The following is a 144,179-nucleotide window of genomic DNA, read 5'->3' as shown; positions in this document are numbered from 1 at the left end:
CAAAATAAATAAAAACTTTTCGCTGGAGGGGAGACTTAACCAAGGACCTCTTGTTCCGCAGTTGCCCACGCTAACCACGGGACCCTGAGCTGAGATTATCCTTGATGTTGCCTATCTTCGCATGGACTACTCAGTTTGTATATTTTGCTTATTTTTTCATAGTTCCACACAACTTCTTCCTGTTTTCTCGATTGATCTGTGTTCAGTTTTTCAAGGCCTATCCACAGTGCCAACTTATAACTAAATCTGAGGGGGGTGCGATGGGGAGGTTCCCTTGTCAGTAGTCATTAGACATCGTGAGAGAGCAGAATGGGGCGCTCTGCGGAACTCACAGACTTCGAACGTGGTCAGGTGATTGGGTCTCACTTGTTTCATAAGTCTGTACGCGAGATTTCCACATTCCTAACACATCCCTAGGTCCACTGTTTCCTATGTGATAGTGAAGTGGAAACGTGAAGGGACACGTACGGCACAAAATCGTAGAGGCCGACCTCGTCTGTTGACTGACAAGAGACCACCGACAGTTTAAGAGGGTCGTAATGTCTAATAGGCAGACATGTAGCCAGAACACCACACAGGAATTCCAAACTGTATCAGGATCCATTACAAGTACTGTGACAGGCGGGAGGTAGGAAACCTTTGATTTCAAGGTCGAGCGGTTACTCATAAGCCACACATCACGCCAGTAAATACCAAACGACGCCTCGCTTGGTGTAAGGAGCGTAAACATTGGACTGAACAGTGGAAAAACGTTGTGTGGAGCGACGAATCACAGTACACAATGTGGCGATCCGATGGCAGGGTGTGGGTACAGCGAATGCCCGTTCAACGTCATCTACCAGCGTGTGTAGTGCCAACAGTAAAATTCGGAGGCGGTGGTGTTGTGGTGTGGTCGTATTTTTCATGGAGGGGGCTTGCAACATTTGTTGTTTTGCGTGACACTATCACAGTACAGGCCTACATTGATGTTTTCAGCTCCTTCTTGCTTCCCACTGTTGAAGAGCAATTCGGGGATGACGATTGTCTTTTTCAACACGATCGATCACCTGTTCATAATTCACGGAGTGGTTACACGACAATAACATCCCTGTAATGGACTGGCCTACAGAGATTACTGACCTGACCTTAATCATATGGAACACCTTTGGGATGTTATGGAACGCCGACTTCGTGCCAGGCCTCACTGTCCGACATCGATACCTCTCCTCAGTGCAGCACTCCGTGAAGAATGGGCTGCCATTCCCCACGAAACCTTTCAGCATCTGATCGAACGTATGCTTGCGAGAGTGGAAGCTGTCATCAAGGCCAAGGGTAGACCCTACTGAATTCCAGCATTAACGATGGAGGGCGCCACGAACTTGTAAGTCATTTTCAGCCAGGTGTCCTGATAGTGTTGATCACATAGTGTACCTATGGCCTCGTCAATTGACTCAACAGCAGTATATGCGCTGTTGAACAACACATAGCCATGGAATTGGAATGGAACACTCCTAAAGGTAAATATGTGGCGGGGTCCCACTCAACAACTAATTTACGGTCCATCGTTTTTCGCTGTAGCAACAATTACGTCAACATCGTACTGAAAATGCTTGAGGAATTCCTGCAGCCCCGACTGTTTGCTGACAGCGTTCTGGATTAGGTGGTGTTTCAACAGAACAGCGCCCAACTGCCCATTGCGCACGTTGTAGGCAATTACCTCAACGAGTCTTCCATATTTCCGGAGTGGTGTAGCTAGCGTGCGTTTTGGTGCACTGAGGAGAGATGGCAACTCTACTTGGATATGGAGTGCAGTCAAGTCGAATGGCAGTGATTTAATTGAATAACGCCGTTTTCTTCCAAGTCATATTTGTAATTTTCATACAGTAAACATTTCACTTGCATTCAAGTGTTACTTCCAACAAGTGGTTAGGAACTTTTCGGACAGCCTTACATCTACATGACTGCTCTGCTGTTCACACTTAAGTGCCTGGCAGAGGGTTCATGAACAACAGTGGCACTTTTTGTGCACCTTTCCACCTTCGAACAGAGCGTGAAGAAAACGAGCACTTAAATCTTTCCGTGCGAGCTCTGATTTCTCCTATTCTACTGTGATGATTATTTCTCCCTATGAGGAGGCATTCAAAAAAAAAATTTCGCATTCGGAGGAGAAAGTTGGTGATTGAAATTTCGTGAAAAAATCACGTCTCAACGAGAAACGAGTGCCACAGCAATCATATCCGTAAACTCTCTCCTCTGCTTCACGATAACACAAAACAAACTGCCCTTCTTTGAACTTTCTCAATGTCCTCCGTCAATCTCAGCTGGTATGGATGCAGTACCAGGCAGCAATACGCCAATGAAACGGAGTATTTGGTTCGCTTTCCCCACATTTTCTATGTTATTGTATCCATTTAAGATGTTCTTAATTGTAATTTCTAGGAATTTAGTTGATTTGATAACCTTTAAATTTGTGTGACGTATCGTGTAATCGAAATTTAACGGAATTTTTTTAGTACTCAGCGGGAGGACGCTACGCATTTTATTGTTAATGGTTAGTTGCCAGTTTTGGAACAATATAGATATCGCGTCTAAGTCATTTTCCAATTCGTTTAGATCTTCTAATGCCTATATTAAATGGTAACCGACAGCATTATGTGCAAACAATCTGAGAGGCTGACATGTGGAATAATCGGGTCTACTGCCGGATGTTTGTGTCGCTCTGGCACAATATTTCGATTAGAAAGTCTTCTGCAAATCTAGAAACATAGAATCGATGTGAGATCTTCTGTCCATAGCACTCATTACTTAGTATGAATAAAGATATACCTTTCACAAGAAGGGTATTATCTGAATCCGTGCTGACTGAGACTCAGTAGATATCGTTGAGGGCCCCCCGCGAGCACGTAGAAGTGCCGCAACACAACTTGGCATGGACTCGACTAATGTCTGAAGTAGTGCTGGAGGGAACTGACATCATGAATCCTGCAGGGCTGTCCATAAACCTGTAAGACTACCAGTGGGTGGAGACCTCTTGTGTACAGCACGTTGCAAGGCATCTCAAATATGCTCAATAATGTTCATGTCTAGGGAGTTCGGTGACCAGCGAAAGTGTTTCTGGAGCCTCTCTGTAGCAATTATGGACTCGTGGGTGTCGCATTGTCCAGCTGGAATTGTCCAAGTCCGTCGGAATGCACAACGGACATGCATGGATGAAGGTGATCAGACAGGGTGCTTATGTACATGTTACCTGTCAGAGTCTACATCTACATCTACATCTACATCCATACTCCGCAAGCCACCTGACGGTGTGTGGCGGAGGGTACCTTGAGTACCTCTATCGGTTCTCCCTTCTATTCCAGTCTCGTATTGTTCGTGGAAAGAAGTATTGTCGGTATGCCTCTGTGTGGGCTCTAATCTCTCTGATTTTATCCTCATGGTCTCTTCGCGAGATATACGTAGGAGGGAGCAATGTACTGCTTGACTCTTCGGTGAAGGTATGTTCTCGAAACTTTGACAAAAGCCCGTACCGAGCTACTGAGCGTCTCTGCTGCAGAGTCTTCCACTGGAGTTTATCTGTCATCTCCGTAACGCTTTCGCGATTACTAAATGATCCTGTAACGAAGCGCGCTGCTCTCCGTTGGATCTTCTCTATATCCTCTATCAACTCTATCTGGTACGGATCCCACACTGCTGAGCAGTATTCAAGCAGTGGGCGAACAAGCGTACCGTAACCTACTTCCTTTGTTTTCGGATTGCATTTCCTTAGGATTCTTCCAATGAATCTCAGTCTGGCATCTGCTTTACCGACGATCAACTTTATATGATCATTCCATTTTAAATCACTCCTAACGCGTGCTCCCAGATAATTTATGGTATTAACTGCTTCCAGTTGCTGACCTGCTGTTTTGGAACTAAATGATAAAGGATCTATCTTTCTGTGTATTCGCAGCACATTACACTTGTCTACATTGAGATTCAATTGCCATTCCCTGCACCATGCGTCAATTCGCTGCAGATCCTCCTGCATTTCAGTACAATTTTCCATTTTTACAACCTCTCGATACACCACAGCATCATCTGCAAAAAGCCTCAGTGAACTTCCGATGTCATCCACAAGGTCATTTATGTATATTGTGAATAGCAACGGTCCTATGACACTCCCCTGCGGCACACCTGAAATCACTCTTACTTCGGAAGACTTCTCTCCATTGAGAATGACATGCTGCGTCCTGTTATCTAGGAACTCTTCAATCCAATCGCACAATTGGCCTGATAGTCCATATGCTCTTACTTTGTTCATTAAACGACTGTGGGGAACTGTATCGAACGCCTTGCGGAAGTCAAGAAACACGGCATCTACCTGTGAACCCGTGTCTATGGCCCTCTGAGTCTCGTGGACGAATAGCGCGAGCTGGGTTTCACATGACCGTATTTTTCGAAACCCATGCTGATTCCTACAGAGTAGATTTCTAGTCTCCAGAAAAGTCATTATACTCGAACACAATACGTGTTCCAAAATTCTACAACTGATTGACGTTAGAGATATAGGTCTATAGTTCTGCACATCTGTTCGACGTCCCTTCTTGAAAACGGGGACGTCGTATCTAGACGTGTGAGGGGTCCCATATCACTCCAACTCCACACGCCCCACACCATTACAGGGTCTCCACCAGCTTGAACAGTGCCCTGACGACTTACAGGGACCTTGGATTCATGAGGTTGTCTCCATACCCGTCCACTTCCATCCGCTCGGTCCAATTTGAAAACGAGACACGTCCGACCAGGCAACATGTCTCCAGTCATCAACAGTCCAGTGCTGGTGTTGACGGCAGGCGACGAGAGGACAGACGTAAAGCTTTGTATCGTGCACTCATCAAGGGTACATTAGTGGGGCTTCAGCTCCGGAAGCCGACATCGATGGTGTTCCACTGAATGGCTCGCACGCTGACACTTGTTGAAATCTGCAGCAGTTTGCGAAAGCGTTGCACTTCTGTCACGTTGAATGATTCCCTTCAGTCCTCGTCGGTCCCGTTCTTGCAGGATATTTCCTCGGCCGCAGCGATGTCGGAGATTTGATGTTTTACCGGATTCCTGATATTCACGGTACACTCGTGAAATGGTTGTACGGGAAAATCCCCACTTCAACGCTATCTTGGAGATGCTGTGTCCCATCGGTAGTGCGCCGACTATTACGCCACGTTCAAACGCACTTTTGATAACCTGCTATTGTAGCAGCAGTAGCCGATCTAAGAAGTGCCCTAGACACTTGTTGTCTTATATAGGCGTTGCTGACAGCAGCGCCGTACTCTGCCTGTGTGGTGTCACCGTCAGACACCACACTTGCTGGGTGGTAGCCTTTAAATCGGCCGCGGTCCGTTAGTATACGTCGCCACTATCAGTGATTGCAAAAAAATGGTTCAAATGGCTCTGAGCACTATGGGACTTAACTGCTGAGGTCATCAGTCCCCTAGAACTTAGAACTACTTAAACCTAACTAACCTAAGGACATCACACGCATCCAAGCCCGAGGCAGGATTCGAACCTGCGACCGTAGCGGTCGCGCGGTTCCAGACTGAAGCGCCTAGAACCTCTCGGCCACTCCGGCCGGCTCAGTGATTGCAGACCGAGCGCCGCCACACGGCAGGTCTAGAGAGACTTTCTAGCACTCGCCCCAGTTGTACAACCGACTTTGCTAGCGATGGTTCACTGACAAAATACGCTCTCATTTGCCGAGACGATAGTTAGCATAGCCTTCAGCTACGTCATTTGGTACGACCTAGCAAGGCGCCATTACCAATTACTATTGATACTGAATCATGTACAGTCAAGAGCGACGCTCATCATTAATGGATTAAAGTTAAGTATTCCACCAGCTACGTCCGTTTTTATAAAGTCTTATTTCCTTGTCCTGTTCCAGACCTCACGCCAGCCTGCGTGAGCTAAAACGCGAGCCTTTCGGCTTCCTCTATTAACCCGGTGTTGGCTCTCCTGCCAACCCACAACAGCCTGTTTTCATATGTCTGTATTTGAATACGCATGTCTATACCAGTTTCTTCGGCGCTTCTTTGGCTGTTACTTGCTATCCTACTTGTTGTTGCGCTTTTAATGGCTTGCAGTGTGGCAGTGATTGATAAGAAAGCACTCCACTGTCCATAGCGAAGGCGTGCACCCTGTGAGGTAATCTCTAAACGGCACTTGGCCCCCACACGATCTTTAAAGTGCCGCTACGCCCACAGAGTTCAGCGAACGGCCGCGTAACGAATCCCCGTGAGTCCCGGCGCTGCGGTGAGCAGAAAGCCACAACCGAACGGGACCAGACCAGGGCCTCATTCAGAGGGCGCCGGCGCGCTCAATGGAGCCACCAGCTGAGCGGGCGCTGCGATGAGGTAAGGCGAGGGCTGGTCGTCGATCGCTGCTCCGGTTTCCAGCAGGTGCTCTGCGCGACCTGTCTAGCGACAAAGGCGGTCACTGTGTGTGTGGGTGTGCGCGGGTGGGAAGAGCAGCGAGGGGTGCTGAATGGGAAGGAGGACCCGATACCAGGGGAGCCACGCGGACAGGAAGTCCCCCATTAGGTTGGGGAAAATGCCAGCTATAGACTGCAGAGCCACAGGTGCATTCGAAATGTCTGCGATTTCAGAAACGAGAGGAGGCGGGGGGAATGGTGGGTGAAGTGTGTTGGTAGTTTTTATGTGCGTAAGACTATAGAGGATGAAATTTTCCGTGTTGAGCGTTTACCAAAATTAATTTTTGTTGTCATACCAAGCAACGAATACGAGAAGAAATTGGTAAAGAGTAAATAATCAATTGTTTTCAAGAGGTAGCTTTGGAACCACTGGGATCTACAGTTTTCAACCACCCAACATTTCACGTGATACATTTGAGAGCAGTTCCGAATTCAAAATCCGGTATCAGGTGCAAAATGGTATAGTTTTGCGTTATTTCAATTTCACATAAGTATACTATCAAAATTTTACTGAACCATAAAGATCTTTTCATATGATTGACATGCCCTGTTGTAGCAGGGAAAACGAGGGAACCAGCAGACAAATGCTCCTATCGGAGTAGAAGAAAGGGTAATACGTTTCTGTTTAGAAAAGACTCTGGCTGAAAAGTGGGGTACTAACTGCCTCACTCTGCCTTCCTCAGCACGTTTAGAAACTTTCCCAAAAACTTTGGCATGCACACTTTTTACGCTGGTGGACAAGGAAATATATGGAAAACTAATAAATACTAGAAGACATTAGACATTGGTAGACAGTGGTTGTGGTGTAGAAAGAGCGAAGGAGAAATAGAGGCACACAGTGGTAGTGCGACACAGTTGACTGTGAGAGAACAGTGCTAAAAAGAGAGTGCAGGAGGGAGTGTTAGTAGGAGAGGAATAAAGAGAAAGAGAAAATGGAAGTGGGTGAGAAGCATTGTTAACGAGAGACAGAGTATATGACAACGAAAAAGAGAGAGATAGTGACAGTGAGAAGAGACAGCAGCAGTGAGAAAGAATGAATGATACAGTATCAGTAAGCGAGAGCAAGAGGCAGACGGCGCCAGTGAGAGAACACAGTCTTAGTAGGACAGCACGAATTAGACAGTGGCTGTGAAACAGAGGACATTGACATTTAGAGAGACACAAAGAGATTTTGACAATTAGTTTGGCTGAAAGAGTGGGCGAGAGTAGGCAACTGGGAGTGGATGGGTGTGAGCGACATACAGCGATGGAATAGTGTGAGCGAGTCGATGGGATAGTGAGTGTGAGCGAGTTAAAGTTAGGGGAACTCGAGGGAGTGAGACGCAAGAGAGTGAATATGTTTGCATGCCAAAATATTTGGGAAAATTTTGAAGGCACTGAGGAAGGTGCAATGAGGCTGCTGGTACCCCAATTTTCAGTCAGAGCCTTTTAATAAACGGGAGCTTATTTGCTGTTTTGTGCTCCGATAGGGGCATGTTTCCGCTGGTGACGCAAACGAGCTATCGCGTTTAGACGGCTCATAATAACACCTTGAGTGAAGTTCCCCTATTTGTTGGTATTTCAACGTGGACTGTGAAACGTGTCTACAAGGAATGATGTACCACACGCACGCATGTAACTGCGCGCCACAACGGTGTTCGTAAGAAGATCGTAACCGACAGCGACGCGAACCCAGCACCGCGCCTTGTCAACCAGCCCAGGCAGAAATTGCTGCCGTCACTGGATGCAGGTCTACCTCAATTTCTTCCCGAGCGAACGTCAAGAAAGGAACTGTTTTCAATGGACATTTGGAGTTCCTTAATTTCCAGCAGGCCATTGCTCGCTGCGGCCTATCCTTGTCAGACCTCGTGCAGCATGTATGCTAAAAGGAAGTTTTATTTCTTTCTGGTTCAGACAGTTAAATAAACTTGCTGTTCCTGGTTGTAGCACATACTTTACACCACGTGCTTTCTTTGCATTACTTGCTTATGTTTCTGCAAGCTCCTCGTAGGTTCCAGTATCAAATTGAAGAAAGCCATTTATCGCAGGGTTAGCGTGCCTTCGAGATACAAAAGTAAGTTCTTCTTCTTTTTGGTAATTTGAAGTACAGGGTGTTTCAAAATGAAAAGCCATGATTAAGGCTTTGTAACACGTGCAATTGTAAATCATACATCAAATCAAACAGTAACTCAGTTTTTCTTACGAGTATTCAATATGAGCACCATTCACCACACGGCACACATGGAGCTGATACTTGCAAACTTCGCAAACAAAGTGTTACTGTTGGACGACGAAGATTTCTGGATCGTGTCAGTGAGGAATCGACACTTCACGTAAGCGTAAATGTGAACACACATTATGTGCTCTTCTGGGGGTCAGCAAATCCCCACGATATGGTACAACTACTACCAGCTTATCTACGCGATTTAAGAAACAGGATTGAAGCAGTTGATGCAGCAATTACTCCAGACACACACTGATCGAGGTTTGTAAAGAACTCGCCTATCGACTCGAATGGTGATCACATCGAACACTTGTAAGAAAAACTATTTGAATTGTTCTTTCGTTTGAAATATTATTTACAGTTGTAAGTTGACTGTAATAAATGCTACAAAGCCTTACCACACGGTTATTCATTTTAAAACACTCTGTATAATGTGTTTCTAATATGCCGTAACATGTTAGCATACCCTACCTTTTTGTAATATGTTAACATACCGATACTAAAGAATAGGTGATCGTTTATTCCCTCACAACAATACGGTGACACTTTTTGTCGATGGAGCATTGGGTCTACATTCAACAATGACCTGTACTTTCACAATCACAAAAGAGGATACAAGAGGTTTAAAAGCGTGAAGAAGAATAGGAAGGGTGCGATGATAAACTTGATGAATTTCGAAACGAACAAAAACATCAAAGCCTGTGCCATCAATAACACCAAGGATGTTTCACATCATGTATCTGTCTGAGATCATGAATAAAATGCTAAAAAGTTGTTTCAGATGTGGGTTGCCTGTATGTAAGTGTCCCATATTTGTGCAATGCACTAAACACAGAATGAATCTTTAAGGCACAGAGGAATTAGAGACAATGGCTGCGAGTGGACACTGATTAAATTCAAAAATTTGTACCAGACTGGGATTCGAAAGCAGGTTTGCTGCTTACTAGGTAATGCTCTGACCACTACGCCATCTGGACACAGTGGTCATTGCAACTGAACAGACTGCCCTGGCACCCTTCCCGTCAGACCCAATTCTCACCTTAGCCACACACTAGTAATGTAGTGCCCTTTTCCTATTATCCTTATTACTCGCGCCATTTCGTCGATTCCGGTAAGACTTCGAGCTTGGTGTCGATCTGAACAGGAGAGCTCATTGTCTGTCATATACAGGGTGGTCCATTGATCGTGACCGGGCCAAATATATCACGAAATAAGCGTCAAACGAAAAAACTGCAAAGAACAAAACTTGTCTGGCTTGAAGGGGGAAACCAGATGGCACTAGAGTTTGCCCGCTAGATGGCGCTGCCATAGGTCAAACGGATATCAACGGCGTTTTTTAAAGAGGAACCCACATTTTTTATTACATACTCGTGTAGTACGGAAAGAAATATGAATGTTTTAGTTGGACCACTTTTTTCGCTTTGTGATAGATGGCGCTGTAATAGTCACAAACATACGACTCACAATTTTAGACGAACAGTTGGTAACAGGTAGGTTTTCAAATTAAAATACAGAACGTAGGTACGTTTGAACATTTTATTTCGGTTGTTCCAATGTGATACATATATCTTTGTGAACTTATCATTTCTGAGAACGCATGCTGTTACGGCGTGATTACCTGTAAATACCACATTAATGCAATAAATGCTCAAAATTATGTCCGTCAACCTCAATGCATTTGGCAATATGTGTAACGACATTCCTCTCAACAGCGAGTAGTTCGCCTTCCGTAATGTTCGCACATGCATTGACAATGCGCTGACGCATGTTGTCAGGCACTGTCGGTGGATCACGATAGAAAATTCCTTCACCTTTCCCCACAGAAAGAAATCCGGGGACGTCAGATCCGGTGAACGTGCGGGCCATTGTATGGTGCTTCGACGACCAAGCCACCTGTCATGAAATATGCTGTTCAATACTGCTTCAACCGCACGCGAGCTATATGCCTGACATCCATCATGTTGTAAGTACATCGCCATTCTGTCATGCATTGAAACATCTTGTAGTAACATCGGTAGGACATTACGTAGGAAATCAGCATACATTGCACCATTTAGATTGCCATCGATAAAATGAGGACCAATTATCCTTCCTCCCATAATGTCGAACCATACATTAACCCGCCAAGGTCGCTGGTGTTCCACTTGTCGCAGCCATCGTGGATTATCCGTTGCCCAATAGTGAATATTATGCCGGTTTACGTTACCGCTGTTGGTGAATGACGCTTCGTCGCTTAATAGAACGCGTGCAAAAATCTGTCATCGTCCCGTAATTTCTCTTGTGCCCAGTGGAAGAATTGTACACGACGTTCAAAGTCGTCGCCATGCAATTTCTGGTGCATAGAAATATGGCACGGGTGCAATCGATGTTGATTCTCAACACCGATGTTTTTGAGATTCCCGATTCTCGCGCAATTTGTGTGCTACTGATGTGCGGATTAGCCGCGACAGCAGCAAAAACGCCTACTTGGGCGTCATTATTTGTTGCAGGTCGTGGTTGACGTTTCACATGTGGCTGAACACTTCCTGTTTCCATAAATAACGTAACTATCCGGCGAACGGTCCGGACACTCGGATGATGTCGTCCAGGATACCGAGCAGCATACATAGCACAAGCCTGTTGTGCATTTTGATCAGAATAGCCATACATCAACACGATATCGACCTTTTCCGCAATTGGTAAACGGTCCATTTTAACACGGGTAACGTATCACGAAGCAAATACCGTCCGCACTGGTGGAATGTTACGTGATACCACGTACTTATACGTTTGTGACTATTACAGCGCCATATATCACAAAGCGAAAAAAGTGGTCCAACTAAAACATTCATATTTCTTTACGTACTACACGAATATGTAGTAAAAAATGGGGGTTCCTATTTAAAAAAACGTAGTTGATATGCGTTTGATGTATGGCAGCGCCATCTAGTGGGCCAACCATAGCGCCATCTGGTTTCCCTCTTCAAGCTAGACGAGTTTCGTTCTATGTAGTTTTTTCATTTGATGCTTATTTCGTGAGATATTTGGCCCGGTCACTATCAATGGACCACCCTGTGTACACAGTTCGTGCACTAGAAAGATTTATGCTTTGTTTATCTTACAGCACCACAGCACCATATAAGAGATATATTGAATTTGGATATTTAATGTATGTACAATGTGCTAAAATGGCTCTGAGCACCATGAGACTTTGTATGTAGGCTGTTTAGGTTTTTATGTTGGTAACGTCATGTAGGGCTCTATATGAAAATCACTGACTGTGCTGTGTGCAGTCTGTGGCTGGTTTGCATTGTTGCAATATTTGCTATTGTAGTATTGGGCAGTTGGAGGTGAGCCACCAGCAGTGGTGGATGTTGGGAGAGAGATGGATGATCTGGCCATGTGTCCATCAGAGACAGTAAATTTGTAAGACTGGATGTCATGAACTTATATATATATATATATATATATATATATATATATATATATATATATATATATATATATATATAATGACTTTTGAACACTATTAAGGTAAATACACTGTTTGATCTGTATCAAAATCTTTCATTTTGCTAACCTTGCCTATCAGTAGTTAGTGCCTTCAGTAGTTAGAATCTTTTATTTAGCAGGCAGTATAGGCACTCGCTGTATTGCAGCAGTTTGAGTAACGAAGATTTTTGTGAGGTAAGTGATTCATGAAAGGTATAGGTTATTGTTAGTCAGGGCCATTCTTTTGTAGGGATTATTGAAAGTCAGATTGCGTTGCGCTAAAAATATTGTGTGTCAGTTTAAGCACAGTCATTTATAATTTTTCTAAGGGGACGTTTCAACTTAGCATCTGAGGTCATCTGTCCCGTAGAACTTAGAACTATTTAAACCTAACTAACCTAAGGACATCACACACATTGATGCCCGAGGCAGGATTCGAACCTGCGACCGTAGCAGTCGCGCGGTTCCGGACTGAAGCGCCTAGAATCGCTCGGCCACAGCGGCCGGCAACATACTAAAAATTCAACTTGTTGTGCTATGTATGAATGTTTATGTTGGTTCAAAATGTTCTGTTCCTTCTGTTAACAATGTACTAATGCAGATTCTAGTTTTCAGTTTAACTTACAAACGGGGAAGTACGTCATATTTTGAGTGGTTTTAACATGATAATGAATGTTAGATTTGCTCATGTAACATTATACATGATCTATAAGCAATGTTTCAGCTAGCACTAAACACAAAGTTCCCCAAAACTGTAGCTACTACATACATTTCGCAGCAAGTTGTACAGTAATTTAGATGGCCCATAAAGACAATCCGAAGTAGTTCCCTTCTCCTTTACGCAATACCTTTATGTTTCTACATCTGTACTATAAAATATTGTTGAAGTAACTGTACTGACATGGTGTAATCCAGTTATGGTTTACGAATTTTACTATAGCATCGTACATAAAATGAAGTGGGGAGGAATGCACCTAGTATATAATTGTATAATCCGTTACTGGTTCTAATGTATCACATGATATACTTGTTACTACATCACTATTGTTTTACTTTATAGACAGATTGGCACGCCTCATTACAAGACTCGACATAACTTTTGTGGGTCAGAAAATTGCTCTGAGCACTATGGGACTTAACTTCTAAGGTCATGAGTCCCCTAGAACTTAGAACTACTTAAAACTAACTAACCTAAGGACATCACACACATCCATGCCCGAGGCAGGATTCGAACCTGCGACCGTAGCAGACCCGCGGTTCCGGACTGAGCGCCTAGAACCGCTAGACCATCGCGGCCGGCGCTGTGGGTCAGACTTCGTACTGTAATTTCTAATATTACACGTGGCATGACATATGATGTATGAGTTTCGATCCTCTACCTTTAATAACGTAGTACATGTGAGAATAACGAACATAATATGCCACTGAATATTGAGCTTGTAACTTACTGATAGAATTTTAAAAACCTTTGGTCATATCATAGCAACTATGCCCATACTATGGTAGTCATTTTTCTGTTTGTCTCGGCTAATGGACATAATTACTCACATTATTGTATTTTTTTGTGCCTCATACGCAGAGAAATACGATGTTTACCTGTCAACATTTACCAGTGAGGCATTAGAATGTGAAATGAAGCATGAAGCTAAAAAAAATGTAAGTAACTTGGGTTATAAATTATATGCGTATGGGAGACCTTGTACACATTTGATGTATGAATCAGTGTACCCATTATTGTACGTATTACATGTGTCTGATATTGACCCATGGTTGAAATTGGCCAATTGGACGAATAAGAAACACAATACAGCTTAATTGGACCGTGTTGTCATACTCAAAACGCTATGAGGCTGTGGACCACCACAAAAATTAAGAATTAAAAGTTATATATTGTTGTCTTTGAGAATCTTCAGCCACTTTCTGGTATAGAGGGCCTGATGATGGTGTATTGCACTGCTGAAACCGGCAGCCAATAAACTGGAGATAAAATTACAGCTGACAGTGTTCTTGACATTCTTAACACACATGTCAGCTAGTGGCTCAAAATGGTTCAAATGGCTCTGAGCACTATGGGACTTAACGTCTGAGGTCATCAGTCCCCTAAATCTTAGAACTACTTAAACCTAACTAACCTTAGGACATCACACACATCCGTGCCCGAGGCAGGATACGAACCTGCGACCGTAGCAGTCGCGCGGTTACGGACTGAAGCGCCTAGAACCGCTCGGCCACAACTGCCCGCTATCGGCTACTGTCCCACCATTCAGTAGAGCACGATGCACCTGAGGTAAACTTGTACTTTCACACGAAATGAAACGTGGGTGTTTGTGGCTTACACAGGTAGCTTGTTGGCTGACAGTGATGTATGGCGAGCTCTGGACTACAGGGCGCACCCTCTGGAAGCATCGAGGCCCGATTAACGCTATCGCCTCTCACGGAAGCCTCGCTTCGCCAGTGGGGCTCTGCTGTGTGGCCAACAGATGTGTTTGCCTCCAGATGGTGCGGTGTGTGTACTGTGCCCATCGGCGCACCTCAGAAGTATCCATTCCGCAGAGCCACATCGGTCTATGAGCATCACACCATACGTGTAGCGAATTTGCGAACGAAGTGTTGTTTTGCGACCTATGTCAGGTGTTTCTAAAGAACCGACAGAGACTCTGCGAGAAACCAAAAGGAATAGCGAATCTCACACAGAGAATAGTTCCAGGTAATTCGAAGTGTATGTTGCTCCGCGTCGTAGTGGTGCGATGATCGCTAGTTTGAAACCTGTAACGCATCGATAGTTAGCCTGTAGTCTGACCAATCGAAGCTTTCACCTAGAGCTTCAGCAGCACGAATGGAACTTTTCAAAGATACATCGGCCAGCGAATTCGGGAAAAACAAACACAGAACGCCTAAACGTGTCTCGTTTAGGCGTTCTGTCACTCCAATTACATTAATCTTTGTAGTACTACTTCAGACGCACTCTAGAAACTACTACCGACTGTATGTTAGATTGTACTTGCCACTGTATCACGGTTTTAAATGTGCCATTCGTAGTTTCAAACTTTGCGTTGTCTTTACACAAAACTGACATTCAGATTCACATTTCTCGATTGTTACAGAGTAATAAATGGTGGACAATTCTTTACAAGAGAATGTCATTATAAAATCTGCACATACATCAACACCCATACTCTGCAAATATCCCGCCGGTGTCAGTGATTTTCTCTGCCTCGTGATGACTGGGTGTTGTGTGCTGTCCTTAGGTTAGTTAGGTTTAAGTAGTTCTAAGTTCTAGGGGACTGATGACCATAGATGTTAAGTCCCATAGTGCTCAGAGCCATTTGAACCAATTTTTTTTTTGAACTCTGAAAATATCTGCGACGTGCCTGGTGAAACGTGCTTCCCACTCTACCACATATTAGGGCTTCTCGCCTTACCCTTCGCGTCGGGAGCGCCGCTGGAAAAATAGCTTCTGTGCAATCTGCAATTGATTTCGAGGTCCATACGGGAGTGATTACTTGTGGGCTGTTCTATGTTCCTGAACTCATCTCTTAATACTCGCTCTAGAAACTCTGAAATTACGATGGGTGTTAACATTTTTTCTCAGCCAATTTCGCTTGAAAAAATGGCGGAATTTGTGGTGCGACATCGTGGGATATTCCCACGTCACCCCTACATTTTTATGAAGTTCCGATTGGTTTCGGCTCTATACGTATAGACATTGCGCCTGCAACGGTGGTGCGTTACAAGTAGAGAGAGCTGTCATTCAGTTTCATTTTGTGGAAAAACAGAGCATCACAGCTATTCATAGGTGCTTGCGGAATGTCTACGGAGACCTCGCAGTGAACAAAAGCACGGTGAGTTGTTGGGAGAGGCACAAACTTCTCCAGTGCGCCAGCCGGCAGCACACGGTCATGACTCCTGCAATGCTGGAAGGTGCAGACACTCTCATTTGAGGTGATCGACAGATCGCAATGAAATACCTCGCTGCGCAACTGGACATCTCTGCTGGTAGCTTAAGCCCGCATCTCGTGGTCGTGCGGTAGCGTTCTCGCTTCCCACGCCCGGGTTCCCGGGTTCGATTCCCGGCGGGGTCAGGGATTTTCTCTGCCTCGTGCTGTCCTTAGGTTAGTTATGTTTAAGTAGTTCTAAGTTCTAGGGGACTGATGACCATAGATGTTAAGTCCCATAGTGCTCAGAGCCATTTGAACCATCTGCTGGTAGCGCTGACACACTCATTCACAAGTTCGGGTTCCTCGCTGCCTGACAGAAGGCAATAAAGAATAACGAAGGGCCATCTCTACACGGTATGAGACTGAACATGACAGTTTTTTGTCGGACATTGTTACAGGTCATGAAACATCACTTCGAACCGGAAGCAAAACGGTAATCCACGGAGAGGCGCCACACCACCGCTCCTCCTACGAAAAAGTTCAGGGATGCACCCTCAGCCGGGAAAGTCATGGCGACAGTCTTGTGGGACTCTGAAGGAGTTATTATGTTTGGTGTCACCGCTCGTGATCAACTCTGAAATATAGTGTGGTACCCTCAAGAAACTGAAGAAACGTGTTCAACGTATTCGTTGCCACAAAACTGCAAACGAACCTCTCCTTCTACATGACAATGCAAGACCTCGCACTAGTCTGCGCACCTGAGAGGTGATCAACAAACTAGATTGGACTGTTCTTCCCCAACCACCCTACTGCCTGGATCTCGCACCTTCCATCCATTTGATGAAAACGCATCCCTGCACCAAGCTAATTATATTAAATTTCGTGCAAATAGGTCCTCTTTGTATTTTCTGCAGGACTAACGATTTGAGGGTAACGAGCAAGAGAATACGAAAATCTCGGGCGTGGTTTTTGAAGCCCAGATATTACATTGTGGGTTCCTTACCGATATCGGTAAGGGCAGCTAAATCGCCCAGTATAATCGATTCATTTCACTTGTAAATTTTTGAGAAAATTCCGAGATGCATTTGATTCAGTACCAGACCACCACTTATTACGAAAGTACTAGCATGTTGCCTATCAAACGAGATTTGTGGCGGCACTGAGAATTTCTTAATAGGGAGGACGCAGTACGTTATCTGAGAGCCACCGACAGATGCAGAAAGTATTTGAGACGTGCCTCAGGGATGGCGGTTGTGACCGTCGCCGTTCATGCTGTATACTGTTGAGCTGGGAAACAATACTGATGTTAACATTAGACTTCCTGTAGGTGGTGCAGTTATCTGTTATGAAGCACTGTCTGGAAAAAGCTGCACACATATTCAATTAGATAATGTCTGGTGTCTGTTCTTTCGGACATGTCCGAAAGAGTAGACACTGACTGGTGTCTGTTCTTTCGGACAGGTCCGAAAGAATAGACACCACTTCGATCTAGGAGCCATCATCAATTAAGACACAAAGGAGTTACAGACATCGGTTGCGATTAGGCGTTGATTGAAATTAATGGGAAAAGTTGAAAATTTGTGTCAGACCAGGAGTGGAACCCGCGTCTCCTGTTTACTAGGAAGATGCTCTGACCACTAAGCGAGCGAGAGAGTACGAAAGTCTCGCGCGTGATTTTTTAAGGCCAGATAGGACATTGCTGGTTGTATAGGACGACATCGGTAGGGGCAGCTGAATCGCACTGAACAGAAAATGTTTTAAACGTTCTTTACAATGACAGTATGAATGTGACTCCACAAGGGACGAGTGTCTCCTGTTGAAACTCGTTGTCCACGGGATCCCAGGGTCACGTGCTAGCCCCCAAGAATGTAGGGCAGAACCTTTCGCGTCAGGGCACACGATGTCCTACCCCCAGTAGTGCCATCTTAGTTGGACTCCCGCTTGGTTCCCTGCACTAACGCTTCACACAGCAGACTTGTTAGCCTGTTCTTGAAGATGGAGCCTGACCTTCAGTGCAGCGAGGAACAATGAATTCATCGCTACGAATCGCGTGCTCCGGTTGAACTGTGGCAGACAGACATTCTGAGTGTCGCCGTGCAATCGGGACGCACAGCAGGCCACCTACATGTACATATACATTCCGCATGTCGCTGGACTGTGCTATATGATGTAAATATCTATGGAGTGAGCATAGCCTACTGGGTATGTTCTCAAAATCAAACCGGGGTAGCCACATGATAATGGGACGTCGCTGCTTCTCCGCAATTTGTGGTAACAGCGAAACTTTAATATTACACCTGTTCACATGTTTTTACATGCTTTTCTACATGTTTTAGTAGTAATAACAGCCATGGTGCAACATTTGCTACGAATGTAAAGAGAAGTACGTGAAAGAAAGACCAGTTACTTTTCTTAGGTATCTACAACAAATCTCTAATAGTGTATATCATACTGATGTTGTAACGTTGTTGCTTTATTTTGAGGTGCAAGCGGTGCTGCTAGACAATAAAAGCGGGTTAAAAGCTGTGAGCTATCTGAGGAAGTTAACCTTGCATTACTGCGCAACTGTTTCACCAGGTATCCAGTCTAGCTTACCAAATTCCCAACCAGACTAACATTAATTATAATCTTTTAATAGCCATACGACAACTGAGAATTAAAATAAAAAGAAATAAATCAGTTTACACTTGGAAATTTATTTTAACATTGATCATTGAAATTTCAGCATATTAAACTAGAGTCGTAACTAAGCTGGTGCCTTATTTAGGATTGTGAAAATGTGAGATTGTAATCTTACGGAACACATCAAATATGGAGCCAAGATTGGGAGACTGCATACAACACTGCATTCATAAAATAACACACGAAGAACATTGAAACATATGCAAGAGGAAATTAACCACAACCAACCGATTCAATTTTCACCCAAAGAAGTTACGTTCGTAGCGCAATCCTGCCCGTCATGTAATTACCACACACTGGTATACTAAATTCATACTAACTCCTAGTGAAATCTTCCCATAAAGAATAGCTGAGGGCTACTTTGATGATTACACCACATGCTTCACGTGGTCAACTTGGTTTAGACAAAGAGCGTAACTTCACAATAATTTTGATAATTAAAATAAATTAGATCGAAAAGCAATTTACAAAAGAAGAACCTCGAACTGGTTACTAACGTCTTACTATTAACCTGATGGGTCAAACAATTGTATAAGCATGTGGTACTAGTCTCACAAAGTAGACCCCACGTGGGTTGAACATAAAGAAAAGTTGCTATATTGAAAAATATTGTCAAGACAAGACGTTATAATCTCACGCACATTCGCATTGAAGATTGATGATGCTGGTTAGAGTTACTGATCAACATGTGGTTCCACTTTACTCACAAAGTAGTGACAAAGCAACTACCGGAATATATTCTGAACTGTACACTTGAATCGCACTGCGTTGCAATTTAAGATAACATTAGATATTTTAGAGCTAAACCTGAAATAAAGGTGATTAAATTTTCAGTTAGGCTGAACTTAAGAAATCCATTGTCCTACGGACAGCAGACACGCGCTTAGCCGGAGATCTTACCACTTCAGACGCTCGCCACGGACAGACTGACCTGGTCCCTTCCTGAGGGTGGCTGACAAATACAAACGGAAGTGGCCAGACAGACAGCTTCCTATACCAACATGACAAGGGACAGACAGGACCATACTAAGGATAGAAACCTCTTTGCTTTTAGAAAGCGTAGCTACCTGTTCCGACGTTGGTCCTACTGTTCTCTAGCAGCAGGCTTGTCTGCTACCCTCAAGCATGCAACTAGAAATACATTTGCTCATTCATCCTATCACACAGAAGGGAAGGGGGATGACAGTATCTTATCATATACAGTATATAAAAGAAAGCGGATGTAGGTTCCGTATGAGACTGTGTGACATGAATTACATATAAACTGTGTTTTAAAGTGTAGTAGTGTGACAGATCGTTCTTGTTTATGTGTAAAAGTAACACGTTCCACTACTCAGTCTCCTCCCAGATAGTCAGAAACGCCACAGTAAATTTAGACGAGGAATTTATGCCGCAAATGACAACAGATTTAAGAAATTAACATGAAAGGAATCCAACAGAGACTTTTCAATGTGAGGCGCTTTTTATACGTTGAATAATACCGAGAGTCGGTATTATAATGTATTATAGAGCAAATTTCTGCAATTATTTTTTTGCTCATGTGTCTACAAGAGAAATGCTAGATAAATTTGTAAGTGCGTTTAAGATGCCATTCAATGTTTACGTATTCGTGCTATGTTCATCAGCAGATAAAATTTTTATAAGAGAGTATGATTAATTTCCTCCAGTTTATTCAGGTCGTCAAACCCTTGTGTGTATCTAAGTATGCATCGGTGTCCAATACAGTGTGATTGTAACGTAATTAATTGGAACAAAGATTCGACAATATGAATAAACCCAAAAGAATATTGCTGGCTGTCAAATAAATAAAGCAGGTGGTGTAAACTGCTTATTTACGGTAAAAATTTCATTGCTACAAATGCGTCCACCCCCCACCCCCCCACCTGTGATGCATCGGCGTTCAATGGAAAACCTAAAAAGTTATTGTTGACTTCTTTTCCCGCATCCGAGAAAACGTAAGTACAGTGAAACTGAGCTATGGTACCATGCCGAAAAAGCACAATACCCTTGCTCTTCAAAGCTTTAAAACTATTTCAGTTCCAGGTGTAAAATTGTTAAAATGTTTATAAAGACATGTACAAAGTTTCAGAATACTTCTGAAGATGATCTATCTGTTCTAGCGAAGTAATAACAGAATACGCTAAGCGCTATGCGGACTAACATGCGCTATCCCAATACCACGTGACTTGAGCAGCAGGAGATGTTGAGGACAGATTTCTCTTTCTGCGTATCCGAATGCTCACTCCATAGATATTTATACTCTATGAACTGTGCACTGCGGAGGGCACAGCGTATCAATATAATCGATTTTCTTAGAGAAAAATGACAGTCTAAGTGTCACTGTAACTCGCCTAACCTCTTTTATTTTACTCTCGCGATCAATAAGCGAGAATTGTGATCTTGGCTGCTTAATTAGTCATAATCCTCTTCGAACAGATGTTCTCTAAATTTACCCAACAACGTTTCGCGGGATGTCTATCGCATTTCTTTCAATGATTTGGATTTAAATTCTTGCACATGGGTTGTACCTACCAGTTGCTGTTGGCATCGCGGCTCTGAATTCGTTCCATATTTGGTGTCGTCCACACTCGATAAAGACTTGAACACTGGAACAAAACAGACTATAATTATGGCATAAATATATTTTTATTGGAATTAAGTCGTTCTCTTCATTTGTTTTGTACATGTAATTGTGTCTGACTGCTATGTCTACACTAACGTAAGAAGGACGGGATCGCAAACTACGATAGTAATAAATAAAGGACCATCATTTTTTTGTTTTCTTCACCCGTGCGACAATTTTGTAACTGCGTACAGTGGAAGTTGTTTACTTCTTACTTTACTCATTCTAAAATGCTAATCTATTAACTACATGTAAAGTATGTGATGTTATATCTTGTCTGTTATTCACAATATGTCATATCACTTTTATAACGTGAAATCTACTTTAGTCACCATTCCGTTAATGCTAGCCAGCACTACTCTACTATGTAGGTAATTAATTGCTGATGAAGTCATTTTGTATCATTAAACTGGGAAAAAAAGTTTACCCGTAAAATAACCTAGCGCTATTTATTACAGTCCATAGGTGTCTGTTGAGCAAGGAATATGGGATTTGTCGGCAATACAAGGTTTATAAACAAAACTGACTGGTGAAGTAGTTTCAGCATGTATAAGAAAACTGAAATTTGGCTTCAGGTTATGTTTCGGTACAACAAACACGTTAGCTGGCCCCAAGACAAATGCCGTACTGCATCATCGCATCAGTGAAGATAAAAGTATTTAGTCATTACTTAAAATGTGTAGTGTATGCCATGAATGTAAATATATGACACCAGACTTTAAAAACAGTACTGCTCTGCAAGTATACGAAAATTAAATGTATACAGAGCAGAAACAGGTAGATGTTTGGGTGTAAAATAAAAACAGCTGATGGTTCAAATAAGTATTTTATACATTACTTAACGACTATTGACAGAATCTTCCACAAATGTCTAATAAAAGTATTTGTGCTGTGCATACAAAGGCGAAAGAAGGACCTACTAGTGACTGAATAAAAGTAACTGCACCTAACAGTTAATTAAATGTAAAAATGCAACTCGGGAATCATGAGGTGAACGAGATGTTATGTAGCACAGGGCATTTGTAGCGTTCTAACTGTAGACGACAAAAATGTTGTATTGAACATAATACGCTAACTGAAGGTGGAAAAAACCCGAAACGAGGCTCAACATAAATAAATTTTTATAAAAAATGGGTGGTAGATGTATTTCTTCAAGTAATTCAATATACAGCAGCGGAGCTCGGACACCATCACCTGCGAAAAATTGATCGTTACTTCCATTATACTCGAGTTGGCTATTTTGCGTGTGCTTCAGAACGTCACCAGGGGAACACTGGTGTGACCAATCCAGAACGTTTGAATAGATAGCCCACAAATACTGCCGAGGGTTAATTAAAAAGAAAATAAACGGACTTTGTTTTCTCGGAAAGTTGAACTGTTTTGGTTCCAGTGTGACTTTTGGCCTGTGTGAAATCGGACTAATTTCTTCAGAGATTTCATCTTAAGCTGCCTGGAACCAGTTGGAGGTAGTAAACGGACTGCTAGCGGTGTAAGTGTAGTACAGTGGCCTGATCTTAAAATCTTCTCGAATGCTATTAGATTGCTACAGGGCTTCTGTCACTGGGCAGAAATGGTGACTAATGTAACTCTGTCTCGCTGGCCATAGCAAGGCGATGACCCGCATCAAGACTGTTTTAGAAATGTAGAGTTTGATCCAGGTCCACCAGTAAACTTTTCATTAAGAATTTGGCGTCGTGCATCGCACATCGCAAAGGCGTGGATTCCATCACCAAGGCTTCACAGATACCGCGGTTATGAACGTCACGGTCGATTTGATTTTTGTTGTCCTATTGTCTTTTGGTTGGCCTACTGGATTCTACAGAATCTTGGGAAATTACTGTCATGGAGAACTCTATATTCTCCAGCTCAACACAATAGGCACAACCATGTGTGTCATTCGCTAAGATTGAAGGCATTTCACAACTTTAAATCCATCATTTTCAGTTGCGAATATAAAGTGAAATTAGAATTGCTGTAACCACTTACAATGTAATATTTCCACCGCGCGTTTCGGTGAGCTACACCGCCATCATTAGGTGGATTGCCAGTTAATAAAGCATTTATGCGTTAGACTTTTCGGTAACTTGCGCCAGTACGTTCGAGTACAGGCGACTTTCCCTCAGCATTACGTCCCAACACGTTGTACGAACTGAAGATACCAGCCCTTCTTCATTGCAAATAAAGAACGAAAAGTCTAGCTGTACTGTAGCTTGGCAAGTTCCGAAACACGTTCGTTTCCGTTACAGCAGATTCGCCGTCACTGCACGTTTCGTATTTGCCAGCGTCCATTGGCGCGCAGCCGACAAGACTTTTCGAAGTCGCATCCCGCTGGCCTCAGCTGCTCCACGCCAGCTGCGCTCCGAATGTAATACCGTGTCTCTCAGTGGACACAAAGTCGTCCGACACGAAACGCGGTTAATTAACCGGATTTGATGAGTTCGCTGCGGAATGGAATACGTGCGGTGGAGACCAGAAAGGCAGACGGCTCGTGACACAGCGAATTACTCACAGTTTCGCGACGGCGGCCTTTAATTACCCGCATGTTGGCATTGCAGCGGCCGACGCGACCAAAGCGCTGTTAACAGCACGCTTTTTCTCCTTCTGCCGTCTAGCTCCATGTCATTACTGTCACGTGTTCAGCAACGCGTGTACCACACTCGCTACCGCAGTCTGCACAAGCAGTCCACACACTTCGTAATCCTCGTCTGACATCACTTTAATTCTAGCCTGTGAGGGCATTGGCGTCCGTTGACGCACACTGAAGAGCCAAAGAAACTGGCACGCCTGCCTAATATCGTGTAGGGCCAACCCGAGAGCACGCAGAAGTGCCGCAGCACCACGTGGCATGGACTCGACTAATGTCTCAAGTATTGCTGGAGGAAACTGATACCATGAATCCTGCAGGGCTGGAGATCTTTTCTGAACAGCACGTTGCAAGGCATCCCGGATATCCTCAATGATGTTCATGTCTAGGGAATTTGGTGGCCAGCGAAAGTGTTTAAACTCAGAAGAGTCTTCCTGGAGCCACTCTGTAGCAATTCTGGACGTGTGAGGTGTCACATTGTTCTACTGGATTTCCCACGTCCGTCGGAATGCAGAATGGACACGGATGGATGCAGGTGATAAGACAGGATGCCTACGTACGTGTCACGTGCTAGAGTCGTATCTACGCGTATCTGGGGTCCCATATCACTCCAACTGCGCACGCCTCACACCATTACAGAGTCTCCACCAACTTGAAGAGTCCCCTGCTGACATGCAGGGTCCATGAATTCATGAGGTTGCCTCCATACCCGTACACGTCCATCCGCTCGATACAATTTGAAACGAGACTCGTCGGACCAGGCAACAAGCCTCTAGTCATCAACAGTCCTATGTCGGTGTTGACGGGCCCAGGCGAGGCGTAAAACTTTGTGCCGTGCAGTCTTCAAGGGTACACAAGTAGACCTTCGACTCCGAAAGTCCATATAGATGACGTTTTGTTGAATGGTTCGCATGCTGACACGTGTTGATGGCCCAGCATTGACATCTGCAGCAGTTTGTTGAAGGGTTGCACTTCTGTCATGTTGAACGATTCTCTTCAGTCGTCGTTGCTCCCGTCTTTGCAGGATCTTTTTCCGGCTGCAGCGATGTCTGAGATTTGATGTTTTACCTTATTCCTGATATTCACGGTACGCTCGTGAAATGGTTGTACGGGAAAATCCCCACTTCATCTCCACCTCGGAAATGCTGTGTCCCGTCGCTACTGCCCCGACTATAACGCCACGTTCAAACTCATTTATGTGTTGATAACCTGCCATTGTAACAGCAGTAACCAACCTAAAAACTGCGCCAGATATTTGTTCCTTATGTAGGTGTTGCCGACCGCAGCGCTGTATTCTGCCTGTTTACACATCTCTGTATCGGAATACGCATGCCTATACCAGTTTCTTTGGCGATTCAGTGTAGAAACGTAGAACACCCACTGTGAGAGGACGGATGTGCACTCCGAATCGAAACGGTATAGACACCGTGCTATATAAGCTCGCCGGAAGAAATTTAATCACCTCATGTACCCTGCTGTTGTCTTCGGGTCAACATGATCCGGAAATGAGTTTGGTGTTCCATAACGTTTTTGTATTTAAACTCTAATGTTCGAAATTTAATGACATTCTTTTGCTATATCTACAAACGCTAACTCACAAATGAAAAAGAAAATTATCTTCTGACCCTTGTTACAGCTTAATTTGTTACTTTTTGTTTGTGTGCGTAGGGTTTTATATTTTCCACTGTTTCAAAACCAAGCACTCCGTCTTCAGGCCACGAGTGGCCTACCGGGACCATCCGACCGCCGTGTCATCCTCAGTTGAGGATGCGGATAGGAGGGGCGTGTGTCAGCACACCGCTTTCCCGGTCGTTATGATGGTTTTCTTTGACCGGAGCCGCTGCTGTTCGGTCGAGTAGCTCCTCAATTGGCTCACGAGGCTGAGTGCACCCTGAAAAATTTCAAGAACGCATGGCGGCTGGATGGTCACCCATCCATGTGCCGGCCACGTCCGACAGCGCTTAACTTCGGTGATCTCACGGGGACCGGCGTATCCACTGCGGCAATGCCGTTGCCGTTTAAAAACTAACAACATGTAAAAATGTCCGTGGTAATTTTTTTTCTACGTGTTTCAGATATATGTATGGTTTTTTTATAACAATGTTGGTCTCTGCTTACTTATTGTTGAAATGTGTGAAGGTACACAACAATACAAGTAGCTCATTATGTTCAAGTTAGTAAAGTATTCTCACTACAAGTTACGTTTCATCAACTGTTTGATGCGGACGCAGTTAACGTTTCTAACTTCCAAGATTTATTAAGTGAAACCTCTTATATGATCTTAAATAAAGAAAACTTTATTAACGTTCAACATATTTATTCCTCGTGTCTACATATTTGTTAAAAACGATTCAAAAGCCAAGGTCGCACAAAACATTTTTTATTCAAGGCAACCGGTTTCAACAGTCTTAGAAGTCATCTTCAGGTCTTACAAAAAAAAAAAAAAAAAAAGGTTCAAATGGCTCTGAGCACTATGGGACTTAACATCTATGGTCATCAGTCCCCTAGAACTTAGAACTGCTTAAACATAACTAACCCAAGGACAGCACACAACACCCAGCCATCACGAGGAAGAGAAAATCCCTGACCCCGCCGGGAATCGAACCCGGGAACCCGGGCGTGGGAAGCGAGAACGCAACCGCACGACCACGAGATGCGGGCTCAGGTCTTACACATTGTCTTGTATTTCATACATATAACGGCGTACACTTTCTTGTGCAACTGACTGTATTTCTGTGTGACCATCATGACGAAATGATTTCTTCCTGGCAAGCACTTAGAAGCGTTAGTAAAGGCATCTGACAGCGACAAGCATGTTTATGAAGAAGAGTATCATACAGAGTTATCCTTGCTCGTACTAAGAAGTTTACTAATCCGTAGAATTTCCATGTATTAACTATTTGTACAACCTTCTAGAGTAGACCAATTTAGTGAACACGGTCTGTACTATACTTGCATGTATTCTACACATGGCTTTGTTGCACTGTTTACTCAGATCACTTCTTTCTTTCCCATTTTCTTGTTCGTTACCATTTTGTAGATGACCTCTGCATTTATTGCCGCTATGTGCACGACATTGCAGAAGACATGCGTCATTTAATGACCCACATTCATCCCATACTTTCTTGCGTTGTAGAATGTCATGGTTTGAGGTTTCGTCTTTCCTTCTTTAGTAACTACTATTTCAGCATGCAGTGTACACTCGTGCGATGTAAGATGGCGCTAATCAGATCAGTTTAAATAAATAAATTTTTTATCTTCTTTCCTTGGTACGCAGTTATGATGCAGTGTGTGCTGCCATTCTGGCACGGGATGGTGATGCGGTGTATTTCAGCATTTCGCTTCTTTATTTCTCGACGGATCTTGTACACTAATGAGCTTTTCTCTTCTTTGAGCTTCTTAACCAAGATGGGTAGACGTGAAGCAGTTGTCTATCATGACATTTCTTCCTTGATTTAAAAATGGCCCTATGAGACGCAGAACGACATAATCGCCAAGTGGTTGCCTCTCTCCATGCGTGTCGTCTTTCTGAGTCGTGGGAAGGCACTACATACATACTTTGCAGCTACATTGGCAACAATCCAGAACTTGTGACCATATTCGGTTTTTTTGGGCGTTAACAGAGTGGACCTGCGTCTTGTTTTGCTCGTCTCAGGTAATATTTTCTGCAAGGCAGTAAGAACGATTACTGTTTTCCACGAACTTCCTCAAATGTCAGATTAACACTGAAGGCGTTCTTCATCGTAACGGAGAAATCCGAGAAGATCCTGAAATATGTCCCTTGATGAAAGTAGGCGCTCAAGAAGGCGCCCACATGTCATCCGCAGACGTATTTTTTGTACAAATGATCCTCTGAGCGTATGTGACTGCTATTAGATATTTCAGTTCCTCAAGCGACGATATCCAATAATTTTTTTGTCTTGCGTTTTTAGAGCATTTGATTATGAGTATCACTTCATGAGACTTAGCATTGCTTCGTCAAAAGTAAGACGGAAAGTACTGATGACAGAATCGTCGACTCGTTGGCAGTCATACGTAGTGGGGCCTCCACTCTCCTTTAAATCGTTCACAGCCGACCTTCATCCAGAAGCTGAAAAATTGGCAATCTCCCACTCAATCCCGTCCCTAGCAACCATCTTTGTAGAGGCATTCAATTGGGCCTGCTGTGATGGACGAGGTGAGGATTAACATAGATTAACATCTGAATCCTACTCCACCAGCCCCTACTCCTTCGCGGTATCTTCATCTTCGCTAGATCCTGATACAAACGTCGGAATTCTCTAAGGGATGTGACCTGTCGTCATCAGAAAGAACAGACTGACGAGACGTGATCGAAGACGCCTTTCATGAAGAAAGAATATTGCTGGAACCGAAACGACATAAACTATGGCAAACTGGAATGCGCACGTGCCAAGACGCAACAATGAGTAGCAAAGGCTCCGGATAACTGCTGAGTGTTGCTGCTTAATTGTTGGGTTATTTACATATATTCAGAAGAGAAATTACAGACGTGTGATGTTGACTCCTCCGCCGTTCTTGGTACAAGGCGCGTTCAATAAGTAATGCAACACATTTATTTCGCAGCCAGTTTCGTTTGAAAGAATGCTGAATTTGTTGTGGGAAATCGTGGAATATTCTCTCCTTAGCGCCTATAGTTTCATGAAGTTCCGATACGTGCCGATGCTACACGCCTTCAAAATGGCGTCTGTAATGGAGGTGCGTTAGAAGCAGAGAGGTGTGACTGAGTTTCTTTTGGCGGAAAACCAGAGTATCACAGATACTCGTAGGCATTTGCAGAATGTCTGCGAGATTTGACAGTGAACAAAAGCAAGGTGAGACGTTGGGCGAGACGTGGTCATCATGTCAACAAGGTCGCGCAATCCCTCTCGGATCCCCTGCATGCCGACCTGTTGCACACAGCTGTGACTCCTGCAGTGTTGGAAACATGTGGACACCCTCATTCGAGGTGATCGACGGATCACAATCAAACAGCTCGCTGCTCAACTGGACGTCTCTGTTGATAGTACTGACAGACTTGTCTACCAGTTGGATTACTCAAAGGTGCATGCCTTCTGGATTCCTCGCTGCCTAACAGAAGATCATAACGAGCAATGAAGGCCAATCTGTGCGTAAATCCTTGCGCGTTATGAGGCCGGTCGTGATAATTTTTTGTCGAACACCGTCACAGGTGGTGAAACATGGGTCTATCATTTCGAACTGGAAACAAAACGTCAATCCATGGAGTGATGCTACACCATCTCCCCTTCGGAGAAAACGTTCAAAGTCGCACTTTCTGTCGGTGAACTCATGGTAACGGTCTTATGCGACTCTGAAGGGGTTATTCAGTTTGATATCCTTTCTCATGATGCAAGGATCAACTCCGAAGTGTACTGTGCTACCCTCAGGAAATGGATGAAACGTCTTCAGCCTGTTGGTCGCCACAAAAATGTGAAGACAACGCAAGACCTCACACAGTTTGTACACCAAAGAAGAGCTCACAAAATTACATTAGACAGTTCCTCCTCATCACCCTACGGCCTTCCGACTTCCGAATGTTTGGTACAATGAGGGATGCACTCCGCGGGAGCCATTACATGGATGAGGGGGAGCTTAGTGATGCAGAGAGACTATGGCTCCGACGTCGAACAGTAGACAGTGGTCCATGGGGGCATACAGGTCCTCGCAGTAACGTGCACATGTTTGTCGCATGGAACGCATATTACGTCGAAAAACTGGGATTTTTACCCAAAAGAGTGGGGAATAGGTTGGTATACTGGAATCCTACGAAAACCAATCTGCCTCCAGAAAAAAACAGGTGTTGTACTATACGCTCATCGTGCAGAATGAAATGTAGAAGAAAATACACACATCAAAAAAAGTATTTCATCACCTTTCCTCCGAGAGTTTCGAAACCTGTACAAAAAATTGGAACAGAGAACAACAAAAACATAATTTCCTCCCTTTTTATTGCTCATGAAAACCACGTATTGCACGTTGTACCACCATACAGCAAGACCTTCAGAGGTGGTGGTCCAGATAGCTGTACAAACGGGTACCTCTAATACCCAGTAGCACGTCCTCTTGCATTGATGCATGCCTGTATTCGTTGTGGCATGCAATCCACAAGTTCATCAAGGTCCAGATTATGCCACTCCTCAACGGCGATTCGGCGTAGAGTCCTCAGAGTGGTTGGTGGGGTCACGTCATCCATGAACAGCCCTTTTCAATCTATCCCAGGCATGTTAGATAGGTTTCACGTCTGGAGAACATGCTGACCACTCGAGAGGAGCGATGACGTTATTCTAAAGGAAGTCATTCGTACGATGTGCACGCCGGGGGGCGCGAATTGTCGTCCATGAAGACGAATGCCTCACCAATATGCTGCCGAATTGGTTGCACTGTCGGTCAGAAGATGGCATTCACGTATGGTACAGCCGTTACGGCGCCTTCATTGACCACCAGCAGCGTACGTCAGCCCTACATAACGCCACCCCAAAACAGCAGTGAACCTCCACCTTGCTGCACTCGCTCGACAGCGTGTCTAAGGCGATGAGCCTGGCTAGATTGCCTCCAAACACGTCTCCTACGACTGTCTGGTTGAAGGCATATGCGACACTCATTGCTGAAGAAAACATGATGCCAATCCTGAGCGGTCCATTCTTCATGTTGTTGGGCCCATCTGTACCGCGCTGCATGGTGTTGTGGTTGCAAAGATGGACCTCACCATGCACATCGGGAGTGAAGTTGCGCATCATGCAACCTATTGCGCACAGTTTAAGTCGTAACACGACGTCCTGTGGCTGCACGAAAAGCCTTATTCAACATGGTGGCTTTGCTGTGAGGCTTTCTCCGAGCCATAATCCGCAGGTAGCGGTCATCCACTGCAGTAGTAGCCCTTGGGCGGCCTGAGCCAGGCATGCCATCGACAGTTCCTGTCTCTCTGTATCTCCTCCATCTCCGAGCAACATCGCTTTGGTTCACTCCGAGACGCCTGGACACTTCCCTTGTTAAGAGCCCTTCCTGGCACAAAGTAACAATGCGGACGCAATCGAAACGTGGTATTGACCGTCTATGCATGGTTGAACTACAGACAACACGAGCCGTGTACCTCCTTCCTGGTGGAATGACTGGAACTGATCGGCTGTCGGACCCCCTGCATCTCAGAGGGGCTCCTCATGCATGGTTGTGTACATCTTTGGGCGGATTTTGTGACATCTCTGAACAGTCAAAGGGACTGTGTCTGTGATACAATATCCACAGTCGACGTCTATCCTCAGAAGTTCTGGGAACTGGAGTGATCATCATCATCATCATCATCATTTAAGACTGATTATGCCTTTCAGCGTTCAGTCTGGAGCATAGCCCCCCTTATACAGTTCCTCCATGATCCCCTATTCAGTGCTAACATTGGTGCCTCTTCTGATGTTAAACCTATTACTTCAAAATCATTCTTAACCGAATCCAGGTACCTTCTCCTCGGTCTGCCCCGACTCCTCCTACCCTCTACTGCTGAATCCATGAGTCTCTTGGGTAACCTTGCTTCTCCCATGCGTGTAACATGACCCCACCATCTAAGCCTGTTCGCCCTGACTGCTACATCCATAGAGTTCATTCCCAGTTTTTCTTTGATTTCCTCATTGTGGACACCCTCCTGCCATTGTTCCCATCTACTAGTACCTGCAGTCATCCTAGCTACCTTCATATCCGTAACCTCAACCTTGTTGATAAGTTAACCTGAATCCACCCAGCTTTCGCTCCCATACAACAAAGTTGGTCGAAAGATTGAACGGTGCACAGATAACTTAGTCTTGGTACTGACTTCCTTACGGAGGAGTAGATCGTAGCTGAGCGCTCACTGCATTAGCTTTGCTACACCTCGCTTCCAGTTCTTTCACTATGTTGCCATCCTGTGAGAATATGCATCCTAAGTACTTGAAACCGTCCACCTGTTCTAACTTTGTTCCTCCTATTTGGCACTCAATTCGTTTATATTTCTTTCCCACTGACATTACTTTCGTTTTGGAGATGCTAATCTTCATACCATAGTCCTTACATTTCTGATCTAGCTCTGAAATATTACTTTGCAAACTTTCAATCGAATCTGCCATCACAACTAAGTCATCCGCATATGCAAGACTGCTTATTTTGTGTTCACATATCTTAATCTCACCCAGCCAGTCTATTGTTTTCAACATATGATCCATAAATAATATGAACAACAGTGGAGACAGGTTGAGCCTTGTCTTACCCCTGAAACTACTCTGAACCATGAACTCAATTTACCGTCAACTCTAACTGCTGCCTGACTATCCATGTAAAGACATTTAATTGCTTGCAAAAGTTTGCCTCCTATTCCATAATCTTGTAGAACAGACAATAACTTCCTCCTAGGAACCCGGTCATATGCCTTTTCTAGATCTATAAAGCATAGATACAATTCCCTGTTCCACTCATAACACTTCTCCATTATTTGCCGTAAGCTAAAGATCTGGTCCTGACAACCTCTAAGAGGCCTAAACCCACACTGATTTTCATCCAATTGGTCCTCAACTAATACTCGCACTTTCCTTTCAACAATACCTGAGAAGATTTTACCCACAACGCTGATTAAAGAGAGACCTCTGTAGTTGTTACAATCTTTTCTGTTTCCATGTTTAAAGTTTGGTGTGATTACTGCTTTTGTCCAGTCTGATGGAACCTGTCCCGACTCCCAGGCCATTTCAATTATCCTGTGTAGCCATTTAAGACCTGACATTCCACTGTATTTGATGAGTTCCGACTTAATTTCATCCACCCCAGCCGCTTTATTGCACTGCAATCTATTGACCATTTTTTCCACTTCCTCAAATGTGATCCTATTTCCATCATCATTCCTATCCCATTCTACCTCGAAATCTGAAACATTACTGATCGCATTTTCACCTACATTGAGCAACTCTTCAAAATATTCCCTCCATCTGCCCAAGGCATCCACAGGATTCACCAGCAGTTTTCCTGACCTGTCCAAAATACTTGTCATTTCCTTCTTACCTCCCTTTCGAAGACTGCTAATTACACTCCAGAATGGTTTTCCAGCAGCTTGACCCATAGTCTCCATCCTGTTTCCAAAGTCTTCCCACGATTTCTTCTTGGATGCTGCAATTATCTGTTTGGCTTTGTTTCTTTCTTTCTGGAGTGATGCAAAACTTTTTTTTGATGTGTGTGTATCATACTAATACATCATCGTGAAGAATAATCAAAAGTAGGAAGTCATATGATTTTATGAACGAATGAAAAATAGGTTACGAAATTGAAGAAAAAAGAATGACAGGGGCCATTTTGGCTCCTTCCGCTGTTCTAGGGTCGATCTCGAATATCTTGTCGATCCCAAATAGATCTGAAAAAGAGGCCAAGATAATTGTTTAATGTCCTCTACCTCCCCACCACCAGTCTCACTCCTCCTCAGAACACACACACACACACACACACATCGGTCTAGTTTTGTTGTGGCTGCTTTTCATGCCGCCCCTGTTCTTCGACGCGCGTAATCTGGTTAAGCGAGACATTTCTCGCTGATTTAACGAGCTCGCACCACGGCTGTTGGCGGTGGGCCGCCCTGCACTCATTACTGTCAAATAACGCAGCCGTTTCCCGCGCCGGGCATTCGCCATCACAATTCATCGGCGCGCTCAACGGAGCATGCGAGTGCGGCACATCTCGGCGCTGCTCAGCACGGCCTGAGAGCGCCGACCGGTTTGCACGCTCGCTGCCGCTGGCGGCCCAGTCGGCGGAAGGAACCAGACCAAGTAGCCGACGAATGCCGAGCCAGCGGCAGCCCCGGATCTATGATATTTTCGAACCGGGGCAAAAACTTGATATTGGTGCCCCCTTACTCCCCTTAGAGCGTTTGAGATAGGATACCAAAAATTAAAAGAAATCGATTTTTAAAAATATGTTAATTTTGTAGCGTACATCTTTGTGAAGAGTTTGATATACACTGAAGCGCCAAAGACACTGATATAGACTTGCGTATTCAAAAAAATGGTTCAAATGGCTCTGAGCACTATGGGACTTAACTTCTGAGGTCATCAGTCCCCTAGAACTTAGAACTACTTAAACGTAACTAACCTAAGGACACCACACACTCCCATGCCCGAGGCAGGATTGGAACCTGCGACCGTAGCGGTCGCGCAGTTCCAGACTGTAGCGCCTAGAACCGCTCGGCCACTCCGGCCGGCTGCGTATTCAAATACGCAATATTTAAACAGGCAGAATACGGCGCTGCGGTCGGCAAAGCCTATATAAGACAAAGTCTGGCGCATTTGGTAGGTTGCTGCTGCTCCAATGGCAGATTATCAAGATTTAAGTGAGTTTGAACGTGGTCGGCGCACGATCGATGGGACACAGCATCTCCGAGGTAACGATGAAGTGGGGATTTTCCCCTACGACCATTTCACGAGTGTTCCGTGAACATCAGGAATCTGGTAAAACATAAAATTTCCGACATCTGTGCGGCCGGAAAAAGATTCTGTAAGAATGGGATCTACGGCGACTGAAGAGAATCGTTCAATGTGACAGAAGTGCAGCCCTTCCGCAAATTACTGCAGATTTCAATGCTGGGCCATCAACAAGTGTCAGCGTGCAAACCATTCAACGAAACATCATCTTTATGGGCTTTCGGAGCCGAAGGCCAACTCGTTTACCCTTGATGACTGCACGACACGAAGCTTTACGCCTCGCCTGGGCCCATCAGCACCGACATTGGACTGTTGATGACTAGAAACGTGTTGCCTTGTCGGACGAGTCTCGTTTCAAATTGTATCGAGTGGATGGACGTGTACGGGTATGGAGGCAACCTCATGAATCCATGGACCTTTCAAGAGGCGCTATCATAGCCCTAGCACGAGGACTATTTTCAAGTTCCGATTGGTCGCGAAATGGAAACTACAGTGAAAATCAAAACTGTTTTATTTGTAACATTTAGCTCGACCTTCCAGCTACTTCTTTATACAATCGGCATTCTGACTTATACATTTGTCGTAGCTTGGCCTCGTCATAGAAGACAGCCGCCTATGTTTTCTGGTAATTTCCTGTGCCGGTCTGCAGCTTGCTGTGTGCACCAAAATGCTGTCCACACAGCCAGTAGTTCATGTGAGTGAAGCGATATAAATCAGTGGGAGTGAAGTCCGGGCTGTGAGGTGGGTGATCAAACACTTCCAATCGAAAATGCTTCAGGAGCGTCGTTACTGCACCTGCAGTCACTGTCATTAAGGAGGAAACGTATTACAGTTACGTTATGTCGGTTGCATGAAATCAGGTGCAACGCCCCAGCGGGCACTTCACATTTAGGCAGAGACTTTATTGTTCTAAGCGTTTCCTGTGCTCCGGAAAAGTTCGGCGCGCAAATTGTGAACTTTTAAAAAGTTTTATTCTCACTGCAGCGAGACGAGACATTGGAAGCAATCTCAGCTGATGTGGTAATCCAATAAGCCACTGGACAGTGTTGTTGACTTCAAGACAAAACACTCTGGGCAGACGGGAGTTTGCGACACCGGTGAATGGTTGAGCGCACGGAGCAGCTAACACGATGTGGCTGAGAGTTAAGTAATATTTTGTAACTCGGGCACTTGCTTGCAATCAATAAATTCACACATTGCAAATTTTACCGGGCATAGGAACCATGCTCGAGGCAGAGTTAGCCAGGAAGAGCTTGACAGGGTAAGTAATAGGAAACAAACTCACCCGTTCACCTCCAGTAGGACTACGCCAACAGCAGAGCTATATGGTATAAACAATCGAGCTTAGGAGCTCATAGCATTTAGTCGTGCTGCCAGTCCGTCTGCATCTTGAACTGGAGACAATAACGGGCTTCTGAGTTTTAGAAGATCACGACTGCCCTTTGTGAAGAAGATCTACTGGCTGTCTACCTGCTGCCTGACCAATCGAGTTCCAGTGAGGTGTAGAGATGAGCAAAACTGTTCCTTTCAGAGATTGGATCAGAACTGTTCACTCCCTGAAATGAATTAGCTCTTTTTCATGACTCACCACTCATTTACAATAGAAAATAAATGGAAGGCACATTGCCCTTTAAACTTGGTTTATTCCAGTACTACACCTGTATTTTGATCTTATTTGATCCTATTTTCAAGTAACACAGATAATGAGTAAGAATTTTGTATTGTTTATTGAAATTTCCACGATATGACAAAGTTTTTGATTATTGATTTATTTTGCACTATCGTGGTTTTTTTGGGTGATCGGAAAATGTTGTAACTTGAGATTTACATTAACAATATATTTGGCTATAATGTATTAAAATTTCATTAACCTCATACAAATACATCGCAAGCCATATATTTTTAAAGTGAACGTTTCCTTTCGAAGACGCCTAAAATCGCAAAATCCGTACCAGAATAAGAAAAAAAATATAAATTTGACTGTAAAACGAAAGTGCTGCATATAGCCTTACGCAGAATAAAACAAGGAAAATATTGGTGTACCACATTTTGCGATACATTTATCGGTTCGCTCGTAATTAAAGCGTAAATTCGAGTGTCCATAATAAAAATCCTATAGTAAGAGGAGTCATCAGGAACCTAATCTAATCAGTTTAAACAAATAAAAATAAAATAAAAACAATTGATGTATACATAACATAATAATGTAATATACATAGCGGTATTACTACGAAGAACAATATCCAGTGGGGACGAACTCCGATGCAGAGGCGCTGAGTCGAGCAGGTCGAGCCGCGAGCTGTATTACTGTGTGAGCTGAGACCGCAGAGACCAGAGTGACACCTGAATCGCTTTGCTCGACGCTCTGGCTAGAGTCGAGACGGTGGGGTGAGCGTTGAGTGGGCGAGTTCCGAGGGTGGGGGGGAGCGGTGAACTCACCCGCTCCGAGACAAATCGTCCATTCCCTTGCGAGCAGGTTTTTGCAAGTAGTTCCTATGTTATCCGCTAGGTGGCTCTCTGTCCTGTTGCTCGCATCAACTGCCCAGAGGGCAGGATGTGCGACTGAAACGATCGCCGACAGAGTGCGATGCAAAGTTAAGCTGCGCCAGACACTGCACAGTGCACACGGCAGACGACGCACAGAGACGGCACGGCATATGTGAAACACAAAATCCAATGGGGCACTGCACAATGCAGGCAGCCAAGGTAGAAGCAGGGCAGAGGCCGGCGCTGGCTGTGTTGTGTGGCGTGCACTGTGCTCTGACCAGCAGAGGCGCTGCTGATATGCTCTGTCTCTCTCTCTCTCTCTCTCTCTCTCTCTCTGCCGTGGGAAACGTTTGGAGCTACCGTTCTTTTTTTCTGAATCACTGATTGTTCACTCCTTTGAAAGATTGAACTCTATGAATTAGTTCAAGAGCGGATCCCCCATCTCTAGTGAGGTGTGCTTACCGGTGGGGAGCTGGTGTGTGGGGGCAGCATCTGCCCTCTGACGGAATTCGGTCATTGGATTGGAAGCTGTCTACGAACAGGCTGTTGAAGCGGGGGGGGGGGGGGGAGGAGGAGCACCCTCGCAGCTTCATAGACACATAGACGTCATTGACCGTCGGTCTGGACGATCCGTGGAGGAGGTGACTGGGGCACTGCTGTTCTGCAGCGGACATCTGGTGTCGGCTAGTGGACCCAAGCGCACCAATTGGGGACCACAAGTAAGTGCAGGGATGCGTAGACGGCAAGACTCCGTAGGTCCTGTGTGGGCCGCGCTCATTCTTCAGCGATAGCGGCATCCACAGCGTCATTTGCTGATGGGTTGCTCGGCATTGTGGTAGCTGGCGCACATGACCCAGAACAACAGATGAATAACGCTGGTTGAATAAATGCGTGTCGGTACTACCACTGTTTAACTGTAGACCCCGGTGTAAATATGCCCTCTCCCTCGCCATTTCTTTCATCCATCCTGATGTGTAGCGGAATAAGCCGGCTTCTTAACATGTTAATGTGCTCACTGTGCGCTCAAACCTCAGTAGTAAAATAGAGCCGGTTTGGTACTTTCTGCGACCTATCTGAGGCATTTTTCTCCTAGATAAATTGAAGTTTTATGGGACTGATTGTATAGCCATCGAATAGATAATGTCATATCTAACCAAAAGAATACAGAAAGTTATTAATTCAACCAATATAGTCAGGGGGCATAAATCTGACTGGGTAGAAATCACTTATAGAATTCCCCAAGTGTCAATTTTATGTGTATGTAAAACGATATTCCGTCTAAAACACAACAAGCAGAATTAGTTCTTTTTTCTGATGACGCTAGTATTGTAATCAGACTAAGTACACATACAGAAACAGAAGAAATCGTAAACAAATTTCTTGAAAGTTTAATTGACTGGTTTTCTAGGAATGGTGTCACCCTCAGTTTTAAAAAGACACAATATATTCAGTTCTGCACATCTACGGGTACTACACCAGTGATAAGTATAACACATGGTGAAGAAATAATAAATAGGGTGGAAACTTCAAAATTCTTACGTGTCCATATTGATCAGAATTTAAACTGGAAAAAGCACATTTTGGAACCCTTAAAAAACGTAGTTCAGACACATTTGCACTTAGAACCATTGCTAATCTGGAGGAGAACCAAATCTATAATTTGATATATTTTGCATATTTTTATCCAATAATGGCATGTGAAATAATGTTCTGGAGTAACTCATGTTTAAGATAGAAAGAGTTCATTGCGCAGAAACGTGCTGTGAAAGTAATTTGTGATGTTCACCCACGAACTTCTCGTAAACATCTGTTAAAGGATTTGGGCATTCTGACTAGTGCTTTACAGTATATTCATTCCCACATGAAGTTTGTTGTAAATAATCCACTACAGTCCAAAATGAACAATGATGTGCATAATTACAGAACCAAAAGGAAAAATGGCATTCACTACTCAGCATTAAGGCTGTCTCCAGCCAGACACAAAAAGGGGTACACAATACTGCAACAAAAATTTTTGATCACTTACCCATCGATATAAGGTGTCTGGCAGACAGCGACGTCAAATTTGAAAACAAACTGAGAAATTTTCTCCTTCTGTTCCGTATTACTGTAATGTGTAGAAGGTTGTGGGTAGGTATTATTAACACACATCTGTATATCTTATTTCTTTTTGTAATATATATATTTAAAAACTAGAAATGTTCAGAATGTAACCATATCTACAAACTGAATTGCGGTATGAATGTAAAATGACTAGTTCCACATCATTCCGAACTATCGTGCAAAATGATCAATGAAACGTGCAACTAGCTAAGTAACTGAAAAATGCTTCGGATTTTCACTGTTGTTTTAATTTCGCGACTCACCGGAAGTTGAAAATAAACAGCCATCACATATCGTTGAAAAACTTTCGTGACGCTGAAGTGTAGCCAGTAGTACTCTGTACCTACAGGGTGTTCGGAAATTCCCGTTACAAACTTCTAGGACATGGAGAGGGGAGTGAGTACATAGCATCGTCAATAGGAACACATGTCCGGAAATATACCGCTTCGGTGCTTCAGCCATTTGAAAACATGTTTGATAAGTAGGTATGCAACAGGGTAGTCATGGTTGGGGGTGCTTAGGTTGGGTCGACTGAAGTCCTTACGCTTCTATCCTGCCTCGTTGAGCCGCGCGGTCTTAGGCCTCTTGCCACGGTTCGTGCGGCTCCTCCCGTCGGAGGTTCGAATCCTCCCTCGGACATGGGTGTGTGCGTGTTGTCCTTAGCGTAGGTGAAACCCCCCCTTAGGAAAATTATGAATTACTGTGCTGGTAAACCCCGTACGTTATTTGATTTTCAAACAGCTGAGCACAACTGAACGTACTCAGACATTTCTCTCTTTACTTATTCTGATCATCACTGAACTGACGCACAATATTTTTAGCGCAACGCATTCTGACTTTTAATAATCCCTACAAAAGAATGGCCCTGACTAACAATAACCTATACCTTTCATGAATCACTTACCTCACAAAAATCTTCATTACTCTAACTACTGCAATACAGCGAGCGCCAATACTGCCAGCTACATAAAAGATTCTAACTACTGAAGTCACTAACTACTGATAGCTGATAGGCATGGTTAGCAAATGAAGGATTCTCATAGAGAACAAACAATGTATTTACCTTAATAGTGTTCAAAAGTTATTTTTTATATATATATATATATATATATATATATATATATATATATATATATATATATATATATATATATATATATATATACTTTCGTGACGCTGAAGTGTAGCCAGTAGTACTCTGTACCTACAGGGTGTTCGGAAATTCCCGTTACAAACTTCTAGGACATGGAGAGGGGAGTGAGTACATAGCATTGTCAATAGGAACACATATTCGGAAATATACCGCTTCGGTGTTTCAGCCATTAGAAAACATGTTTGATAAGTAGGTATGCAACAGGGTAGTCATGGTTGGGGGTGCTTAGGTATGAACTGATATATATATATATATATATATATATATATATATATATATATCAATTCATGACATCCAGTCTTACAAATTTACCCTCTCTGATGGACACACGTCCAGATCATCAGCTCTCAAAACTCCGCCATCTCACTCCCCGCATCCATCACTGCTGGCGGCTCACCTCCAACTGCACAACACTACGCGCTGTTAACAGCCAACTGCCCAACACTACAATAGCAAATTCCAACAATGCAAACCAGCCACACTCTGCACACAGCACAGCCAGTGATTTTCATATAGAGCGCTACATGGCGTTACCAACCACATTCGTCGCCAGGTTTCGAGAGGGTGCGTTTCTGGATGAGGTATCGAATATATTGCTTCCCCCTACTTATATCTCCCGAGGAGATCACGAATGTAAAATTAGAGAGATTAGAGCGCGCACGGAGGCTTTCAGACAGTCGTTCTTCCCGCGAACCATACGCGACTGGAACAGGAAAGGGAGGTAATGACAGTGGCACGTAAAGTGCCCTCCGCCACACACCGTTGGGTGGCTTGCGGAGTGTAAATGTAGATGTAGATGAAAAACCTAAACAGCCTACTTACATAGGTTATTTTAAGTTAGATTAATTAGTGTGTAAGCCTAAGGACCGATGACCTCAGCAGTTTAGTCCCAGTGGAACTTACCACTAATTTCCGAATATCCTGCCTCTCTTGCCTGGTTTGAACATCGTTTACGCAACATGGTTGAGTACGCGTTTGCAGAATATACTGATATGATTCTTCTGCATGGCGAAACTCACGGTGATGGAAGAGCTGCTCGTCGCTTTATCAAGATCGTTCTCCACAATGTCCGGCTCCACCGAATACCCTTTTCGGCACAATTACGCCACGTATTCGAGGAAGGGTTCCTTCGCCGTCAGCAGGCGTGACGGTGGTGCTCCAAGGGCATGGCGCACTCCCGAACTGGAAGAGGCCGTACTGCACGACTACGTACACGAACAATGTCTTTGGCTATTAAAGTGTGGAAGTATAAAAAGTGATGTACTGGGTCACGCATAATCAATTATTTGTAAAAGTGATAGCGTTCCCAACCATGTTTTCAAATGTTTGTGGAATGGAAACGGTACGTTTCCGGAATGGTTTCCAATTCAAAATAACGGGTGTATCAAAAAGAATTATCCGATTTGGCAGGTCTGTATTTCTGAAACTAGTAAACATATGCAATGAATTTTGTTTTTTGATGAACGGGAAACTCAAAAAGTTTCTTTTCATACCTTTTCGTAAGTGGTCAGTTGGCCCACCTCGAGATTTACGGCATATGTGAATGTGATATTCAAATTGTTCTCCCATTGCAGCGAGCATATCGAGTTACAGCTTGCACAACTGCTGTTGTCGATGTCTCAGTTTGTGTCCATTATAATTATCTGGGCTGTTATGCCGTGGTCGGTTGATGAATTCTGTGTCGATTCCCAACGTTTCGTCTCCGACTGCGGGAGACATCGTCAAGGGGGTCCGTAGCTCAATGGAAGGTCCAACACACCCACTGGTTCGCTACTGACTGCCGCTAAATTCCGTGTCCGCGCGCTCCCACGCCGCGGCGTGACGTCACGTGTTTTGTAAACGTCAGTGCAATTGGCCGCTGTCCGTCGCCGTCGATCGCCGTTGCCATCACCCAGTAGTGGGCGGGTGGTACACATCTTCTTTAACACCGGCATCCATATGCCGTTTAATTTCACACCCTCCTCCTTACGGTTGAAATTATTTGGGTGTTTAGCGATTTCGATTGCCTCCCTGTAGAGCCTTTCGTAATATCCGCTTGTGGCCGCTAGTACTTGCGTCTCCTCGAAACGAATATTGTGGTTCCCTGGCTGGAAAGCTTGCTCCGCAACAGCTGATCGTTCCGTTTCTCCTCTTCTGCAATTTCCCTTATGCTCTTCCAAACGTTTAGAAACAGTTCTTTTAGTGGTACCCACATAAACATCACCACAGCTGCATGGGATTCTATACACTCCAGCTTTTTCCAGTGGTTTGCGAGCGTCCTTGGCAGGCTTAAGGTATTGCTGTATCTTCCTGGTGGGCTTGTAAATTACGGTAATATTCCGCTTCGTCAAGATCCTCCCTGTTCTTTCCGTTACATTTTTAACAAACGGCAGGAAAACCTTAGATTTTGCAGTAGCATGTACGTCAGTATGATTTCTGCGTGTCTGCCTCAACACCCAAATAATTTCAACCGTAAGGAGGAGGGTGTGAAATTAAACGGCATATGGATGCCGGTGTTAAAGAAGATGTGTACCACCCGCCCACTACTGGGTGATGGCAACGGCTATCGACGGCGACGGACAGCGGCCAATTGCACTGACGTTTACAAAACACGTGACGTCACTCCGCGGCGTGGGAGCGCGCGGATACGGAATTTAGCGGCAGTCAGTAGCGAGCTAGTGGGTGTGTTGGACCTTCCATTGAGCTACGGACCCCGTTGAAGATGTCTCCCGCAGTCGGAGACGAAACGTTGGGAATCGACACAGAATTCATCAACCGACCACAGCATAACAGCCCGGATAATTATAATGGACATGATATTTCCGGCCGTGAAAGTCTACATTTTAGTATCAGTTTGTACATTGTTGTTGGTAATGGAGGCACATGAACAGAGTCTTTTATAAACCTCCACAAGAAATAATCACATATAGTCAGGTCCGGTGACCTTGTAGGCCAGTAATGTAAGGCTGAATCACTTGGTCCAGTGCGACCGATCCTTTGATTTAAAAATTCCGCATTTCCAGATGCCAGTGTGGTGGCGCCCCATCCGTGTGGTAAATGAAGTCGTTCGAATCTGTCTCCAGCTGTGGGAAAAGTGAGTTCCCAAGCATATCGAGGTATGTGCTTCCGGTAACAATGTTCTCGGCAAAGAAAAATAGATCATACGGCTTTTCCTGTGAAACTGCACAAAATACGTTAAATTTTGGAGAGTCCCTCTCATGTTGTACAGCATCATGTGGTCGTTCCGTACCCTGTATTCTCACAATATGGCGGTTCACCTTTCCATTTAAATGGAGTGTTGCCTCGTCACAAAACACTAAGCGTGGAAGAAAACTGTCATCCTCCATCTGGCCAAGAACGAAATTACAAAATGGTTCAAATGGCTCTGAGCACTATGGGACTTAACATCTGTGGTCATCAGTCCCCTAGAACTTAGAACTACTTAAACCTAACTAACCTAAGGACATCACACACATCCATGCCCGAGGCAGGATTCGAACCTGCGACCGTAGCAGACGCGCGGTTCCGGACTGAGCGCCTAGAACCGCTAGACCACCGCAGCCGGCAACGAAATTACGTAACACCATACATTGTTGTATGTTACCTTCACGAAGAGCTTTCAGTAGCTGAATTTTTATTGTTTCATGTGTACATGTCGTCGTAGCACACGCCAGACGGACATTGAGGACGTGTTGAGCTGTTGAGCTGCACGGCGAACGAATTTCTGCGGACTCGACGTGAAACCATGGCGAATGCGATCGACGTCTGCGTCAGACACTAGGGAATGGCCCGGCGATTTGCCTTTACGCAAACAACCTGTTTTTCGGAATTGTTCATGCCATCGTTCAATGCTCTGTGCTGTGGGAGGATCCACATCGAACCTAGTACGTCAGTCACGCTGAACAGTTATTACTGACACGCACTGCGCAAAACGCAGAACACAAAGCGCTTTCTGTTGTCCCACCACCATTTTTACTAGAACTGAAGTGGGCGCACACTGCTGCTAACTAGCGGGAACCATGTAATACTCGAGAGTTCGCTCTTTCCAACAGTACCTTGTTCACGCACATATCTCAAATAACGTAATAGTTCTGATTATTTAAAGTCGGATGGTTCTTTTTGATACACCCCGTGGCCGAGCGGCTCTAGGCGCTTCTACACTCCTGGAAATTGAAATAAAAACACCGTGAATTCATTGTCCCAGGAAGGGGAAACTTTATTGACACATTCCTGGGGTCAGATACATCACATGATCACACTGACAGAACCATAGGCACACAGACACAGGCAACAGAGCATGCACAATGTCGGCACTAGTACAGTGTATATCCACCTTTCGCAGCAATGCAGGCTGCTATTCTCCCATGGAGACGATCGTAGAGATGCTGGATGTAGTCCTGTGGAACGGCTTGCCATGCCATTTCCACCTGGCGCCTCAGGTGGACCAGCGTTCGTGCTGGACGTGCAGACCACGTTAGACGACGCTTCATCCAGTCCCAAACATGCTCAATGGGGGACAGATCCGGAGATCTTTCTGGCCAGGGTAGTTGACTTACACCTTCTAGAGCACGTTGGGTGGCACGGGATACATGCGGACGTGCATTGTCCTGTTGGAACAGCACGTTCCCTTGCCGGTCTAGGAATGGTAGAACGATGGGTTCGATGACGGTTTGGATGTATCGTGCACTATTCAGTGTCCCCTCGACGATCACCAGTGGTGTACGGCCAGTGTAGGAGATCGCTCCCCACACCATGATGCCGGGTGTTGGCCCTGTGTGCCTCGGTCGTATGCAGTCCTGATTGTGGCGCTCATCTGCACGGCGCCAAACACGCATACGACCATCATGGGCACCAAGGCAGAAGCGACTCTCATCGCTGAAGACGACACGTCTCCATTCGTCCCTCCATTCACGCCTGTCGCGACACCACTGGAGGCGGGCTGCACGATGTTGGGGCGTGAGCGGAAGACGGCCTAACGGTGTGCGGGACCGTAGCCCAGCTTCATGGAGACAGTTGCGAATGGTCCTCGCCGATACCCCAGGAGCAACAGTGTCCTTAATTTGCTGGGAAGTGGCGGTGCGGTCCCCTACGGCACTGCGTAGGATCCTACGGCCTTGGCGTGCATCCGTGCGTCGCTGCGGTCCGGTCCCAGGTCGACGGGCACGTGCACCTTCCGCCGACCACTGGCGACAACATCGATGTACTGTGGAGACCTCACGCCCCACGTGTTGAGCAATTCGGCGGTACGTCCACCCGGCCTCCCGCATGCCCACTATACGCCCTCGCTCAAAGTCCGTCAACTGCACATACGGTTCACGTCCACGCTGTCGCGGCATGCTACCAGTGTTAAAGACTGCGATGGAGCTCCGTATGCCACGGCAAACTGGCTGACACTGACGGCGGCGGTGCACAAATGCTGCGCAGCTAGCGCCATTCGACGGCCAACACCGTGGTTCCTGGTGTGTCCGCTGTGCCGTGCGTGTGATCATTGCTTGTACAGCCCTCTCGCAGTGTCCGGAGCAAGTATGGTGGGTCTGACACACCGGTGTCAATGTGTTCTTTTTTCCATTTCGAGGAGTGTATATCGACATTTACGTCCATACTCCGCAAGCCACCTGACGGTGTGTGGCGGAGGGTACCTTGAGTACCTCTATCAGTTCTCCCTTCTATTCCAGTCTCGTATTGTTCGTGGAAAGAAAGATTGTCGGTATGCCTTTGTGTGGGCTCTAATCTCTCTCATTTTATCCTCATGGTCTCTTCGCGAGATATACGTAGGAGGGACCAATATACTGCTTGACTTCTCGGTGAAGGTACGTTCTCGAAAGTTCAACAAAAACCCTTACCGAGCTACTGAGCGTCTCTCTTCCACTGGAGTTTATCTATCATCTCCGTAACGCTTTCACGATTACTAAATGATCCTGTAACGAAGCGCGCTGCTCTCCGTTGGATCTTCTCTATGTCTTGTATCAACCCTATCTGGTATGGATCCCACACCGCTGAGCAGTATTCAAGCAGTGGGCGAACAAGTGTACTGTAACCTACTTCCGTTGTTTTCGGACTGCATTTCCTTAGGATTCTTCCAATGAATCACAGTCTGGCAACTGCTTTACGGACGATTAATTTTATGTGGTCATTCCATTTTTAAATCACTCCTAATGTCTACTCACAGATAATTTATGGAATTAACTGCTTCCAGTTGCTGACGTGCTATATTGTAGCTAAATGATAAAGGATATTTCTTTCTATGTATTCACAGCATGCTACACTTGTCTACATTGAGATTCAATTGCCATTCCCTGCACCATGCGTCAATTCGTTGCAGATCCTCTTTCATTTCAATAGAATTTTCCATTGTTACAACCTCTCAATGTACTAGAGCATTATCCACAAAAAGCCTCAGTGAACTTCCGATGTTATCCACAAGGTCATTTATGTTTATTGTGGATAGCAACGGTCCTATGACACTCCCCTGCGACACACCTGAAATCACTCTTACTTCGGAAGACTTCTCTCCATTGAGAATGACATGGAACCGCGGAGCCGGGCTGCTGCTACGGCCGCAGGTTCGAATCCTGCCTCGGGCATGGATGTTTGTGGTGTCCTTAGGTTAGTTAGGTTTAAGTAGTTCTAAGTCTAGGGGACTGATGACCTCAGATGTTAAGTGCCATATTGCTTTGGCCGGCCGGATTGGCCGAGCGGTTCTAGGCGCTACAGTATGGAACTGCGCGACCGCTACGGTCGCAGGTTCGAATGTTACCTCGGGCATGGATGTTTGTGATGTCCTTAGGTTAGTTAGGTTTAAGTAGTTCTAAGTTCTTTGGGACTGATGACCTCAAAAGTTAAGTCCCATAGTGCTCAGAGCCATTTGAACCATTTTTTGGACCGATATTGCTTAAAGCCATTTGTACCATTTGATACACCGTGTATTATGTACTCACTCCCCTTTAGTAGAAGGTTGTAACGGGAATTACCGAATACCGTTTATATGATTGCGTTGAAAATAAACACAGCGGCACCCTTGTCCCAACACAGCTGGAGCTAACATCGTGTAGTAGACGATCTCGGCTTGCCTCGTGTCAGCTCGACATGTAGACGCCGGCGGCCATATCGAGTGTTGTGTTACAAATAAGGAACGGCACGCTACAGACGGCTTCACGTGCGACGGCTGCACTGGCAGAGTTCGTGGCGTCCGCCGCCGGGGCTGGGGCTGGGGCGATCCAATCAGGTGGCAAAGCGCCGACAGAGGCGCGCGGCCGCCGGACACCCGATATGCTGATGAGGCGGCGCGATAGCAGAGCGAGAGCGGCCGCTGAATATTTCATGGCCGCCGCGGCGCGCGCCGTCGCTTTCGGTCCACTCCCCTCACCCTGCTTGCCGGCCAACCTCTCCACGAGTCTGTTTGCGAAGTATCCGTGACCTCGCTCGCAAACGCGCTATATTCCGCCCAATAGCGGTCGATTACCGACCACTTTTTGTCCCAGATGGCACGTCGCAGCGCGCATATCGACATGCTCTCTTCTCTTTTTACTGCCGACGGGCGTGCCGACGAAAACGGTGTCATTACACAGGCGGGACTGGTTCATTTGGTGCGGGGTGGACCGCAGCCTTGCCGAGGAAAAACTGATGTTGACTGGAGCTTACTCGGGCAAACGGCGTGTGACAGACGATTACGTTTCGAAGCCCGGACGGGGAGCCACGAAGACAGCTATGACATGTCTCGTCAAACTACAACGCCATGTTGCTATCAAGTAGTGGGACGTTCGGTACCACATCAGTCGATTCACTGCATGTAGTGCTTGGAATACACCCGTTCGATATAACCATCAGATATCGGACTGCAACACACTGGCTGAAGATGGATAGACATGAGAGAGTTGCAGATCACTGGGCAGCACATAGAAGACAGTAATAGTATGGTATTCTGCCTTGCGACAGATCTTGTCACGGGTTGAGCCTCTTCCACTTTTGTCTGACCGTAGCCAGTCTTTTCATTTCTGAATATTTGTCTCCTTTGATATTGTCCAGCATTTTATATCTTCTTTTTCCTCTTCTCCTTTTTCCCTCCACCATTCCTTCTATTCCTTCCTTCAATAAACAGTCCCTCCTCAAACAATGTTCAGTCCAGCTCCGTTTTCTCTTTCTGATGACTTTGAAAGTCGCGAGCTCTATCTTCTTATCTCGTGTTTTCTACTGAAAATCTCGTGCTTGTACTCTTGTTAATTTACTATTACAGAATCGCCTAAACTATTTTTTTTAATTGGTCCTGTGCGCAACAAATAACTTACGTGGTGTTTCTGCTGCCACTGCTTGATCTGCTGCATTCCTTTATTTAACAAAGACATAAAAAACCCATTATTCATGCTGAGTGCAATGTATGTTCTGTATGGCGGCTCCTGCTGTTGCTGCGGCTGCTGCTGCTTACTACAACAACATATAATTGAAGGGAAAACGTTTGGTCAAATGTAAACTCGATAAATGATAACCCAAACAAGTAATTCCTTTTTTCAAAAACAATATTCTGAAAGCGATTCTTTCTTATTCAATTAACAAAACGCTAGAAGCTCTCTGAACAATCGCTTCGTATGTAAATCTGCTTCCAGTGCCATTAAAGCAATATTACAAATTAATCAAAGTCTTGAGACAGACTGAAATACTTCTCAATTAAATACACAGTGAAACAATTCGCTGACAATTACAAAAGAAATCAATGACAAAAATCAATACTTAATCTATTCGCTTAACAATGGTTTCCCTTAAGAATTCAACTCCCATCATTATCAAAATTACCGTCTGCTGCTACGCACATACACAAACCCTTTTCTTTAAATTAATAAGCGCGCTGCAAATTATAAAATATATCAACTCAATACCAAATTCTGTGTCGCTGCTGGCGGACACGGCAGTACGGCAGCTTGGCGACGACCCCTCGCCCCCCCCCCCCCCCCCTGGCTTCCTAACTGCCACAAATTAATCCGTGCGCTGCGAAGCGCGACAACAATATCTTAGATTCCAGAGCTTGGGTATGCGCGCTGTAGCCAACCTTTAAATCCTAAGAGAGTATTGCCAACTCTCTACTTTCAGCATGTTCCTTTCTTCTCCACCTCTTCTTAAAACTTCTTCATTCCTTACTCGGTCTTCCCATTTCACTTTTTCCATTCTTCTCCATATCCACATCTCTAGTGCCTCCAATCTTCTTTCATCTTCCTCCCTCAACTCCAGGTCTCTGCACCATATAATGTAACGCTCCCCATGTAACATTTGGCAAACCTTTTCCCCAGATCTTTTCTTAGTGGTCCACAAAGTAGTTTCTGTTTCCTCTTGAATCCTTCTTTTGCCATTACAATTCTTTTCCTAATTTCTGTTGAGCAACGCATATAAACCATTATTACACTTCCCAAGTAACTGAAGTCATTCACTTGCTCTATTTCCTCTCACCCTATTTTCATACAGCATTTTCTCCTCTTTCCTCCAATTACCACACTTTTCGTTTTCTTCTTGTTAATCTTCATTCCATATTCTTCTAATTTTGTGTTTAGACCGTCTAACATTTGTTCCATCTCTCTTGCACTCTCTGCCATTACAACCATGTCGTCTGCAAATCTTTTACTCTCCACTCTCTGACCCCCTATACAAACTCCTCTCCTTGCATCAAAACTTTCACTAACAATTTCCTCCTGATATATATTGAACAGTGTTGGTGATAAACAACAACCTTGTCTTACACCTCTTCCCAATTCAATTTCTTCACTCATCACACCTCATATTCTTACTCTGCTCTCTGCTTCAAATATAAATTTCTAATTAACCATCTATCCCTCCAGTCAACTTTATGTTTCCTTAGGATTTCTATCAGTTTGTCCCATCTGACTCAATCAAAAGCCTTCTCAAGATCAATGAACACAACATACACCTTCCTTCTCCATGTACCTCTCCCTTATCACTTTCAGTAGCCCAATGGCATCTCTAGTTCCCACTAGTCACCTGGAACCAAATTGTTCATCTCCTTTTAAGCAATTCAGCTTTCCATATAGCCTTCTGTTGAGAGTCCTCAGCAAGACTTTGGCTGCATGCGATATCAGGCTCACTGTTCTATATTACTCACACTTTTTGCTGTTTTTTCTTTTCTATAGGTATTAAGATACTTTCTGTAAAGTCCTTTGACCATTTTCCTGTCGTGTATATTTGATTACACAATTCGATCAACTCCCTTTTCCCTTCTTTCTCCAATGACTTTAACAGTTCCACGGGAATTTCATCAGTTCCCATTGCCTTTCCATTTTTCATCTCCTTCATAGATTCTTCAATCTCACTAGTTAGTATTGCATTTCCTTTGTCATCAAATGCAACTTTATCTTCTTCTTCTATCCCAAGGACTTCTTCACTTGGTCGGCTATCTGCAGCGTATAGCCATTCTGTAAATTCTTCCCATCTTCTCATTATTTCTTGGGGTTCACTCACCATTTTACCGTCTGCTGCCTCTACTTCCTGTAGTCCATTGTTGTTTCTCTTTTTTTATGAATGTCAAATCCATTGCTTCTTTGTACATCAAATCATATTTTCCTTCTTCCTCTAATTTACTCTATCTTGTCACACTTTTCTGTTAGCCATTTCTCCTTTGCTTTTTCTATCTCCCTTATTAATTCGTTATTTAACCTCCTGTAGTTGCGCTTCCTTTCTTCTGTGTTTACAGTTTTTACATAGAAGACAGACGCCAACTAAAAAATGGGCAAGTGGACACTTGGTAAAAAGAGTGGGACGAGAGTGATAAGGGCCGTCGAGTCTATTCATTTTTCCCCAAAATGATTGAATGGTTACGGTAGCGCCATAGCAACCCTAGCCGAGGCACGGTTCGTGTTGTGACTGGACATGGTTCTCACCCTACGCAGTTGCAGCGCATGTCGCTTGCAGAAAGTAATCGTTGCACATGCGGGAAAATTGGTTCCCCAGATCACTTCCTTTTCAAATGCATTACATACAGGCACTTACGCAACAACATAGAACACATATCTATACGATGCACGGAGGAGTCCAGATACGTGGACTTAGTTAAACGCAATCACCAACAACATAAAAGAAACGAGAAGATGACATATACAAACAGACTCATCAATACAGAAGGCTCAAAAGACGAAGATAGGCCCACACAGATAGAGTACCTGCAGTACTGACGAGTGACAGTGACAACATAACATAGACATACAAAATATACACTGAAGCGCCAAAGAAACTTGTATAGGCATGTGTATGCAGATACAGAGATATGAAACAGGCAGAATATGGCGCAGCTGTCCGTAACGCCTATGTAAGACAACAAGTTCAAGAAAATGTTCAAATGTGTGTGAAATCTTATGGGACTTAACTGCTAAGGTCATCAGTCCCTAAGCTTACACACTACTTAACCTAAATTATCCTAAGGACAAACACACACACACACCCATGCCTGAGGGAGGACTCGAACCTCCGCTGGGATCAGCCGCACAGTCCATGACTGCAGCGCCTCAGACCGCTCGGCTAATCCCGCGCGGTTAAGACAACAAGTATCTGGTGCAGTTGTTAGATCGGTTACTGCTGCTACAATGGCAGGCAATCAAGATTTAAGTGAGTTTGAACGTGGTGTTATAGTCGTCGCACGAGCAATGGGACACAGCATCTCCGAGGTAGCGATGAAGCGGGGATTTTCCCGTATGACCATTTCACGAGAGTACCGTGAATATCAGGAATCTGACAGAACATCAAATCTCCGACATCGCTGAGGCCGGAAAAGGATCCTACAAGGAAAGGACCAACGACGGCTGAAGTGAATCGTTCAAAGTGGAAAATTGACACAGATTTCAGTGCTGGACCATCAACAAGTGTCAGCGTGCGAACCATTCAACGAAACAGCATCTATGCGGGCTTTCGCAGCCAAAGGCCCACTCGTGCACCCTTGATTACTGCATGACACAAAGCTTTATGCCTCGCGTGGGGCCGTCATCACCGACATAGGACTGTTGAATGAAAACATGTTGCGTGGTTGGACGAGTCTCGTTTCAAATTGCATCGGGTGGATAGACGTGTAAGGGAATGGAGGCAAGCTCATGAAACCGTGGACACTGCATGTCAGCAGGGTACTGTTCAAGCTGGTGGAGGCTCTGTAATGGCTTGGGGAGTGTGCAGTCGGAGTGATATGGGACCCCTGATACGTTTAGATACGACTCTGACACGTTGCACGTACGTAAGCATCCTGCCTGATCACCTGCATCCATTCATGTCCATTGTGCATTCCTACGGACTTGGGCAATTACAGCAGTACAATGTGACATCCCACACGTCCAGAATTGCTACAGAGTGGCTCCAGGAACACTCTTCTGACTTTAAACACTTCTGCTGGCCATCAAACTTGCCACAAATTAACATTATTGACCATATCTACGATGCCTGGCAACGTACTGTTCAGATCTCCAACCCTCTCTTACGGATTTATGGACAGCCCTGCAGGATTCATGGTGTCAGCTCCCTCCAGCACTACTTCAGACATTAGTCGAGTTCATGCCAGGTCGTGTTGCGACTGTTCTTCGTGCTCGCGGAGGCCCTACACGATATTAGGCAGGTGTATCAGTTTCTTTGGCTCTTCATTGTATATAACATAAAACACGAAAAACATGCACAAGTACTCAGGTGAACATTAAGACTGCGGTATATATCTTATTATTAATGAATCTTATTAAAAGTAGGAGTAATTAGAATAATTCGTGGATAGATATTGTTCTAGAATCCACGTTAAATCTGTACCCAATATTGTTCAGTAGTTAAATCAGTGTAGATGTAATAATATGAATGTAATATAAATTTTATATAGAGTTAGGCAGCAAGACCGAAGAGCCTAAATCACAAGAGAAACAGATCAGGCTTAGTATGCAATAATACAAAATTATGGGTCCACAATCCAAAATGTCTAATTCTATTCTACAAAAGTATTTTTACAAGATTAATGATAGGTTAATGGTGTTATTTCTTGTTATTTCTCTTATAGCTATACAGGGTGAGTCACCTAACGTTACCGCTGGATATATTTCGTAAACCACATCAAATACTGACGAATCGATTCAACAGACCTAACGTGAGGAGAGGGGATAGTGTAATTGGTTAATACAAACCATAAAAAAATGCACGGAAGTATGTTTTTTAACACAAACCTACGTTTTTTTAAATGGAACCACGTTAGTTTTGTTAGCACATCTGAACATATAAACAAATACGTAATCAGTGCCGTTCGTTGCATTGTAAAATGTTAATGACATCCGGAGATATTGCAACCTAAAGTTGACGCTTGAGTACCACTCCTCCGCTGTTCGATCGTGTGTATCGGAGAGCACCGAATTACGTAGGGATCCAAAGGGAACGGTGATGGACCTTAGGTACAGAAGAGACTGGAACAGCACATTACGTCCACGTGCTAACACCTTTTTATTGGTCTTTTTCACTGACGCACATGTACATTACCATGAGCGGTGAGGTAAACGTACACACGTGGTTTCCGTTTTCAATTACGAAGTGGAATAGAGTGTGTCCACTGGAAACGCGTCGACGTATGTGGTATCAGCATGATGGTGCACCTGCACTTTCCGCAATTAACACTAGGCTGACCCTTGGCAGGATGTTCGACGGGCGTTTCATAGGACGTGGAGGACGCATAAATTGGCCAGCCCGTTCTCCTGATCTTACACCTCTGGACTTCTTTCTGTGGGGTACGTTAAAGGAGAATGTGTACCGTGATGTGCCTACAACCCCAGAGGATATGAAACAACGCATTGTGGCAGCCTGCGGCGACATTACACCAGATGTACTGCGGCGTGTACGACATTCATTACGCCAGAGATTGCAATTGTGTGCAGCAAATGATGGCCACCACATTGAACATCTATTGGCCTGACATGTCGGGACACACACTATTCCTCTCCGTAATTAAAACGGAAATCACGTGTGTACGTTTACCTTACCGCTCATGGTAATGTACATGTGCGTCAGTGAAAAAGACGAATAAAAAGGTGTTAGCATGTGGATGTAATGTGCTGTTCCAGTCTCTTCTGTACCTAAGGTCCATCACCGTTCCCTTTGGATCCCTACGTAATTCGGTGCTCTCCGATACACACGAACGAACAGCGGAGGAGTGGTACTCAAGCGTCGACTTTAGGTTACAATATCTCCGGATGTAATTAACATTTTACAATGCAACAAACGGCACTGATTACGTATTTGTTTATATGTTCAGATGTGCTAACAAAACTAACGGGGTTCCATTTAAAAAAACGTAGGTTTGTGTTAAAAAACATACTTCCGTGCATTTTTTTATGGTTTGTATTAACCAATTACACTAGCCCCTCTCCTCACGTTCGGTCTGTTGAATCGATTCGTCAGTATTTGATGTGGTTTACGAAATATATCCAGCGGTAATGTTCGATGACTCACCCTGTACACGAACAGTATACAGGGTGGAGCAGAGGAAACGCATGTTTTTCACTGTTGAATGACTGGGACACGGTTTGATAAAAATAATAAAAACAAGCAAGTGGCTCCTCTCCCGAAAGTTACGCATGTCTCTCTCCAACATTTCATTCGGTATTAGTATTGTATTTGCTGTAAGTGGTACTGCATGGGCAACAGCGCACATGGCCTCAACTGCGTTGCATAATTATGATGCGCGATGGTGGCCATGGCTACTGGCTAAGATGTCTGTGTGGAACCCTAGGGCCTGCAAAAAGTACATACATCAAAAAAAGTTTTGCATCACCCCGGGTCCCAGAACCCCTGAAGATAGACGTTAACTGTGAATATTGTATCACAGACACAGTCCCTTTGACTGTTCAGAGATGTCACTAAAACCACCCAAAGATGTAAACAACCACAAATGAGCAACGCCTATTAGACGGAGGGGGTCCGACAGCCGATCGGTTCCATACATTCCACGAGGAAGGAGGTACACGGTTCGTGTTGTCTGTAGTTCAATCATGCCTAGACGATCAATACCGCGGTTCGATCGCGTCCGCACTGTTTATGCCAGGAAGGGCTCTTAACAAGGGACGTGTCCAAGTGTCTCGGGGTGAACCAAAGCGATGTTGTTCGGACATGGAGGAGATACAGAGAGACACGAAGTGTCCGTGACATGCCTCGCTCAGGCCGCCCAAGATCTACTACTGCAGTGGATGACCGCTACCTACGGATAATGGCTCCGAGGAACCCTGAGAGCAACACCACCTTGTTAAATAATGCTTTTCGTGAAACCACAGGACATCGTGTTACGACTCAAACGGTGCGCAACAGGATGCATGACGCGCAGCTTCACTCCCTACGTCCGTGGCGAGGTCCATCTTTACAACCACGACACCATGCAGCGCGGTACAGATGGGCCCAACAACATGCCGAATGGACCGCTCAGTGCCGGCATTACGTTCTCTTCACCGATGAGTGTCGCATATGCTTTCAACCAGACAATCGTCGGAGACGTGTTTGGAGGCAGCCCAGTAGGTTTGAACGCCTTAGACACACTGTCCAGCGAGTGCACCAAGGTGGAGGTTCCATGCTGTTTTGGGGTGGCATTATGTGCGGCCGAAGTACGCCGCTGGTCGTCATGGAAGGCGCAGTAACGGCTGTACGATACGTGAATGCCATCCTCCGACCACAATAGTGCAACCATATCGGCAGCATATTGGCGAGACATTCGTCTTCATGGACGACAATTTGCGCCCCCATCGTGCACGTCTCACGTCTTGCGAATGACTTCCTTCAGGATAACGACTAGAATGGGCAGCATGTTGTCCAGGCATGAACTCTATCGAACATGCCTGGGATACATTGAAAAGGGCTGCTTATGGATGGCATGACCCACAAACCACCCTGAGGGATCTACGCCTCATCGCCGTTGAAGAGTGGGACAATCTGGAGCAACAGTGCCTTGATGCACTTGCGGATAGTATGGCACGAGGAATACAGGCACGCATCACTGCAAGAGGACGTACTACTCGGTATTAGAGGTACCGGTGTGTACAGCAATCTGAACCACCATCTCTCAAAGTCTCGCTGTATTGTGGTACAACATGCAATGTGTGGTTTTCATGAGCAATAAAAAGGACGGAAATGATGTTTATCTCTATTCCAGTTTCCTGTACAGGTTCTGGCAGGCTCTAGTGGTCATAATGAAGATGGAAAAAAAAAAATGCAGCTTGTTACCAAACACCACGAAAATAAAACTGTTTTAATAATACTTTTGTGCATAAGTTCGTAGGGTTTTTGTTTTCCATGTTGGTATTCTGGTCGTTATGGATTTATTTATCGATTGTCACTTTTTATTTGTAGTTCACTATTGCTGTTTGAGTTTACATATTGTTATTTTGCCATTTGGATGTAGCGAATAGAGCTGCGAACGCTAGAAAATGGTGCCAAGTGCAGAAATAGAAATATTTCCGAAATGTTCTTCTCTTTGATTCAATAGAGGGGTGACAACAGCGGAGACAGCCAAAAACATTTGCGCCGTATATGCCATTGAACAGAGCACGATAAGAAAATGGTTTCCTCGTGCTAAGGAGGATCGTATTGACATCAGTGGCTCTCCAAGTTCTGAAAGACCTTCGGGATTTGATGAAGAACGTTTCAACATACTAACATATAATGATCCATTCAGTACACTCGAGCAGTGTCACGTGTGATGATCTGTAGCCATTCCGACATCGTGCGACATTTGCATGCAATTAGGAAGCTTCAGAAATCGGGGATATGAGTGCCGCATCTTCTAAACCAAAATCACAACTAGTAGCACGTGGACATTTGTGCACCGCTGCTTGCTCGTCGTCCATTGGCTTGTGAACAGAAGCGATCATTCCTATCCCGTAGCCCTACAGCTGACGAGAAATACTGACATAGGGAAAAGAAAGGAATGGCTGAACCCAAACGAAGCAGCAACTCCCCGTACAAAGGCCTGCGCACATTCACAAAAGGTAATGTTACGCATCTGCTGGAGCAGCAACTGTGTGGTGTTCTACGAATTCTTCCCCGAGGTGTAACCATCACTGCTGACTCTTATTGCCAACAACTGAGACGTCTTGCAGACGCTGCCCAAGAACAACGACCAGGAAGACAGAATGAAGTGATGCCACTCCAAAATAACACCCACCAGCATTCTGCTAGAAAGATAAAAAACACTGTACAGGAGTTGGGTTGGGAAGTCATTTCACACCCACCTTATTCACCTGACCTTCTGCCGTCAGATTTTTCATCTTTTCCGCCCTCAGTCGAAAAACCTTCAATGAACGTCCTTCCCGAATGGAAACGCGCGTCGAGCGAGTTCTTCGCCTCAAAACCACCTGCTTTCTGCAGTCGCGGAAACGAAAAGTTATCCCAGCGTTGGAAGACTCTTATAGATAGCGAAGGAGAATATATTACTGATGAATATGTTGTGGGTTGGCAGGAGAGCCAACACCGTGTTACTAGAGGAAGCCGAAAGGCACGCGTTTTAGCTCACGCAGGCTGGCGTGACGTCTGGAACAGGACTAGGAAATTAGACTTTAGAAAAAACGGACGTAGCTGGTGGAATACTTAACTTTAATCCATTAATGGTGAACGTCGCTCTTGACGGTACATGTTTTACAGTATTAATAGTAACTGGTAATGGCGCCTTGCTAGGTCGTAGCAAATGACGTAGCTGAAGGCTATGCTAACTATCGTCTCGGCAAATGAGAGCGTATTTTGTCAGTGAACCATCGCTAGCAATGTCGGCTGTATAACTGGGGCTAGAGCTAGGAAGTCTCTCTAGACCTGCCGTGTGGCGGCGCTCGGTCTGCAATCACTGATAGTGGCGACACGCGGGTCCGACGAATACTAACGGACCGCGGCCGATTTAAAGGCTACCACCTAGCAAGTGTGGTGTCTGGCGGTGACACCACAGAATAAAATCTCTTTTACGTTATCTGTTGTGTTTATTAAACTTATGAAAAAACGTCTCGAACTTATGCACCAAACCACTAATTGATACATGTGCTTGAATGACAGTGCAGTACATTCTTGGCAATTTTATAGTAACGAGAAAAAAATGTATCTTTTTGAATTTACCAAATAAGTTCAGCGCCCAACCTAAAGGTAGCAGGAAGATACCACAGAAAAAGTACTTGCCGTATTCAGGTGGCGAGCCTGCCGGCAGAAATTAGTCTCGCACAGTGCAAATTACATTAAAACAAATTTAATGTTTCAGACTTGACGCCATGTCGTAGGAAATCGAGAGTCCTTTTGCTGTAGTAAATGAACAAACACAGTCTAGATCACAGCTTTGTTCGTGATCCAGACGGTATTGGTTTGTTATAATAACTAGAGGAGAAACACGGCATTGCCCAGGTAATTATTAATAGCTGTGCGCCCACGCCCATACCGCGCAGCATCTGGGCTTGTGCTTACGACGTCATGTCACCTGATCTATGTATCGTACAGTGGTACAATTTCGTAAGTATATTAAGCGGACTATGAGGATACTGTTGCATGGGGGCTTAATTTAATATAAAAGGCAAATAATTTTAGTAGCTGTGAGTCCGTTTATGCAATGTCGTAAACGGTTGGCCCTGACAAGTAATTGTACGAAATCTGACTCCATGGAACAACAACAAAGAATGAAATGAAATTTTCGTTAACACAGTTAATTAATTAAGTCCCCAGCAACTATAAAATCTACGAAGCCAACAAAGCACAAGTGTAGCTGTTCTGTGTGTGGTAGTATGACTCAACGCACATCTGGCACGGTTCTTCTTCAACAAGACAAGAATTTTTCAATACCAATTATACTGACGTGATAAAAGAAAATTAGAAATACTATAATTGCGTAAGGAAAGCAGAATTACACTCTAATACAAGAACACAAGCCAGATGCTTTGTTAACTGAACCTGTAATGATGCATTATTTGAGATACAGAAATAATAAAAAGAAAAAAAACAGGGAATTTGTTACCTTAATATATTGACGAAATGCACTCTGATCATTACAATATCTCCATTAGAATAACATCTGCTATCTCTCCCATCAAATAACTGCATAAAACATGGAACAAACACTCCCTACTACCACATATCCACTCCGACTTCACGACAAGCAGTGTCCACCACAACTTCTCGGCAAGAACTGCCTGCCGCTACTTCTCAATAATCACTGCCAGTGGAGGCGGCGGAACAAAACTCTCTGGCGCGATCTCTGGCGCTGTGGCTCAGTGTAGCCACCTTTCATATGCCCCTCCTCCACGGGCTAGAATTTGTGGTATTTTTGCCAGCATTGGTGGTGAAAATACCACCAAATTCGTCCACAAAGAAATACAGACAAAAATAAAAGATAATATTAATACATAAATTTCCCATAACTAGATAAAATTTTGGCTTTGCACTGACCTTTCAATAACCTAATATATAAAATACACTAAGCAATACAAATTCTTTCATACATGTGACTTTACATAATAGTTTACACAAATATCATGTGGTTAAACAATTCAATCGATAGCGTCAGCAATGACGAATATGTGCAGGTAAGAGTCTCATAACTTTTCACCAATAGTAATACACAAAAAATCAGTTTATACAAATATTCACATAAAATGCTTTCACAACAAGTAGTTGACAGTTCCAGCAGTAGCACCCAGCAATGTTGAATAGGTGCAGACACCAACAGGTGACATCATTTCAGTAGAAGCAGTTCATCAGTGGCACCCAGCATTGTGGAACAGGTGCAGACAGCATCAGGTGACATCATTTCAGTAGAAGCAGTTCATCAGTGGCACCCAGCAATGTTGAGTAGGTGCAGACAGCAAGAAGTAACATCATTTCAGTAGAAGCAGTTCCATCTGTGGCACCCAGCAATGTTGAAAAGGTACACACAGCAACAAGTCACATTTCTCAGTAGAAGCAGTTCATCAGTGGCACCCAGCATTGTGGAACAGGTGCAGACAGCAAGAAGTAACATCATTTCAGTAGAAGCAGTTCCATCAGTGGCACCCAGCAACGTTGAGTAGGTGCAGAAAGCAGTCCATAATATTCACTATCACTGATCACACTGTTAATCAGAGTTTATAAGCAGAAATTAAACATTTCCTAGTGGCACCAATCATGTAGAAAAAGTACAAGTAACAGTCCATAATATTCACTATCACTGATCACACTGTTCATCAGAGCTTATAAGCAGAAGGTAAACATGTCCTATTGGCACCAATCATGTAGAAAAGTACAAGTAACAGTCCATAATATTTACTATCACTGATCAGACAGTTCAAGCATGAACAATAGTTTGAATACACATACAAATGCTTTTACAATGCTCTTACACTAAACATACAAATTCTAATAAACACACAAATGATATCAGATAATTGTCATATTAACTATTACAAATACTCAAATATCAGTAAACCTATAATATTTATGGGTGTCAGTGCAAGCCACTACAAACAAATAAAATAATATTTAGGAGATAGGTGGGTAGGATTAGGAAAGGAAAGCACACAAAACACACTCACTCATCTGTAATCCACATTAAGTACTACTGTGTAATTGAATAGTGTTAACTGTGTAAATGCAATTCTGTCAAAATTTGATGTTCATCATGTGTATCAAGTAGGAGTGGCAGCAATGTATGACAGTCAATAATAGTTAAGTCAACGTCATAGTCATCATGTCAAGACCAATGTTTGCCAAGCCAGATCAAAATGTACGGTTGCTGAACAACTGTCAGTGTGCCAAGATATGCAAATACTTCCTCTCTCCCAATAAAAAGGTACATACTGCTTAGTGATTTAACATAGTGTGTGTAGACAATCTTCCTTCCACTTTAGTGTTCTAGTCTGCTATCTTCATCCTCCTTGTTGCATATAGACCAACAAAAAAAAAAATATGCACCTCACTTACTTTACCTCTTATCCACCAAAACTCCAATAATCATTAGCATCACATAATCTCAATACTTCAATAATACCTCTTACGTCGATACATATAAATCTTATCATCAATATCATTTACCTTACCTCTTATCCACAAAAACTCCAATAATCATCAACTTCACATAATCTCAATAATACCTCAATAATATCTCTTCAATACGTCGACACATATAAACCTTATCGCCAATATCATTTCACTTCCATAACAACTCTTTCCTCTAGTCAGTCTCCTCGAACAAGTACAGATAAAATCCTAATGCAAACCTCATCATCCTATACAATCCGAAGACACACTGTCAACACACAACCTCTGTGTAATCCATCTAACCCAAATCTTCTACTCATTATGAATTATAAACAAAAGAAATGCATACATGACTTCTAACAGACTTAGTTCGAATAACTCTCAGTAATTAAGTACGATTACGGAGTGTGAATGATCATAATATTTCACAGTGTGTACACCACTTCAAGAATTATCGCAAACAGAAGCAAACATGTGGAGTATTTCTTGTGTCAAGTGTCACTTCCTATTTCAATTGCTCGTGAAAAATGCAGTGTAATAACTGTCAATGGTCTAAACCTAGTTTTGGTATGTCATGTCGTTAGCTTCCTTCCTATTAGCATAAATTTATACAGCTTCCATAAAACCTCCAGCTCATGTGACTTCTATGAAGTTTCTTGTACTAAAGTCGCTCGTCGAATTAATGCAGTTCATTTTCTTATGTTAAAATATAAAGCACTGAGCGTAAGCAAAACAAGCAATAGCGAGTAAATATACCAGTAGTGAACAGAATGTCAACAAGTGGATGCAGCACAATTCCTACAACGAGGCTCTGCCAAGCGAACAATCTATAATTAATACCATAATGTAACCTAAACTCTATGTTCATACACAGTATATCAGCATTTCTATATACCAAATTAAAGAGTAGTTATGACAACAACAGATATGTATAAATATGCAATTCATACGCATAGCAGTAAACAGGTCATTAGCATCATATCAGCATAAGCAAATAAATGTTCATATGTAATCATAATAAGTAAACATGAAGGCGCAAGCAGATAAATCACAAAGTATAACTTACATACATAATCACATCAGCACAATTAATCAGGTGACAATTATAATTTAAATAAATAAGCACAGCAGACACATAATAAAAAAAATATGACATCAGTGAAAAAGCAGTGCGGCCAAGCGATGCATAATATACACAAGTTACAACCCAGTTCATTAATAATCATTGTCAAAATCAGTTAACGTACGCAAGCACATCGCTTCACAAGTAAATTCATAGAACATGAAATTAGCACAAATTATGAATCACGTAATCGCGAGCAGCAAGTGACGTCTAAAGTACGTACCTAAGTGGAAATATGTTACCTGAAAAATGAACTCAATTAATAGTTACCTTTTTTAATTTATTAGTTTCTTATTCGAAATTACATTCTTTCTGAAATTTTCTCGATAGCAAGTCCTCTTAACGTCGGACACGCACAGAATTTACCTGAAGTTCTTAAATATTTTATAGAACCGTATCCTGAAAAATACTGAATGTTAATAACATAATTCATCAAGTCACTATAGCTTTATACTGATTTTATTCGGAGAAAGACTGTGTATTTGTTTACGGCTGTCAGTGCATTCGCACTGAGCGCTCGATCAGCTGTAGGCGCGTGACGTAGGAAGTAATTGTTTGCGGTCAACGACTGCCTTGTGTGGCGCGCAGACTTGACTGTTGCTTTGAGTATGTGCCGCCGCCAAAACACAGCGCGGAATCCTTGTACTCTCTGCATGTTTACATGTAGCTGTTAGTTTCTCACAAGTATGTCATTCTACAAAAATTTTTCAAAAGTATATCATTCCACAAAAATTTTTACGTTAGATATATGATGTATTCCTTTAGAGCGTCGTGATTAAGAGTTTCTACTTCGACAGTGTTATCATGAATAATTTTGCGAATTCTATATGGGCCGTTATAAAGCAGAAAAAATTTGCGACACAAGCCTTTTCCTTTGTGAGACAAACGATGAGACTTAATTAACACCTTCTGACCAACTGACAAGATTTTTAAACGACCAGGATGCTTAGCTGATTTCTCTCTTCTAGCAGCCGCAGATGTAATATTTCGTAGAGCCAGGTTGACAACTTCAGAATGCCGCAGTTTCCGTGAAGGCGGAAAAGGAACGATTTCAGAAATGCGATTTGTCGGTGCTTTGTTTTTTAATATCAGTATAGGCGGTAAAGAAGTTGAGTCATTAGGAAGTTCATTCAGAATGTTTTGAAAAATATGAAGATACTGATCCCACGTTCTGTGATTCTGATGACAATAAAGACGACACAATTTGTTGATTTCCTTCATCCATCTCTCTGAAGCGTTAGATTGGGGGTGAAAAAGTGAAATGAAAATTGGTTTAATTTTACGACACCGTAGAGTACGAAGCCAAATTTTAGAACGAAACTGTGATCCATTGTCTGATATAACCTTATCAACATGACCAACTTCTTTAAGAAAATGGTTAATGAAAGCATTAGATACTGAACGAGCTGTTGCTTTGCGTAAAGGTGTAAAACACACATATTTTGATGTCAATTCCACTGCTACGAAAATGTACGCAAAACCATTAGTAGATCGAACCACTGGACCGAACAAATCAACTGCAGCCATGTCCTTTAATTTCGCTGGAATGATAGGAAACAACGGTGCTCTGTGAGAAATTGTTGGCGGCTTAGCCTTTTGACATAATTTGCATTTGGCCAGAACAGATCGAATAGGTTTTTCCATATTATTGAAGTAACAATTTTCTCGTAATTTATGAAAGCATTTTCTGGGACCAAAGAGTGCATAACTGAGATGCGTATACCAAATCAGCTTATTAACCCACTCATCAGGAATACAAACTAACCAAACAGAGTTGTCGACCGATTTTCGTTGGAAAAGAATGTCATTGCGAACTAAATAATGCTGTCTAATCGCTACACTTTCCTTTCTCCTCCACTTCTCCTTAATGTCCTTCCAGATTGGATCCTTATTTTGCTCCTTAGCGATGTCCTGGAGCGAAGACGAAATAAAGTTCTCAAACGCAACACCTTGAATATACATCAAACAATAATTGTTTTCCTTGCAGTCCTCTTCAGCACTTTGTTTCAAACCCATAGGTGCACGTGATAAAGCATCAGCAACAATATTTGAAGAACCCTGTATGTAAACAATACTAAAATCAAATTCCTGTAGGTACAACGCCCATCGTGACAATCTGCCGTGAGTTAATTTTGTCGACATAAGAAATTCCAGAGCTCGATGATCGGTGTAAACCTTAGTATGTCTGCCAAACAAAAATGTGCGAAATTTTGTGAAAGCCCAAACAACAGCCAAAGCTTCAAGTTCCGTAATCGAATAATTCTTTTCTGATTTAGAAAGAGATACGTAATAATGAATCCAAAATTTTGTTGCGTTCACTCCAAGAATGTTTAGCAATAAGAATGTCGTCAACATATGAAGTAATATTGTCACGAAGATAAACGGGTAAAATTTCATTTAAGCTACGAATGAATGCTGCTGAAGATACAGTAAGTCCAAACGGTAATTTCCGAAACTGGTAACAGTTACCAAAGGCTAAAAAGGCAGTGTATTTTCTACAGTCAGGGTGGAGTTCTATTTGCCAAAAACTTGCGCGCATATCAATCGTGGACAAGACTTTAATTCCATGGAAATGTTGAAGAAGTTCATCTACATTTTGTGGGCGGTCAGTTTCAGGAATGATGATCTTATTTATCTGTCTGGAATCCAGAACCAAACGAATTGACCCATCCTTTTTAAGAACAACGTGTAATGGGCTAGTATAAGGACTGACTGCAGGCTCAATAATGCCCTGATCTAACATGTACTGAAGTTCATTCTTAACCTTGTCTCTGTAAGCCAAAGGAATAGCGTACGTTTTCCCGCGAAATGGTGTGTGTTCTTTTACTTTAAATAAATATTGTAAGCCTTGTATAGTTCCTGTGTGATGACTAAACACTGTAGCATGTGAAGTCAAAATTTGGTGCAGCTCTTCTCTTGAAACATCATCTGGCACTTCAGCTTTCTTAACCTTTTCATTAATTAGTTCTTCGCTATTAATTATATCATCCATCGCGTCTCTGTATCTATTGTCATTGTCATGAATAAACACATTGTCGTCATAATGCTCAACGAAAACATCAGAAGTAAGAGACCTTAAACATTTTGTATCTGACTCCGATCTTGTTAAACACTCGAAAAATTTCAAACATTTCGGCATTCCGGCAACAGTCAAATTCACACTTCCTTCTTTAAAGTTCAAAATTGCCTTATGTGCGTTAAGAAACTCCATACCTAATATAATTTGTGTACTGAGTAATAGAACAATAATAAAATTAGCTGAAAATTCGTATCCTTGACAAATGAAATTTAAGTTGGTCTGTTGTTTGACTTCCACACTTTTTCCAGAAATCGCTCCTCGAATTGTAGTTTTAGAAATAGGTAACACAGGACAGGCAATAGTTCTTTCACACATACGAAAAACTGATTCACTAATGACATTCAACGGGCTCCCAGAATCTAAAACTGCAGTGAACTTATTCTTACCCACACATACTTCAATAACAGGATGTAGAAATGCGTCTACATTATTTTCCTTTTCTTCTAACAAAATGTCTCTCATGTCTTCCAGGCGTACGTAGTGTAAAGTCGTAGTGTCATTACTTTCTGAACCGTCTATATTACTGCCAGAAGCCGAAGCTGCTAGTCATTGTCGATTGTTTGCGTCACGTCTTTGATTATTCGCGTCATTTCGCGGATCAATTTCTACTATTTGCACTTGTCTCTCTGAAGTTCTGTCACGTGGAGGATGCCAATTAGGTCCTTCCTGTCTGTTAGATGCAGATTCTTGGTTGTGTCTGTTATTAAAATTTCTATTTTCCTGTCTGTCTGCATAACTACTTCTTGTGTAATTTCGACTGTCACTTCTGAAATTATTGTTGTATCTACTACCTTGGTTATTTCTGTAGTAAGAATTTCTATTACTGTATGAATAATTTCTGTCTTGGTGATACCGATTACTGTTTCCACATGATTGATCATTCCGGTACGAATTACCGTTGTTAGAATTGTCTGTGTAATTTCTGTTAGAACGTCTGTTATTGTCATAAGGCTGGTATCTATTGTCCTGTCTGTTACGTCTGTCATTGTCAAAATTACCCATATAACGCCCGTTCCGACCACTATCCCTTTTCTCTGAAAATCTATTGTAACCACTGTTACTGAAAAAATTACAAGAAGTCCCGTCGTCGTTGTCATACTCAAGTTCTTGCAACAAAGTCTTAAAAGTCTCGATGTCGTCTTTACATCTTCCGGCTAAAGCAATTTGTCTCATGGATTATGGCAGCTTAGTTAAACAAATGCGAATTAATTCAGTCGGGCTATAAGGGTTGGAAAGGAACTGATTCTTTCGAATCATGTCTTCAAAATATTCCGCTGGCGTGTGGAACTCAGACTATTTGAAATTACGCTGCATGATAAGACTGTGTTTGACTCTGTCTTGCGTGTTTTCGGACCAATATGCCGATAGAAATGCATGATAAAAATCATTCAGATTATTGCAATCTCTAATGAGTGCGCGCATCCGCGTCGCCGGTTCGTTTTCTAAATATCCACACATAAATTCCAGTTTGTGACTTAGTGGCCAATTTGGTGGAAGTGCGTACATAAATTCATCTAACCATGCACATGGATGTATGTCATTCTTAGAATTGCGGAAGATCTTAAATTTCCGAACAGTCAAAAAGTGTTTATAGTCAAAGTTTTCGCCTCGTGGCGACAAAGACCTACCGCGTCTGTCCCAGTCACAATGACGATTATTGTTAAATTCACGCTCCTGGCGCTCTCTTGTTACATCCCGTACACGAAACAAATTACTTTCTTCAAACCCCTCTGCTACCTGTGATTCTAAATTTCTTCTGCTATCTTTTCCTACGATTTCGCCTTCAATTTGCTTGACTTGCTTTCGTAATGCCTCAACTTCCCTTTTAACGCGTTCATTAATTTTTCCCTGATTTTCAACATGCTTATTTATGTTCTGGTACTCTTCGGTTTCTGCATATGGCAATGGTGCTGTATCATCTGAATCTCTGTTCCCATTTAAACTAAGATTTGTCAATTTATCTGAAATCTCCTCCACTCTTTCCGATAAGTCACCTATTTGTTCTTTCTGTTTATTTACGTCTTCTGTAAGTGTCGCGACTCGGGTTTCGGTATGGTCACATTTAGTAGTTAACTGTTCACACTGTTGTGTTAGGTTATTTATTCTGTCATTTGGTACGGATTCCTCGATTCTTTCAAGTATTTCTTCCTTATCGTGTGTACATTGTAAATTTAATTCTGAAAATTTCTGTACTATCACGCGATCTCTTTCCTCCTGTTCTCTATCCTGTTCCTTTTGTCTAATCTCTACTGCAATTAATCTATTATTGTGAGAATTCAAAATCGGTTGTACTTCTTCTCTGATTTCTTTCTTTAATTCATCTTTCATTTTTTTGAAACATGTCCCTATTCATGAATCTAACCGTGTTTCCAAAGTTCCCATCTCTGTTTTTAATTCAGATCCAAACCGTGTTTCCATTGTTCCCATTTGTGATCCCAGTGAGTCTAACCGTGTTGCCATTGTTCCCATATCTGTTTTTAATTCAGATCGTAACTGCTCCATTGTTCTCATTTGTGAGTCTAACCGAGTTCCCAAATTTAATATTGCACTCATCAACTGCTCCGTGTTAACTTGTTCAAAATTCTTTTCGCCCCTAACATTTCCAGCAAAACTAACTTCCTTCTGCATAGCCATAAGGCTATCTGTGTTCCATACTATTCCAGAATCTTCTGTCGTTAATCTCGGATTCTGTGAATTTTCTGATTGAGAAAAATTTTGAAATGGTTCCGGACTATTTTCCCGACTTATTACATTGTTTTCCACCTCATTATCCACCATACTGTTTTCCTCTGTTGGCGAGTTCGCCATGTCAACAATTTCGTCATTCTCACTATTCATCATTTTCGCCTTTTTCATCGACCGCGTAATCATTTACAAAACATAAAAAATTCGTCACTGTACGAAAATTACACACAATGACTCCTTATCTCCAACAATACCATTCACTCGAAATGTTTCCCTCAAACACGATTAATGAACAATTGAAATAATTGCACTAAATCGTCAAACGCGTATACAAGGCAATAAAAATTAAATTTTGAAAAATACCAATAGAAGAATGCTAATTACCAAATCTACACATGCAAAATAGACTACAATTACTAAACTACAAATTACTACTACAATACTACTGTCTACTATTTTTTACAATCAGAAGATTTCAAAGGACGATCCGAAGCAGTGGTCGCCACGTGCATGTGGGCTTAATTTAATTATGATTGCAAATATTTTTTAGTAGCTGTGAGTCCGTTTACGCAATGTCGTAAACGGTTGGCCCTGACAAGTAATTGTGCGCAATCTGACTCCATGGAACAACAACAAAGAATGAAATGAAATTTTCGTTAACACAGTTAATTAATTAAGTCCCCAGCAACTATAAAATCTACGAAGCCAACAAAGCACAAGTGTAGCTGTTCTGTGTGGTAGTATGACTCAACGCACATCTGGCACGGTTCTTCTTCAACAAGACAAGAATTTTTCAATACCAATTATACTGACGTGATAAAAGAAAATTAGAAATACTATAATTGCGTAAGGAAAGCAGAATTACGCTCTAATACAAGAACACAAGCCAGATGCTTTGTTGACTGAACCTGTAATGATGCATTATTTGAGATACAGAAATAATAAAAAGAAAAAAAACAGGGAATTTGTTACCTTAATATATTGACGAAATGCACTCTGATCATTACAATATCTCCATTAGAATAACATCTGCTATCTCTCCCATCAAATAACTGCATAAAACATGGAACAAACACTCCCTACTACCACATATCCACTCCGACTTCACGACAAGCAGTGTCCACCACAACTTCTCGGCAAGAACTGCCTGCCGCTACTTCTCAATAATCACTGCCAGTGGAGGCGGCGGAACAAAACTCTCTGGCGCGATCTCTGGCGCTGTGGCTCAGTGTAGCCACCTTTCACGGTCTGCAAATTGGTTCAAATGGCTCTGGTTCAAATGGCTCTGAGCACTATGCGACTCAACTTCTGAGGTCATCAGTCGCCTAGAACTTAGAACTAATTAAACCTAACTAACCTAAGGACATCACACACATCCATGCCCGAGGCAGGATTCGAACCTGCGACCGTAGCGGTCGCATGGTTCCAGACTGTAGCGCCTAGAACCACTCGTTCACCCCGGCCGGCTCTGTCTGCAAAATATATTGCGGATGGAGTTAGTAGCAACAAAGTAATAAATTTCAGCGTAATGCACGATGCGGCAGTTTGTCATGCGTCTCAGTGTTTGTGGCATCATATCTCCTGAATTATGTACCGTACCATGATATAATACAAATGCACGTTCAGCGGCGTACGCGGACACTGTCTACGAAATTTATTGCGAATACAGTTAGTAGCAAAGAAGTAATAAATGTAAACGTCACGCATGATGCGGCAGTTTTCACACATCTCATTGTTTATGACGTCATCTCTCCTGATTTAGGTGTTGTACAGTGATATAATTTTGCACTTACATTCGGTGGTACACGTGCATACTTTCTGTAAAATGTGTCGCGAATACAGTGAGTAGGTAACAGGTAATAAATTGTAACGTCATGCCTCGTGCGGTACTTTTACTGTATGAACAGTGCAAGTGTAGTAGCGATAAACATTTTTCCTTTGCCGTTTTGTAGGGCTTGTCATCGAGAAAAAATTTTGTGAAGGTTTAAAATTATATGTAAAGTTTGTTGCAAGTCGCAAAGTGCTCTCATTCAGAAATACTCGATGAATAAATTCTGGGAATGCACGCATGAAAGGCTACGCTTCTTCCTCACCCCATCCCCATTCTTTTCATAGTTAGGTGGTTCTAACACACACAGAGATTGTCGCCTGATAGTAAGGTATATGTAAGGTTGAAATCGTTCCAGTGGTTTAGGAGGAGATGTGGGAAACAAACACACACACACATAGACACACATACGAAAACACACACAAGCGCGCGTGTGCATTCTTCCAATTTTATAATGTTGTTGTTGTTGTGGTCTTCAGTCCTGAGACTGGTTTGATGCAGCTCTCCATGCTACTCTATCATGTGCAAGCTTCTTCATCTCCCACTACCTACTGCAGCCTACACCCTTCTGATTCTGTTTAGTGTATTCATCTCTTGGTCTCCCTCTACGATTTGTACCCTCCACGCTGCCGTCCAATACGAAATTGGTAATCCCTTGATGCCTCAGAACATGTCCTACCAACCGATCCCTTCTTCTAGTCACGTTGTGCCACAAACTTCTCTTCTCCCCAATCCTATTCAACACCTCCTCATTAGTTACGTGATCTACCCAGCTAATCTTCAGCATTCTTCTGTAGCACCACATTTCGAAAGCTGCTATTTTCTTCTTGTCTAAACTATTTATCGCCCACGTTTCACTTCCATACATGGCTACATTCCATACAAATACTTTAAGAAACGACTTCCTGACATTTAAATCTATACTCGATGTTAACAAAATTTTCTTCTTCAGAAACGCTTTCCTTGCCATTGCCAGTCTACATTTTATATACTCTCTACTTCGACCATCTGCAGTTATTTTGCTCCCCAAATAGCAAAACTCCTTTACTACTTTAAGTGTCTCATTTCCTAATCTAATTCCCTCAGCATCACCCGACTTAATTCGACTACATTCCATTATCCTCGTTTTGCTTTTGCTGATGTTCATCTTATACCCTCCTTTCAAGGCACTGTCCATTCCGTTCAACTGCTCATCCAAGTCCCTTGCTGTCTCTGACAGAATTACAATGTCATCAACGAACCTCAAAATTTTTATTTCTTCTCCATGGATTTTAATACCTACTCCGAACTTTAATTTTGTTTCCTTTACTGCTTGCTCAATATACAGATTGAATAACATCGGGGATAGGCTACAACCCTGTCTCACTCCCTTCCCATCCACTGCTTCCCTTTCATACCCCTCGGCTCTTAAAACTGCCATCTGGTTTCTGTACAAATTGTAAATAGCCTTTCGCTCCCTGTATTTTACCCCTGCCACCTTCAGAATTTGAAAGAGAGTATTCCAATCAACATTGTCAAAACCTTTCTCTAAGTCTACAAATGCTAGAAACGTAGGTTTGCCTTTCCTTAATCTTTCTTCCAAGATAAGTCGTAGGGTCAGTATTGCCTCACGTGTTCCAACATTTCTACGGAATCCAAATAATATGTATGGATATAATATTGGTATTACAGTGAGTAACAATTAAAAATCATTTACTAAAAGCAGAATGTATATGTTACCGGAAAAGACTCAAATCAAGGCCCTGGTAGAATGCCAAGGCAATTTATAGAATGCCTAGAAGTTTTTGCCATGTGTTTAATTTAATGTTAATACTCTTCCTTGCAAATGTATAACTTGTCTAGATATTTTATGAAACGCGAAATAGACACAGGTTAAGTATAAAATTACGATGAAATAACGTGTTTAAAACAGAAATTTAAATACTAAATGAAAAGAAAGAGAGAAATACTGTTTCTTGAAATATTATTCTATACAGCAATGGGTGTTTCTCTTGCAGTATTAATCTCTGCAGTCTACAGGGTTATTCTGTCATGATGTAACAAACCTTCTGAGATGGTGGAGATGGGGAAAGGCAAGGGACCCTGATTCAGGAGCGGCTGAATCGAAAGTTAAAAGTTGAAAATCGCTGTGATGTCTCTGCTACTGAAATACGTGGAGTGGCATTGTTGCAGCTAATACTGTAGGGCAGAGGTAGTGATATGGACCAAAACAAAAGAAAAAGGCTAGCAAACGTGGACTCTAAAATGCATAGCTTAAGAGCTGTGAGTAATAGAAGCAAGTACCTATGTTGTCCTGGACGTGCCGGCCACTGTGGCCGAGCGGCTCTAGGCGCTTCAGTCCGGCGAACTGCGCTGCTTCTACGGTCGCAGGTTCGAATCCTGCCTCGGGCATGGCTGTGTGTGTTGTCCTTAGGTTAGTTAGGTTTCTGTAGTTCTAAGTCTAGGGGACTGATGACCTCAGATGTTAAGTCCCATTGTGTTTAGAGCCATTTGAACCATTTGTCCTGGACGGCAAGCGTTCATCAGACATAAATGTACCTCCAGGAGAGCCCCAAGAAAGTGTGATTAAGCCGCTCTTGTTCTCTATATATACAGAGTGTTACAAAAAGGGTTTCAGGAAACATTCCTCACACACAAAGAAAGAAAATACACTCCTGGAAATGGAAAAAAGAACAGATTGACACCGGTGTGTCAGACCTACCATACTTGCTCCGGACACTGCGAGAGGGCTGTACAAGCAATGATCACACGCACGGCACAGCGGACACACCAGGAACCGCGGTGTTGGCCGTCGAATGGCGCTAGCTGCGCAGCATTTGTGCACCGCCGCCGTCAGTGTCAGCCAGTTTGCCGTGGCATACGGAGCTCCATCGCAGTCTTTAACACTGGTAGCATGCCGCGACAGCGTGGACGTGAACCGTATGTGCAGTTGACGGACTTTGAGCGAGGGCGTATAGTGGGCATGCGGGAGGCCGGGTGGACGTACCGCCGAATTGCTCAACACGTGGGGTGTGAGGTCTCCACAGTACATCGATGTTGTCGCCAGTGGTCGGCGGAAGGTGCACGTGCCCGTCGACCTGGGACCGGACCGCAGCGACGCACGGATGCACGCCAAGACCGTAGGATCCTACGCAGTGCCGTAGGGGACCGCACCGCCACTTCCCAGCAAATTAGGGACACGGTTGCTCCTGGGGTATCGGCGAGGACCATTCGCAACCGTCTCCATGAAGCTGGGCTACGGTCCCGCACACCGTTAGGCCGTCTTCCGCTCACGCCCCAACATCGTGCAGCCCGCCTCCAGTGGTGTCGCCACAGGCGTGAATGGAGGGACGAATGGAGACGTGTCGTCTTCAGCGATGAGAGTCGCTTCTGCCTTGGTGCCAATGATGGTCGTATGCGTGTTTGGCGCCGTGCAGGTGAGCGCCACAATCAGGACTGCGTACGACCGAGGCACACAGGGCCAACAGCCGGCATCATGGTGTGGGGAGCGATCTTCTACACTGGCCGTACACCACTGGTGATCGTCGAGGGGACACTGAATAGTGCACGGTACATCCAAACCGTCATCGAACCCATCGTTCTACCATTCCTAGACCGGCAAGGGAACTTGCCGTTCCAACAGGACAATGCACGTCCGCATGTATCCCGTGCCACCCAACGTGCTCTAGAAGGTGTAAGTCAACTACCCTGGCCAGCAAGATCTCCGGATCTGTCCCCCATTGAGCATGTTTGGGACTGGATGAAGCGTCGTCTCACGCGGTCTGCACGTCCAGCACGAACGCTGGTCCAACTGAGGCGCCAGGTGGAAATGGCATGGCAAGCCGTTCCACAGGACTACATCCAGCATCTCTACGATCGTCTCCATGGGAGAATAGCAGCCTGCATTGCTGCGAAAGGTGGATATACACTGTACTAGTGCCGACATTGTGCATGCTCTGTTGCCTGTGTCTATGTGCCTGTGGTTCTGTCAGTGTGATCATGTGATGTATCTGACCCCAGGAATGTGTCAATAAAGTTTCCCCTTCCTGGGACAATGAATTCACGGTGTTCTTATTTCAATTTCCAGGAGTGTATGTTATGTGGACATGTGTCCGGAAACGCTTACTTTCCATGTTAGAGCTCATTTTGTTACTTCTCTTCAAATCACATTAATATGGAATGGAAACACACAGCAACAGAACATACCAGCGTGACTTCAAACACTTTGTTACAGGAAATGTTCAAAATGTCCTCCTTTAGCGAGGATACATGCATCCACCCTCCGTCTCATGGAATCCCTGATGCGCTGATGCAGCCCTGGAGAATGGCGTATTGTATCACAGCCGCCCACAATACGAGCACGAAGAGTCGCTACATTTGGTACCGGGGTTGCGTAGACAGCAGCTTTCAAATGCCCCCATAAATGAAAGTCAAGAGGGTTGAGGTTAGGAGAGCGTGGAGGTCATGGAATTGGTCCGCCTCTACCAATCCATCGGTCAACGAATCTGTTGTTGAGAAGCGTACGAACACTTCGACTGAAATGTGCAGGAGCTCCATCGTGCATGAAACACATGTTGTTCGTACTTGTAAAGGCACATGTTCTAGCAGCACATGTAGAGTATCCCGTATGAAATAATGATAACGTGCTCCATTGAGCGTAGGTGGAAGAACATGGGGTACAATCAAGACATCACCAACAATGCCTGCCCAAACGTGATTGCACAATTGCGTGCGGATTCTCGTCAGTCCACACATGTTGATTATGAAAATTTACAATTTGATCACGTTGGAATGAAGTCTCATCCGTAAAGAGAACATTTGCACTGAAATGAGGATTGAGACATTGTTGGATGAACCATTCGCAGAAGTGTACCCGTGGAGGCCAATCAGCTGCTGATAGTGCCTGCACACGCTGTACATGGTACGGAAACAACTGGTTCTCCCGTAGCATTCCCCATACAGTGACGTGGTCAACGTTACCTTGTACAGCAGCAACTTCTCTGACGCTGACATTAGGTTATCGTCAAGTGCACGAAGAATTGCCTCGTCTATTGCAGATGTCCTCGTCGTTCTAGGTCTTCCCCAGTCGCGAGTCATGGGCTGGAATGTTCCGTGCTCCCTAATACGCCGATCAATTGCTTCGAACGTCTTCCTGTCGGGACACCTTCGTTCTGGAAATCTGTCTCGATACAAACGTACCGCGCCACGACTATTGCCCCGTGCTAATCCACACTTCAAATGGGCATCTGCCAACTCCGCATTCGTAAACATTGCACTGACTGCAAAACCACGTTCGTGATGAACACTAACCTGTTGATGCTACGTTCTGATGTGCTTGATGCTAGTACTGTAGAGCAATGAGTCCCATGTCAACACAAGCATCGAAGTCAACATTACCTTCCTTCAATTGGGTCAACTGGCGGTGAATCGAGGAAGTACAGTACATACTGTCGAAACTAAAATGAGCTCTAACATGGAAATTAAGCGTTTCCGGACACACGTCCACTTAACATCTTTTCTTTATCTGTGTGTGAGGAATGTTTCCTGAAAGTTTGGCGGTACCTTTTTGTAACTCCCTGTATATAAATGATCCGAGGGACAGGGTAAATGTAAACGTCGTGTGACCAGGGCCTCCCGTCGGGGAGACCGTTCACCGGGTGCTATTCTTTCGATTTGACGCCACTTCGGCGACTTGCGCGTCGATGGGGTTGAAATGATGATGATTAGGACGACACAACACCCAATCCTTCAGCGGAGAAAATCTCCGACCCACCCGGGAATCGAACCCGGGCCCGTGGAATTCATAGTCTATCGCGCTGACCACTCAGTTACCAGCGGCGGACAGAGACAAGGTGAGCAGCGACTGTTTTCTGATGACACTATAGTGCAGGGCCTCTCACACACGGAAAATAGCGCGCGTTCAAAGCGAGGTGTGGATAGTGCTTGCGCGGTGCGTCACACCAACTCAGCTTAATTCGACTCAAGTCAAGTTGCATGGTGAAGCCACCGTCGTGTGCTGCCGAGAACGTAGATAGATGGCATATTCTACTCAAATGGTTCAAATGGCTCTGAGCACTATGCGACTTAACTTCTGAGATCATCAGTCGCCTAGAACTTAGAACTAATTAAACCTAACTAACCTAAGGACATCACACACATCCATACCCGAGGTAGGATTCGAACCTGCGACCGTAGCGGTCGCTCGGCTCCAGACTGTAGCGCCTAGAACCACATATTGTACTCTTACATAGACAAGCGGAAGACAGTTACTAGACTAATGGACTAATGGAACAACTTATCCCGAAAAAAAAGGCAAAGGCTTCAGAAAGTCCATTTTGACCTGAATGGGAATTTCCTTTTTTTTTCTTTTTGTTAGTTGTGGCGATAAAGTCAGGTGTCTAATCTGTCGTACAGTAATTACGTGTGTAAGAAAATCGTCTACTGAAAGACACGACAGAAAATAGCATTCAGGGAAGTATAGCGGAATCATAGGGGAAGCCAGAGAGAAAGAATGAGGTCTAAGTAAGCTGCAAACTCTTACAGAAGAGAATTCTGTATCCTGGAATGACGTTATTAGCATTAATTTAGCATGTTTATTTTGGTTAAAGGTGTTGCGAAACGAATTGAAGTTTCTTTACATTCCTCTCAAATACGTATTCGTTTTCGTTTTCACTTGTGTTGTTCCTAATACAATTTTTTTTCTTTAATTCAGAGCGAAGAAGATGGGGGTGTTGCGAAAGGACTCTTAGAACTCTACGTTTAATAAGACCTGGGAAGCAGTTTTTGGAAGGGCCATTAAAAAAGAATATTTTGTTGGACATAGGAGAGACAATGAACCCCACATTAGCTCAAAAAAATGTTTAAATGTGTGTGAAATCTTATGGAACTTAACTGCTAAGGTCATCAGTCCCTAAGCTTACGCACTAGTTAACCTAAATTATCCTAAGGACAAACACACACACCCATGCCCGAGGGAGGACTCGAACCTCCTCCGGGACCAGCCGCACAGTGCATGACTACAGCGTCTGAGACCGCTCGGCTAATCCCGCGCGGCCCCACATTAGCTCCCGTGTACAGTAAAGTACCACTTTCCAATATGACAGTATCTCCGCGAAACAGCGACAATGCCGGGAAATTGTATGAACAATTGCAAATTGAAAATCTCCTATCGTACTCCATCACTGCTACAGGAGTGGATATGTTAGAAGCGGTCGAAATAGCAATTGAAGGAATAGAACTCATTTGAGAAAAGCTGTTTTCCATAACCGCATACGGGGGCTGGCAATGCGCGGTGGAGTAAAAGGGTTTATTGGCCTACAGTGAAAAAAGCGTAAAATGCCGAATTTATCGTGCTTTCATTGATTTGCAAATAAAGAGGCTCTCTGTGCAAAAGTTATCGGCCTTCAAAACATCATGAACGTACACGTGCGTCTCGTGAACTATATTCATTCTGACGGGCTCCTTAGTAGTCAGTTCAAAGAATTTTTTATTTTGTTTGAAGAAGAGTGTCCAGCTATCCCCTAGCTAGCTGAGGTACGCTGGCTGAGGAAAGGAAAACTCATTTCTCGAGTTTTTCGACTACGCTACGGCGTAGCTCAGTTTTTGGAAGAAGAAGGACTTCCGCAGCCATTTATGAGTAATCCTGAATGGGTAGCTGATTTATGATTTACAGCAGAACTTATGGGCCTCCTAAATGATTTACCTCTGAAACTCCAAAAATTAAATAATCTCATCAGCGTTGTGATCTGCAAAGTAAAAGCTTTGCAACATAAACTCCAGTTCCTCAAAAACAATATTACAGAAAAAGTTATGCAACACTTTCCTGAGGTAAGTAAGGGATTTATAAATTTTATCTTTAATCAGGCATTCGGATTTTTAAAAGTGCTTTATTCAAAACGGCACTACGATTTTGTTTGACAGCTTCCGTGCAGAAAGGAGCGTGCTTTGAAAAGTGCGTCTAGATGCTGCAGTCACTTGAAAACGAGTTTAGTCACCGATTCCAGGTAATGTACTGGCATATCACTAATAGCAAAATAAAGTCATTTTTGTTAAATGCACAAGTGTAATGTTACATTGAAAACAATAGTCCACAGCATCTGTTTATTAAAACGTATCCCCTTTTAGAACTTCAAAGTAAACTTTAATATTTTGTTTTCTGAATAAGATTTTCACTCTGCAGCTGAGTGTACGCTGATATGAAACTTCCTGGCAGATTAAAACTGTGTGCCCGACCGAAACTCGAACTCGGGACCTTTGCCTTTCGCGGGCAAGTGCTCTACCAACTGAGACACCGAAGCACGACTCACGGACGGTCCTCACAGCTTTACTTCTGCCAGTATCTCGCAGGAGAGCTTCTGCAAAGTGTGGAAGGTAGGAGACGAGATACTGGCAGAAATAAAGCTGTGAGGACACGGCGTGAGTCGTGCTTCGGTGTCTCAGTTGGTGCCGTTGCTGAAATATAGCTACATTTTATGTTTTTACGTTTTCAAAGGATATTGTGTTATTTTATGAAGAATGTCGTCTTTTATTTTCATAAGAAAGAGGTTTTTATTTGTTTTCTCAAAAAAAAAAAAAAAGTTGGTAGAGCACTTGCCCGCGAAAGGCAAAGGTCCCGAGTTCGAGCCTCGGTCCGGCAAACAGATAAAAAAGTTGGTAGAGCACTTGTCCGCGAAAGGCAAAGGTCCCGAGTTCGAGTCTCGGTCGGGCACACAGTTTTAATCTGCCAGGAAGTTTCATTTTGTTTTCTTTTTGTTACATGAAGTTACTGACTTGCAGCCAATACTTGATGTCTTTGTAAAGCCCTTTTCATTAGCAACTGAAAGTGCACTGCGGATTTACATTTCTAACTAACCGATTTGCAAACGATGACCAGCAAAAGGATTTATTTTTACAATGGGCAAAGGTCTGATAGACTTCTACCAGAATTTATCGAAATAAGAATTTTCTAAGCTGCACACTAAAGCAGTAAAGATTATTTCTATGTTTCGTTCCACATGTGTATGTGAAGGCTTTTTTTCTGTTTCGACTTGTACGAAAAGTAGATTACGTGTAAGTATTTCTGAGTGTAATTTAAAAAATGCTCTAAGAACTGCTGTCAGCCAATCCTTTGTTTCTGGTCTTAGATGCATAATTGCAAATAAAAAATGGAGAAAATAGAAAAAAATAGTTTCCTACTGAATGCAAATTTAAAGTTATTATTATTATTACTTAAATCTCTGTGTTTCACCTGTAAACTTGCCCCTCCAAGTTCTCCGCCCACTGGCACATTAACATCTGGCACTGACGAAGACTAAAATGAAGTTCGGGGAAAGGTCGAGATAGGTGGAGCGAGCGAGACAAACGTAAGAGAGAGAGAGAGAGAGACAGAGACAGCGCCATTGCGCAATGTCGAGGAGTGGGGCTTTGTACCGTCGTTAAGATAGCGAGAGTGATCGGCCGGTGAGGAATAAGAACGCTAATTATTACTGACGAGGCAGGTTGCTGGTGCATTGGTTTTCGTGCGTAAAGACACCATAAAATATTTGAATTAATATGTCCACCGTATAGATGTGAACTGCAGAAAGACAGAGATTATATTGCATAAGCTGAACTAAGACAGTTTTTGCGTGGGCAGTGGAAGCATAGCGGTGGAATGCATGTGCACGATATCAGGTTTGCACGTTTCGAGGACTGTGGTTTGATGTGGATAAGCCATGAAATGGATCGTATTAATCACTGAACTGAATGTCCGCCGTCGGTAGCTGAATGGGCAGTTCGGCGCTAGCGGCCGTGCGAAGCGGAGGTCCGGTACTTCCGCCTGTGCGGCGTGTGCGAGTGTTTGTTTACTTGTGGACTTAGTCTGCGCGCGGGCTAGTAACAACGATCATGGCTAACAAGTACAGGAAAACTACATTACGATTCAATTTCTGCAAAGACTACGAACGACCAAAGGCTTTAGCAGTGGAACGATTCATTCGAGAGGACGTCAGGATACCGCCAAACGATATTATCGGGATTCATCTGTCCATCGTTAGTCCCACGGTGTATGTTAAGGTGGTCAATGACGCGGCGTGTGAGAGAATTCTACAGGCGACAAAAGCAGGTCTCCGATTTTGCCATAGCGACGGGAATGTCGGCACGGTAACTGTAGAACATGCTGGTCTGGGTGTACGGACAATACGTGTTTTTGAGCTGCCATTTGAGCTCCCGGCTGACGAAGTTATCGAGGCTTTTAAGCCATACGGCACGGTACATAGTCACACAGCAGAACGCTGGACACAATTCACCACGTACCCAGTTCTTAACGGAGTGCGACAGATCACTATTGATCTTCAGAAGCATGTACCGTCCTATCTGACAATTGGTGGTTGTCGGGCGGTGGTGATTTACGATGGTCAACCACGTACATGTTCTGGCTGTGGCCAGGAGGGACACCTCAGGTCGAACTGTATGCAATGGCGGATTACGCAACTGCCTTCAGATGTGCGGGAGCCGTCGCCGGCGATGACAGTACTACCGATCACCTATGCCAAAGCCCTCACTGCGTCCGCTGATGACCGAAAAGACACAGTCCTGGTGGAAGATGGCACTCTCCGAAACCTTGTAGCAGTCGTCGGGATGACAGAGGATGCTGCTCCATCGAGCATACAATCTACGGCGATATCAGATGAGACCGAACTCCCACCAAGCACACCTATAGTACACGGAGCAGTTCCAGCCACTACGGATGCTGTTCCGTCTGGAACGCACTCTGTGACGACAACATCAGTTTCGACCGAACTCCCGCCAAGTACAACGATGGGACTCGAAACACTTCCTGTTCCTACGGATGCTTTTCTGTCGGGCAGCCGTGATTCCCTACAATCTGAGGACACGGAAGGAAGATCACGCAAACAACGTTCCCCGAAGAGGAGGAAACGGCGTCGTCGCACGACATCTCCTAGGGATGACTCCCCTTGCCCCGACGACGATGTGCCTGTGGACCAAGACGACACAACAGCCTCTACGAAACAGGATGAGGCAATGGAAACTGTTCGATCAGACCCGCAGCGGTCTGTCACATTGACGGTACCGGGACGTCGTGATGCTGAAGAGGAATCACAACCAGTTGGCTCTCCAGACACAGATGCTGTGGCAATGGACACGAATATATCACTGCCTGCAAAGATGTGGTATGACGATATTGAGGAGGCGCCGGACGTCATACAGAGGCAGCCGGCACTCACGAAGACGGCCTAATAATTGCTGAAGGTGTAGGGAGAGGGGCGAGAGAACGTCTTATAACTCGGCCCCCAGCGCCGATGCAGGGAGATGGTGTTGCGCATCGACAGAGTGGGATTCAACGCCATGCGAACCGTATTGCAACATTAAATATAAATGACGTGCGTTCACCGGCCAAAATACACCTACTGAAGGAAACGATTTGGGCATCTGATGTGGATATTGCTTTGCTGCAGGAAGTCCACATAGCTGCACTCCCATACATCGCAGGCTACCAATCCTATTCGTCACATGGAGATCACAATGGGAGTGGGGTGGCAGTTTACGTGCGAGATGGCTTCCCAGTGGAAAACGTGTGTTACCTTCCGTCGGCCAGGGGAATGGCTTTCACGACGTTTGGGACACGCATCATCAATCTTTATGCACCGTCGGGAAACAATCGGTGGCGGGAAAGGGCGCGATTTTCTGCAGAAGACATTGCCCCACTTTTCCATGGACGTTATGAATGTGTAATAATTGGTGGAGATTTCAACTGTGTTCTCAGCCAGAAAGACCAATGGCCGCAAGCAAACATCAGCCAAGAGTTGCGAATCGTTGTCAACGACCTTGTACTTAGTGACACGTGGGAATTACGACATGGAGATGCACCGGGATACACCTATGTGACAAGTCATTCGGCGAGCAGGTTAGATCGCATTTATATCTCACGCGCTCATGCAAATGATGTCCAGGACGCGGAACGCTGGCCATTGGCATTTTCCGATCACAGCGCTTACATCTGTACGGTGCTTCTTCCCCGTAGAGAGGTGTGGAACAGTAAGGCCCCGTGGAAATTAAACATTCAACATCTACATGATCCTGAATGCCGTCACCGGATCCTTGAGACATGGACGATGTGCGAGCGAAGGGTTGGAAGGTATGCGACGAAGCTTGATTGGTGGTTGACTTGTGCTAAACCGGCGCTTCGCCGTACGTTCATCTCATATAGCAGGGAGATGGCAGAATGGCGCCGCCGTACGACCGACTTTTATTTTGCAGCGCTGCGAGACCTGGACGATGGTCCACCGGGACAGGACGTCTGGATCGAACGCAAAAGGATAAAAGCTAAACTAGTGGCTTTAGCTCGGAAACATCTTCAGGGAACCATGGTGCGCCAGATGTCACGATACGATAATGCACGAGATTCCTTCCATGCACCACGTCGTGAATGAACGAAAGCACCGACGACGCGTTTTGGTACGGGAATTAATTACCCGCGAAGACCGGAGAGGGACGCGTCAAGCGGACATTGTCTCTGCATTCGTCGACCATTACCAACACATCTATCGGGAAGAAGCAGCCCCTGTCGATGACCTCGAACGTATAGCCACGTACGTCTCCCGTACACTGACGGTGGAAGCCGCGGGAACCTTACTGGAAGCCATTAGCTGTGAGGAAGTACATGATGCGATCGCAAAGGGTGCGTTGAATCGGTCCCCAGGCATTGATGGACTTCCTGCTGAATTTTATCGAGAATTTCGCAACGAATTGGCACCGCGATGGACGGAAATGTACAACGAGATGTTAAATTCCGATGCGCCTATTCCACCGGCTCTTATGGAAGGCCTCTTGGTGCCAGTACACAAACCGAAGCCAGGAATTACGGTCACACATTATCGCCCCATCACCCTGCTTAATGACGACTATAAGATCTTTGCACGGTTGCTAGCGTCCCGATGTCGTATGTTAATTCGTAGCGTTCTCTCTCCAGAACAGACGACACCGGGTGGATCGGTGAATGTGCAAACAGCTACTGGCGAATGCCGTGATGTGATAGCGCTGGCGGAGGAGTGCCGGCTTAAAGCGGCGATGGTGGCGGTTGATTTTGACAGTGCTTTTGATAAGGTGCGCCACAACTATCTGTACGCTGTACTGGAACAAATGGGATTTCCAGACCGTTATACTGGTCTCATTAGAAGGATTTATGGGGGCGCACAATCCTTGGTACAGGTTAATGGGCGTATAGCAGGGCCCATTCAAATTCGACGATCCATTCGCCAGGGCTGGCCTCTTTCGATGCTGCTGTTCGCGATAGCGTTGGAACTATTAATTGGGCTAACAAATTCTCTTTCTGGGATGGAACTGCGGGGCTACACCTTCAAATGTCGTGCCTATGCGGACGACCTCCTGCTGCTCGTTCGTTCTGAAGAAGAGGTGAAGACGGTCCTTGAACTGTTGTTGGACCACAGTGTGACGGCGGGTAGTGCAGTGAACATAAACAAATCGGCAGCAATGCCGGTTGGAAGGGGCCTTACGCCAGAAGAAATCAGTCCGTTTCCTTATGTGCAACGATTCCGCTATCTCGGCATAGACTTTACCTCATCTGTAAAACATACTGCGGCAGTTAACTACCGACGTATTTTACAGACAACACGTACCATGGTCCGACAACATCTCCTACGGCGCCTTGATTCTTTGCAGCGAGTCGAATATCTGAACACTTATGTGGTTTCTCGAATGGTGCATATTTCGCAGATCCTGCCCCTACCACTCACGCTCGGACGTCGACTTCAATCAGCACTAGGCTATTTTGTGATGATTGGATCGCCCCTCAAGGTGTGATACACAACGCTCACGCTCCCTACGGACAAGGTGGGACTCGGACTTACGAATGTTCACTGCCGAGCGACGGCGCTCCTTCTAGCCACGATGTACAAGCAATGGCGTAGCGGGCGTGATTCCCTTACATCCCGCCTACTGGATCTCCTAGTCCCAGCGTCCCTCACACCTCCGGTAGCGGTGGGCAACATTACGCCACATTTTGCGCATGTATCAACATTTATCGTGGAACTTAGTTATGTCAGAGACGAGCTTCCGCGCACGAGACCACCATGCGCGAAGGATTTTTATGTTTGGCTGCAACGACGGATAAGTCGTAATGTCATTGAACTCCAACACCCCAAGTTGCATTGGCCGAAGATTTGGAGACATGTGCACCAAAAATTCCTTCCTACCTTCGTTCGGGCACTGTGGTTCTCTGTCACCTGTGGCAAGTTCAACACCAACGAACGACTCTATGCAATTGGACTAGTGGACACTCCACTATGCCCGAAATGTCGCCAAGTGGATGACGACCATCACCGCTTGACTTGTATCGCGGTGGAGGACGTATGGCTCCTAGGAAGACAGATGGTGGCTTGCTACCTCCGTGTGACCCCGCAACATATTACACCTGCTTCCTTCTTACATCCGGAGAGTGACTACTTTCCGGCGACTAAATCACACTCGATCATCTGGGTCAAAGGTTGGACGATCGCGTACCACTAAGGGGATGCTGCCAAGTCGCGACTCGACTTTTGGTATTTCTTGCAGCAAGCCCACAATGAGGTTCATAGATGGTCACACTATGGGAAAACCTTTGCCAACTATCTTCACGCAGTCTTCCTCGACCCCCCACGCAGTTGGGATGTGCCGGGTGCAGTCGGTGTGCACATTTAACAGCTGATAATGAACCTCACGCTTCTCTCACCGCTCCATATATAACGCACATACTATACCATGAAATGATCTACATGTTCCTTTTAACAGAGTGATCTTTATGGAAAATAAATAAATAAATAAATAAAAACAACATCCCTGTATCCCTGTTCCTTTACATTTGTGATTTGTTTAAAAAAAAAAAAAGTGGTCGGCGCGACAGAATGTCAATCCTAAGAGCCCAGGTTCAATTCCCGGCTGGGCCGGAGATTTTCTCCGCTCAGGGACTGGCTGTTGTCTTATGCTCATCATTACATTTCATCCCCATCGACGCGCAAGTCGCCGGTTCCAGGGGACTGATGACCAAAAAAACAAAAAAAACAAAAAAAAAAAAATGGTCAGCGTGACGGATTGTCAATCCTCTGGGTCCGGGTTCGGTCCCTAGCTGGGTCGGGGAATTTTCTCCGCTGTTCTCATCATCAGCCTATCATCCTCTTCGACTGCAGGTCGCCGAAGTGGCGTCAACTTGAAAGACCGGCAACCAGCGAACGGTCTGCCCGACGGGGTGCCCTGGGGCCCTCGCCACACGATTAAATGAAATAAACTGAACACAATCTGTTTCGCCAGTGTCACAGGATAGGACGTTGTACAGACTCAGTAAAGGCATCAGTGCAGCGGAGTTAACGCTCACTACGCGCAACAAATGTATCAAGGATCTGGAGACATTATTTTCAATTCAGTGTTGTAAAATTTGGCATCTCTATATACTGCCGGCTCTTGAACTCGGGATCGCGCAAGGGACTGAGGTGCAGACCAAAGCAGAGAGTTTTGAAAAAGACTACGAAATCAGATCAGGCCCTCAGTTGCAAAAACAATATACACTGAAGAGCCAAAGAAACTGGTCTAATATCATGCAGAAGTGCCGCAACACGACATGGCATGCACTCGACTGATGTCTGCAAAAGTGCTGCAGGGAATTAACACCATGAATCCTGCAAAACTGAACAGCACGTTGCAAGCCATCCCGGAAATGCTCAATAATGTTCATCTTTGGGGAGTTTGATGACCAGGAGAAGTGTTCAGTCTCAGAAGAGTGTTGCTGGAGCCGCTCTGTAGCAATTCCGGACGTGTGGGGTGTCGCATTGTTTTGCTAGAATTGCCCATGTCCGTCGGTAAACCGTCCACTGCTGACTTGCAGGGTCATGGATTCATGAGATTATTTCCGTACCAGTACGCTTCCATCGGCTCGATATAATTTGAAACGAGACTCGTCCAACCAGACAACATGTTTCCAGTCATCAACAGTCCAATGTCGGTGTTGACGGACCCAGACGAGGTGTAACGCTCTACGTCGTGCAGTCCTCAAGGTTATAGGAATGGGAATTCGGCTCCGAAAGCCCATATCGATGATGTTTCATTGAATGGATCGAACGCTGACACTTGTTGATGGCCCATCATTGAAACCTGCAGCAATTTGCTGAAGGGTTGCACTTCTGTCACGTTGAACGATTCTCTTCAGTCGTCATTGGTCCAGTTCTCGCAGGATCTTTTTTCGGCCGCAGAGATGTCGGAGAGTTGATGTCTTACCGGATTCCTCGTGTTCACAGTACACTCGTGAAATGGTCGTACGGGAAAACCCTATTTCATCGCCACCTCGGGGATGCTCTGCCCCATCCCTCGTGCGCCGACTATAACACCACATTCAAAGTCACTTAAATCTTGGTAACCTGCCATTGTACGAGTAGCGCAGTAACCGATCTAAAAACTGCGCCAGACACTTGTTGTCTTATGCAGGCGTTGCCGACCGCAGCGGAGACTTTTGCCTGTTTACTACCTCTGTATTTGAATACTCCTGCTTATTCCAGTTTCTTTGGCGGCTCACTGTATACCTGTTTTCTCTTTAACGCAAAATCTTGTTCCAATTGTAGGATTGCAGTTCTCAGTTTACGACTACATTGTAATTGCAGTTGAAGCAATATTTAAATGTAGTGTTTGCTACACATCCCTCCCCACGATTTTTCTACCACTTAGTAACGCAATAGTCACACGTACTAGCATTCGCTTGCTGAGTTTACCGTGGTTTTGTAGATTCTGGTTTCTCACGTAGTAAGCAATTTTTTTTTTAACTGTTGAGTGTGGTGTCACCGCCAGACACCACACTTGCTAGGTGGTAGCTTTAAATCGGCCGCGGTCCATTAGTACATGTCGGAACCGCGTGTCGCCACTGTCAGTAATTGCAGACCGAGCGCCACCACACGGCAGGTCTAGAGAGACGTACTAGCACTCGCCCCAGTTGTACGACGACTTTGCTAGCGACTACACTGACGAAGCCTTTCTCTCATTTGCCAAGAGACAGTTAGAACAGCCTTCAGCTAAGTCCATGGCTACGACCTAGCAAGGCGCCATTAACCATATCTAGAGAGAGTCTCACTTGTATCATCAAGAATGCTGTATACAAATGATGGATTAAAGTTACGTATTCCAGCAGCTACGTACTTTTCTTTATAGCATTCATTACGTATCCTGTTTCTGACTTAAGCAAGCCTGCGTGAATTAAACGCGTGCCTTTCGGTTACCCGTCACTGTGGACTGGCTGTCTTGTCAGTCCACAACAGTGAGAACCTTTCATGAGTGTGCTTTGTTCTGATTGGCCGGGAACCGAAGCCCGCGCGGTGTTCAAATTTGGCAGCTGGCGTTCACGTGTTTGGGCCCGGTTTGCTTATAAGCGGCAGCGAAATGGAAACCGAATACCCGCCACAACTGTAATGGTTTCATTCAAAAGTAATCACCACATGCGTTACGGCATTTATCCTACTGGGAGAGGAGACGATCAATTCCTGTTTCATAGGACGCGATCTGCCGCTGACGATCGACAACCGCACCCACTCTTGCACTTTGCATTTCCTCGTTCGACTAAAACCAACGTTCACTCATATCTTTCTTCAGGTCGCCAGAGATATTATATTAAAATCATACGGTGAACGATCCGGGTTGTACAGAGGACTTTTAGTGTTCCTCAACTAAATCGCTGAAGCGTAGCCTACGTCCGACTGGCTGTGTGGGGGGGGGGGGGGGGGCTGGCGTTATCGTGCTAAAGGATGACTCCACCCGACAGCATTCCAACAGCCTGAGGGCAAATGGCAAAGACAATAGGGGAAACATCCCACATTTTCCCCGTCAAAGAAATCCAAAGCTGTTCAAGCATTTCTGGAAGACCACAATCACAGTCTTCTTGGACTGCATGAGCCCTCTGCTTGTCGAGTCCCTAAAGCGTGGAACCACAATCAATGCCCGGCGCTACGAAGACAGTTTGGGAAAAGTGGGACGCGCCATGAAGTCAAAACGCCCAGGAATGCTGTCGTATGGACTCATCCTGTAGGTCGATAAAGCCCGACCCTACAATGCCAATAGGACGGAGGCTACTCTTCAGCGATTTGGTTGGGAAACACTACAACATCCAGCGTACAACCCGGTTGCTTCACCGTGTGATTTTCACATCTTAGGCGACCTGAAGAAAGACATGCGTGGACATCGATTTCAGCGGAACATGGAAGTCCAAGAGGGGGTGCTGTCGTGGATCCGTCAGCGGCCCACAGCGTGCTAGCAGACGGGAACTGACCGTTTCGTCTGCAAGTGGGATAAATATGCTAACGCGAGTGGTGATTACTTTCGAACGGAAGCATTCTATAGTCAGGTTGTGGCGGGTGTTCAGTTTTCATGTGACTTCATTACTCGAATTGTGTGGATTGGCCTCGTCAGTGTATTTCTTGTAACTAGGTGCATACTTGGGGGAAGCTACTTATTATTTAAGAAACATGGTGTAATAGATTTGTGGCAACTACATTTAATGCTGGAAAATAATTTTTGTGTAATTTTCTTGATCGTGCTTTGTGGATGTCGAATGAAGGTACATGGGGAGTATATGAGTAACGTTTTATAGCTTTTGAGTTGCACAGTAAATTTAATTTCATTCTTTTGGCTCTGAATTGCCTTTGAATTAATCACTGTTAAGGAAAGCACTTGGAGGGGGTGGACCAAAATACGTAAACACCGAGAACACAACACATTACCATGCCTAATACGGTGTAGGAAATCCGTCGGTGTACAAATCAGCTTCCAGGCGTCTTGGAAGGATAAATACAGGTTCTGTATGGTTTTTAAGAGAATCTTAAACGATTCTTCCTGCAAAATAGCGGCAAGCTGAAATAACAGTGATAGTGATGAACAGCTATTACCCTCCCTTCTCTCTAAAGTAGATCGCAAAGGCTCAGTAATATTGAGAACTGGTGACTGTGACCTCCAGGGGGATGGGACAATGCATCCTCATGCTCACGGAACCAGCCCTGGGCGATACAATTTGTATAAACAGGGGCCTCTGGTACTGGGACACAGCGCCATCATTGGGGAACAAATACTGGACCATGGGATGGTCTTGATTAGCCAAAATGGTTACGTAATTCTTGGAAGTAATGCGACCTTGCAGACTAATCCTTTGAGTCCGTGGAATACCATTACATGGTTGCCCGAATCATCACTACATCACCGTCCTGTTTCACTTTTGGGAAGGAAGCTCGTCCAGAAGTTGGAAACAGTGTTCAACAAGACTCATCCTGACCAAATAACTTTCTTCTGTCGGTCTGTAGTATGGGTTAAATGGCTTCAGCACCACGTCGCCATCCTACGTGCATTTGCATAACTGATGAGTAGTTTTGTAATCCCACGCAGTGGTTAGCACATGTAATCCCATAACGAAGCATAGCTAAGGCGCAGCAGTTGAATAAGTGAACGCTCAAGCCATCTGTTGGATAGTTGCGCATACAAAAGCACAGGTGCTTCCGCCTGGCGGCAGTCAAATGAAATAGCACTAAGAATAAGACAGTATATGAATAGTGCTGCACTCGGATGACGAAATAAAGAAGCATTAAACTAGGTTAATGTTATTACATATAGTAAAAATATTAATTATATATACAGGGTGAGTCACCTAACGTTACCGCTGGATATATTTCGTAAACCACATCAAATACTGACGAACCGATTCCACAGACCGAACGTGAGGAGAGGGGCAAGTGTAATTGTTTAATACAAACCATACAAAAATGCACGGAAGTATGTTTTTTAACACAAATCTACGTTTTTTTAAATGGAACCCCGTTAGTTTTGTTAGCACATCTGAACATATAAACAAATAAGTAATCAGTGCCGTTTGTTGCATTGTAAAATGTTAATTACATCCGGAGATATTGTAGCCTAAAGTTGACGCTTGAGTACCACTCCTCCGTTCGTCAGTATTTGATGTGGTTTACGAAATATATTCAGCGGTAACGTTAGGTGACTTACCCTATATACATACATACATACATACATATATATATATATATATATATATATATATATATATATATATATATATATATAATGATTGTAATTGAATATGGTAATGTTATGGTATGTCCATTTGTAAATAGAAACTTGGAATAGTGTAAATTAATGTTTATGTGTGAGGGAAATCCCCGAGAACGCGGACAATGCAGGTTGGCGCGTGAATTTGGCAGTAGAGAGAGATGTGTTCTGGAACTGTTCAGATGCAGAACAGAGATTACGCGGCGCGAAATTGACGGTTTAAGTATGGTACGGTAACGTTGCTTATAGACAGTTAAAAGTGAGCTTATAACAAACACGAACTGGATTTATGGTGTGTCAGCAAGTCAAATGGACAATAAGGCTTGCAGGATGCAACATTTCGACGGAGACGGCTTGTGAGCGATATAGTTGCTGTTCCCGCTCAAAAAGCACATGGCACGCCTTGTGGAAGTCTGCGTAATTTACGACGGACTGCAGCGACCAGCAGCAAGGTATGAAGTGACCAGTGTCTGCAGCTAATGTTGCAATGTGATCTTACTACCATATGAGATCCATTGATGAGCTCACGCCAGCACAAATTAAGAACTAGTAGTTATCGTACGACATTGTTTTTATGAACAGTGCATTTTATACCGCCTGCCGTAACAAGTACATTTATCCGTAGCGAACCAGTTTATGTATTTATCAAGTCAAGTTCTCTACAGTGTAATGTCTAAGTGAAATAATAAGTTTGTGATTCAAAGTGCATTCCACGAGTATCATCAATTATTTACAGAAAATAGTTCATTATTATTCCAAATCCATCACTGTGTGTGCAGCAATACCAGTAAAAAGGCTATATTACGCGAGTATCGGCGTATTAATGCAACAAGAGGATATAATCGGAGTTAACGCCGAAAATTTCCAACAAACGCCGGATTATACAACTGACAGAAGACGCCAGGTACTGTGCCACATTAATTTCAGCTCAACTCGATGTGGTGGCTTTTCAGTACATTATCAACGTAAAAACTCATTCAGTTTCATTAGAACAAAATGATTCTAAAGTAATGTTTTTAACATCTCTAGTAACCATCAGTTCTATAGTGTTCATTTATTATTCAATTAAAGAATTTATTGCCACCACAGTACTCATTGTACCTTCAGTACAAAATTCAGTAACATTAAAATCATTACTGACAGTTGGTGTAGATCAATCTAACTTACAGCAAGTTCAAGTGTTTATCATAGGTGTGTGTATATTTTGTTACGTAAATGTTGTTCGCCTGCTAGGCGTGATTAACGTACACCAGTTAGTGCATTCTGTTCAGTCACTTCAAAGAATTTATATGTGTTAATGAAAATCAGAATTCATTTAACATTCGATTTCTTGTACGCCATCGCCAATATTTATTCAGTAATTCCGTGTGGTAGTCTGAACTACATGGCAAAGCTATTCAGGCTGATTAAACGCGAAAGCCGCTTTCCAGACGTCCGATGCCGCATGGTCTAAAAATATTACAGTACATTCGGATAGTGGCATCGCACACACTGGACTCGCATTCGGGGGGACAACGGTTCACCAGCGTCCCGCCATCCAGGTTTAGATTTCCCATGATTTCCCAAATTCGCTCTATTCAAATGTTGGGATGGTTCCTTGGCAAGGGCGCGGTCGATTTCGTTCTCCACCCTTGACACCATTCGAGCTAGTGCTCTGCCTCTAATGATCTCGATGTCGACGGGACGTTAAATGCAATCTTCCTTCCTTCCTTGGAGTTCCAGCTCGCCCTGCAATTCCCTACTTGTGGAGCTCCCTACGTGCTGTTTTGGTGCTGACAGGATCCGCGAGTGAGACATTCAGCTCTGCAGTGACTTTTGCAGCTGTCATCCTCTTGTTCTTCGTCACTCTCCTCTTCAATGACCGTGTGCCACAATCATTCAACCAACATACACTATCTTCTGCGTTGTGACTTTGCGGGTAATGTTTTCCCACTTTCGCTGTATACCGTACAAATCTTCGACACGGTGCCTCTTGAAACAACAAACGCTTCGGCTCCGACGTAATGCATTTACGACTATCCAGGACTCTTTTCTAAACACGTCTGACAGTTGTAACGTGTGGAGGACATTTCGCAGCACAACCTGGAGGCTTGGCTAGCATCAGCAATTACACTACTAGCCATTAAAATTGCTACACCGAGAAGAAATGCAGATAATAAACGGGTATTCATTGGACAAATATATTATACTAGAACTGACAAGTGATAATATTTTCACGCAATTTGGGTGCATAGATCCTGAGAAATCAGTACCCAGAACAACCACCTCTGGCCGTAATAACGGCCTTGGGCATTGGGTCAAACAGAGCTTGGATGGCGTGTACAGGTACAGCTGCCCATGCAGCTTCAACACGATACCACAGTTCAAGGGTAGTGACTCGCCTATTGTGACGAGCCAGTTGCTCGGCCACCATTGATCAGACGTTTTCAGTTGGTGAGAGATCTGAAGAAATGTGCTGGTCAGGGCAGCACTCGAACATTTTCTGTATCCAGAAAGGGTCGTACAGGACCTGCACCATGCGGTTGTGCATTATCCTGCTGAAATGTAGGGTTTCGCAGGGATCGAATGAAGGGTAGAGCCACGGGTCGTAACACATCTGAAATGTAACGTCCACTGTTCAAAGTGCCGTCAATGCGAGCAAGAGATGACCGATATGTGTAACCAATGGCATCCCATACCATCACACCGAATGATACGCCAGTATGGCGAAGACGAATACACGCTTCCACTGTGCGTTCACCGCGATGACACCAAACACGGATACGATTATCACGATGATGTAAACAGAACCTGGATTCATCCGGAAAAATGAAGTTTTGCCATTCGTGCACCCAGGTTCGTCGCTGAGTACACCATCGCAGGCGCTCCTGTCTTTGATGCTGCGTCAAGGGTAACCGCAGGCATGCTCTCGTAGCTGACAGTCCATGCTGCTGCAAACGACGTCGATGAGGTCGTGCAGATGATTGTTGTCTTGCAAACGTCCCCACCTGTTGACTCAGGGATTGAGACGTGGCTGCACGATCCGTTACAGCCATGCGGATAAGATGCCTGTCATCTTGATTGCTAGTGATACGAGGCCGTTTGGATCCAGCACGGCGTTACGTATCACCCTCCTGAACCCACCGGTTCCATATTCTGCCGATAGTCGCTGGATCTCGAGCAACGCGAGCAGCAATGTCGCGATACGACAAATCGCAATCGCGATAGGCTACAATCCGACCTTTATCAAAGTCGGAAACGTGATGGCACGCATTTCTCCTCCGTACACGTGGCATCACAACAACGTTTCACCAGAAAAACGCCGGTCAACTGCTGTTTGTGTATGATAAATCGGTTGGAAACTTTCCCCATTTCAGCACGTTGTATGTGTCGCCACCGGCGTCAACTTTGTGTGAATGCTCTGAAAAGCTAATCATTTGCGTATCACAGCATCTTCTTCCTGTCGGTTAAATTTCGCGTCTGTAGCACGTCATCGTCGTGGTGTAGCAGTTTTAATGGCCAGTAGTGTATGTTCAAGCATGCGTTTCCAGTGTCTGTACGTTCATTCAGTGTAACATAACGAGAGAAGGGTCACCAACTGATTACACTATTTAAATTTAGGTAATCATGCCTGGCGTGTAACAGGGTTTCCCCTTCTTCATTCTCTCCTTCCTTTCTCTATAACTTTACAGATATTAATAAGAAGGAGCTCGTGAGAGATCATCTGTCGCTGATGACGTGTGAGGGACACTGTAGCTGATAATTCTTCGTTACAATTTTGACACGACTGTGGAGCAGAGTAGACTTTCGGCGGTGCATGAGAAATGCCCCCTCCCGAGCACTCTTTCTGGTTTACATTCGTAGCGCTCTTTATTAGCGATGCGGCCTTAACACACTTGTTTCGCGACCTCACGACTCCGGCGGATTTCGGTGCTGACCACGGCGTATACACAGCGGCGCCGTCCGCCGCATTCCGAGTAAATCGCCGCTGCATTCTGCAGCCCGCGTTCCCAACGTCTCATTCGACTTTACATTGTCGGAAGCCGCGCGCCGGATGTTTTCCGCGGTAAAAAGGCGTTTTAATCCCGCCGATCGAAGGAAAGCGATCGGAATGCGCGGCCGCGCAGCCCGCGCTCGTAGATCGCGCGACGACAGCGAAAAAGGAGCGCCGGCCGCGCGCGCACGTGTCGGCGCCGCATTCCGCGCTGATGGCGCCTGCTTTACGGACCCCGCACAAAGGAATGGCGCCCCTGAAAAAGCCGCACCCCACACCCCTGCCCTCCCTAATCCTCGCGAAATTCGACAGCTGAATACGTAAGACAGGGTCCCGCTGCCCGGGTCTTTGCGCCGCCACCGAATCGACGTTTTTATTTCGGCTAGCGAGGCGGTGGTGGGGTTTAGCGGGCGTGGCGTGCCATTCCACGGCTCGCGCAGTTCCTAATTGCGCGCGCATTCCGGACTTTGATCTGCCAACCGGCCGAGATCCGAGGGCCTGCTCGCGGTTCTGTAAATAAGACGTGTGCCTGGAACAGGGACCGCAGGGCGGGGGGGAACCGTGATCCTGCTACACGTACACGAAATCAGTATAAAGGCACGAGTTTTTGGATGAAAAGTAGCATTGTCGGCTGGAATAGTTGCGCACTGTGTACATGCAATAGTATTAAATCCAATATACCGACAAATGCAGCGAAATGGTACCGTATTAAATACCAGTAGTACCTGGTGATCAAAAAGTCAGTATAAATTGGAAAACTGAATAAATCACGGAATAATGTAGGTAGAAAGGTACAAATTGACACACATGCTTGGATTGACATGGGGTTTTATTAAAACCGAAAAATACCAAAGTTCAAAAATGTCCGACAGATGGCGCTTCATCTGATCAGAATAGCAAAAATTAGCATAACAATGTAAGACAAAGCAAAGATGATGTTCCTTACGGGAATTGCTCAATATGTCCACCATCATTCCTCAACAATAGCTGTAGTCGAGGAATAATGTTGTGAACAGCACTGTAAAGCATGTCCGGAGTTATGGTGAGGCATTGGCGTCGGATGTTGTCTTTCAGTATCCCTAGAAATGTCGGTCGATCACGATACGCTTGCGACTTCAGGTAACCCCAAAGCCAATAATCGCACGGAATGAGGTCTAGAGACCTGGGAGGCCAAGCACGACGAAAGTGGCGGCTGAGCACACGATCATCACCAAACGACACGCGCAAGAGATCTTTCACGTGTCTAGCAATATGGTGGAGCTCCATCCTAATAAAACCCCATGTCATTCCAAGCACGTGTATCAATTTTTACCTGTCTATCTACATAATTCCGTGGTTTATTATGTTTTCAAATTTATACTGACTTTTTGATCACCCGGAACAGTAAATAGGGTGAGCATCGCCAGCCGGCGTGGACGAGCGGTTCTAGGCGCTTCGGTCTGGAAACGCGCTGCTGCTACGTCGCAGGTTCGAATCCTGCCTCGGGCATGTATGTGTGTGGTGTCCTTAGCTTAGTTAGGTTTAAGGGGACCACACCGTGGTTCAGGCCGAAAAAAATCGATTTTCGGTTTTTAACATATTTTGATAGATTAATGTTTTATTTAAGTACTCTGAAAAGGATTTTGCTGATTTTTTTTTGAGCATTTGTTGTTGTGGTCTTCAGTCCTGAGACTGGTTTGATGCAGCTCTCCATGCTACTCTATGCAAGCTCCTCCATCTCCCAGTACCTACTGCAACCTACATCCTTCTGAATCTGTTTAGTGTATTCATCTCTTGGTCTCCCTCTACGATTTTTACCCTCCACGCTGCCCTCCAATGCTAAATTTGTGATCCCTTGATGCCTCAGAACATGTCCTACCAACCGATCCCTTCTTCTAGTCAAGTTGTGGCACAAACTCCACTTCTGCCCAATCCTATTCAATATCTCCTCATTAGTTACGTGATCTACCCATCTAATCTTCAGCATTCTTCTGTGGCATCACATTTCAAAAGCTTCTATTCTCTTCTTGTCCAAACTATTTATCGTCCATGTTTCACTTCCATACATGGCTACACTCCATACAAATATTCTCAGAAACGACTTCCTGACACTTAAATCTATACTCGATGTTAACAAATTCTCTCCTTCAGAAACGCTTTCCTTGTCATTGCCAGTCTACATTTTATATCCTCTCTACTTCGACCATCATCAGTTATTTTGCTTCCCCAAATAGCAAAACTCCTTCACTACTTTAAGTGTCTCATTTCCTAATCTAATTCCCTCAGCATCACCCGATTTAATTCGACTACATTCCATTATCCTCGTTTTGCTTTTGTTGATGTTCATCTTATATCCTCCTTCCAAGACACTATCCATTCCGTTCAACTGCTCTTCTAAGTCCTTTGCTGTCTCTTACAGAATTACAATGTCATCTGCGAACCTCAAAGTTTTTATTTCTTCTCCCTGGATTTTAATACCTACTCCAAATTTTGCTTTTGTTTCCTTTACTGCTTGCTCAATATACAGATTGAATAACATCGGGGAGAGGCTACAACCCTGCCTCACTCCCTTCCCAACCACTGTTTCCCTTTAATGCCCCTCGACTCTTATAACTGCCATCTGGTTTCTGTACAAATTGTAAATAGCCTTTCGCTCCCTGTATTTTACCCCTGCCACCTTTAGAATTTGAAAGAGTTTTCGTGTCAACATTGTCAAAAGCTTTCTCAAAGTCTACAAATGCTAGAAACGTAGGTTTGCCTTTCCTTAATCTTTCTTCTGAGATACGTCGTAAGGTCAGTATTGCCTCACATGTTCCAACATTTCCACGGAATCCAAACTGATCTTCCCCGAGGTCGGCTTCTACCAGTTTTTCTGTTCGTCTGTAAATAATTCGCGTTAGTATTTTGTAGCTGTGACTTATTAAACAGATAGTTCGGTAATTTTCACATCTGTCAACACCTGCTTTCTTTGAGATTGGAATTATTATATTCTTCTTGAAGTCTGAGGGTATTTCGCTTGTTTCGTACATCTTGCTCATCAGATGGTAGAGTTTTGTCAGGACTGGCTCTCCCAAGGCCGTCAATAGTTCTACTGGAGTGTTGTCTACTCCCAGGGCCTTGTTTCGACTCAGGTCTTTCAGTGTTCTGTCAAACTCTTCATGCAGTATCATATCTCCCATTTCGTCTTCATCTACATCCTCTTCCATGTCCATAATATTGTCCTCAAGTACATCGCCCTTGTATACACCCTCTATATACTCCTTCCATCTTTCTGATTTCCCTTCTTTGCTTAGAACTGGGTTTCCATCTGAGCTCTTGATATTCATACAAGTGGCTCTCTTTTCTCCAAAGGTCTCTTTTAATTTTTCTGTAGGCCGTATCTATCTTACCCCTAGTGAGATAAGCCTCTACATCCTTACATTTGTCCTCTAGCCATCCCTGCTTAGCCATTTTGCACTTCCTGTGGATTTCATTTTTGAGACGTTTGTATTTCTTTTTGCCTGCTTCATTTACTGCATTATTATATTTTCTCATTTCATCAGTTAAATTCAATATTTCTTCTGTTACCCAAGGATTTCTACTAGCCCTCGTCTTTTCACCTACTTGATCCTCTGCTGCCTTCACTACTTCATCCCTCAGAGCTACCCATTATTCCTCTACTGTATTTCTTTCCCCCATTCCTGTCAATTGTTCCCTTAAGCCCTCCATGAAACTCTGTACAACCTTTGTTTTAGTCAAGTTATCCAGGTCCCATCTCCTTAAATTCCCACCTTTTTGCAGTTTCTTCAGTTTTAATCTACAGTTCGCAACCAACAGATTGTGGTCAGAGTCCACATCTGCCCCTGGAAATGTCTTACAATTTAAAACCTGGTTCCTAAATCTCTGTCTGACCATTATATAATCTATCTGATATCTTTTAATATCTCCAGGATTCTTCCACGTATACAACCTTCTTTTATGATTCTTGAACCAAGTGTTAGTTATGATTAAGTTATGCTCTGTGCAAAATTCTACCAGACGGCTTCCTCTTTCATTTCTTACCCCCAATCCATGTTCACCTACTATGTTTCCTTCTCTCCCCTTTCCTACTCTCGAATTCCAATCACCCATGACTATTAAATTTTCGTCTCCCTTCACTACCTGAATAATTTCTTTTATCTCATCATACATTTCTTCTATTTCATCGTCATCTGCAGAGCTAGTTGGCATATAAACTTGTACTACTGTAGTAGGCGTGGGCTTCGTGTCTATTTTGGCCACAATAATGCGTTCACTATGCTGTTTGTAGTAGCTTACCCGCACTCCTATTTTTTTTATTCATTATTAAACCTACTCCAGCATTACCCCTATTTGATTTTGTATTTATAACCCTGTATTCACCTGACCAGAAGTCTTGTTCCTCCTGCCACCGAACTTCACTAATTCCCAAACATATCCATTTCCGTTTTTAAATTTTCTAACCTACCTGCCCGATTAAGGGATCTGACATTCCATGCTCCGATCCGTAGAACGCCTGTTTTCTTTCTCCTGATAACGACGTCCTCTTGAATAGTCCCCGCCCGGAGATCCGAATAGGGGACTATTTTACCTCCGGAATATTTTACCCAAGAGGACGCCATCATTATTTAACCATACAGTAAAGTTGCCTGCCCTCGGGAAAAATTACGGCTGTAGTTTCCCCTTGCTTTCAGCCGTTCGCAGTACCGGTACAACAAGCCCGTTTTGGTTAGTGTTACAAGGCCAGATCAGTCAATCATCCAGACTGTTGCCCTGCAACTACTGAAAAGGCTGCTGCCCCTCTTCAGGAACCACACGTTTGTCTGGCCTCTCAACAGATACCCCTCCGTTGTGGTTGCACCTACGGTGCGGCTATCTGTATCGTTGGGGCACGCAAGCCTTCCCACCAACGGCAAGGTCCATGGTTCGAGCATTTTTAAGGAGCATTTTCCTACCACATGTGTTTATGTGCCACGCCCACTTTTCTGTCGCCCACTGTTAACCCACCCACCGTCAACTCTAAGCCATATGAAGATGCCATTATTAGCATAATACAATGTGTAGGCCATGTTCAAAAACGTTTGGGAACAAGGCTGAGAAAACTAACTGTTGATATGAGAGGAAAAAAATTAGAAGATGGAAAATTGTTGACCGGACAGGGTCAGTTAAATAAAGCTGAAATAGAAAACTTGCAGGTATACCACGGGCAGGCAGTTAGGAGGAATAAAGAAAATCTAGAGGCAATGAAGAAAGACGTTTGGGCCATATTCTTCCATAAGTCCTCTACTGATGGTAAGCCATGTCATGGATTGTGGAGAAAATTCGTGGTGCAAATACAATAGGGCTCAGGCAACTGGAGAATCGTATTCTCACCAGCATACTCTTCGTGCTGCTGTCATTACAGCAATTAAACATATTTTCAGAGACTTGGCTCACCCTGACCTTCTAAGGAAATGTCTGCATGGGCAGACACAGAATCCAAATAAATGTTACAACAGCATAATTTGGAACTGCCTTCCTAAAACTGAATTTGTAGGCATGCATACAATGATACTAGGAATTCATGATGCTGTTATTACATTCAGTTGTGGTAATATTGGAAAGTGTTTAGTACTGAAAAAGCTGGGAATTAATCCTGGTGAAAATATGATCACTGGGCTGCAACAATGCGATAAAATGAGGATAGCCGATGCAGACAGGTCTGCATCTAATATGGGCAAGAAAGCAAGTTAAACATCCAGGTAGGTGAAAAAGAAGCTGGAAGACCTGCTAGAGGCCAAAGGAAGGCCATCATATGCAGCAGGACAGTTTTAATTAACTGCAAGTAACAAATTTCAAAAGTATTTTCTTTAAACTCAATTTCCCGCGAACTAAAATTTTCTGTACGTATGCCCCATTATATCAGAAACTATCACAGATAAATGACTGAAATTTTAAGAGACTCTGCATAGCATAAAGAGCCATCTCTGGTACTACATTCATTAGTATTCTCCCATTAGGAAGTTCGCCAAAAAAACTTAATATTTTTTGTTAATAAATTTAAAAATGTATTTCTTAAAAAGAATAAAATGGATGAAGTGTATTTTAATACAGTTGACCCTATTAGCGTCATGTAACATACAGTAAAAATATTAAGGTCCTGCATCAAACAGTTTTTTCAGAAATGGGTCAAATACTTGCCTGAATTAACATGGGTTAGATAGGCAGGGTGTGGTCCCCATAAGTAGTTCTAAGTCTAGGGGACTGATGACCTCAGATGTTAAGTCCCACAGTGGTCAGAGCCATTTGAACCATTTGAAGGGTGAATATCAACAAAACCGACCAACTGCAAGGACGCTTCCTGACTGGAAATGGAGTAAAAATAGTCCTATGAAATGTGTACGATAATGGACGGTGTGTGTTCCTTGACGACAAATCGCCTCGCAACACGGTACAGGGCTGCATCGCATCCACTTCAGAACAGATGTTCAAAGTGGCCTCCTTAGGATGCAATACAGATCGCTGATGCAAGTTCTGTTAAAGGTCGATTCGTCGGTAAAGAGGACTGACGTCAGAAATCCCATAATTGTGACGGTCTGATGCAAAAACCATCGACAAAATCCTTCCCAAAGAGGGAAGGCCGCTGCTGATAATCCTTGCACTCATTGCAGGAGATAGGGAGAGAAGCAGTTGTCACGCAGGATACACGTAACCGTACTTTGGCTTAAACCATGTTGGCGGTCCACTTGCCTGCAGCTTTTACTAGGTTTCGTCTCAGTATCCTGTAGAGCCTGGTTTTGGTATAGCAATGCTGCCTCTCGACCATTTCCATCTGCTTGGCGGTATACAAACACCATCTCGTCTTGTGCCCGACATGAACACCGAACCATTTTAACTAGCAGCTTAATAAGTAACGGCTGCAAAATACTAACGCGAATTCATTACATACGAATGGAAAAATTGGTAGAAGCCGACCTCGGGGAAGATCAGTTTGGATTCCACAGAAATATTGGAACACGTGAGGCAATACTGACCTTACGAGTTATCTTAGAAAAAAGATTAAGGATAGGCAAACCTACGTTTCTAGCATTTGTAGATTCAGAGAAAGCGTTTGACAATGTTGATTGGAATACTCTCTTTCAAATTCTAAAGGTGGCAGGGTAAAACACAGGGATCGAAGGGCTATTTACAATTTGTACAGAAACCAGATGGCATTTATAGTCGTCGGGGGACATGAAAGGGAAGCAGTGGTTGGGAAGGTAGTGAGACAGGGTTGTAGCCTATCCCCGATGTTATTCAATCTTTATATTGTGCAAGCAGTAAAGGAAACAAAAGAAAAATTCGGAGTAGGTATTAAAATCAATGGAGAACAAATAAAAACTTTAAGGTTCGCCGATGACATGGTAATTCTGTCAGAGACAGCAAAGGACTTGGAAGAGCAGTTGAACGGAATGGATAGTGTCTTGGAAGGAAGATATAAGATGAACATCAACAAAAGCAAAACGAGGATAATGGAATGTAGTCGAATTAAGTCGGGTGATGTTGAGGGTATTAGATTAGGAAATGAGACACTTAAAGTAGTAAAGGAGTTTTGCTATTTGGGGAGCAAAATAACTGATGATGGTCGAAGTAGAGAGGATATAAAATATAGACTGGCAATGGCAAGGAAAGCGTTTCTGAAGAAGAGAAATTTGTTAACATCGAGTATAGATTTAAGTGTCAGGAAGTCGTTTCTGAAAGTGTTTGTATGGAGTGTAGCCATGTATGGAAGTGAAACATGGACGATAAATAGTTTGGACAAAAAGAGAATAGAAGCTTTTGAAATGTGGTGCTACACAAGAATGCTGAAGATTAGATGGGTAGATCACGTAACTAACGAGGAGATATTGAATAGGATTGGGCAGAAGAGGAGTTTGTGCCACAACTTGACTAGAAGAAGGGATCATTTGGTAGGACATGTTCTGAGGCATCAAGGAATCACCAATTTAGTATTGGAGGGCAGCGTGGAGGGTAAAAATCGTAGAGGGAGACCAAGAGATGAATACACTAAACTGATTCAGAAGGATGTAGGTTGCAGTAGTTACACAGAGGTGAAGATGCTTGCACAGGATAGAGTAGCATGGAGAGCTACATCAAACCAGTCCCAGAACTGAAGACCACAACAACAACGACCATAGGACCTTTCTTTCTCCAGTTCCAACCAGGAATCCGTCCATCCAGTTTTTCGGTTTTATAAATGTTCAGCCTGTATAACAAGACATCAGAGATTTAGTTGGTAGAGGATGGAACTCGGTATTAAGGTAGTTGGCTATGTGAGGTGTTAGTGTCTGCGCATGTACTTTTAAAAAATGTTCAACTGTGTGTGAATGCCTAAGGGACCCAACTGCTGAGGTCATCGGTCCCTAGTCTTGCACACTACTCCAACTAACTTATGCTAAGAAGAACAAATACACCCATTGCATGGGGGCTTAATAAAATGAAATGCAAATACTTTTTTTTTATTTCCTGTCGCTGTATGTCCGATTACGCAAGTCTCGTAAACGGCTGGCCCTGACAACTAATTGTTACGCTATCTGACTGCATAGAATGACAACAAAGAATGAAATGAAAATTTTCGTTAACACAATTAATTAATTAAGTCCCCAGCAACTATAAAACCTACGAAACCAAAGCACAAGTATAACTGTTCTGTGTGTGGGAGTGTGACTCAACGCACATCTGGCACGGTTCTTCTTCAACAAGACAAGAATTTTTAAATATCATTTATACTGACGTGATAAAAGAAAATTGGAAATACTATAATTGTGCAAGAAACCCAGAATTACACTCTAATACAAGAACACACGCCAGATGCTTTGTTGACTGAACCTGTAATGAAGCATTATTCAGGACACACAAATAATAAGAAAATAAAGAACACTAGTTAGTTACCTTAATTTATATTGACGAAAAGCACTCAGGTCATTACAATATCTCCATTGGAACAACATCTACTATCTCTCCCATCACATAGCTGCATAAAGCATCGAACAAACACTCACTACTACCCCATCTCATTCCAACTTCAGATACAAGCAGTGTCCACCACAACTGCTCGGCAAGGACTGCCTGCCGCTACCTCTCAATGAGCACTGCCAGTGGAGGCGGCGGAACAATACTCTCTCTGGCGCGATTTTTGGCGCTGTGGCTCAGTGTAGCCACCTTTCATACAGTGTAGCCACCTTTCATATGCCCTTCCTCCACGGGCTAGAATTTGATGGTATTTTTGCCAGCATTGGTGGTGAAAATACCACCAAATTCGCCAAAAAAAAAAAAAAAATACAGACAAAAATAAAAGATAATATTAATACGTAAATATCATATAACTAGATAAAATTTTGGCTTTGCACTGACCTTTCAATAGCCTAATATATAAAATACACTAAGCAATACAAATTCTTTCATACATGTGACTTTACATAATAGTTCACAGAAATATCATGTGGTTAAACAATTCAATCGATAACGTCAGCAATGACGAATATGAGCAGGTAAGAGTCTTATAACTTTTCACAAACAGTAATACACAAAAAATCAGTTAATACAAATATTCACAACAAGTAGTTCACAGTTCCAGCAGTAGCACCCAGCACTGTTGAATAGGTGCTGACAGCAATAAGTGACATCATCTCAGTAGAAGCAGTCCATCAGTGGCACCCAGCATTGTGGAACAGGTGCAGACTCCAACAGGTGACATCATTTCATTAGAAGCAGTCCATCAGTGGCACCCAGCAATGTTGAGTAGGTGCAGACACCATCAGGTGACATCATTTCAGTAGAAGCAGTCCATCAGTGGCACCCAGCAATGTTGAGTAGGTGCAGACACCATCAGGTGACATCATTTCAGTAGAAGCAGTCCATCAGTGGCACCCAGCAATGTTGAGTAGGTGCAGACTCCAACAGGTGACATCATTTCAGTAGAAGCAGTCCATCAATGGCACCCAGCAATGTTGAGTAGGTGCAGACACCATCAAGTGACATTATGTCAGTAGAAGCAGTTCATCAGTGGCACCCAGCATTGTGGAGTAGGTTCAGACTCCAACAGGTGACATCATTTCAGTAGAAGCAGTCCATCAATGGCACCCAGCATTGTGGAACAGGTGCAGACTCCAACAGGTGACATAGAAGCAGTTCATCAGCGGCACCCAGCAATGTTGAGTAGGTGCAGACACCAAGAAGTGACTTCATTTCAGTAGAAGCAGTCCATCAGTGGCACCCAGCAATGTTGAACAGGTGCTACAGCAACAAGTGACACCAGTTCAGTAGAAGCAGTTCCATCAGTGGCACCCAGCAATGTTGAACAGGTGCAGACACCAACAAGTGACATTATTTCGATAGATGCAGTCCATCAGTGGCACCCAGCAAAGTTGAGTAGGTGCAGACAGCAAGAAGTAACATCATTGCAGTAGAAGCAGTCCATCAGTGGCACCCAGCAATGTTGAGTAGGTGCAGACACCGACAAATGACATTAAACAACTATCACTGATCACACTGTTCCTCAGCACAAATTAAACATGTCCTAGTGGCACCAATCATGTAGAAAAAGTACAAGTAACAGTCCATAATTTCATCATCACTAATTAGACAGTTCAAGCATGAACAATAGTTTGAATGCACATACAAATGCTTTTACAATGTTCTTACACTAAACATACAAATCATAACAAACACACAAATGATATCAGATAATTGTCATATTACTATTACAAATACACAAACATCAGTAAACCTATAATATTTATGGGTGTCAGTGCAAGCCACTACAAACAAATAAAATAATATTTAGGAGATAGGTGGGTAGGATTAGGAAAGGAAAACACACAAAACACACTCACTCATCTTTCATCCACATTAAGTACTACTGTGTAATTGTATAGTGTTAACTGTCTGAATCCACTTCTGTCAAATTTCATGTTCATCATGTGTATCAAGTAGTAGTGGCAGCAATGTATAACAGTCAATAATAGTTAAGTCAACGTCATAGTCATCATGTCAAGACCAATGTTTGTTACTGAACAACTGTCAGTGTGCCAAGATATGCAACTTCCTCTCTCCAAAAAAAAAATTACCTACTGCTTAGTGATTTAACAAAGTGTGTGTAGACAATCTTCCTTCCATTTTAGTGTTCTAGTCTGCTATCTTCATCCTCCTTGTTCCATATAGACCAACAACAAAAAACAAAAAAAATGCACCTCACTTACTTTACCTCTTATACACCATACTCCAATCAACTTCATACAATCTCAATACCTCCATAATACCTTTTCAATACGTCGATACATATAAACCTTATTGCCAGTATCATTTACCTTACCTCTTGTCCACAAAAACTCCAATATTACCAATATCATTTCACTTCCATAACAACTCTTTCCTCAAGTCAGTTTCGTCGAACAAGTACAGATAAAATCCTAATGCAAACCTCCTCATCCCATACAATCCGAAGACACACTGTCAACACACAACCTCTGTGTAATCCATCTGACCAAAATCTTCTACTCATTATGAATTATAAACAAAGAATACATACATGACCTCTAACAGACTTAGTTCGAATAACTCTCAGTAATTAAGTACGATTACGGAGTGTGAATGATGCTAATATTTCACAGTGTGTACACCACTGCAAGAATTATGGCAAACAGAAGCAAACATGTGGAGTATTTCTTGTATCAAGTGTCACTTCTATTTCAATTGCTCACGAAAAATGCAGTGTAATAACTGTGTTGGTATGTCATGTCGTTAGCTTCCTTCCTATTGGCATACATTTATACAGCTTTCATAAAACCTCCAGCTCATGTGACTTCTATGATGTTTCTTGTACTAATGTCGTTCGTCGAATTATTGCAGTTCATTTTCTTATGTTAAAATATAAAGCACTGAGCGTAAGCAAAACAAGCAACAGCGAGTAAATATACCAGTAGAGAACAGAATGTCAACAAGTGGATGCAGCACAAATCTTACAACGAGGCTCTGCCAAGCGAACAATCTGTAAATAGTACCATAGTGTAACCTAAACTCTATGTTCATACACAGTATAATAGCATTTCTATATACAAAATTAAAGAGTAGTTGTGACAACAAACAGAAATGTGTAAATGTGCAATCCATACGCATAGCAGTAAACATATATCTTACGTACTAAACAGGTCATCAGCATCGTATAACCGTAAGCAAATAAATGTTCATATGTAATCTAATAAATAAACATGAAGGCGCAAGCAATTAAATCACAAAGTATAACTTACATACCTAACCACATCAGCACAATTTATCAGGTGACAATTATAATTTAAATAAATAGGCACAGCAGGCACATAATTAAAAATATGACATCAGTGAAAAAGCAGTGCAGCCAAGCGATGCATAATATACACAAGTTACAACTCAATTCATGGATAATCATTGTCAAAATCAGTTAACGTACGCAAGCACGTCGCTTCACCAGCAAATTCATAGAACATGTAATTAGCACAAAGTATGAATCACGTAATCGCGAGCAGCAAATTACGTCTAAAGTACGTACCTAAGTGGAAATATGTTACCTGAAAAATAAACTCAATTAATAATTACCTTTTTAGTTTATTACTTTCTTCTTCGAAATGACATTTTTCCTGAAATTTTCTCGATAGCAAGTCGTCTTAACGTCGGACACGCACAGAATTTACCTGAAGTTCTTAAATATTTTACAGAACCGTATCCTGAAAAATACTGAATGTTAATAACAGAATTCTTCAAGTCACTATAGCTTTATACTGATTTTAATCGGAGAAATTAGACTGTGTATTTATTTACGGCTGTCAGTGCATTCGCACTGAGCGCTCGATCAGCTGTAGGCGCGTGACGTAGGAAGTGATTGTTTGCGGTCGACGACTGCCCTGTGCGGCGCGCAGACTTGACTGTTGCTTTGAGTATATGCCGCCGCCAAAACACAGCGCGGTATCCTTGTACTCTCCGTGTGTTTACATACAACTGTTAGTTTCTCAAAAGTATGTCATTCTACAAAAATTTTTCAAAAGTATATCATTCCACAAAAATTTTAACGTTAGATATATGATGTATTCCCTTAGAGCGTCGTGATTTAAGAGTTTCTACTTCGACAGTGTTATCATGAATAATTTTGCGAATTCTATATGGACCGTTATAAAGCAGAAAAAATTTCCGACACAAGCCTTTTCCTTTGTGAGACAATCGATGAGACTTAATTAACACCTTCTGACCAACTGACAAGATTTTTAAACGACCAGGACGCTTTGCTGATTTCACTCTTCTAGCAGCCGCAGATGCAATATTTTGTAGAGCCAGATTGACAACTTCAGACTGCCGCAGTTTCCGTGAAGGCGGAAAAGGAACGATTTCAGAAATGCGATTTGTCGGTGCTTTGTTTTTTAATATCAGTATAGGTGGTAAAGAAGTTGAGTCGTTAGGAAGTTCATTCAGAATGTTTTGAAAAGTATGAAGATACTGATCCCACGTTCTGTGATTCTGATGACAATAAAGACGACACAATTTATTGATTTCCTTCATCCATCTCTCTGAAGCGTTAGATTGAGGGTGAAAAAGTGAAATGAAAATTGGTTTAATTTTACGACGCTGTAGAGTACGAAGCCAAATTTTAGAACGAAACTGTGATCCATTATCTGATATAACCTTATCAACATGACCCACTTCTTTAAGAAAATGGTTAATGAAAGCATTAGATACTGAACGAGCTGTTGCTTTGCGTAACGGTGTAAAACACACATATTTTGATGTCAACTCCACTGCTACGCAAATGTACGCAAAACCATTAGTAGATCGAACCACTGGACCGAACAAATCAACTGCAGCCATGTCCTTTAATTTTGATGGAATGATAGGAAACAACGGTGCTCTGTGAGAAATAGTTGGCGGCTTTTGACATAATTTGCATTTGGCAAGAACAAATCGAATACGTTTTTCCATATTATTGAAGTAGCAATTTTCTCGTCATTTATGAAAGCATTTGCTGGGACCAAAGTGTGCATAACTGAAATGCGTATACCAAATCAGCTTATTAACCCACTCATCAGGAATACAAACTAACCAAACAGAGTTGTCGACCGATTTTCGTTTAAAAAGAACTTTCCAGATAGATCGCAACAACGAGGTGTGACCAAATTGTCCAATTTAACAAAGCGTCTAAGAAAATTACAGACGCCAAGGAAACTACGAACATCACGTTTTGTGGTAGGAACAGCATAATTACGAATAGCGTCTAATTTTTTTGGATCAGGCAGAATACCTTCTGTAGAAATAATGTGACCGAGAAATTTCACCTGAGAACGACCAAATTCAGATTTTTCTAAGTTCACTGTAATGCCAACTCTTGCAAAAATACGTAATAATGAATCCAAAATTTTGTTGTGCTCACTCCAAGAACGTTTAGCAATAAGAATGTCGTCAACATATGAAGTAATATTGTCACGAAGATAAACAGATAAAATTTCATTTAAACTACGAATGAATGCTGCTGAAGGTAAAGTCCAAACGGTAATTTACGAAATCACATTTAGGTAAATAGTCATATCCGGTTATTGTTTACTTACTCACTAGATGGATTGATAGTCGAAGAGTTGTTTTGACAGATGCAAAGAATAGTAAAAGAGTAGGCAGCAGTGCAGAAAACTAAAAGAGAAATAGCACCACTACAGCTCGGGGCCCTATGCTCGCTACGGCACATATTCACTTAGAGTAGTGAATCCCCTGAGGATGTTAATAGCTGCACATAAATTTCAGTTTGTGACTTAGTGGCAAATTTGGCGGAAGTGCGTACGTAAATTGATCTAACCATGAACATGGATGTATGTCATTCTTAGAATTGCGGAAGATCTTAAATTTCCGAACAGTCAAAAAGTGTTTATAGTCAAAGTTTTCGCCTCGTGGCGACAAAGACCTACCGCGTCTGTTCCAGTCCGAATGTCGATTATTGTCTAGTTCGCGCGCCTGGCGCTCTCTTGTTGCATCCCGTAAATGAAATAAATTACTTTCTTCAAAGCCCTCTGCTACCTGTGATTCTAAATTTCTTCTGCTGTCTTTTCCTACGATTTCGCCTTCAATTTGTTTGACTTGCTTTCGTAATGCCTCCACTTCCCTTTTAACGCGTTCATTAAATTTTCCCTGATTTTCAACATGTTTATTTATGCTCTGGTACTCTTCGGTTTCTGAAAATGGCAATGGAGCTGTGTCATCTAAATCTCTGTCCCCATTCAAACTAAGATTTGTCAATTTATCTGAAATCTCCTCCACTCTTTCCGATAAGTCACCTATTTGTTCTTTCTGTTTATTTACGTCTTCCGTAAGTGTCGCGACTCGGGTTTCAGTATTAACACATTTAGTAGTTAACTGTTCATACTGTTGTGTTAGGTTATTTAATCTGTCATCTGGTACGGATTCCTCGATTCTCTCAAATATTTCTTTCTTATCTTTTGCACGTTGTAAATTTAACTCCGAAAATTTCTGTACTATCTCGCGATCTCTTTCCTCCTGTTCTCTATCCTGTTCCCTTTGTCTAATCTCTACTGCAATTAATCTATTATTGTGAGAATTCAAAATCGGTTGTACTTCTTCTCTGATTTCTTTCTTTAATTCATCTTTCATATTTTTGAAACATGTCCCTATTCGTGAATCTAACCGTGTTTCCATTGTTTCCATCTCTGTTTCTAGCCGTGTTGCCACCGTTTTCAATTCAGATCCTAACTGTGATCCCAATGAGTCTAACCGTGTTTCCATTGTTCCCATTTGTGATCCCAGTGAGTCTAACCGTGCTTCCACTGTTCCCATCTGTGTTTTTAATTCAGATCTAAACTGTGTTTCCATTCGTGCTCCCAAATTTAATATAGCACCCATCAACTGCTCCATATCAGCCGGTTCGAAATTCTTTTCGCCCCTAACATTTCCCACAAAACCAGTTTCCCTCGTCATAGCTGTAAAGCTATCTGTGTTCGATACTGTTCCAGAATCTTCTATCTTTACTCTCGTATTCTGTGAATTTTCTGATTGAGAAAAACCTTGAACTGGTTCCGGACTATTTTCCTGACTTATTACATTGTTTTCCACTTCATTATCCATCATACTGTTGTCCTGTGTTGGCGAGTTCGCCATGTCAACAATTTCGTCATTCTCACTATTCATCATTTTTGCCTTTTTCATTGATCGCGTAATCATTTACAAAATATCCAAAACTCGTCACTATATGAAAATTACACACAATGACACTTTATCATCAACAATATCATTCACACGAAATGTTTCCCTCAAACACGATTAACGAACAATTGAAATAATTGCACTAAATTGTCAAACGCGTATACAAGACAACAAAGAAAAAATTATGAGAAAAAAAAATACCATTAGAAGAATGACAATTACCAAATCTACACATGCAAAATAGACTACAATTACTAAACTACAAATTACTACAACAATACTACTGTCTACTATTTTTACAATCAGAAGAATTCCAAGGGACAATCCGAAGCAGCGGTCGCCACGTGCATGGGGGCTTAATAAAATGAAATGCAAATACTTTTTTTTATTTCCTGTCGCTGTATGTCCGATTACGCAAGTCTCGTAAACGGCTGGCCCTGACAACTAATTGTTACGCTATCTGACTGCATAGAATGACAACAAAGAATGAAATGAAAATTTTCGTTAACACAATTAATTAATTAAGTCCCCAGCAACTATAAAACCTACGAAACCAAAGCACAAGTATAACTGTTCTGTGTGTGGGAGTGTGACTCAACGCACATCTGGCACGGTTCTTCTTCAACAAGACAAGAATTTTTAAATATCATTTATACTGACGTGATAAAATAAAATTGGAAATACTATAATTGTGCAAGAAACCCAGAATTACACTCTAATACAAGAACACACGCCAGATGCTTTGTTGACTGAACCTGTAATGAAGCATTATTCAGGACACACAAATAATAAGAAAATAAAGAACACTAGTTAGTTACCTTAATTTATATTGACGAAAAGCACTCAGGTCATTACAATATCTCCATTGGAACAACATCTACTATCTCTCCCATCACATAGCTGCATAAAACATCGAACAAACACTCACTACTACCCCATCTCATTCCAACTTCAGATACAAGCAGTGTCCACCACAACTGCTCGGCAAGGACTGCCTGCCGCTACCTCTCAATGAGCACTGCCAGTGGAGGCGGCGGAACAATACTCTCTCTGGCGCGATTTTTGGCGCTGTGGCTCAGTGTAGCCACCTTTCATACAGTGTAGCCACCTTTCACCATGCCCGAGGGAGGACTCGAACCTCCGACGGGAGGGGCCGCGCAGTCCGTGACAAGGCGCCTCAAAGCGTGCGGCCACTCCGCGCGGCTTCTGCCTTTACTGCAGACAGGAAACAGACACCATCAGTGACAGCGCGTGTTGTGTACATAAACCGAGATTGTGACAAAGCCACCTGGAAAACAGTTATTGTCATGAAAAAGCAAAAAAATTGTTCAAATGGCTATGAACACTATGGGACTTAACATCTGAGGTCATCAGTCCCCATAACTTAGAACTACTTAAACCTAACGAACCTAAGGCCAACACACACACCCATGCCCGAGGCAGTATTCGAACCTGCGACCGCAGCAGTCGCACGGTTCCGGACTGAAACACCTAGAACCGTTCGGCCACCGCGGCCGGCGAAAAAACAAAAATCGGTGCGTACAAGGAAATGGGATTCTCTAATCGTCAAATCGATAAGAAGATGAACCGTTCAACTATAGTGATGATAATTTCGTAACGGACGGAACGGAAATTCTGGACAAGGTCGAGAATCATCCGAGGCATTGAAACGGTTACTGTTGCGCAAAGCAAGGATCATAATCTGTTATTCTTCTCAACGTGTTGCTGATTTACAGTTGGCAGCAACTGCCAGACGAATACCACAATTTTTGTCATATGAATAACATCTTGCATTCAAGAAACGATTGCAGAAACCTGCTCTAACACCCAAACATAAACTGGCTAGATTGGAGTTTGCTGAAAAACATATGGCATGGACTTCAGAATGGGATACACCGTTCTTCAGTGATAATAAGAAGTTTAATTTAGCTGAGCTGAATGGGTTTGAATATTATTGGCATGATCTGAGAACAGAGCAGCAGGTAAGAATGAGTAGAAATTTTTATGGTGGACATGTTATGATTTGGGCAGGATTCTGGCTAAACGTAAGTCACTTATTGCTTGTCTCAACACCGGAACGAACTCTAACATGTACACTAACATGATAGAGACAGAACTAATTAGAATGTATGGGGACCTATGGGTCGAAAGTCTAATGTTTCAACATGATAATGCATCTGTGCGTGTTCTTGCTATAGCCCCAAGTGATTTGAAAAAAATGGTTCAAATGGCTCTGAGCACTATAGGACTTAACTGCTGTGGTCATCAGTCCTCTAGAACTTAGAACTACTTAAACCTAACTAACCTAAGGACATCACACACATCCATGCCCGAGGCAGGATTCGAACCTGCGACCGTAGCTGCCGAGCGGTTCCACACTGTAGCGCCTTTAACCGCTCGGCCACCGCGGCCGGCCAAGTAGTTTGCAGATGGAGGTGTCGATATCTTGCTTTTGCCTGCATGTAGCCCGGATTTGATCCCCGTGGAAAACGTTTGGGGAATGCTTACAAGTCGTGTTCATTGCAATGGAATGCAATATATGAGCCGAACGACTCGATACGAGAACTACAAACTCTAACAAAATCAGTGTCGAGGAGAAGTCTTGTGGTATTTACGAATAACGGAGGTTGGGGAAAATTACTAACAAAGCAATAACAGAACAGGACAGTGAGTGCCTCTATACCAACTTCCAGCGAGAAAATGCAAAGGCCTTATTTTATTTCTCGTGTTATGCGGGTAACTACGTAATCCCGTCATAATTGTTTATGTCTTATATGTATCTACTACTTTCATAGTAAATTCTATGCATGTGTGCTTCAGACGTTGTACTATTACCATCGCGAAATCCTGCCTTTATACTGATTTCCACTGCTGTGTACGATAGTGCTGGCCTGCACAGACTTGTACGCAACAACTATTTCTTTATTTTACTTTTTATTTTTGATTCCGTTGATCCGTGAGGCAAGTGCAGCGCTAGGATATAGGACACGTCGTATTATTACAGTAACAACCGTACATTAATGGCTATAATGCTTATAATCTATTGTATGTATTGCATGTTAACCGGGGACCTAGAAACGACGGAGAGGCTCCGTTCCCGCCGCAGCCGCAGTGGTCCACAACCCCACGACGACTACCGCCGTCCACTTCACCCCTCCCCCGCCCCACACCGAACCCAGCGTTATTGTGCGGTTCGGCCCCTGGTGGAGCCCCCGGGGAACGTCTCAAACCCCACGAGTGTAACCCCTATGTTTGCGTGTTAGAGTAATGGTGGTGTACGCGTACGTGGAGAACTTGTTTGCGCAGCAATCGCCGACATAGTGTAACTGAAGCTGAAAAAGGGGAACCAGCCCGCATTCGCCGAGGCAGATGGAAAACCGCCTAAAAACCATCCACAGACTGGCCGGTTCATCGGACCTGGACAGTAATACGCTGGGCGGATTCGTGCCGGGACCAGGCGCTCCTTCCCGCCCGGAAACCCGTGCGTTAGACCGAACGGCCAACCGGGCGGCTTATAGTCTAAATCACATCTAAACAGACTCATGAAATGTGAGATCCAAGGACTCAGATAACTGTAGTAATACAGTGGTCGAAATAAATGTTGCTTATTGCTTTGCAGTCAGTACCGGCCATAATACTAGGTTGGTGCATAAGCTCGTAACGTTTTTGTGTTGCATGTTGGTTGTCCGTTTACTGTGGGTTTATTTGTCGATTGTGGCTCTGAGCACTATGGGACTTAACATCTGAGGTCATCAGTCCCCTAGAACGTAGACCTACTGAAACCTAACTAACCTAAGGACACTACACACATCCATGCCCGAGGCAGGATTCGAACCGGCTACCGTAGCGGTCGCGCGGTTCCAAACTGTAGGGCCTAGAACCGCTCGGCCACATTAGCCGGCTATCGATTGTCATTTTTCATTGATAGTTCACTTGTGCTATTTGAATCTGCATATTGTCATTTGGAGATAGTGAATGGAGATGTGGACGCTAGAAAATGGAGTGCAAAGTGGAGAAACCGGAACATTTCCCACATATTCTGTTTGAGTTCAGAAGGGGGGAGGGGGGGGGGACACCAGTGGAGGCAGCCAGAAACATTTGCGCCGTGTGTGGTGATAATGCCATTGGACAGAGCACGGCAAGAAAATGGTTTCCTCGTTTTAAGGAGAATGCTTTTGACATTAGTGACTCTCAACAGTCAGGACAACTTTGGGGTTTGGTGAAGAAGTTTAAATGCATTACTCCACAATGATCCAAGTGAATGTACTCGAGAACTGGCAGATGTGATGAACTGTGATCATTCCACCATAATGCGTTATTTGCATGCGATCAGTAAGGTTTAAAAATGGTGTGTATGGATACCGCGTGCTCTAAGCCAAAATCACAAAAAATCAGCGGGTGGCGATATGTGCATCTCCGCCTGCTGGTCGTCCATTGGCTCGTGAACAACACCGGCCATTCCTATCCTGTATCGTTACTGGTGACAGGAAATGGTGTCTTTACGCTAACATAAGGAAGAGAAAGGAATGGCTGAGCGCAAACGAAGCAGCAATTCGCCGTGCAACGACCTGCCCGCGTCCACAAAAGGTAATGTTATGCATATGGCGGAACAGCGATGGTGTGCTGTACTACGAATTGTTTCCCCGAGGTGTAACGACCACTGCTGACATTTATTGTCAACAACTGAGAAGGCCTTGTAGACGCAATCCAAGGGCAACGGCTAGGAAGACTGCGTGAAGGAAGTGTTGCTGCTCCGCGATAACGCCCACGCGCATTATACGAGACTGACAAAAACGCAAGAGTTTGGATTGGAAAGTCATTCCGCACTCACCATATTCACGTGATCTTGCGCCCACAGATTTTCACCATTAGCCGGCCGGGGTGGACGAGCGGTTCTAGGCGCTTCAGTCTAGAACCGCGCGACCGCTACGGCCGCTGGTTCGAATCCTGCCTCGGGCATGGATGTATGTGATGTCCTTAGCTTAGTTAGGTTTAAGTAGTTCTAAGTTATAGGGGGAATGATAACCTCAGAAGTTAAGTTCCATAGTGCTCAGAGCCATTTGAACCATTTTGTATAGATATTGTATAGTATTTCTGGACCACAGCGTTCAGTATTACAGTATCGGCAATATGCAAATTTATTTTGACCACTGCAATGGTCACACATGCAAATTATAAGGCTTACTCTCTAATTCATATAAACACATTAACAAAAGTGTCGCATTACCCTGATATGTCGTACAGATGTGTTACTATTGTGACTGTTTCTGTACCGACCGCATGGTCACTCCCGACACACTGTTACCACGAGCGCTATCTATGGGTAGAACGCCGCTCTCGAATGGACTGCAGACAGTTGAAAGTAACGCACTAGCAGAGCCGCAGCAGAGACGCCTATGGAACAGCAGATGAATATCCATCATGCTATGAAGGACAGTTACGACCAATGATGGGGTTCGCACGATCACCTCACGCGCAGAAGGCTTTCAACCACCGAAGTTGCTCGGTTTAGGCACCATAGTCAAAGTGATATGGTGTGCGCATGGAATCGGGTCCAATTGATGCAGAATGGACGCTCCTTGATTGGCGCCGGCTGTTCTTTAAGGACGAAACTCGAATCTCATTTTGTTCCCTGCTAATCGCAGACACGACTTTGGAGTCAAACCGGTAAATCGAACGCGTCCCACACCGTGTTCCACATGTGCAGCAAGCTGGTGGTAGAGTGATGTTCCTGTGGCATCACATGGGACCACTGTCCACTTCTCGAGGTTGCTGAGATCAATCTCTGTTCTACTGTATAGGGACGCGATTCTGCAACCAACAGTGAAACGTATCGCCAATATTTTGGTGACAATTTCATCTTGTAGGCTGATATCTACCAAGCTCATCGTGCTGTTCTTGGTCCTTCAGCATGCTGGGATCACCAAATTGCTGTTGGCTGTCTGTTCCTCGGACAGGAATCCAATCGAATGTGTGGGCCATTGATTGAAACGAGCTATTTTGGACGTCATCAAGGACCACGTATTCTGCGTGACTTACGCACAATCGCCCTTGAAGTGTGGGGCAATTTGGACCAGGACTGACTTGATAATCTCATTGATGTTATGACTCGACAGATTGAAGCCTGCGTCCGAGCACGGGGACGTTCTACCACGCACTGACACTGCTCAGGAGTGCCGGTGCAGGCTATTTTGTCGTTACATACAGATTTATTTAAATTTAGTGATCTGGACACATTTAAAATGAATATACACGCACGCCTCAGAGCCAGTTTTCGTTTTATGTGCCATGAATTTCGAAATAAGGGGGTAATGCAAAACTTTTATAGATGTGTGTGTGTAAAACGTTTTGTTCAAACAAAGGGGGACCAGTTCATGACTTTCATGACGTAAAGCTTAAAATTGAAAACAGTTCACAAAGTATTACACACTGTCAATAAAATGGGAAGAGCTATCCGAAAGATAAAGATTTAACTGTTTTGTTAATTTAGTCAGCTCCTCAATGAACGATTGGATGTGAACTGTAAGTTTATTATACACCTTTGTGTTTGAATGATGCTCGTACTTCCTTCAGTAACACGCTGAGACATTTTATATCTTTGTGAAGATCATGTTTACTTCTTGTATCGTGGTCATGATTTGCATAGTTTGTTTTGTAGAAAGTGCGATTCTTGCTGAGTTGTTGACAAACCGCAGAAGTGAAAAAATGTACAGGCACGGCTTGGTGAGGATCCCCAGTTGTCTGAATAAGTGCATCTAGGGTGTACTTAGCTCATGATTCCAATGACTTTCTTCTGTGCCTCCGAAGAATTCATTTGCTTGAGACTGGTTTCCCCAGAATATGATGCCAAGTGTCAGAAGTAGACGACCAGCTTTGATTCTTTATCTACTGTGTGAAAATGAATGAACTCAGTCTTGTCAACACTGAGGACAGTCCTCTTGAAATGGACCAATCTATAGGTTTTTGAATATAGTGGTAGAAGTGTTCTCTAAGTCTTCAAATAGAGTGCAGCGTGGTTTTGGCTGATACATAATGGTAGATCATTGATAAATACTAAAAATAGTAAGAGACCAAGCACTGAGCATTACGGTACTCCACATTTCAGTCTGCCCCAGTCAGATGCCATCGCAGTGTTTTTCAACCCTACCCTCTGCATTATGTCATCTTGTTATGACTTGAGCCACATCCCTACTTTACCGTAATGGATTTTCTTGTGGAAAGTCATTTGCCTGCATAGGCAGTTTTTTATTCTGAAATAATAACTTCATTTCATGATTTAGCGGTTGATCTTAACCACAAAAGGAGTGGCCGATCCAAATTTAGATGATATAAATGGCCATGTCATCAAGTTGTGACCTCATCTCGTTATGTTACACTGAATCAACTGAAGTATATTCGTTAACAGTGGTTAATTCCAATAGTAGGATTCTGAGCCAAAAGAATAAAATTAAAATTGCAATACATCTTAAAATCAATAAAATTGTACTCGTATGCTCCCTCCTGTACATTTACTCAAACATGCAATAACCAGGATCAAGAAAATTAAATAAACATTAAATATATTTACGACAGGTGTAAAGCACCAGAGTTGTTGAATAAAAAGTATGCATGCGCCCAGAAATACGCTCAGTTATTGGAAATACACTGAAGCCCCCAAAACCAAGCAACTCGCGCAATGTCGTAAACAAATCAGCCGCAAGCACGTGTACGCCAGCTGTCGAATACGAATACGGCGCGGGCTGCGGTACTCGCACTATCAGAACACAGCACGCGCTGTGTAACGATTCGTTACAAATCTTTTCATTTGACACAGTCATTTGTTTATTACTCGAGTAATCACAGAATCTACGAAACTTGGCAGATACAGTGATGTATGGGAGGAGAGATGACTGTAATATTACTAAATTCGATTAGTAGAAAAATTGTAGTGAGCGAGATAGGACAATAGCTCGTCCTTTGGCCTCGCTGACAGAGTTGCACTGCCATCAGCGAACCTCAAACTTTTTATGTTTTCTCTCTCGACTTCAATTTCTACTCAGCACTGTTCTTTGATTTCCTTTACTGCTTGTTCAATGTACAGATTGAATGATATCGGGGATTTGAGACAGCCTTCAACCACAGTTTCCCTTTCGTGCCTCTCGTCTCTTATAACTGCCTTCTGGTTTCTGTACAAGTTGTAATAGCCTTTTGCTTCCTGTATTTTACCCCAGCTACCTACAGAATTTCAAAGAGAGAATTTCGTCAACATTGTCAGGAACTTTCTCTAAGTCTACAAAGCTATAAACGTAGGTTTGCCTTTCCCTAACCTCCCTTCCAAGAAAAGTCGCAGGGCCGGTATTGCCGCGCGTCTCCCGGTATTTCTCCGGAATCCAAACTGATCGTCCCTGAAGGTGGCTTCTACTACTTTGTTTCCATTCTTCTGTAAGGAATTAGTGTCAGTATTTGGCAACAATGACTTATTATAGTGATATTTCGGTAATAGTCACCCCTGTCAGCACCTACTTTCTTTGGAATTCGCCTGTCTCATACATCTTGCCCACAATATGGAACAGTTTTGCCATGGCATGGCTGACTCCCCGCGGCAGAGGCCTAATTTCGATTTAGGTCTTTCAGTGGTCTTTCAGTTTCTTTTCGCAGTGTCGTATCTCCCATCTTATCTTCATCTTCGTCCTGTCATCTTTATCTATGATATTTCTTTCGTATCCCTTGTATAGACCCTAAATATATTGCTTGAAACTAGTTTTACATCCGAGATCTTTATATTTATGCAGCTTCATCTCTTTTCTCCAAAGGTCTCTCTAATTTTCCTGTAGATGGCGTTTACCTTTCCCGTAGTGAAATATGCTTCGAAATCCTTACATTTGTCCTCTATCCATTCCTTCTTAGCCATTTTGCACTTTCTGTCAATCTTATTTTTTAAGAGTTTGCTTTCCCTTTCGCCATCTTCATTTGCCGTATTTTTATACTTATCCTTTCTTCAGTTAAATTCAGAACCTCCTGTATTATCCAAGGATTTCTACTAGGCCTTATCTTTTTATCTGTTTGATCCTCTGCTGTCTTAACTGTTTCATCTCTCAGAGTTACCCTTTCGTCTCTTACTGTATTTCTTTCCCCTGTTCTAGTCAATCGTTGCCTAATGCTTCCTCTAAAACTCTCAACAATCTTCCGTTCTTTCAACTTATCCGTCCCATCGTCTTAATTTCCTACCATTTGCAACTTCTTCAGACTTAATCTAACGTTCATAACCAATAAACTGTGGGCAGAGTCCAAATCTGCCCCTGGATACGTCTTACAATTTAAAATACACTCCTGGAAATTGAAATAAGAACACCGTGAATTCATTGTCCCAGGAAGGGGAAACTTTATTGACACATTCCTGGGGTCAGATACATCACATGATCACACTGACAGAACCACAGGTACATAGACACAGGCAACAGAGCATGCACAATGTCGGCACTAGTACAGTGTATATCCACCTTTCGCAGCAATGCAGGCTGCTATTCTCCCATGGAGACGATCGTAGAGATGCTGGATGTAGTCTTGTGGAACGGCTTGCCATGCCATTTCCACCTGGCGCCTCAGTTGGACCAGCGTTCGTGCTGGACGTGCAGACCGCGTGAGACGACGCTTCATCCAGTCCCAAACATGCTCAATGGGGGACAGATCCGGAGATCTTGCTGGCCAGGGTAGTTGACTTACACCTTCTAGAGCACGTTGGGTGGCACGGGATACATGCGGACGTGTATTGTCCTGTTGGAACAGCAAGTTCCCTTGCCGGTCAAGGAATGGTAGAACGATGGGTTCGATGACGGTTTGGATGTACCGTGCACTATTCAGTGTCCCCTCGACGATCACCAGTGGTGTACGGCCAGTGTAGGAGATCGCTCCCCACACCATGATGCCGGGTGTTGGCCCTGTGTGCCTTGGTCGTATGCAGTCCTGATTGTGGCGCTCACCTGCACGGCGCCAAACACGCATACGACCATCATTGGCACCAAGGCAGAAGCGACTCTCATCGCTGAAGACGACACGTCTCCATTCGTCCCTCCATTCACGCCTGTCGCGACACCACTGGAGGCGGGCTGCACGATGTTGGGACGTGAGCGGAAGACGGCCTAACGGTGTGCGGGACCGTAGCCCAGCTTCATGGAGACGGTTGCGAATGGTCCTCGCCGATACCCCAGGAGCAACAGTGTCCCTAATTTGCTGGGAAGTGGCGGTGCGGTCCCCTACGGCACTGCGTAGGATCCTGCGGTCTTGGCGTGCATCCGTGCGTCGCTGCGGTCCGGTCCCAGGTCGACGGGCACGTGCACCTTCCGCCGACCACTGGCGACAACATCGATGTACTGTGGAGACCTCACGCCCCACGTGTTGAGCAATTCGGCGGTACGTCCACCCGGCCTCCTGCATGCCCACTATACGCCCTCGCTCAAAGTCCGTCAACTGCACATACGGTTCACGTCCACGCTGTCGCGGCATGCTACCAGTGTTAAAGACTGCGATGGAGCTCCGTATGCCACGGCAAACTGGCTGACACTGACGGCGGCGGTGCACAAATGCTGCGCAGCTAGCGCCATTCGACGGCCAACACCGCGGTTCCTGGTGTGTCCGCTGTGCCGTGCGTGTGATCATTGTTTGTACAGCCCTCTCGCAGTGTCCGGAGCAAGTATGGTGGGTCTGACACACCGGTGTCAATGTGTTCTTTTTTCCATTTCCAGGAGTGTATGATTCCGGAATCTCTGTCTTATCATTATACAATCCATCTGAAACCTTACAGTGACTCCGGATCTCTTCCACGTACACAAACTTCTTTCATTGTTCTTAAACGACGTGTCAGCGATGATTAAATTATGCTCTGTGCAAAATTCTACCAAGCGGTTCCTCTCTCATTTCTTTCCCCCCAGTCCATATTTACCTACCACTTTTCCTTCTCTTCCCTTTCCTAACGTCGAATTCAAGTCGCCCATCAATATTTAATTTTCGTCTCCCTTAACTACCTGAATAATTTCCTTTTATCTCATCACACATTTCTTCAGTCTCTTCATCTGCGGAGCTAGTCTGCGTAGAAACTTGTTCAACTGTATTGGGGCGGGATTAGTGTCTATTCTGGGTACCATGATGCGTTCACTATGCTGTTCTAGTAGCTTACCAGTATTCCTGTTTTCTTATTCATTATTAAACCTACTCCTGCGTTACCCTTATTTGATTTTGTATTTATAGCCCTGTATTCACCTGACCGGAAGTCCTTTCCTCCTGCCATCGAACTTAATTAATCCGCACCATCTCTAATTTCAACCTGTCCATTTCCCTTTTTAAATTTTCTGACCTACGATTAAGGGATCTCCATTCTTCGACCCCGTAGAATGCCACTTTTGTTTCTCCAGATAGCGACATCCTCCTGAGTGGTCCCCACCCAGAAATCTGAATGGGGGACTATTTCACATCCACAATATTTTATTCAAGAGGAGACCATTAAATTTAACAATACAGTAAAGCTTCATGTCCTCTGGAAAAATTAATGTGGTAGTTTCTCCTTGCTTTCAGCCATTCGTAGTACTTGCACAACAAGGCCATTTTGCTTGATGTTACAAGGCCAGATTAATTAATCAACCAGACTGTTGAGTAGCTGGACTCATATTAGTGGACATTAATATGAGGTGTGTACACCCTTCCCCTTTTTGACGTACTGAACTCTGCTTGGGAGCAACAGTATCATAATGGTAACATTAGAACATGCAGGACATGTATAGGGGTTTAATATGTTTGCGAAGGAAGGGCAATTCCCTACGATAACGTGTAATCTACATCTACATCTACGTCTACACCGTGAGGGTTACTTCCCCATCCATTCGCGTATGGTGCGGGGGAAGAACGACTGTCTGAGTGTCTCTGTGCGTACTGTGTACTGTAATTAGACTAATCTTACCCACATGAACCGAATGTGAGTGATACGAAGTAGGTTGTTGTATATTCTTAGAGTCATCATTTGAGGCCGATTCTTGAAACTTTGTTAATAGACTTTCTGGGGATAGTTTACGTCTACGTCCAAGAATCTTCCCGTTCATTTCCTTCATTATCTCTGTGACACTCTCACACGGATAGTTCGTGCTGCCCTTTCTGTATACTTTCAATATCCCCTGTTAGTCCTATTTGGTCCGGGTCCACCACACTTGAACGGTATTGTTGAACCTGTCGCAAGAGTGATTTGTAGACAATCTCGTTTGTAGACTGATTGTACTTTCCCAATATTCCATCAATAAACGGAAGTCTACCATTGGCTTTACCCACAACTGAGCCTATGGGATAATTCCATTTCATATCCCTACAAAGTGTTACACCCAGGTATTTGTATAAGTTGGTCGATTCCAAAAATGACTCATATTATAGTTACAGAATACCACTTTTATTTCGTTTTGTGAAGTGCAACATTTTAAATTTCTGAACATTAAAAACAAGTTGCCTATCTTTGCACCACTTTGAAATCTTATCAAGATCTGACTGAATATACATGAAACTTCTTTCAGAGAAAACTTCATCATAGATAACTACAACATCCGCAAAAAGTATGAGGTTATTATTCATATTGTCTGCAAGGTCACTGATATAGGCGCTTCAGTCTGGAACCGCGCGACCGCTACGGTCACAGGTTCGATCCTGCCTCGTGCATTCTACATCTACATCTACATTGATGTGTGTCATGTCCTTAGGTTAGTTAGGTTTAAGTAGTTCTAAGTTCTAGGTGACTGATGACCTGAGATGTTAAGTCCCATAGTGCTCAGAGCCATTTGAACCATTTTATATATATATATATATATATATATATATATATATATATATATATATATATATATACGAGGTGCATTCAAGTTCTAAGGCCTCCAATTTTTTTTCTCTGGACTGGAAAGAGATAGAAACATGCGCATTGTTTTAAAATGACGCCGCATTCATTGTCAATACGTCCAAGAGATGGCAGCACCGTACGGCAGATGGAATTTTACCGCCAGCGGCGAGAATTAGAACTGTTTTAAATACTTAAAATGGCGACGTTTTCCTTACTTGAACAGCGTGTAATCATTCGTTTTCTGAATTTGCGTGGTGTGAAACCAATTGAAATTCATCGACAGTTAAAGGAGACATGTGGTGATGGAGTTATGGATGTGTCGAAAGTGCGTTCGTGGGTGCGACAGTTTAATGAAGGCGGAACATCGTGTGACAACAAACCGAAACAACCTCGGGCTCGCACAAGCCGGTCTGACGACATGATCGATAAAGTGGAGAGATTTGTTTTGGGGGACCGCCGAATGACTGTTGAACAGATCGCCTCCAGAGTTGGCATTTCTGTGGGTTCTGTGCACACAATCCTGCATGACGACCTGAAAATGCGAAAAGTGTCATCCAGGTGGATGCCACGAATGCTGACGGACGACCACATGGCTGCCCGTGTGGCATGTTGCCAAGCAATGTTGACGCGCAATGACAGCATGAATAAGACTTTCTTTTGGTCGGTTGTGACAATGGATGAGACGTGGATGCCATTTTTCAATCCAGAAACAAAGCGCCAGTCAGCTCAATGGAAGCACACAAATTCACCGCCACCAAAAAAATTTCGGGTAACCGCCAGTGCTGAAAAAATGATGGTGTCCATGTTCTGGGACAGCGAGGGCGTAATCCTTACCCATTGCGTTCCAAAGGGCACTACGGTAACAGGTGCATCCTACGAAAATGTTTTGAAGAACAAATTCCCTCCTGCACTGCAACAAAAACGTCCGGGAAGGGCTGCGTGTGTGCTGTTTCACCAAGACAACGCACCCGCACATCGAGCTGACGTTACGCAACAGTTTCTTCGTGATAACAACTTTGAAGTGATTCCTCATGCTCCCTACTCACCTGACCTGGCTCCTAGTGACTTTTGGCTTTTTCCAACAATGAAAGACACTCTCCGTGGCCACACATTCACCAGCTGTGCTCTATTGCCTCAGCGATTTTCCAGTGGTCAAAACAGACTCCTAAAGAAGCCTTCGCCGCTGCCATAGAATCATGGCGTCAGCGTTGTGAAAAATGTGTACGTCTGCAGGGCGATTACGTCGAGAAGTAACGCCAGTTTCATCGATTTCGGGTGAGTAGTTAATTAGAAAAAAAATCGGAGGCCTTAGAACTTGAATGCACCTCGTACAACATGAACAGCAAAGGTCCCAACACACGTCCCTGGGGTACACCTGAGGTTACGAGTATTTCTACATTTGACAATAACTCTCCATCCAATATAACATACTGCGTTCTCCCTACCAAAAAGTCCTCAATCCGGTCACAAATTTCACTTGCTACGCCATATGATCGTACTTTTGACAATAAGTGTAGGCGCGATACTGATGCAAATGCGTTTCGGGGATCAAGAACTACTGTGTCTACCTGACTGCCTTGATCCGAAGCTTTTAGATTGTCAGGTGAGAAAAGAGCAAGTTGGGTTTAACATGATCATCGTTTTCGGAATCCATGATGGCTGCTATTGAGGAGGTCATTCTGTTCAAAATATCTCATTAGGTTTCAGCTCAGAATATGTTCTAAGTAGGTGCGGCTCGTGGTTTCCTTACTGGTGGGGGGAGAGAGAGGTGGACGGGGGCTTGGGGGGGGGGGGAGTGGAGTGGCTGCCGGATTTATCGATCGCAACTAACCTAGACCGCGGGCTACGCTACAGATCAGTCTGTCACCAGACTGGGAGGGTGGGAAGGGGGGGGGCAATATCATACTCCAGCCAAACGTTTACATACTGCACCTTCTTTCCGTTTCATAATCAACTACTAAATAACATCAAAAGCAAACTCCAATATAAAATCTATTGGTAGCTTATTTATCCTCCAGTGGCACCTTTCCCTACAGTTTACCACAACAAATATTACTAAAAGACGCGTTTTGGAGAGACCTTTAATGCAGTGTATGTTAGCTTCGCTGCATCCTTAATGTTTTTGGTATTTTCATCTCTAAACTTCAAATATTTTTTATGCTCAAACCGCGTCATTTATACGTTCGCGTGACGAAACAGTGATGTTTCCATGATGTCACGGATCTTGTGCTGTGATTAGCTGATATCAGTAACCCAAACACCCGCTATGGTAATTTACACACCGTATTTGTCGTGTTTATATTTGCGTATTTTAAGTGATAAAGCGCACACAACCACTCAGCTGCATTGTACAATGCTCTGTTAAAATTGCGAGTATATCCATTCCTTGATTTACACAATTTTTGTTCTTGATTCATGTTTACACTGGGTCTGGGCGCACCAAGTTCCTTTTAAATGTGTGTTTCAAAATTTTGCCTGATAAATTGCACAATGAATTTGTATTGTGTTTTCTAACTCGTGGTATGGTGCTGCTATTTGCAAGAATGTAAAACTGACTAAACCCATGCATAATACACTCACGAAAAGAAAGTTCCTAACAACGAGTGCTACCTGCAGTCGGCAAGCAGGGCATCGAAAGTAACGGGAAATATTTCACTCAGGGTGTTATAGCGTCCCCATTGAAATAATACGAAAAGACTTAAAAAACAGTATTTATAAAGAAGAGACATTTTAAAATTGAACAATATACATTTTTCTCATGTATCCGTATTATAATAATTTCTCTGTGTAAGTTTCTAGGGCAAAGAAATATAACAAAATGATGTAAAGAGACGACAAGATACGCTCTTTTGTTAATTTTTTAATCGTCTTCACTTCTTCTCTTGTCTTGGTTGCGTGTAGACGGACATCTTGCGAGTGCTGGCAAATGTAAGCATATTTGTTCTAATTAATATATTGATTTAATATCATTGTTCACTTTTAATTTGTAAGAGGTGATCCCGATTTCATGTCCGCCTTCCTTTCCGTCTTTAATGACCTCGTTGTCGACGGGACGTTAAACACTAATCTCCTCCTCCTCCGCCTTCCTTTGAATTAACCTGCATTCGAGTAATTTACAGTTCAACAATCGCAGCGGCCGATTCAGCCAACGACACCATTAGGTGGCGATATTGACTTATAAAAAATTAGCGGAAGCGAAAAAACTCGCTCGCTATTAACATAATATACATTTTTCTCCACAGCCGCCCGACGTTGCAGCAGCCGGCCGCGGTGGTCTAGCGGTTCTGGCGCTGCAGTCCGGAACGGCGGGATTGCTACGGTCGCAGGTTCGAATCCTGCCTCGGGCATGGGTGTGTGTGATGTCCTTAGGTTAGTTAGGTTTAAGTAGTTCTAAGTTCTGGGGAACTTATGACCTAAGATGTTGAGTCCCATAGTGCTCAGAGCCATTTGAACCATTTCCGACGTTGCAGAAAATAAGTAGCTTCAAGAGTGTTATTTTCAGTACAACAGTCGAGAGCCAGAGCCAGGACTCCGACTACAATGCAATGGTTATCGGAGGTAAGAACAAATACTCTCGCGCGTGTGTGGGCCGCAATTTTTGCTTTAAAGTGAACTGACTACCCGAGGAAATTAATATGAAAAGTTTATTCCATTGTTCAACTTATATGTTTATGCTTTAAGATTCAGCGAGTCTAACGTTCATTAACGTAAAAAAAATAATTTCTCAAGTTTAATATTGTTAAAAAAAGAACTTCACAGAAGCATTTAATTGTAAATCAAAATTAAATGAAATATCAGTTTCATTAAGGCCCATCACGTAAGTCGGCAACAATCAACGTTACCAATAAATAATATATTAAATTACGACTGCCGACGGACGCGAGAATGTATATTTCGTGCGCATTTTCCTCTAATAATTCGTGAAACTCTTGCTAGAGTTCCAAAAACGTTGACTGCCATTAATTAAATCCCTGTGGGGAATATGCAAAATGCGTTCTGATAATTTAAATTCTGTAATAGGTTTGTGTATTTTGGGGCGTCTCCGTCTCAGAGTCTTTAATTACGAGCAGTGCCTGGTTCTAAGAGTATACAACATATCGAAGTCAAGGATATTGGACAGTAGTTTTTCGGAGCACTGCTACTATCGTTCTTGTAGATGGGTGTGGTCCGTGCTTTCCTCCAAGAAATGGACGCCATCTTTTGCCCAGGTGATGTACGATAGATTATAGTTAGAAGAGGGGCAAGCTCAGCCGCAAATTAAGTATAGAATCTGATCATTACTTTGCGGAGGCGCTGTACTTCCGATCTGCATAGAACCGGGTAGTAAACTCAGCGCCTGGTTCTACGGTCGTGCACCGGATTTTTTGCTAATTCGCTGCCTGCAGCCGCAACTGAAATGCTGCGGTGTGGCGGCAACCTGAAAGGGACTGCCGACTCCCGTAATTGCGAGGGCGGGGCGACAGCAGCGCGCCTGGCGGCGGTCGTAATAGCTAGCTAGCGCCTTGACGCGTGAAATGGAAATCCGTCTGCGCACAGTCGTGTCCTCCCAGGTCACCGCGGCGCCGTAATTACTGCGCTCAGACCTCCGACCACGTCCCTTCTATCACTGGTGCTAGCCGGGTCCGCACACCGCGCAGAAGTCCTTCCTGCACAGAGCGTCTATGTCTGAGCATTCACGGAGTGACAGAGGTTCGTTTGAGATTACATTAGTTAACTATATGAAAAATAATTAGCAATATATGTGCATCATCAATCGACACACCACACAGCGCACAATCACACTCTTACAGAACTTTAGGGGGCTGTAATCAGAACAGGTTATGTCCACGTGAAGTAACAGAACTCTTTGGAAAGCAAGGTCGGATAGGTCGCGAAATGGAAACGACAGTGAAAATCCGCTAAAGCTTTGCACAGCTGTATTGGGCAGTATAGCTATCGATCGCTTCACGTCACTCAGTTCTGAGTACCCAGTGAGCATGTAAAGATGCATACAGTGAACCTACGCTACTGGCCATTAAAATTGCTACTTCAAGAAGAAATGCAGATGATAAACGGGTATTCATTGGACAAATATATTATACTAGAATTGACATGTGATTACATTTTGAAGCAATTTGGGTGCATAGATCCTGACAAATCAGTACCCAGAACAACCACCTCTGCCTGTAATAACGGCCTTGATACGCCTGGGCATTGAGTCAAACAGAGCTTGGATGGCGTGTACAGGTACAGCTGCCCCTGCAGCTTCAACACGATAGCACAGTTCATCAAGAGTAGTGACTGGCGTATTGTGACGAGCCAGTTGCTCGGCCACTATTGACCAGACGTTTTCAATTGGTGAGAGATCTGGAGAATGTGCTGGCCAGGGCAGCAGTCGAACATTTTCTGTATCCAGAAACGCCCGTACAGGACCTGCAACATGCGGTCGTGAATTATCCTGCTGAAATGTAGGGTTTCACAGGGATGGAATGAAGGGTAGAGCCACGGGTCGTAACACATCTGAAATGCAACGTCCACTGTTCAAAGTGCCGTCAATGCGAACAAAAGGTGACCGAGACGTGTAACCAATGGCACCCCATACCACCACGCCGGGTGATACGTCAGTATGGCGATGACAAATACACGCTTCCAATGTGCATTCACCGCGATGTCGCCAAACATGGATGAGACCATCATGATGCTGTAAACAGAACCTGGATTCATCCGAAAAAATGACGTTTTGCCACTCGTGCATCCAGGTTCGTCGTTGAGTACACCATCGCAGGCGCTCCTGTCTGTGATGCAGCGTCAAGGGTAATTGCAGCCATGATCTCCGAGCTGATAGTCCATGCTGCTGCAAACGTCGTCGAACTGTTCGTGCAGATGGTTGTTGTCTTGCAAACGTCCCCATCTGTTGACTCAGGGATCGAGACTTGGCTGCACGATCCGTTAAAGCAATGCGGATAAGATGCCTGTCATCTCGACTGCTAGTGATACGAGGCCGTTGGGATCCAGCACGGCGTTCCGTATTATCCTCCTGAACCCATCGATTCAATATACTACTAACAGTCATTGGATCTCGACCAACGCGAACAGCAATGTCGCGATACGATAAACCGCAATCGCGATAGGCTACATTTCGACCTTTATCAAAGTCGGAAACGTGATGTTACGCGTTTCTCCTCCTTACACGAGGCATCAAAACAACGTTTCACCAGACAACGCCGGTCAACTGCTGTTTGTGTATGAGAAATCAGTTGGAAACTTTCCTTATGTCAGCACGTAGTAGGTGTGGCCACCGGCGCCAACCTTGTGTGAATCTTCTGAAAACCTAATCATTTGCATATCACAGCATCTTTTCCCTGTCGGTTAAATTTCGCGTCTGTAGCACGTCATCTTCCTGGTGTAGCAATTTTAATGGCCAGCAGCGTATAAAGATGCCTAGAACAATGGTGTCTCCTGGCAAGTATGGCTGCATGCTGCGAGGTTTCGCCTGATTTCATGCAATCCTGCATAACGTACCTGTCATGCATTTCCTCCTTCAAGATAGTTCTCAGCCACACACTGCAGGGGCAACAAGGACACCCCTGCAGCGTTTTCGATGGGATGTGTCTGATCACCCACCATGCAGCCTGGACTTGGCTCCCTCTGATGTTCATTTCTGGTCACGTGAACCGCTAGCTATAAAGACAGTATTTTGGCACATACCAGCGTAGAGAGTGGCGGGAGGCTCAGGCAACTGCCCTCTACAACAAGGGTATTGGAAAGTTGGTTCAACGCTATGTCAAATGTTTAAGTCAGAGCGGCACTATGAAGAGAAGTAGCTGGAACATGTACTAAACTGTTGCAAATAAAATATATTTGATTATCACTGTGGTTTTCATTTCGCGACCGATCCGACCTTACTTTCCGATTAGGCCTCGCAGTTTTGAGAAAAATTGCAATATTTATTTACACGTTGTTGCTTAACGGTTTTATTCCTCTGTGTGTGTGTGTGTGTGTGAAATAATTAACTTAGGACAAAAGTAAGTTAAAAATGGGAATACTAGAAAATATAAGTAATTTATGAAGAATATATGGGGTAATACTCTTTGGATATAGAAACTTTTGTTACTGACCTAGTGGGCATAGATAGTTCTGTTTCTTATACAGTGGAGCATAAACAGTTTCGTCATAGATTCGTATTAAACAGCAAACAAAGCAGTTCACTGCTTTATTTCAGGAAGCCTATAAATTATCCAAAATTGAATTCCTTGCAGTGTGTTACAATTTAAAAATACAATATGTTTAAGAAACTGATCCAAAACTGCCTGTTCAGTAACAATTAAATATTGGATATTGAAGTAAAGTTGACAAAGTTAATGTTACATATTTTAAACAGTTGGTTACTCATGTGCTTCATGTAACTGACACGAGTTGTTAGAATAATTTACATCCATTCCAACTGTATTGCCATAGGCAGCAACAGTTAAGTCATTACAGTAAACCAAACGGTCATTCCGTTGCTAGTCTTCTCGGAAATAGCTGGTAAGCAAATTATCTATATCTTTCAGTTTCTCATTCTTGATTCTAATGTGAGGAACTACAGGTGTTTTGATCACGCCAGAGCATGTCTTCTACATTTTGTTTACTCCTCTATACTGGCCACAGTCGGTTCTGTAGTTTCGTTCACCTCTCATTAATATCTTTCTAGTTCTTGACTTTTTGATGAAAATCTTGAAAGACTGAAACAGAAATGCCAGACTCTTGGTGGTCTAATAGCTTCTTCTTTAACATGCTTCCAATCATACATTATTATGTCTCCACCCCGTTTTATCAATGTTCGACGATCCCGAAATATTGTAGATTCTCTTCTGGTAGTCTCTTTTTCGTAAAACATTCTCAATTCGGCCGAAAATACGATCGTGTTGGGTGTATGAATGTCCAACCATAGAGACATCAGTTGAACTTGTTATATGTGATGTGGTGCATTATAGGTAATCCAGTAAGGAAGCATCGTGACCGTAGACGAATTCTTAGACTGGCTACAGCAACTATCTGATATGAGCCTAACTTCTTTCTCATCTTCACCATATTTGGTATTGCACAGCCGATCATATACTGCTCATGTAATTTCATCTCTTTCTTTTGAGGAATCACTTTCTTTCCACACATAAAACCTCAAAGCAATCGTCTTCTACAACTAACACTTTCAATCAACAATGATTTTAAAGTACTTAGGACAAAGATTACAGTGTTAAAATTTTAAAATATTTGCGGCAAGTTCTGCTATAGAGCCGGTAGTGGATCTTATACTTTACATGGGACATCGATAGTTCTTATACTGGCAGGACATGGTTAGTTATGTTTCTTACACGCATATGGAGATGGACAGCTTTAAGTCGTTTACGGTCAATTTTTTTGAATAAAAGGTATAGCAAAAGATACAGAGTCCGCCAGAAAAATACATACACACTCTCAGAAACGAGAAGTATTACTTGTGTGTTTATTTTACATTTAATAATTGATCACACGTGTTGTCGTACAACGTTCAGTTTACTTTAAATGTTTAAAATGTTCACATTTGGCGCCTATGCACATAATAGAACAAAGAGCGGTCGCCGAAACTACGTCAGTCAATGTTACAGTCATTTTTTCGGATGAATCCAGGTTCTGTTTGCAGCATCATGATGGTCGCATCCGTGTTTGGCGACATCGCGATGAACGCACATTGGAAGCGTGTATTCGTCATCGCCATACTGGTGTATCACCAAGCGCGATGGTATGGGGTGCCATTGGTTGGTTACACGTCTCGGTCACCTCTTGTTCGCATTGACGGCACTTTGAACAGTGGACGTTACATTTCAGATGTGTTACGACCCGTGGCTCTACCCTTCATTCCACCCCTCTGAAGCGCTACACTTCAGCAGAATAATGCACGACCGAATGTTGTAGGTCGTGTACGGGCGTTTCTGGATACAGAAAATGTTCGACTGCTGCCCTGGCCGGCATATTCTCCAGATCTCTCACCAATTGAAAACGCCTGGTCAATGGTGGCCGAGCAACTGGCTTGTCACAATACGCCAGTCGCTACTCTTGATGAACTGTGGTAACGTGTTGAAGCTCCATGGGCTGCTGTACCTGTACATGGCATCCAAGCTCTCTTTGACTCAATGCCCAGGCGTATCAAGGACGTTATTACGGCCAGAGGTGGTTGTTTTGGGTACTGATTTCTCAGGATCTATGCACCCAAATTGCTTGAAAACGTAATCACATGTCAGTTCTAGTATAATATATTTGTCCAATGAATACCCGTTTATCATCTGCATTTCTTCTTGGTGTCGCGGTTTTAATGGCCAGTAGTGTAGAATGTCGACTTCATTTCGTGCGTCAGCGTCCAACATCACCACCTTCTTTGGCTTCATCCCTTGAGGAGAAGCGGGCTGCTATTCCTCCACAGACATTCTGACAGCCCATTCGAAGTGTTGCCAGCAAGGTTTAATCTGTCATAAAGGCGAAGCAAGGGTGGTGTGAATGTGAAGGTGGAAAGAGCACTTTGAAGGCCTCTATGAGAGGGAGGATTTATCTGATGCCATGAAACAAGAAGAAACAGGTTCAACAGGGAAGACACAGGGCATCCAGTATTACAATCAGAATTCAGTGGAACTTTGGAAGACTTAGAATCTAATAATAGATAGATTAAGGAAAGGCAAACCTACGTTTCTAGTATTTGTAGACTTAGAGAAGGCTTTTGACAATGTTGACTGGAATACTCTCTTTCAAATTCTGAAGGTGGCAGGGGTAAAATTCAGGGAGCGAAGGCTATTTACAATTTGTACAGAAACCAGATGGCAGTTATAAGAGTCTAGGGACATGAAAGGGAAGCAGTGGTTGGGAAGGGAGTGGGACAAGGTTGTAGCCTCTCCCCGATGTTATTCAATCTGTATATTGACCAAGCAGTAAAGGAAACAAAAGAAAAATTCGGAGTAGGTATTAAAATCCATGGAGAAGAAATAAAAACTTTGAGGTTCGCCAATGACATTGTAATTCTGTCAGAGACAGCAAAGGACTTGGAAGAGGAGTTGAACGGAATGGACAGTGTCTTGAAAGTTGGATATAAGATGAACACTAACAAAAGCAAAACGAGGATAGTGGAATGTAGTCGAATTAAGTCGGGTGATGCTGAGGGAATTAGATTAGGAAATGAGACACTTAAGAATAGTAAAGGAGTTTTGCTATTTGGGGAGCAAAATAAGTGACGATAGTCGAAGTGGAGAGGATTTAAAATGTAGACTGGCAATGGCAATGAAAGCGTTTCTGAAGAAGAGAAATTTGTTAATATCGAGTATAGATTTAAGTGTCAGGAAGTCGTTTCTGAAAGTATTTGTATGGAGTGTAGCCAGTATGGAAGTGAAACATGGACGATAAATAGTTTAGACAAGAAGAGAATAGAAGCTTTCGAAATGTGGTGCTACAGAAGAATGCTGAAGATTAGATGGGTAGATCACATAACTAATGAGGAGGTGTTGAATAGGATTGGGGAGAAGAGAAGTTTGTGGCACAACTTGACTAGAAGAAGGGATCGGTTGGCAGGACATGTTCTGAGGCATCAAGGGATCACCAATTTAGTATTGGAGGGCAGCGTGGAGGGTAAAAATCGTAGAGGGAGACCAAGAGATGAATATACTAAACAGATTCAGAAGGATGTAGGCTGCAGTAGGTACTGGGAGATGAAGAAGCTTGCACAGGATAGAGTAGCATGGAGAACTGCATCAAACCAGTCTCAGGACTGAAGACCACAAGAAAAACAACAGAATATAATAAGGCAGAAGGGCTAGATAACATTCCATCGGAATTTATAAAATCATTGGGGACAGTGGCAACAAAACAGTTATATACTTGGTGTGCAGAAAGTGTGAGACGCTATATACCATCTGACATTCGGAAAAACATCGTCAGCATAATACCGGAGATAGAAAGAGCCAACAAGGGCGAGAATCGTCGCACAACCAGCTTAACAGCTGATTGATCTAAGTTGCTGAAAAGGACAATATACAGAAGAATGGAATAGGAAATTGAACATCTATTAGATGAAGATCGGTTTGGCTTTAGGAAAGATAGAGGGACCATAAAGGCAGTCCAGACATTGCGACTGATAGTGGAAGCAAGATTAAAGAAAAATCAAGACACGTTCATAGGATTTGTCGACCTGAAGAAAGCGTTCGACAATGTGAAATGGTGCAAAACGTTCGAAATCCTGAGGAAAATAGGGTTAAGCTATACGGTAAGCTGGATATAGTACACTATGTACAAGAACCAAGAGGGAACAATAGGAGTGGAAGCCAAAGGGCGAACTGCACGGATTAAAGTGTGTAAGGCAGGGATGTGGTCTTTCACCTCTTCTGTGTATACGTCGAAGAAGCAATGACCGAAATAAAATAAATGTTTAAGAGTGGGTTTAAAATTCATGGTCAAAGGATATCAATGTGAATATTCGCTGAGGACATTACTATCCTCAGTGAAAGTGAAGATGAATTACAGGATGTATTGAATGGAATGAATGTCCTAATAAGTATACAATCTGGACTGATAGTAAATCGAAGAAAGATGACAGTAATGAGAAGTAGCAGAAATGAGAACAGTGAGAAACTTAACACCAGAATTAGTGATCTCAAAGTAGATGAAGTTAAGGAATTCTGACACGTCGACAGCAAAATAACCCAAGGCGGACGGAGCAAGGATGTAGACTAGAAATATCGAAAAGGGCAGTCCTGGTCAAGAGAAGTCTGCTTGTATTAAACATACGCGCGTGATTTTAGGGAGACATTTCTGAGAATGTTCGTTTGAATCACAGAATTGTATGGCAGTGAGTGATGGACTGTGGGAAAACCGGAACAGGAAAGAACCGAAGCATTTGAGACTTGGTGCTATAGATAAATGTTGGAAGTTAGGTGGAGCGATAAGCTAAGGAATGAGGAGGTTGTCGCGGAATCAGCGAGGAAAGGAATATGACACTGACAAGACATCTGTTAAGATATTAGGAAATACAAAGAAACTGGTACACCCGCCTAATATCGAGTAGCGCCCCTACGAGGACGCAGAAGTGCCGCAGTCGACGTGACATTGACTCGACTAACATGTGAAGTAGTGATGGAGATGCTCCAACTCCACACGCACCACACCATTACAGAGCCTCCACCAGCTTGAACAGTCTCCTGCTGACATACAGGGTCCATAGGTTCATGAGGTTGCCTACATACCCGTACACGTCCATCCGCTCGATACAATGTGAAACGAGACTGGCCCGACCACGCAACATGTTTTCAGTCATAAACAAAAAAAACAAAAAAAAATGGCTCTGAGCACTATGGGACTTAACATCTGAGTCATCAGTCCCCTAGAACTTAGAACTACTTAAACCTAACTAACCCAAGGACATCACACACATCCATGCCCGAGGCAAGATTCGAACCTGCGACCTTAGCGGTCGCGCGGTTCCAGACTGAAACGCCTAGGGCGGCCGCGGTGGTCTCGCGGTCCTAGGCGCTCAGTCTGGAACCGCGCGACTGCTACGGTCGCAGGTTCGAATCCTGCCTCGGGCATGGATGTGTGTGGTGTCCTTAAGTTAGTTAGGTTTAAGTAGCTCTAAGTTGTAGGGGACTGATGACCATAGATGTTAAGTGCCATAGTGCTCAGAGCCATTTTTTTTAAACGCCTAGAACCGTCGGCCACACCCTCCGGCCTCAGTCATTAACAGTCCAATGTCCATGTTGACTGGCCCAGGTGAGGTGTAAGGCCTTATGTCATGTAGTCATCAAGGGTACACGAGTCGGCCTTCGACTCCGGGAGCCCATATCGATGCTGTTTCGTTGAATGGTTCGCACACTGAGACTTGTTGATGGCCCAGCATTGAAATCTGCAGCAATTTGCGGAAGGGTTGCACTTCTGTCACGCTGAACAATTCTCTTCAATCGTCGTTGGTCCCGTACTTGCAGGATCTTTTTCCAACCGCAGCGATGTAGGAGATTTGATATTTTTTCAGAATCCTGATATTCGCGGTACACTCGTGAAATTGTCGTAAGGGAAAACTACACACTTCGTCGCTACCTGGGAGATGCTGTGTCCCATCGCTCGTGCGCTGACTGTAACACCACGTTCAGACTCACTTAAGTCTTGATAACCTGCCATAATACGAGGAGTAACCGATCTAACAACTGTGCCAGACACGTGTATTTTTATATAGGCGTTGCCGATTGCAGCGCCGTCTTTTGCCTGTTTACATAGAGATTGGGAGCAAATAACTGAGGATATAAGTTGCAAATGGTACTCTGAGATGTGAAGATTGGCACAGGAGAGAAATTTGTAGCGGGTCGAATCAAACCAGTCAGAAAAACGATTAATTCAAAAAAAGAAAAGGTGTCCCCAAACTTTTAATCAGGTAGTCAGTAAGAGATATAGATCAGATTTCAGCTCAACGCGTTTCAGATTTGACGTGATATTCGTAGTTTACTCCTCACAGCCTCATATGTTCAAAACCCGTGGCACTGCTCGTAGGATAATTAAATAGTTCATAAGGTTCTAAAGGCGGACTTCCCAGAAACCCGTTGGTACCAAATAATTATTGAGCTTGGAATCGAAACAAAAATTCATTAACTTACTTGAAATTTCCCCTTTGAATGTAAAGAAAGACTGTGCTGGTAAACTTCTAAGTTATTTGATACTGAAACAGCTGGGTAAAACTGAACGTACTCAGACAGTTTTCTCTTTACTTATTCTGATCATCACTAAACTGACACACAATATTTTAGCGCAACTCAATCTGACTTTCAGTAATCCCTACAAAGAATAGCCCTGACTAACAATAACCTATACTCTTCATGAATCACTTACCTCACAAAAATCATCGTTACTCGAACTACTGCAATACAGCGAACGCCAATACTACCAGCTAAATAAAAGATTCTATCTACTCAAGGCACTAACTACTGATAGGCATATAGTTAGCAAATGAAAGATTTTTATAGAAAACAAACAATGTATTTACCTTAATAGTGTTCAAAAGTCATAATATATATATATAAATCCGTGACATGCAGTTTCACAAATTTCCTTTTTCTGACGGACACACGTCCAGATCGTCCGCTCATATTAACATCTCATCTCAAAACTGTGGCATCTCTCTCCGCACATGCACCACTGCTAGCGGCTGACCTCCAACTGCCCAACGCTACACGCTGTTCATATCAAACTTCCCAACACTACACTAACGAATAATCCAACAATGAGTCCAACCACCCACAGACTGCACACACCGCAGTCAGCGATTTTAATATAGAGCGCTACGTGGCTTCACCAACATAAGAACCTAAACAGCCTACTTACATAATACACTCCTGGAAATGGAAAAAAGAACACATTGACACCGGTGTGTCAGACCCACCATACTTGCTCCGGACACTGCGAGAGGGCTGTACAAGCAATGATCACACGCACGGCACAGCGGACACACCAGGAACCGCGGTGTTTGCCGTCGAATGGCGCTAGCTGCGCAACATTTGTGCACCGCCGCCGTCAGTGTCAGCCAGTTTGCCGTGGCATACGGAGCTCCATCGCAGTCTTTAACACTGGTAGCATGCCGCGACAGCGTGGACGTGAACCGTATGTGCAGTTGACGGACTTTGAGCGAGGGCGTATAGTGGGCATGCGGGAGGCCGGGTGGACGTACCGCCGAATTGCTCAACACGTGGGGCGTGAGGTCTCCACAGTACATCGATGTTGTCGCCAGTGGTCGGCGGAAGCTGCACGTGCCCGTCGACCTGGGACCGGACCGCAGCGACGCACGGATGCACGCCAAGACCGTAGGATCCTACGCAGTGCCGTAGGGGACCGCACCGCCACTTCCCAGCAAATTAGGGACACTGTTGCTCCTGGGGTATCGGCGAGGACCATTCGCAACCGTCTCCATGAAGCTGGGCTACGGTCCCGCACACCGTTAGGCCGTCTTCCGCTCACGCCCCAACATCGTGCAGCCCGCCTCCAGTGGTGTCGCGACAGGCGTGAATGGAGGGACGAATGGAGACGTGTCGTCTTCAGCGATGAGAGTCGCTTCTGCCTTGGTGCCAATGATGGTCGTATGCGTGTTTGGCGCCGTGCAGGTGAGCGCCACAATCAGGACTGCATACGACCGAGGCACACAGGGCCAACACCCGGCATCATGGTGTGGGGAGCGATCTCCTACACTGGCCGTACACCACTGGTGATCGTCGAGGGGACACTGAATAGTGCACGGTACATCCAAACCGTCATCGAAGCCATCGTTCTACCATTCCTAGACCGGCAAGGGAACTTGCTGTTCCAACAGGACAATGCACGTCCGCATGTATCCCGTGCCACCCAACGTGCTCTAGAAGGTGTAAGTCAACTACCCTGGCCAGCAAGATCTCCGGATCTGTCCCCCATTGAGCATGTTTGGGACTGGATGAAGCGTCGTCTCACGCGGTCTGCACGTCCAGCACGAACGCTGGTCCAACTGAGGCGTCAGGTGGAAATGGCATGGCAAGCCGTTCCACAGGACTACATCCAGCATCTCTACGATCGTCTCCATGGGAGAATAGCAGCCTGCATTGCTGCGAAAGGTGGATATACACTGTACTAGTGCCGACATTGTGCATGCTCTGTTGCCTGTGTCTATGTGCCTGTGGTTCTGTCAGTGTGATCATGTGATGTATCTGACCCCAGGAATGTGTCAATAAAGTTTCCCCTTCCTGGGACAATGAATTCACGGTGTTCTTATTTCAATTTCCAGGAGTGTAGTTCATAAGGCTGTAACGCCGGCCTTCCCAGAAACCCGTTAGTACCAAATAATCATTGAGCTTGGAATTGAAATAGAAATTCATAACTTACTGATAAGCAGACGGGTGTTCAAAATGTCTCTGAGCACTATGGGACTCAACTGCTGAGGTCATTAGTCCCCTAGAACTTAGAACTAGTTAAACCTAACTAACCTAAGGACATCACAAACATCCATGCCAGAGGCAGGATTCGAACCTGCGACCGTAGCGGTCTTGCGGTTCCAGACTGCAGCGCCTTTAACCGCACGGCCACTTCGGCCGGCCAGACGGGTGTCTGTGAACATTAACACAGTGGAAACATGCGGATTCAACAATGCAGAAAATGACAAAGTTCGAGCCATCATCGGGCAGGGGTACATTAAGGGGGTGCTTTTGTTCCCCAGTTGATTCAGCATTGGAGACAGTGATTTATACTGCAATTACTCTGATCAAAGAAACAGGAGACGAATCACGCAGTTCTTTCCCCAGTTGTATCTATATCTTCTTATAAAAAAACTGCACAGCCGAACAACACATCATTATCGGTCGGAAGAGAGCGCTGTAAGCAGTCACCAACATGGACGCGTTACAGTTGCGCTGCACCCTCCATTGAATCTCACAAGGGGAGGCCACGACGTTTGGAACGAGGATTTGCTGTAAACTTCGTACACTCGTAGTACTGCATGAGGACAACAAAATGTGTAAGCAGTAGTGCGTACTTCTCAAGCGTTACTGAGAAAATCGCAAGATAATTTCGGTCCTCAAACATACACTCCTGGAAATGGAAAAAAGAACACATTGACACCGGTGTGTCAGACCCACCATACTTGCTCCGGACACTGCGAGAGGGCTGTACAAGCAATGATCACACGCACGGCACAGCGGACACACCAGGAACCGCGGTGTTGGCCGTCGAATGGCGCTAGCTGCGCAGCATTTGTGCACCGCCGCCGTCAGTGTCAGCCAGTTTGCCGTGGCATACGGAGCTCCATCGCAGTCTTTAACACTGGTAGCATGCCGCGACAGCGTGGACGTGAACCGTATGTGCAGTTGACGGACTTTGAGCGAGGGCGTATAGTGGGCATGCGGGAGGCCGGGTGGACGTACCGCCGAATTGCTCAACACGTGGGGCGTGAGGTCTCCACAGTACATCGATGTGGTCGCCAGTGGTCGGCGGAAGGTGCACGTGCCCGTCGACCTGGGACCGGACCGCAGCGACGCACGGATGCACGCCAAGACCGTAGGATCCTACGTAGTGCCGTAGGGGACCGCACCGCCACTTCCCAGCAAATTAGGGACACTGTTGCTCCTGGGGTATCGGCGAGGACCATTCGCAACCGTCTCCATGAAGCTGGGCTACGGTCCCGCACACCGTTAGGCCGTCTTCCGCTCACGCCCCAACATCGTGCAGCCCGCCTCCAGTGGTGTCGCGACAGGCGTGAATGGAGGGACGAATGGAGACGTGTCGTCTTCAGCGATGACAGTCGCTTCTGCCTTGGTGCCAATGATGGTCGTATGCGTGTTTGGCGCCGTGCAGGTGAGCGCCACAATCAGGACTGCATACGACCGAGGCACACAGGGCCAACACCCGGCTTCTTGGTGTGGGGAGCGATCTCCTACACTGGCCGTACACCACTGGTGATCGTCGAGGGGACACTGAATAGTGCACGGTACATCCAAACCGTCATCGAACCCATCGTTCTACCATTCCTAGACTGGCAAGGGAACTTGCTGTTCCAACAGGACAATACACGTCCGCATGTATCCCGTGCCATCCAACGTGCTCTAGAAGGTGTAAGTCAACTACCCTGGCCAGCAAGATCTCCGGATCTGTCCCCCATTGAGCATGTTTGGGACTGGATGAAGCGTCGTCTCACGCGGTCTGCACGTCCAGCACGAACGCTGGTCCAACTGAGGCGCCAGGTGGAAATGGCATGGCAAGCCGTTCCACAGGACTACATCCAGCATCTCTACGATCGTCTCCATGGGAGAATAGCAGCCTGCATTGCTGCGAAAGGTGGATATACACTGTACTAGTGCCGACATTGTGCATGCTCTGTTGCCTGTGTCTATGTGCCTGTGGTTCTGTCAGTGTGATCATGTGATGTATCTGACCCCAGGAATGTGTCAATAAAGTTTCCCCTTCCTGGGACAATGAATTCACGGTGTTCTTATTTCAATTTCCAGAAGTGTATATCTGTGCTTGGCCATTTTAACCATGAAGCGGCTGCAGCCGACTGGTGCCGGCACGGTTGCTCAGCGTGTAAGTAAGCTAGAACGGTAGCTCAGCGTGTTCAGCCAGAGAGCTGGTTTAACTCTGTAATAAAAAAAACTGAGTGTAAGGATGGACAGCGAACTTAAACGGACGTCGTGTGACGTCCGAAACGACCAAACACAACGATCATTAACGAAGAAAATGCCAAAAAAAAAGCGTGTTCGGTCAGAGCGTTAGCTTCCCTTTGTAATAAAAAAAAAATGAGCGAACGGATCATCGAACAAACTTAAAGGATATATCGGACGTTCGTCCGCCCTGAACAAACTCAGCGAACAATATGGAACAAAATGTTTTTTTTTCTTTTTCTTTTTTTTTTTAAAGTGGTTGGCGTTCAAGCCACTGGACCTCTGGATCGAGTTCCGTTCGTCATTTTTTTTTTATTTTCAACACAGTCATTTTCTTTACTATTTATATTACAATTGAAATAATGGGAAAAATACGTGTAACTGGATAAACTTTTATTAAATTTACAATGTTATTTGACAGTCTACTAATTTTTATTATCACAAATAACATAATATTCATAACTATCGACTAGTAAACGACCAAACGCTTAAAGTGATACTGAAAATGTATGCTTGTCCATGTCTTCAAAACTGTTCGTATTTAATCGAAAGAGAACAAGAAATTGCCGGCCGTGGTGGCCGAGCGGTTCTAGGCGCTACAGTCTAGAACCGAGCGACCGCTACGGTCGCAGGTTCGAATCCTGCCTCGGGCATGGATGTGTGTGATATCCTTAGGTTAGTTAGGTTTAAGTAGTTCTTAGTTCTAGGGGACTGATGACCTCAGAAGTTAAGTCTCATAGTCCTCAGAGCCATTTGAACCAAGCCAGAACGAGAAATTGCTTCTCGGAAGACGCTATTAAAATACACTCGAAACTGCATAACCAATTATCAGCGCCGATTTTTAAGGAAATACTGCGTTATGCGTGGTTTGCTTCCAAACTATCGTCTGAAAGAGAGGCCTTTGAAAATGTTAACGAGGTTTGTTTTTCCACGGAAAACGTCAAAAGACCTTGCGTATGCGGAAACATAGCATTTATTCAACGCAGCTGGTGCCGTTAAACTTTGTTTTCCATGTTTTTACGAAAAATACCATCCTGCAACTTGTACTCGTAATGTCGAAAGCGACGATTAAATGTACATCTTTCGAAAGCCGTCTGTGCCGGTCAAAACTTGGAGGTATCAAGTCGTTTCGGGCTCCTTCCAGGTATAAGGGATTTCTCAAATCATGGACAAGCATGCATTTTAAGTATCACTTCATGCGTTTGGTCGTTTACTAGTCGATAGTTAGGAATATTATATTATTTGTGATAATAAAAATTAGTACACTGCCAAATAACATTGTAAATTTAATAAAAGTTCATCCGATTACTCGTATTTTCCCCATTATATTAATTTTAATATAAATAATTTTGACAGAGCACTCAAAGACCTGAGTCGAAACAAGGCCCCGGGAGTAGACAACATTCGATTAGAACTACTGACGGCCTTGGGAGAGCCAGTCCTGACATAACTCTACCGTCTGGTGAGCAAGATGTATGACACTTGCGAAATACCCTCAGACTTCAAGAAGAATATAATAATTCCAATCTCAAAGACAGCAGGTGTTTCGGATGTGAAAATTACCGAACTATCAGTTTAATAAGTAACAACTGCAAAATACTAACGCGAATTCTTTACAGACGAATGGAAACACTGGTAGAAGCCGACCTCGGGGAAGATCAGTTTCGATTCCGTAGAAATGTTGGAACACGTTAGGGAATACTGACTCTACGACTTATCTTAGAAGAAAGATTAAGGAAAGGCAAACCTACGTTTCTAGCACTTTTGGTCTTAGAGAAAGCTTTTGACAATGTTGATTGGAATACTCTCTTTCAAATTCTGAAGGTGGCAGGGGTAAAATACAGGGAGCGAAAGGCTATTTACAATTTGTACAGAAACCAGATGGCAGTTATAAGGGTCGAGGGCCATGAAAGGGAAGCAGTGGTAGGGAAGGGAGTGAGACAGGGTTGTAGCCTATCCCCGATGTTAAAATGGTTCAAATGGCTCTGAGCACTATGGGACTTAACATCTGTGGTCATCAGTCCCCAAGAACTTAGAACTACTTAAACCTAACTAACCTAAGGACATCACACACATCCATGGCCGAGGCAGGATTCGAACCTGCGACGGTAGCGGCCGCGCGGCTCCGGACTGAGGGCCTAGAACCGCTAGACCACCGCGGCCGGCTCGCCGATGTTATTCAATCTGTATATTGAGCAAGCAACAAAGGAAACAAAATAAAAGTTCGAATTAGGTATTAAAATCCATGGAGAAGAAATAAAAACTTTGAGGTTCGCTGATGACATTGTAATTCTGTCAGAGATAGCAAGGGACTTGGAAGAGCAGTTGAACGGGATGGACAGTGTCTTGAAAGGAGGATATAAGATGAACATCAACAAAAGCAAAACAAGGATAATGGAATGGAGTCGAATTAAGTCGGGTGATGCTGAGGGCATTAGATTAGGAAATGAGGCACTTAAAGTAGTAAAGGAGTTTTGCTATTTGGGGAAGCAAAATAACTGATGATGGTCGAAGTAGAGAGGATATAAAATGTAGACTGGCAATGGCAAGGAAAGCGTTTCTGAAGAAGAAAAATTTGTTAACATCGAGCATAGATTTCAATGTCAGGAAGTCGTTTCTGAAAGTATTTTTATGGAGTGTAGCCAAGTATGGAAGTGAAACGTGGACGATAAATAGTTTGGACAAGAAGAGAACAGAAGGTTTCGAAATGTGATGCTACAGAAGAGTGCTGAAGATTAGATGGGTAGATCACATAACAAATGAGGAGGTATTGAATAGAACTGGGGAGGAGAGGATCCTGTGGCACAACTTGACTAGAAGAAGGGATCGGTTGGTAGGACATGTTCTGAGACATCGAGGGATCACCAATTTAGTACTGGAGGGCAGCGTGGAGGGTAAAAATCGTAGAGGGAGACCAAGAGATGAACACACTAAGCAGATTCAGAAGGATGTAGGCTGCAGTAGGTACTGGGAGATGAAGAAGCTTGCACAGGATAGAGTAGCATGGAGAGCTGCATCAAACCAGTCTCAGGACTGAAGACCACAACAACAACAACAACATAAATAATAAAGAAAATGACTGTGTTGGAAATAAAAAAAACTGACGAACGGAATTCGATCCAGCGATCCAGCGGCTTGAACGCCAACCACTTTTTTTAGAAAAAAAATTGTTGGTTGAATTTGTTTAGGGCGGACGCCTGATGACACCCGTTCAGTTTGTTCGATGATCCCTCCGCTCAGTCTTTTTATTATCAAGGGTAGCTATTGGTCTGACCGAACACTGAGCTACCGTGCCGGCACCACCCGGCTGCAGCCGCTT

The sequence above is a fragment of the Schistocerca cancellata genome, chromosome 7, assembly GCF_023864275.1.
Source record: "Schistocerca cancellata isolate TAMUIC-IGC-003103 chromosome 7, iqSchCanc2.1, whole genome shotgun sequence".
Lineage (NCBI taxonomy): Eukaryota > Metazoa > Arthropoda > Insecta > Orthoptera > Acrididae > Schistocerca > Schistocerca cancellata.
The sequence above is the reverse complement of the archived record's forward strand: the minus strand, read 5'-3'. Positions refer to the sequence as shown.